Raw genomic sequence first — 144,179 nt, forward strand, 5'->3', positions numbered from 1 at the left:
CAGATAGTGATGAGATTGGGATATAGACATATTTACCCAGAGAATGGTGAGATGGGGATATATACATCTTTATCCAGAGAGGGGTGAGATGGGGATATAGACATCTTTTCTCAATAATGGTGAGATGGGGATATAGACATATTTTACAGAGTGGAGTGAGATGGGGATATAGTCATCTTTACCCAGGGAATGCTTAGATGGGGATATTGACATATTTACCCAGAGAGGGGTGAGATGGGGATATAGACATATTTACCCAGAGAGGGGTGAGATGGGGATATAGACATCTTTACCCAGAGAATGGTGAGATGGGGATATAGACATCTTTACCTGGAGATGGGTGAGATGGGGATATAGACATGTTCATCCGGGGAATGGTGAGATGGGGATATAGACATCTTTACACAGGGAATTGTGAGATGGGGATATAGACATCTTTACCGAGGGAATGTTGACATGGGGAAATAGGCATCATTAACTAGAGAATGGTGAGATGGGGATATAGATAACTTTACCCAGGGAATGGTGAGATGGGTATATAGACATCTTTACACAGAGAATGTTGAGATGGGCATATAGACATCTTTACACAGGGAATGGTGAGATGGGGATATAGACCTCTTTACCGAGGGAATGTTGACATGGGGAAATAGACATCATTAACTAGAGAATGGCGAGATGGAGATATAGATAACTTTACCCAGGGTATGGTGAGATGGGGATATATAAACCTTTACCCAGGAAATTTTGAAATGGGGATATAGAAATCTTTACCCAGAGAATGGTGAGATGGGGATATAGACATCTTTAGCAGAGAATGGTAAGTTGGGGATATAGATATCTTTACCCAAAGTATGGTGAGAGGGTGATATAGACATCTTTACCTAGGGAATGTTGAAATGCGGATATAGACATCTTTACCCAGAGAAGGATGTTGTGGGGATATAGATATCTTTACCCAGAGAGGGGTGAGATGGGGATATAGACATCTTTACACAGATAATGGTGCGATGGGGATATAAACATCCTTACCCAGAGAATGGTGAGATGGGGATATAGACATTTTTACCCAGGGAGGGATGAGATGGGGATATAGACATTTTAACCCAGGGAATGTTGAGAAAGGGATATTGACACATTTAAACAGGGAGTGGTGAGATGGGGATATAGACATCTTTATCCAGGAAATGTTGAGATGCGGATATAGACATCTTTACCCATAGAAGGGAGAGATGGGGATATACACATCTTTAACCAGAGAGGAGTGAGATGGGGATATAGATAACTTTACCCAGGGAACGGTGAGATGGGGTTATAGACATCTTTACACAGAGAGGGGTGAGATGGGGATAGTGACATCGTTACCCAGAAAGTGATGAGATGGGGATATTGACATCTTTACCCAGAGAATGGTGAGATGCGGATATAGACATCTTTACCCAGGGAATGAGGAGATGGGGATATGAACATCTTTATCCACAGAATGGTGAGATATGGATATTGACATCTTTACCCAGCAAAGGTGAGATGTGGATAAATATATCTTTACCCAGAGAATGGTGAGATCGCGATGTACATATCTTTACACAGGAAATGGTGAGATGGGGATATAGACATCTTTACTCAGAGAATGGTGAGATGGGTATATAGACATCTTTACACAGGGATTGCTGAGATGGGGATACAGACATCTCTACCCAGGGAATGGTGAGATGAGGATATGGATATCATTATCCAGAGAATGGTGAGATGGGGATATAGACATCCTTACCCAGAGAATGTTGAGTTGCGGATATGGGCATTTTTACCCAGAGAATGGTGAGATGGGGATATAGATATCTTTACCCAGGGAATGGTGAGATGTGGATATAGACACCTTTACCCAGAGAATGGTGAGATGTGGATATAACATATTTACCCAGAGAGTGGTGAGATGTGGATATAGACATCTTTACCCAGAGAATGGTGAGATGGTGATATATACATCTTTACAAGACAGGGGTGAGATGGTGATATAGACATATTTACCCACGGGATGGTGAGATGGGGATATAGACATCTTTAACCAGCGAATGATGAGATGGGGATACAGACATTTTTATCCAGAGAATGATGAGATGGAGATATAGATATCGGTACCCAGAGAATGGTGAGATGGTGATATAGATATATTTACCCAGGGAACGGTGAGATGGGAATGTAGACATCCTTACCCAGAGAATGGTGAAATGGGTATATAGACATCTTTACTCAGGGAATTGTGAGATGTGGATATATACATCTTTACCCAGGGAATGGTGAGATGGGGAGATATACATCTTTACCCAGAGTATGGTGATGTGGGGATATAGACATCTTTACCCAGGGAGTGGTGAGATGGGGATATAGACATCTTTATCCCGGTAGTGGTGATATGGGGATATAGATATCTTTACCCAGAGAATGGTGAAATGGGGATATAGACATCTTTACACTGAGAGGGGTGAGATGGGTATATAGACATCTTTACCCGGAGAATGGTGAGATGGTGATATAGTCATCTTTACACAGGGAATGGTGAGATGGTGATATAGACATCTTTACTCAGGCAATGGTGAGATGGTGATATAGTCATCTTTACCCAGGAAATGGTGAGATGGGGATATAGACATCTTTACCCAGAGACGGTTGAGATGGGGATATAGACATCTTTACCCAGAGAGGGGTGAGATGGGGATATAGACATATTTACCCACGGGATGGTGAGATGGAGATATAGACATCTTTAACCAGCGAATGATGAGATGGGGATACAGACATTTTTATCCAGAGAATGATGAGATGGGGATATAGATATCGGTACCCAGAGAATGGTGAGATGGTGATATAGATATATTTACCCAGGGAACGGTGAGATGGGAATGTAGACATCCTTACCCAGAGAATGGTGAAATGGGTATATAGACATCTTTACACAGGGAATTGTGAGATGTGGATATATACATCTTTACCCAGGGAATGGTGAGATGGGGAGATATACATCTTTACCCAGAGTATGGTGATGTGGGGATATAGACATCTTTACCCAGGGAGTGGTGAGATGGGGATATAGACATCTTTATCCCGGTAGTGGTGATATGGGGATATAGATATCTTTACCCAGAGAATGGTGAAATGGGGATATAGACATCTTTACACTGAGAGGGGTGAGATGGGTATATAGACATCTTTACCCAGAGAATGGTGAGATGGTGATATAGTCATCTTTACACAGGGAATGGTGAGATGGTGATATAGACATCTTTACTCAGGCAATGGTGAGATGGTGATATAGTCATCTTTACCCAGGAAATGGTGAGATGGGGATATAGACATCTTTACCCAGAGACGGTTGAGATGGGGATATAGACATCTTTACCCAGAGAGGGGTGAGATGGGGATATAGACATCTTTACTCAGAGAGGCCTGAGATGGGGATATACATTTCTTTACACAGAGAATTGTGAGATGGGGATATAGACATCTTTACCCAGAGAATCGTGAGTTGGGGATATAGACATATTTACCCAGAGAGGGATAAGATCGGGATATAGACATCTTTACTCAGGGAATGGTGAGATGCGGATATAGAGATCCTTACGCTGAGAGGGGTGAGATGGGGATATAGATATCTTTACCCAGAGAATGGTGAGGTTGGGATATTGACATCTTTACCCAGGGAATGTTGAGATGGGGATATCGACATCTTTACCCAGGGAATGATGAGATGGGGTGATAGACATATTTACCCAGAGAATGGCGAGGTGGGGATATAGATATATTTAACCAGGGAATGGTGAGATGGGGATATAGACATCTTTACCCAGGGAGTGGTGAGTTGGGGATATAGACATCTTTATCCAGGGTATGATGAGACGGGGCTTATGACGTCGTTACCCAGAGAATGTTGATATGGTGATATAGATATCTTTACCCAGTGAATGGTAAAATGGGTATATAGACATCTTTACACTGAGAGGGGTGAGATGGGGATATAAACATCTTTACCCAGAGAATGGTGAGATAAGGATATTGACATCGTTACCCAGGGAAAGGTGAGATGGGGATAAAGACATCTTTAACCAGTGAATGGTGAGATGGGGATATAGACATCTTTACTCAGGCAATTGTGAGATGATGAAATCGACATCTTTACTAAGGGAATGGTGAGATGGAAATCTAGAAATCTTTACTCAAGCAATGATGTGATGGTGATATAGTCATCTTTACCCAGGGAATGGTGAGATGGGGATGTAGACATCTTTACCCAGAGACGGTTGAGATGGGGATATAGACATCTTTACCCAGAGAGGGCTCGGATGGGGATATAGACATCTTTACCCAGAGAGGTGTGAGATGGGGATATAGACATCTTTACCCAGAGAGGCCTGAGATGGGAATATACATTTCTTTACCCAGAGAATTGTGAGATGGGATATAGGCATCCTTACGCAGAAATTGGTGAGATGGGGATATAGACTTTTTTATCTAGGGAATGGTGAGTTGGGGATATAGACATATTTACCAGAGAGGGATAAGATCGGGATATAGACATCTTTAACCAGGACATGGTGATGTGGATATAGACATCTTTACCCAGAGAGGGATGAGATAAGGATATAGAGATCTTTATCCAGAGATGGTTGAGATGGGGATATAGTTATCTTAACCCAGGGAATGGTGAGAAAGCGATATAGACATCTCAACCCAGAGAGGGGTGAGATGGGTACATGGACATCTTTACCCAGCGAATGTTGAGATGGGTATATAGAAACCTTTAACCAAGGAATGGTGAGATGGGGATATAGACATCTTTACCCAGAGAGTTGTGAGATGGGGATATAGACATCTTTACTCAGTCAATGGTGAGGTTGGGATATTGACATCTTTACTAGGGAATGGTGAGATGAGGATATAGACATATTTACCTAGGGAATGGTGATATGGGAATATAGACATCTTTACTCAGGCAATGGTGAGATGGTGATTTGTCATCTTTACTCAGGGAATGGTGTGATGGTGAAATAGTCATATTTACTCAGGCCATGGTGAGAAGATTATATAGTCATCTTTACCCAGAGGCCGTTTGAGATGGGGATATAGACATCTTTAACCAGAGAGGGGTTAGATGGGGATATAGACATCTTTACCCAGAGAGGATTGAGATGGGGATAGACATCTTTACCCAGAGAGGCCTGAGATGGGGTTATACATTTCTTTCCACAGAGAATTGAGAGATGGGGATATAGACATCCTTACGCAGAGAATGGTGAGATGGGGATATAGACATATTTACCCAGAGGCGGTTTGATATGGGGATATAGACATACTTAACCAGAGAGGCGTGAGATAGGGATATGGACACCTTTCCAAAGGATTGTGAGTTGGGGATATAGACATATTTACAAAAAGAAGGCTAAGATCGGGATATTGATATCTTTATCCAGGGAATGGTGATTTGGTGTATAGACATCTTTACCAGAGAGGCGTGAGATGGCGATATACACATCTTTACCCACAGAGGGGTGAGAAGGGGATATAGACTTCTAACCCAGAGAATGGAGTGATGTGGATACAGACATCTTTACCCAGAGAGGGATGAGATAGGGATATAGACATGTTTATCCAGGGAATGATGAAATGGGGCTATAGACAGCTTTATCCAGAGAATGGTGATATGGGGATATAGATATCTTTACCGAGAGAATGTTGAAATGGGGATAGAGACATCTTAACCCTGAGAGGGGTGAGATGGGGATAAAAACATCTTTAACGAGGGAATGTTGAGATGGGGATCTTGAAATCTTTACCCAGAGAATGGTGAGATGCGAATATAGACATCTTTACCCTGAGAGGGATGAGAAGGGGAAATATACATCGTTACCCAGAGAATGGTGAGGTTGGGATATTGACATCTTTACCAGGGACTGGTGAGATGGGGATATAAACATTTTACCCAGGGAATGACGATATGGGGAGATAGACATCTTTACCCAGAGAATGGTGAGATAGGGATATAGACATCTTTACCCAGGGAGTGGTGAGATGCGGATATATACATCTTTACCCAGGGAATGGTGAGATGGGGATATAGACATCTTTATTCAGAGAATGGTGATATGGGGATATAGATATCTTTACTCAGAGAATGGTGAAATTGGGATATAGACATCTTTACCCTGAGAGGGTTGAGATGGGGATATAAACATCTTTACCCAGAGAATGGTGAGATAGGGATATTGACATCTGTAACCAGAGAATGGTGAGATGGGGATAAAGATATCTTTAACTAGTGAATGGTGAGATGGGGATATAGACAACTTTACTCAGGCAATGGAGTGATCGTGAAATGGACATCTTTACTCAGGGAATGGTGAGATGTGGATCTAGAAATCTTTAACCAGAGAATGGTGAGATGCGGATATAGGCATCTTTACCCTGAGAGGGATGAGATGGGGATACAGACATCTTTAACAGAGAATGGTGAGGTTGGGATATTGACATCTTTACCCAGGGAATGGTGAGATGGTGATATAGACATCTTTACCCAGCGAATGGTGAGATGGGGATATAGTCATCTTTACTCAGGCAATGGTGAGATGGTGATATCGTCATCTTTACCCAGGGAATGGTGAGATGAGGATATAGACATCTTTATCAGAGAAGGTTGAAAGGGGGATATAGATATCGTTACCCAGGGAATGGTGAGATGGAGATTTAGACACCTTTACCCAGAGAGGGTGAGATGGGTATATAGACATCTATACCCAGGGAATGTTGAGATGAGGATATAGTCATCTTTACACAGAGAATGATGAGATGGGGATATAGGCATCTTTAAACAGGGAATGGTGAGATGTGGATATAGACATCTTTACCCAGGGAATGGTGTGATCGGGAGATAGACATCTTTATCCAGAGAATGTTGAGGTGGGGATATAGACATCTTTACCCAGGGAATGGTGAGATGGGGATATAGACATCTTTACCCAGGAAGTGGTGAGATGCGGATATAGACATCGTTACCAAGAGAATGGTGAGATGGGGATATAGACATCTTTATCCATGGAATGATGAGATGGGGTTATAGACATCTTTAAAAGAGAATGGTGATGTGGGGATATAGATATCTTTACCCAGAGAATGGTGAAATGGGGATATAGACATCTTTACCCTGAGAGGGGTGAGATGGTGATATAAACATATTTACCCAGAGAATGGTGAGATAAGGATATTGACATCTTTACCCAGGGAATGGTGAGTTGGGGATAGAGACATCTTTACTCAGGCAATGGTGAGTTGGTGCAATAGACATCTTTACTCAGGGAATGGTGAGATGGGGATCTAGAAATCTTTACCCAGAGAAAGGTGAGATGCGGATATAGTCATCTTTACCCTGAGAGGGGTGAGATGGGGATATAGACATCTTTACCCAGAGAATGGTGAGGTTGGGATATTGACACCTTTACCAGGGAATGGTGAGATGAGGATATAGACATCTTTACACAGGGAATGGTGAGATGGTGATATAGTCATCTTTACTCAGGGAATGGTGGGATGGTGAAATAGACATCTTTACTCAGGCCATGGTGAGATGGTGATATAGTCATCTTTACCCAGGGAATGGTGAGATGGGGATATAGAAATATTTACCCAGATGCGGTTTGAGATGGGGATATCGACATCTTTAACCAGAGATGGGTGAGATGGGGATATAGACTTCTTTACCCAGAGAGGAGTGAGATGGGGATATAGACATCTTTACCCAGAGAGGCCTTAGATGGGGATATACATTTCTTTACCCAGAGAATTGTGAGATGGGGATATAGACATCCTTACGCAGAGAATGGTGAGATGGGGATATAGACATATTTACCCAGAGGCGGTTTGAGATGGGGATATAGACATCTTTACCGAGGGAATGGTGAGTTGGGGATATAGACATATTTACCCAGAGAGGAGTAAGATCGGGATATAGACATCTTTACCCTGGGAATTGTGAGATGGGGGTATAGATATATTTACCAGAGAGGCGTGAGATGGGGATATACACATCGTTACCCACAGAGGAGTGAGATGGGGATATAGACATCTTTACCCAGATAATGGAGAGATGTGGATAAAGACATGTTTACCCAGAGAGGGATGACATAGGGCTATAGACATCTTTATCCAGGGAATGATGAGATGGAGCTATAGGCAACTTTACCGAGAGAATGGTGATATGGGGATATAGATATCTTTACCCAGAGAATGGTGAGTTGCGGATATAGACATCTTTACACTGAGAGGGGAGAGATTGGGATATAGACATCTTTACCCAGAGAATGGTGAGTTTGGGATATTGACATCTTTACCCAGGGAATGGTGAGATGGGGACATAGACATCTTTACCCAGGGAATGATGAGTAGGGGAGATAGACATCTTTACCCAGAGAATGGTGAGTGTGGATATAGACATCTTTATCCAGGGAATGGTGAGATGGGGATACAGACATCGTTACCCAGGGAGTGGTGAGATGCGGATATAGATATCTTAACACAGGGAATGGTGAAATGGGGAAATAGACATCATTATACAGAGAATGGTGATATGGGGATATAGATATCTTTACCCAGAGAATGGTGAACTTGGGATATAGACATCTTTACGCTGAGAGGGGTGAGATGGGGATATAAACATCTTTACCCAGAGAATGGTGAGATAGGGATATTGACATCTTTACCCAGGTAATGGTGAGATGGGGATATAGACATCTTTTCGCAGAGAATGGTGCGATGGGGATATACACATCTTTACCCAGAGAGGGGTGAGATGGGGATATAGACATCTTTACCCAGGGAATGGTGAGATCGGGAGATAGACATCTTTACCCAGAGAATGGTGAGGTGGGGATATAGACATCTTTACCCAGGGAATGGTGAGATGGGGATATAGAATCATTACCCAGGGAGTGGTGTGATGCGGATATAGACATCGTTACCAAGAGAATGGTGAGATGGGGATATAGACATCTTTATCCAGGGAATGATGAGATGGGTCTATAGACGTCTTTACCCAGAGAATGGTGATATGGGGATATAGATATATTTACCCAGAGAATGGGGAAATGGGGATATAGACATCTTTACCCTGAGAGGGGTAAGATGGTGATATAAACATCTTTACCCAGAGAATGGTGAGATAGGGATAATTATATCTTTACCCAGAGAATGGTGAGATGTGGATAAAGACATCCTTAACCAGGGAATGTTGAGATGGGGTTATAGACATCTTTAATCAGGCAACGGTAAGTTGGTGAAATAGACATCTTTACTCAGGGAATGGTGAGATGGGGATCTAGAAATCTTTACCCAGAGAATGGTGAGATGCGGATATAGATATCTTTATCCTGAGAGGGGTGAGATGGGGATATAGACATCTTTACCCAGAGTATAGTGATGTTGGGATATTGACATCTTTATCCAGGGAATCGTGAGTTGGGGATATAGACATCTTTACCCAGGGAATGGTGAGATGGGGATATAGACATCTTTACTCAGGCAATGGTGAGATGGTGATATAGTCATCTTTACTCAGGGAATGGTGAGATGGTGAAATAGACATCTTTACTCAGGCAATGATGATATGGTGATATAGTCATCTTTACCCAGGGAATGGTGACATGGGGATATATACATCTTTACCCAGGGAATGGTGAGATGGGGATATAGACATCGTTACCCAGGGAGTGGTGAGATGCGGATATAGACATCTTAACACAGGGAATGGTGAAATGGTGATATAGACATCTTTATCCAGAGAATGGTGATATGGGGATATAGATATCTTTACCTAGGGAATGGTGAACTTGGGATATAGACATCTTTACCCTGAGAGGGGTGAGAAGGGGATATAAACATCTTTACCCAGAGAATGTTGAGATAGGGATATTGACATCTTTACCCAGGTAATGTTGAGATGGGGATATAGACATCTTTTCGCAGAGAATGGTGCGATGGGTATATACACATCATTACCCAGAGAGGGGCGAGATGGCGATATAGACATCTTTGCCCAGGGAATGGTGAGATCGGGAGATAGACATCTTTACCCAGAGAATGGTGAGGTGGGGATATAGAATCATTACCAAGGGAGTGGTGAGATGCGGATATAGACATCGTTACCAAGAGAATGGTGAGATGGGGATATAGACATCTTTTTCCAGGGAATGATGAGATGGGTCTATAGACATATTTACCCAGAGAATGGTGATATGGGGATATAGATATCTTTACCCAGAGAATGGGGAAATAGGGATATAGACATCTTTATCCTGAGAGGGGTAAGATGGTGATATAAACATCTTTACCCAGAGAATGGTGAGATAGGGATAATTACATCTTTACCCAGAGAATGGTGAGATGGCGATAAAGACATCTTTAACCAGGTAATGTTGAGAAGGGGATATAGACATTTTTACTCAGGCAGTGGTAATTTGGTGAAATAGACATCTTTACTCAGGGAATGGTGAGATGGGGATCTAGAAATCGTTACCCAGAGAATGGTGAGATGCGGATATAGATATCTTTACCCTGAGAGGGGTGAGGTTGGGATATTGACATCTTTATCCAGGTTTCGTGAGATTGGGTTATAGACATCTTTACCCAGGGAATGTTGAGATGGGGATATAGACATCTTTACTCAGGCAATGGTGAGATGGTGATATAGTCATCTTTACTCAGGGAATGGTGAGATGGTGAAATAGACATCTTTACTCAGGCAATGATGAGATATAGTCATCTATACCCAGGGAATGGTGACATGGGGATATAGACATCTTTACCCAGAGACGGTTGAGATGGCGATATAGACATATTTACCAGAGGGGGGTGAGATGGGGTTATAGACATCTTTACCCAGAGAGTGGTGAGATGGGGATATACATTTATTTACACAGAGAATTTTGAGATGTTGATATAGACATCCTTACCCAGGGAATGTTGAGTAGGGGATATAGACATATTTTCCCAGAGAGGAGTAAGATCGCGATATAGACATCTTTACCCAGAGAATGATGAGATGGGGGTATAGACATATTTACCAGAGAGGCGTGAGATGGGGATATACACATCGTTACACAGAGAGGGGTGAGACGGGGATATAGACATCTTTACCCAGAGAAAGGAGAGAGGTGGATATAGACATCTTTACCCAGAGAGGGATGAGATAGGGATATAGATATCTTTATCCAGGGAATGATGAGATGGAGCTATAGACAACTTTACCCAGAGAATGGTGATATGGGGATATAGATATCTTTACCCAGAGAATGGTGAGATGCGCATGTAGACATCTTTACCCTGAGAGGGGTGAGACGGGAATATAGACATCTTTACCCAGAGAATGGTGAGTTTGGGATATTGACATCTTTACCCAGGGAATGGTGAGATGAGGACATAGACATCTTGCCCATGGAATGATGAGATGGGAAGATAGACATCTTCACCCAGAGAATGGAGAGGTGGGGATATAGATATCTTTACCCAGGGAATGGTGAGATGGTGATATAGACATCTTAACCCAGGGAGTGGTGAGATGCGGATATAGACATCTTAACCCAGGGAATGGTGAGATGGGGTTATAGACATATTTATCCAGAGAATGGTGATATGGGGATATAGATATCTTTATCCAGAGAATGGTGAACTTGGGATATAGACTTCTTTACCCTGAGAGGTGTGAGATGGGGATATAAACATCTTTACCCAGAGAATGGTGAGATAGGGATATTGATACGTTTACCCATGGAATGGTGAGAAGGGTTTATATACATCTTTATGCTGAGAATGGTGAGATGGGGATATACACATCGTTATCCAGAGAGGGGTGAGATGGGGATATAGACATCTTTAGCCAGAGAAGGATGAGATGGAGATATAGACATCTTTACCCAGGGAATGGTGAATTGGGGTATAGACATATTTACCAGAGAGGCGTGAGATGGGGATATACACATCTTTACCCAGAGAGGGGTGAGATGCGGATATAGACATCTTTACCCAGAGAATGGAGAGATGTGGATATAGACATCTTTACCCAGAGAGGGATGAAATAGGGATATAGACATCTTTATCCAGGGAATGATGAAATGGTGCTTTAGACAGCTTTACCCAGAGAATGGTGATATGGGGATATAGATATCTTTACCCAGAGAATGGTGAAATGGGAATATAGACATCTTTACCCTGAGAGGGGTGAGATGGGGATAAAGACATCTTTAACCAGGGAATGATGAGATGGGGATCTAGAAAACTTTACCCAGAGAATGATGAGATGCGAATATAGACATCTTTACCCTGAGAGGGATGAGATAGTGATATAGACATCTTTACCCAGGGAATGGTGAGTTTGGGATGTTGACATCTTTACCCAGGGAATGGTGAGATGGGGATATAGACATCTTTACCCAGGAAATGATGATATGTGGAGATAGACATCTTTACCGAGAGAATGGTGAGGTGGGGATATAGACATATTTACCCAGGGAATGGTGAGATGGGGATATAGACATCTTTACCCAGGGAGTGGTGTGATGCGAATATAGACATCTTTACCCAGGGAATGGTGAGATAAGGATACTGACATCTTTACCCAGGGAATGGTGAGTTGGGGATATAGACATCTTTACTCAGGCAATGGTGAGTTGGTGCAATAGACATCTTTACTCAGGGAATGGTCAGATGGGGATCTAGAAATCTTTACCCAGAGAAAGGTGAGATGCGGATATAGTTATCTTTACCCTGAGAGGGGTGAGATTGGGATACAGACATCTTTACCCAGAGAATGGTGAGGTTGGGATATTGACATCTTTACCAGGGAATGGTGAGATGAGGATATAGACATATTTACCCAGGGTATGGTGAGATGGGGATATAGACATCTTTACTCAGGCAATGGTGAGATGGTGATATAGTCACCTTTACTCAGGGAATGGTTTGATGGTGAAATAGACATCTTTACTCAGGCCATGGTGAGAAGATGATATAGTCATCTTTACCCAGAGGCGGTTTGAGATTGGGATATAGACATCTTTAACCAGAGAGGGGTTACATGGGGATATAGACATCTTTACCCAGAGAGGACTGAGATGGGGATAGACATCTTTACCCAGAGAGGCCAGAGATGTGGATATACATTTCTTTACACAGAGAATTGAGAGATGGGGATATAGACATCCTTACGCAGAGAATGGTGAAATGGGGATATAGACATATTTACCCAGAGGCGGTTTGAGATGGGGATATAGACATATTTAACCAGAGCGGGGTGAGATAGGGATATAGACACCTTTACCAAAGGAATGGTGAGTTGGGGATATAGACATATTTACCCAAAGAGGGCTAAGATCGGGATATTGATATCTTTATCCAGGGAATGGTGAATTGGGGTATAGACATCTTTACCAGAGAGGCGTGAGATGGTGATATACACATCTTTACACACAGAGGGGTGAGATGGGGATATAGACATCTTTATCCAGAGAATGGAGTGATGTGGATACAGACATATTTACCCAGAGAGGGATGAGATAGGGATATAGACATCTTTATCCAGGGAATGATGAAATGGGGCTATAGACAGCTTTATCCAGAGAATGGTGATATGTGGATATAGATATCTTTACCGAGAGAATGTTGAAATGGGGATAGAGACATCTTCACCCTGAGAGGGCTGAGATGGGGATAAAAACATCTTTAACGAGGGAATGTTGAGATGGGGATCTTGAAATCTTTACCCAGAGAATGGTGAGATGCGAATATAGACATCTTTACCCTGAGAGGGATGAGAAGGGGAAATAGACATCGTTACCCAGAGAATGGTGAGGTTGGGATATTGACATCTTTACCCAGGGACTGGTGAGATGCGGATATAGACATCTTTACCCAGGGAATGGTGAGATGGGGATAAAGACATCTTTATTCAGAGAATGGTGATATGGGGATATAGATATCTTTACTCAGAGAATGGTGAAATTGGGATATAGACATCTTTACCCTGAGAGGTTTGAGATGGGGATATAAACATCTTTACCCAGAGAATGGTGAGATAGGGATATTGACATCTCTAACCAGGGAATGGTGAGATGGGGATAAAGATATCTTTAACTAGTGAACGGTGAGATGGGGATATAGACATCTTTACTCTTGCAATGGAGTGATGGTGAAATGAACATCTTTACTCAGGGAATGGTGAGATGGGGATCTAGAAATCTTTAACCAGAGATTGGTGAGATGCGAATATAGGCATCTTTACCCTGAGAGGGATGAGATGGGGATACAGACATATTTAACAGAAAATGGTGAGGTTGGGATATTGACATCTTTTCCCAGGGAATGGTGAGATGGTGATATAGACATCTTTACCCAGGGAATGGTGAGATGGGGATATAGACATCTTTACTCAGGCAATGGTGAGATGGTGCAATAGACATCTTTACTCAGGGAATGTTGAGATGGGGATCTAGAAATCTTTACCCAGAGAAAGGTGAGATGCGGATATAGTCATCTTTACACTGAGAGGGGTGAGATGGGGATACAGACATCTTTACCCAGAGAATGGTGAGGTTGGGATATTGACATATTTACCAGGAAATGGTGAGATGAGGATATAGACATATTTACCCAGTGAATGGTGAGAAGGGGATATAGACATCTTTACTCAGGCAATGGTGAGATGGTGATATAGTCATCTTTACTCAGGGAATGGTGTGATGGTGAAATAGACATCTTTACTCAGGCCATGGTGAGAAGATGATATAGTCATCTTTACCCAGAGGCGGTTTGACATGGGGATATAGACATCTTTAACCAGAGACGGGTTAGATGGGGATATAGACATCTTTACCCAGAGAGGAGTGAGATGGGGATAGACATCTTTACCCAGAGAGGCCTGAGATGGGGATATACATTTCTTTACACAGAGAATTGAGAGATGGGGATATAGACATCCTTACGCAGAGAATGGTGAGATGGGGATATAGACATATTTACCCAGAGGCGGTTTGAGATGGGGATATAGACATATTTAACCAGAGAGGGGTGAGATAGGTATATAGACACCTTTACCAAAGGAATGGTGAGTTGGGGATCTAGAAATCTTTAACCAGAGAATGGTGAGATGCGGATATAGGCATCTTTACCCTGAGAGGGATGAGATGGGGATACAGACATCTTTAACAGAAAATGGTGAGGTTGGGATATTGACATCTTTACCCAGGGAATGGTGAGATGGTGATATAGACATCTTTACCCAGGGAATGGTGAGATGGGGATATAGACATCTTTACTCAGGCAATGATGAGATGGTGATATCGTCATCTTTACCCAGGGAATGGTGAGATGAGGATATAGACATCTTTATCAGAGAGGGTTGAGATGGGGATATAGATATCGTTACCCAGGCAATGGTGAGATGGAGATATAGACAACTTTACCCAGAGAGGGATGAGATGGGTATATAGACATCTATACCCAGGGAATGGTGAGATGAGGATATAGACATCTTTACACAGAGAATGTTGAGATGTGGATATAGGCTTCTTTACACAGGGAATGGTGAGATGTGGATATAGACATCTTTACCCAGGGAATGGTGTGATCGGGAGATAGACATCTTTACCCAGAGAATGTAGAGGTGGGGATATAGACATCTTTACCCTGAGAGGGGTGAGATGGGGATAAAGACATCTTTAACCAGGGAATGATGAGATGGGGATCTAGAAAACTTTACCCAGAGAATGATGAGATGCGAATATAGACATCTTTACCCTGAGAGGGATGAGATGGTGATATATACATCTTTTCCCAGAGAATGGTGAGTTTGGGATGTTGACATCTTTACCCAGGGAATGGTGAGATGGGGATATAGACATCTTTACCCACGGAATGATGATATGGGGAGATAGACATCTTTACCGAGAGAATGGTGAGGTGGGGATATAGACATATTTACCCAGGGAATGGTGAGATTGGGATATAGACATCTTTACCCATGGAGTGGTGTGATGCGAATATAGACATCTTTACCCAGGGAATGGTGAGATAAGGGTATTGACATCTTTACCCAGGGAATGGTGAGTTGGGGATATAGACATCTTTACTCAGGCAATGGTGAGTTGGTGCAATAGACATCTTTACTCAGGGAATGGTGAGATGGGGATCTAGAAATCTTTACCCAGAGAAAGGTGAGATGCGGATATAGTCATCTTTACACTGAGAGGGGTGAGATGGGGATACAGACATCTTTACCCAGAGAATGGTGAGGTTGGGATATTGACATATTTACCAGGGAATGGTGAGATGAGGATATAGACATATTTACCCAGTGAATGGTGAGAAGGGGATATAGACATCTTTACTCAGGCAATGGTGAGATGGTGATATAGTCATCTTTACTCAGGCAATGGTGAGTTGGTGCAATAGACATCTTTACTCAGGGAATGGTGAGATGGGGATCTAGAAATCTTTACCCAGAGAAAGGTGAGATGCGGATATAGTCATCTTTACACTGAGAGGGGTGAGATGGGGATACAGACATCTTTACCCAGAGAATGGTGAGGTTGGGATATTGACATATTTACCAGGGAATGGTGAGATGAGGATATAGACATATTTACCCAGTGAATGGTGAGAAGGGGATATAGACATCTTTACTCAGGCAATGGTGAGATGGTGATATAGTCATCTTTACTCAGGGAATGGTGTGATGGTGAAATAGATATCTTTACTCAGGCCATGGTGAGAAGATGATATAGTCATCTTTACCCAGAGGCGGTTTGAGATGGGGATATAGACATCTTTAACCAGAGACGGGTTAGATGGGGATATAGACATCTTTACCCAGAGTGGAGTGAGATGGGGATAGACATCTTTACCCAGAGAGGCCTGAGATGGGGATATACATTTCTTTACACAGAGAATTGTGAGATGGGGATATAGACATCCTTACGCAGAGAATGGTAAGATGGGGATATAGACATATTTACCCAGAGGCGGTTTGAGATGGGGATATAGACATATTTAACCAGAGAGGGGTGAGATAGGGATATAGACACCTTTACCAATGGAATGGTGAGTTGGGGATATAGACATATTTACCCAAAGAGGGCTAAGATCGTGATATTGATATCTTTATCCAGGGAATGGTGAATTGGGGTATAGACATCTTTACCAGAGTCGTGAGATGGCGATATACACATCTTTACCCACAGAGGGGTGAGATGGGGATATAGACATCTTTACCCAGAGAATGGAGTGATGTGGATACAGACATCTTTACCCAGAGAGGGATGAAATAGGGATATAGACATCTTTATCCAGGGAATGATGAAATGGTGCTTTAGACAGCTTTACCCAGAGAATGGTGATATGGGGATATAGATATCTTTACCCAGAGAATGGTGAAATGGGAATATAGACATCTTTACCCTGAGAGGGGTGAGATGGGGATAAAGACATCTTTAACCAGGGAATGATGAGATGGGGATCTAGAAAACTTTACCCAGAGAATGATGAGATGCGAATATAGACATCTTTACCCTGAGAGGGATGAGATGGTGATATAGACATCTTTACCCAGGGAATGGTGAGTTTGGGATGTTGACATCTTTACCCAGGGAATGGTGAGATGGGGATATAGACATCTTTACCCAGGAAATGATGATATGTGGAGATAGACATCTTTACCGAGAGAATGGTGAGGTGGGGATATAGACATATTTACCCAGGGAATGGTGAGATGGGGATATAGACATCTTTACCCAGGGAGTGGTGTGATGCGAATATAGACATCTTTACCCAGGGAATGGTGAGATAAGGATACTGACATCTTTACCCAGGGAATGGTGAGTTGGGGATATAGACATCTTTACTCAGGCAATGGTGAGTTGGTGCAATAGACATCTTTACTCAGGGAATGGTCAGATGGGGAACTAGAAATCTTTACCCAGAGAAAGGTGAGATGCGGATATAGTTATCTTTACCCTGAGAGGGGTGAGATTGGGATACAGACATCTTTACCCAGAGAATGGTGAGGTTGGGATATTGACATCTTTACCAGGGAATGGTGAGATGAGGATATAGACATATTTACCCAGGGTATGGTGAGATGGGGATATAGACATCTTTACTCAGGCAATGGTGAGATGGTGATATAGTCACCTTTACTCAGGGAATGGTTTGATGGTGAAATAGACATCTTTACTCAGGCCATGGTGAGAAGATGATATAGTCATCTTTACCCAGAGGCGGTTTGAGATTGGGATATAGACATCTTTAACCAGAGAGGGGTTACATGGGGATATAGACATCTTTACCCAGAGAGGACTGAGATGGGGATAGACATCTTTACCCAGAGAGGCCAGAGATGTGGATATACATTTCTTTACACAGAGAATTGAGAGATGGGGATATAGACATCCTTACGCAGAGAATGGTGAAATGGGGATATAGACATATTTACCCAGAGGCGGTTTGAGATGGGGATATAGACATATTTAACCAGAGCGGGGTGAGATAGGGATATAGACACCTTTACCAAAGGAATGGTGAGTTGGGGATATAGACATATTTACCCAAAGAGGGCTAAGATCGGGATATTGATATCTTTATCCAGGGAATGGTGAATTGGGGTATAGACATCTTTACCAGAGAGGCGTGAGATGGTGATATACACATCTTTACACACAGAGGGGTGAGATGGGGATATAGACATCTTTATCCAGAGAATGGAGTGATGTGGATACAGACATATTTACCCAGAGAGGGATGAGATAGGGATATAGACATCTTTATCCAGGGAATGATGAAATGGGGCTATAGACAGCTTTATCCAGAGAATGGTGATATGTGGATATAGATATCTTTACCGAGAGAATGTTGAAATGGGGATAGAGACATCTTCACCCTGAGAGGGCTGAGATGGGGATAAAAACATCTTTAACGAGGGAATGTTGAGATGGGGATCTTGAAATCTTTACCCAGAGAATGGTGAGATGCGAATATAGACATCTTTACCCTGAGAGGGATGAGAAGGGGAAATAGACATCGTTACCCAGAGAATGGTGAGGTTGGGATATTGACATCTTTACCCAGGGACTGGTGAGATGCGGATATAGACATCTTTACCCAGGGAATGGTGAGATGGGGATAAAGACATCTTTATTCAGAGAATGGTGATATGGGGATATAGATATCTTTACTCAGAGAATGGTGAAATTGGGATATAGACATCTTTACCCTGAGAGGGTTGAGATGGGGATATAAACATCTTTACCCAGAGAATGGTGAGATAGGGATATTGACATCTCTAACCAGGGAATGGTGAGATGGGGATAAAGATATCTTTAACTAGTGAACGGTGAGATGGGGATATAGACATCTTTACTCTTGCAATGGAGTGATGGTGAAATGAACATCTTTACTCAGGGAATGGTGAGATGGGGATCTAGAAATCTTTAACCAGAGAATGGTGAGATGCGGATATAGGCATCTTTACCCTGAGAGGGATGAGATGGGGATACAGACATATTTAACAGAAAATGGTGAGGTTGGGATATTGACATCTTTTCCCAGGGAATGGTGAGATGGTGATATAGACATCTTTACCCAGGGAATGGTGAGATGGGGATATAGACATCTTTACTCAGGCAATGGTGAGATGGTGCAATAGACATCTTTACTCAGGGAATGTTGAGATGGGGATCTAGAAATCTTTACCCAGAGAAAGGTGAGATGCGGATATAGTCATCTTTACACTGAGAGGGGTGAGATGGGGATACAGACATCTTTACCCAGAGAATGGTGAGGTTGGGATATTGACATATTTACCAGGGAATGGTGAGATGAGGATATAGACATATTTACCCAGTGAATGGTGAGAAGGGGATATAGACATCTTTACTCAGGCAATGGTGAGATGGTGATATAGTCATCTTTACTCAGGGAATGGTGTGATGGTGAAATAGACATCTTTACTCAGGCCATGGTGAGAAGATGATATAGTCATCTTTACCCAGAGGCGGTTTGACATGGGGATATAGACATCTTTAACCAGAGACGGGTTAGATGGGGATATAGACATCTTTACCCAGAGAGGAGTGAGATGGGGATAGACATCTTTACCCAGAGAGGCCTGAGATGGGGATATACATTTCTTTACACAGAGAATTGAGAGATGGGGATATAGACATCCTTACGCAGAGAATGGTGAGATGGGGATATAGACATATTTACCCAGAGGCGGTTTGAGATGGGGATATAGACATATTTAACCAGAGAGGGGTGAGATAGGTATATAGACACCTTTACCAAAGGAATGGTGAGTTGGGGATCTAGAAATCTTTAACCAGAGAATGGTGAGATGCGGATATAGGCATCTTTACCCTGAGAGGGATGAGATGGGGATACAGACATCTTTAACAGAAAATGGTGAGGTTGGGATATTGACATCTTTACCCAGGGAATGGTGAGATGGTGATATAGACATCTTTACCCAGGGAATGGTGAGATGGGGATATAGACATCTTTACTCAGGCAATGATGAGATGGTGATATCGTCATCTTTACCCAGGGAATGGTGAGATGAGGATATAGACATCTTTATCAGAGAGGGTTGAGATGGGGATATAGATATCGTTACCCAGGCAATGGTGAGATGGAGATATAGACAACTTTACCCAGAGAGGGATGAGATGGGTATATAGACATCTATACCCAGGGAATGGTGAGATGAGGATATAGACATCTTTACACAGAGAATGTTGAGATGTGGATATAGGCTTCTTTACACAGGGAATGGTGAGATGTGGATATAGACATCTTTACCCAGGGAATGGTGTGATCGGGAGATAGACATCTTTACCCAGAGAATGTAGAGGTGGGGATATAGACATCTTTACCCTGAGAGGGGTGAGATGGGGATAAAGACATCTTTAACCAGGGAATGATGAGATGGGGATCTAGAAAACTTTACCCAGAGAATGATGAGATGCGAATATAGACATCTTTACCCTGAGAGGGATGAGATGGTGATATATACATCTTTTCCCAGAGAATGGTGAGTTTGGGATGTTGACATCTTTACCCAGGGAATGGTGAGATGGGGATATAGACATCTTTACCCACGGAATGATGATATGGGGAGATAGACATCTTTACCGAGAGAATGGTGAGGTGGGGATATAGACATATTTACCCAGGGAATGGTGAGATTGGGATATAGACATCTTTACCCATGGAGTGGTGTGATGCGAATATAGACATCTTTACCCAGGGAATGGTGAGATAAGGGTATTGACATCTTTACCCAGGGAATGGTGAGTTGGGGATATAGACATCTTTACTCAGGCAATGGTGAGTTGGTGCAATAGACATCTTTACTCAGGGAATGGTGAGATGGGGATCTAGAAATCTTTACCCAGAGAAAGGTGAGATGCGGATATAGTCATCTTTACACTGAGAGGGGTGAGATGGGGATACAGACATCTTTACCCAGAGAATGGTGAGGTTGGGATATTGACATATTTACCAGGGAATGGTGAGATGAGGATATAGACATATTTACCCAGTGAATGGTGAGAAGGGGATATAGACATCTTTACTCAGGCAATGGTGAGATGGTGATATAGTCATCTTTACTCAGGGAATGGTGTGATGGTGAAATAGATATCTTTACTCAGGCCATGGTGAGAAGATGATATAGTCATCTTTACCCAGAGGCGGTTTGAGATGGGGATATAGACATCTTTAACCAGAGACGGGTTAGATGGGGATATAGACATCTTTACCCAGAGTGGAGTGAGATGGGGATAGACATCTTTACCCAGAGAGGCCTGAGATGGGGATATACATTTCTTTACACAGAGAATTGTGAGATGGGGATATAGACATCCTTACGCAGAGAATGGTAAGATGGGGATATAGACATATTTACCCAGAGGCGGTTTGAGATGGGGATATAGACATATTTAACCAGAGAGGGGTGAGATAGGGATGTAGACACCTTTACCAAAGGAATGGTGAGTTGGGGATATAGACATCTTTACCCAAAGAGGGCTAAGATCGTGATATTGATATCTTTATCCAGGGAATGGTGAATTGGGGTATAGACATCTTTACCAGAGTCGTGAGATGGCGATATACACATCTTTACCCACAGAGGGGTGAGATGGGGATATAGACATCTTTACCCAGAGAATGGAGTGATGTGGATACAGACATCTTTACCCAGAGAGGGATGATATAGGGATATAGACATCTTTATCCAGGGATTGATGAAATGGGGCTATAGACAGCTTTATCCAGAGAATGGTGATATGGGGATATAGATATCTTTACCGAGAATGTTGAAGTGGGGATAGAGACATCTTCACCCTGAGAGGGGTGAGATGGGGATAAAAACATCTTTAACGAGGGAATGTTGAGATGGGGATCTTGAAATCTTGAACCAGAGAATGGTGAGATGCGAATATAGACATCTTTACCCTGAGAGGGATGAGAAGGGGAAATAGACATCGTTACCCAGAGAATGGTGAGGTTGGGATATTGACATATTTACCCAGGGACTGGTGAGATTGGGATATAGACATCTTTACCCAGGGAATGACGATATGGGGAGATAGACATCTTTACCCAGAGAATGGTGAGATGGGGATATAGACATCTTTACCCAGGGAGTGGTGAGATGCGGATATAGACATCTTTACCCAGGGAATGGTGAGATGGGGATATAGACATCTTTATTCAGAGAATGGTGATATGGGGATATAGATATCTTTACTCAGAGAATGGTAAAATTGGGATATAGACATCTTTACCCTGAGAGGGTTGAGATGGGGATATAAACATCTTTACCCAGAGAATGGTGAGATAGGGATATTGACATCTCTAACCAGGGAATGGTGAGATGGGGATAAAGATATATTTAACTAGTGAATGGTGAGATGGGGATATAGACATCTTTACTCAGGCAATGGAGTGATGGTGAAATGAACATCTTTACTCAGGGAATGGTGAGATGGGGATCTAGAAATCTTTAACCAGAGAATGGTGAGATGCGGATATAGGCATCTTTACCCTGAGAGGGATGAGATGGGGATACAGACATCTTTAACAGAAAATGGCGAGGTTGGGATATTGACATCTTTACCCAGGGAATGGTGAGATGGCGATATAGACATCTTTACCCAGGGAATGGTGAGATGGGGATATAGACATCTATACTCAGGCAATGGTGAGATGGTGATATCGTCATCTTTACCCAGGGAATGGTGAGATGAGGATATAGACATCTTTATCAGAGAGGGTTGAGATGGGGATATAGATATCGTTACCCAGGGAATGGTGAGATGGAGATATAGACACCTTTACCCAGAGAGGGGTGAGATGGGTATATAGACATCTATACCCAGGGAATGGTGAGATGAGGATATAGACATCTTTACACAGAGAATGTTGAGATGGGGATATAGGCATCTTTACACAGGGAATGGTGAGATGTGGATATAGACATCTTTATCCAGGGAATGGTGTGATCGGGAGATAGACATCTTTACCCAGAGAATGTTGAGGTGGGGATATAGACATCTTTACCCAGGGAATGGTGAGATGGGGATATAGTCATCTTTACCCAGGGAGTGGTGAGATGCGATATAGACATCGTTACCAAAGAATGGTGAGATGGGGATATAGATATCCTGATCCATGGAATGATGAGATGGGGCTATAGACATCTTTAAAAGAGAATGGTGATGTGGGGATATAGATATCTTTACCCAGAGAATGGTGAAATGGGGATATAGATATCTTTACCCTGAGAGGGGTGAGATGGTGATATAAACATCTTTACCCAGAGAATGGTGAGATAAGGATATTGACATCTTTAACCAGGGAATGGTGAGTTGGGGATATAGACATCTTTACTCAGGCAATGGTGAGTTGGTGCAATAGTTATCTTTACTCAGGGAATGGTGAGATGTGTATCTAGTAATCTTTACCCAGAGAAAGGTGAGATGCGGATACAGACATCTTTACCCAGAAAATGCTGAGATGTGGATGTAGACATCTTTACACAGGGAATGGTGAGATGGGGATATAGACATCTTTACCGAGAGAATGGTGAGATGGGAATATAGATATCTTTATCCAGAGAAGGATGAGATGGGGATATAGACATCTTTAGCCAGAGAAGGATGAGATGGAGATATAGACATCTTTACCCAGGGAATGGTGAATTGGGGTATAGACATCTTTACCAGAGAGGCGTGAGATGGGGATATACACATCTTTACCCACAGCGGATATAGACATCTTTACCCAGAGAATGGAGAGATGTGAATATAGACATCTTTACCCAGAGAGGGATGAAATAGGGATCTATACCCAGGGAATGGTGAGATGAGGATATAGACATCTTTACACAGAGAATGTTGAGATGGGGATATAGGCATCTTTACACAGGGAATGGTGAGATGTGGATATAGACATCTTTATCCAGGGAATGGTGTGATCGGGAGATAGACATCTTTACCCAGAGAATGTTGAGGTGGGGATATAGACATCTTTACCCAGGGAATGGTGAGATGGGGATATAGTCATCTTTACCCAGGGAGTGGTGAGATGCGATATAGACATCGTTACCAAAGAATGGTGAGATGGGGATATAGATATCCTGATCCATGGAATGATGAGATGGGGCTATAGACATCTTTAAAAGAGAATGGTGATGTGGGGATATAGATATCTTTACCCAGAGAATGGTGAAATGGGGATATAGATATCTTTACCCTGAGAGGGGTGAGATGGTGATATAAACATCTTTACCCAGAGAATGGTGAGATAAGGATATTGACATCTTTAACCAGGGAATGGTGAGTTGGGGATATAGACATCTTTACTCAGGCAATGGTGAGTTGGTGCAATAGTTATCTTTACTCAGGGAATGGTGAGATGTGTATCTAGTAATCTTTACCCAGAGAAAGGTGAGATGCGGATACAGACATCTTTACCCAGAAAATGCTGAGATGTGGATGTAGACATCTTTACACAGGGAATGGTGAGATGGGGATATAGACATCTTTACCGAGAGAATGGTGAGATGGGAATATAGATATCTTTATCCAGAGAAGGATGAGATGGGGATATAGACATCTTTAGCCAGAGAAGGATGAGATGGAGATATAGACATCTTTACCCAGGGAATGGTGAATTGGGGTATAGACATCTTTACCAGAGAGGCGTGAGATGGGGATATACACATCTTTACCCACAGAGGGATGAGATGCGGATATAGACATCTTTACCCAGAGAATGGAGAGATGTGAATATAGACATCTTTACCCAGAGAGGGATGAAATAGGGATATAGACATCTTTATCCAGGGAATGATGAAATGGTTTTTTAGAGAGATTTACCCAGAGAATGGTGATATGCGGATATAGATATCTTTACCCAGAAAATGGTGAAATGGGGATATAGACATCTTTACCCTTAGAGGGGAGAGATGGGGATAAATACATCTTTAACCAGGGAATGATGAGATGGGGATCTAGAAAACTTTACCCAGAGAATGATGAGATGCGAATATAGACATCTTTACCCTGAGAGGGATGAGATGGTGATATAGACATCTTTACCCAGAGAATGGTGAGTTTGGGATGTTGACATCTTTACCCAGGGAATGGTGAGATGGGGATATAGACATCTTTACCCACGGAATGATGATATGGGGAGATAGACATCTTTACCGAGAGAATGGTGAGGTGGGGATATAGACATATTTACCCAGGGAATGGTGAGATGGGGATATAGACATCTTTATCCAGAGAATGGTGATATGGGGATATAGATATCTTTACCCCGGGAATGGTGAGATGCGGATATAGGCATCTTTACCCTGAGAGGGGTGAGATGGGGATATAGACATCTTTATCCAGAGAATGGTGAGGTTTGGATATTGACATCTTTAACCAGGGAATGATCAGATGGGGATAAAGATATCGTTAATTAGGGAATAGTGAGATGGGGATATAGACATCTTTACTCAGGCAATGGTGATATGTTGAAACAGACATATTTACTCAGGGAATGTTGAGATGGGGATCTAGAAATCTTTAACCAGAGAATGGTGAGATGCGGATATAGGCATCTTTACCCTGTGAGCGAGACATGGGGATATAGACATCTTTACCCATAGAATGGTGAGGTTGGGATATTGAAATCTTTACCCAGGGAATGGTGAGATGGGGATATAGATATCTTTACCCAGGGAATGGTGAGATGAGGATATAGACATCTTTACACAGAGAATGTTGAGATGGGGATATAGGCATCTTTACACAGGGAATGGTGAGATGTGGATATATACTTCTTTACCCAGGGAATGGTGTGATCGGGAGATAGACATCTTTACCCAGAGAATGTTGAGGTGGGGATATAGACATCTTTACCCAGGGAATGGTGAGATGGGGATATAGACATCTTTACCCAGGGAGTTGTGAGATGTGGATATAGACATCTTTATCCATGGAATGATGAGATGGGGCTATAGACATCTTTAAAAGAGAATGGTGATGTGGGGATATAGATATCTTTACCCAGAGAATGGTGAAATGGGGATATAGACATCTTTAACCTGAGAGGGGTGAGATGGTGATATAAACTTCTTTACCCAGAGAATGGTGAGATAAGGATATTGACATCTTTACCCAGGGAATGTTGAGTTGGGGATATAGACATCTTTACTCAGGCAATGGTGAGTTGGTGCAATAGACATCTTTACTCAGGGAATGGTGAGATGGGGATCTAGAAATTTTTACCCAGAGAAAGGTGAGATGCGGATATAGTCATCTTTACCCTGAGAGGGGTGATATGGGGATATAGATATCTTTACCCAGAGAATGGTGAGGTTGGGATTTTGACATCTTTACCAGGGAATGGTGAGATGGGGATCTAGAAATTTTTACCCAGAGAATGGTGAGATGCGGATATAGATACCTTTACCCTGAGAGGGGTGAGATGGGGATATAGACATCTTTACCCAGAGAAAGGTGAGGTTGGGATATTGACATCTTTATCCAGGGTATCGTGAGATGGGGTTATAGACATCTTTACCCAGGGAATGGTGAGATGGGGTATAGACATCTTTACTCAAGCAATGGTGAGATGGTGATATAGTCATCTTTACTCAGGGAATGATGCGAGGCTGAAATAGACATCTTTACTCAGGCAATGATGAGATGGTGATATAGTCATCTTTACCCAGGGAATGGTGACATGGGGATATAGACATCTTTACCCAGAGACGGTTGAGATGGGTATATAGACATTTTTAACCAGAGGGGGGTGAGATGGGGATATAGACATCTTTACCCAGAGAGGGGTGAGATGGGGATATACATTTATTTACAGAGAGAATTGTGAGATGTTGATATAGACATCCTTACCCAGGGAATGTTGAGTAGGGGATATAGACATATTTACCCAGAGAGGAGTAAGATCGCGATATAGACATCTTTACCAAGGAAATGATGAGATGGGGGTATAGACCAATTTACCAGAGAGGCGTGAGATGGGGATATACACATCGTTACACAGAGAGGGGTGAGATGGGGATATAGACATCTTTACCCAGAGAAAGGAGAGATGTGGATATAGACATCTTTACCCAGAGAGGGATGAGATAGGGATATAGACATCTTTATCCAGGGAATGATGAGATGGAGCTATAGACAACTATACCCAGAGAATGGTGATATGGGGATATAGATATCTTTACCCAGAGAATGGTGAGATGCGCATATAGACATCTTTACCCTGAGAGGGGTGAGACGGGAATATAGACATCTTTACCCAGAGAATGGTGAGTTTGGGATATTGACATCTTTACCCAGGGAATGGTGAGATGAGGACATAGACATCTTTACCCAGGGAATGATGAGATGGGAAGATAGACATCTTTACCCAGAGAATGGAGAGGTGTGGATATAGACATCTTTACCCAGGGAATGGTGAGATGGTGATATAGACATCTTAACCCAGGGAGTGGTGAGATGCGGATATAGATATCTTAACCCAGGGAATGGTGAGATGGGGTTATAGACATATTTATCCAGAGAATGGTGATATGGGGATATAGATATCTTTACCCAGAAAATGGTGAACTTGGGATATAGACTTCTTTACCCTGAGAGGTGTGAGATGGGGATATAAACATCTTTATCCAGAGAATGGTGAGATAGGGATATTGATAACTTTACCCATGGAATGGTGAGAAGGGGTTATATACATATTTACGCTGAGAATGGTGAGATGGGGATATACACATCTTTACCCAGAGAGGGGTGAGATGGGGATATAGACATCTTTAGCCAGAGAAGGATGAGATGGAGATATAGACATCTTTACCCAGGGAATGATGAATTGGGGTATAGACATCTTTACCAGAGAGGCGTGAGATGGGGATATACACATCTTTACCCACAGAGGGGTGAGATGCGGATATAGACATCTTTACCCAGAGAATGGAGAGATTGTGAATATAGACATCTTTACCCAGAGAGGGATGAAATAGGGATATAGACATCTTTATCCAGGGAATGATGAAATGTGTTTTTAGAGAGATTTACCCAGAGAATGGTGATATGGGGATATAGATATCTTTACCCAGAAAATGGTGAAATGGGGATATAGACATCTTTACCCTGAGAGGGGTGAGATGGGGATAAAGACATCTTTAACCAGGGAATGATGAGATGGGGATCTAGAAAACTTTACCCAGAGAATGTTGAGATGCGAATATAGACATCTTTACCCTGAGAGGGATGAGATGGTGATATAGACATCTTTACCCAGAGAATGGTGAGTTTGGGATGTTGACATCTTTACCCAGGGAATGGTGAGATGGGGAAATAGACATCTTTACCCACGGAATGATGATATGCGGAGATAGACATCTTTACCGAGAGAATGGTGAGGTGGGGATATAGACATATTTACCCAGGGAATGGTGAGATGGGGATATAGACATCTTTACCCAGGGAGTGGTGTGATGCGAATATAGACATCTTTACCCAGGGAATGGTGAGATGGGGATATAGTCATCTTTATCCAGAGAATGGTGATATGGGGATATAGATATCTTTACCCCGGGAATGGTGAGATGCGGATATTGGCATCTTTACCCTGAGAGGGGTGAGATGGGGATATAGACATCTTTACCCAGAGAATGGTGAGGTTTGGATATTGACAACTTTAACCAGGGAATGGTCAGATGGGGATAAAGATATCGTTAATTAGGGAATAGTGACATGGGGATATAGACATCTTTACCCATAGAATGGTGAGGTTGGGATATTGAAATCTTTACCCAGGGAATGGTGAGATGGGGATATAGACATCTTTACCCAGGGAATGGTGAGATGAGGATATAGACACTTTTACACAGAGAATGTTGAGATGGGGATATAGGCATCTTTAACCAGGGAATGGTGAGATGTGGATATAGACATCTTTACCCAGGGAATGGTGTGATCGGGAGATAGACATCTTTACCCAGAGAATGTTGAGGTGTGGATATAGATATCTTTACCCAGGGAATGGTGAGATGGGGATATAGACATCTTTATCCATGGAATGATGAGATGGGGCTATAGACATCTTTAAAAGAGAATGGTGATGTGGGGATATAGATATCTTTACCCAGAGAATGGTGAAATGGGGATATAGACATCTTTACACTGAGACGGGTGAGATGGTGATATAAACATCTTTACCCAGAGAATGGTGAGATAAGGATATTGACATCTTTACCCAGGGAATGTTGAGTTGGGGATATAGACATCTTTACTCAGGCAATGGTGAGTTGGTGCAATAGACATCTTTACTCAGGGAATGGTGAGATGGGGATCTAGAAATCTTTACCCAGAGAAAGGTGAGATGCGGATATAGTCATCTTTACCCTGAGAGGGGTGAGATGGGGATATAGACATCTTTACCCAGAGAATGGTGAGGTTGGGATATTGACATCTTTACCAGGGAATGGTGAGATGAGGATATAGACATCTTTACCCAGGGAATGGTGAGATGGGGATATAGATATCTTTACTCAGGCAATGGTGGGATGGTGAAATAGACATCTTTCCTCAGGCCATGGTGAGATGGTGATATAGTCATCGTTCCCCAGGGAATGGTGAGATGGGGATATAGACATATTTACCCAGAGGCGGTTTGAGATGGGGATATAGACATATTTAACCAGAGAGGGGTGAGATGGGGATATAGACATCTTTACCCAGAGAGGAGTGAGATGGGGATATAGACATCTTTACCCAGAGAGGCCTTAGATTGGGATATACATTTCTTTACCCAGAGAATTGTGAGATGGAGATATAGACATCTTTACGCAGAGAATGTTGAGAAGGGATATAGACATATTAACCAGAGGCGGTTTGAGATGGGGATATAGACATCTTTAACCAGAGAGGGGTGAGATAGCGATATAGACATCTTTACCCAGGGAATGGTGAGTTGGGGATATAGACATATTTACCCAGAGAGGAGTAAGATCGGGATATAGACATCTTTACCCAGGGATTTGTGAGATGGGGGTATAGACATATTTATCAGAGAGGCGTGAGATGGGGATATACACATCGTTACCCACAGAGGGGTGAGATGGGGATATAGACATCTTTACCCAGATAATGGAGAGATGTGGATAAAGACATGTTTACCCAGAGAGGGATGACATAAGGATATAGACATCTTTATCCAGGGAATGATGAGATGGAGCTATAGACAACTTTACCGAGAGAATGGAGATATGGGGATATAGATATCTTTACCCAGAGAATGGTGAGATGCGGATATAGACATCTTTACCCTGAGAGGGGTGAGATTGGGATATAGACATCTTTACACAGAGAAAGGTGAGTTTGGGATAATGACATCTTTACCCAGGGAATGGTGAGATGGGGACATAGACATCTTTACCCAGGGAATGATGAGTAGGGGAGTTAGACATCTTTACCCAGAGAATGGTGAGTGGGGATATAGACATCTTTACTCAGGGAATGGTGAGATGGGGACACAGACATCGTTACCCAGGGAGTGGTGAGATGCGGATATAGACATCTTAACACAGGGAATGGTGAAATGGGGATATATACATCTTTATCCAGAGAATAGTGATATGGGGATATAGATATCTTTACCCAGAGAATGGTGAACTTGGGATATAGACATCTTTACGCTGAGAGGGGTGAGATGGGGATATAAACATCTTTACCCAGAGAATGGTGCGATGGGGATATACACATCTTTACCCAGAGAGGAGTGAGATGGGGATATAGACATCTTTACCCAGGGAATGGTGAGAACGGGAGATAGACATCTTTACCCAGAGAATGGTGAGGTGGGGATATGGAAATCTTTACCCAGGGAATGGTGGGATGGGGATATAGAATCATTACCCAGGGAGTGGTGAGATGCGGATATAGACATCGTTACCATGAGAATGGTGAGATGGGGATATAGACATCTTTATCCAGGGAATGATGAGATGGGTCTATAGACATCTTTACCCAGAGAATGGTGATATGGGGTTATAGATATCTTTACCCAGAGAATGGGGAAATGGGGATATAGACATCTTTACCCTGAGAGGGGTAAGATGGTGATATAAACATCTTTACCCAGAGAATGGTGAGATAGGGATAATTACATCTTTACCCAGAGAATGGTGAGATGGGGATAAAGACATATTTAACCAAGGAATGTTGAGATGGCGATATAGACATCTTTAATCAGGCAATGGTAAGTTGGTGAAATAGACATCTTTACTCAGGGAATGATGAGATGGGGATCTAGAAATCTTTACCCAGAGAATGGTGAGATGCGGATATAGATATCTTTACCCTGAGAGGGGTGAGATGGGGATATAGACATCTTTGCCCAGAGAATGGTGAGGTTGGGATATTGACATCTTTATCCAGGGAATCGTGAGTTGGGGATATAGACATCTTTACCCAGGGAATGGTGAGATGGGGATATAGACATCTTTACTCAGGCAATGGTGAGATGGTAATATAGTCATCTTTACTCAGGGAATGGTGAGATGGTGAAATAGACATCTTTACTCAGGCAATGATGAGATGGTGATATAGTCATCTTTACCCAGGGAATGGTGACATGGGGATATATACATCTTTACCCAGGGAATGGTGAGATTGGGATATAGACATCGTTACCCAGGGAGTGGTGAGATGCGGATATAGACATCTTAACACAGGGAATGGTGAAATGGGGAAATAGACATCTTTATCCAAAGAATGGTGATATGGGGATATAGATATATTTGCCCAGAGAATGGTGACCTTGGGATATAGTCATCTTTACCCTGAGAGGGTTGAGATGGGGATATAAACATCTTTACCCAGAGAATGGTGAGATAGGGATAATGACATCTTTACCCAGAGAATGGTGAGATGGGGATAAAGACATCTTTAACCAGGTAATGTTGAGAAGGGGATATAGACATCTTTACTCAGGCAATGGTAATTTGGTGAAATAGACATCTTTACTCAGGGAATGGTGAGATGGGGATCTAGAAATCTTTAACCAGTGAATGGTGAGATGCGGATATAGATATCTTTACCCTGAGAGTGGTGAGATGGGGATATAGAATCTTTACCCAGAGAGGGGTCAGATGGGGATATAGACATCTTTGCCCAGGGAATGGTGAGATCAGGAGATAGACATCTTTACCCAGAGAATGGTGAGGTGAGGATATAGACATCTTTACCCAGAGAATGATGAGATGGGTCTATAGACATCTTTCCCCAAAGAATGGTTATATGGGGATATAGATATATTTACCCAGAGAATGGGGAAATAGGGATATAGACATCTTTACCATGAGAGGGGTAAGTTGGTGATATAAACCTCTTTACCCAGAGAATGATGAGATAGGGATAATGACATCTTTACCCAGAGAATGGTGAGATGGGGATAAAGACATCTTTAACCAGGTAATGTTGAGAAGGGGATATAGACATCTTTACTCAGGCAATGGTAATTTGGTGAAATAGACATCTTTACTCAGGGAATGGTGAGATGGGGATCTAGAAATCTTTAACCAGAGAATGGTGAGATGCGGATATAGATATCTTTACCCTGAGAGTGGTGAGATGGGGATATAGACATCTTTACCCAGAGAATGGTGAGGTTAGGATATTGACATCTTTATTCCAGGGTATCGTGAGATGGGGTTATAGACATCTTTACCCAGGGAATGGTGAGATGGGGACATAGACATCTTTACTCGGGCAATGGTGAGATGGTGATATAGTCATCTTTACTCAGGGAATGGTGAGATGGTGAAATAGACATCTTTACTCAGGCAATTATGCGATGGTGATAAAGTCATCTTTACCCAGGGAATGGTGACATGGGGATATAGACATCTTTACCCAGAGACGGTTGAGATGGGGATATAGACATCTTTAACCAGAGGGGGGTGAGATGGGGATATAGACATCTTTACCTAGAGAGGGGTGAGATGGGGATATACATTTATTTACACAGAGAATTGTGAGATGTTGATATAGACATCCTTACCCAGGGAATGTTGAGTAGGGGATATAGACATATTTATCCAGGGAATGATGAGATGGAGCTATTGACAACTTTACCCAGAGAATGGTGATATGGGGTTATAGATATCTTTACCCAGAGAATGGTGAGATGCGCATATAGACATCTTTACCATGAGAGGTGTGAGACGGGAATATAGACATCTTTACCCAGAGAATGGTGAGTTTGGGATATTGACATCTTTACCCAGGGAATGATGAGATGGGAAGATAGACATCTTTATCCAGAGAATGGAGAGGTGGGGATATAGAAATCTTTACCCAGGGAATGGTGAGATGGTGATATAGACATCTTAACCCAGGGAGTGGTGAGAGGCGGATATAGACATCTTAACCCAGGGAATGGTGAGATAGGGTTATAGACATATTTATCCAGAGAATGGTGATATGGGGATATAGATATCTTTACCCAGAGTATGGTGAACTTGGGATATAGACTTCTTTACCCTGAGAGGGGTGAGATGGGGATATAAACATCTTTACCCAGAGAATGGTGAGATAGGGATATTGATACCTTTACCCATGGAATGGTGCGAAGGGGTTATATACATCTTTACACTTAGAATGGTGAGATGGGGATATACGCATCTTTACCCAGAGAGGGGTGAGATGGGGATATAGACATCTTTAGCCAGAGAAGGATGAGATGGAGATATATACATCTTTACCCAGGGAATGGTGAATTGGGGTATAGACATCTTTACCAGAGAGGCGTGAGATGGGGATATACACATCTTTACCCACAGAGGGGTGAGATGCGGATATAGACATCTTTACCCAGAGAGGGATGAAATAGGGATATAGACATCTTTATCCAGGTAATGATGAAATGGTTTTTTAGACAGCTTTACCCAGAGAATGGTGATATGGGGATATAGATATCTTTACCCAGAGAATGGTGAAATGGGGATATAGACATCTTTACCCTGAGAGGGGTGAGATGGGGATAAAGATATATTTAACAAGGGAATGATGAGATGGGGATCTAGAAAACTTTACCCAGAGAATGATGAGATGCGAATATAGACATTTTACCCTGAGAGGGATGAGATGGTGATATATACATCTTTACCCAGAGAATGGTGAGTTTGGGATGTTGACATCTTTACCCAGGGAATGGTGAGATGGGGATATAGACATCTTTACCAAGGAATGATGATATGGGGAGATAGACATCTTTACCGAGAGAATGGTGAGGTAGGGATATAGACATATTTACCCAGGGAATGGTGAGATGGGGATATAGACATCTTTACCCCGGGAGTGGCGTGATGCGAATATAGACATCTTTACCCAGGGAATGTTGAGATGGGAATATAGACATCTTTATCCAGAGAATGGTGATATGGGGATATAGATATCTTTTCCCCGGGAATGGTGAGATGCGGATATAGGCATCTTTACCCTGAGAGGGGTGAGATGGGGATATAGACATCTTTACACAGAGAATGGTGAGGTTGGGATATTGACATCTTTAACCAGGGAATGGTCAGATGGGGATAAAGATATCGTTAATTAGGGAATAGTGAGATGGGGATATAGACATCTTTACTCAGGCAATGGTGAGATCGTGAAATAGACATCTTTACTCAGGGAATGTTGAGATGGGGATCTAGAAATCTTTACCCAGAGAATGGTGAGATGTGGATATAGGCATCTTTACCCTGTGAGCGGTGACATGGGGATATAGACATCTTTACCCATAGAATGGTGAGGTTGGGATATTGAAATCTTTACCCAGGGAATGGTGAGATGGGGATATAGACATCTTTACCCAGGGAATGGAGAGATGGGGATATAGACATGTTTCCTCAGGCAATGGTGAGATGGTGATATAGTCATCTTTACTCAGGGAATGGTGCGATAGTGATATAGTCATCTTTACCCAGGGAATGGTGACATGGGGATATAGACATCTTTACCCAGAGACAGTTGAGATGGGGATATAGACATCTTTACCCAGGGAGTGGTGAGATGCGGATATAGACATCGTTACCAAGAGAATGGTGTGATGTGGATATACACATCTTTATCCAGGGAATGATGAGATGGGGCTATAGACATGTTTACCCAGAGAATGGTGATATGGGGATATAAATATCTTTACCCAGAGAATGGTGAGGTTGGGATATAGACATCTTTACCCTGAGAGGTGTGAGATGGGGATATAGACACCTTTACCCAGAGAATGGTGAGGTTGGGATATTGACATCTTTACTCAGAGAATGATGAGGTTGGGATTTTGACATCTTTATGCCGGGAATGGTGAGATGGGGATATAGACATCTTTACCCAGGGAATGGTGAGATGGGGATATAGACATGTGTCCTCAGGCAATGGTGAGATGTTGATATAGTCATCTTTACTCAGGGAATGGTGAGGTGGTGAAATAGACACCTTTACTCAGGCAATGGTGAGATGGTGATATAGTCATCTTTACCCAGGGGATGGTGACATGGGGATATAGACATCTTTACCCAGAGACGGTTGAAATGGGGATATAGACATCTTTAACCAGAGAGGGGTGAGATGGGGATATAGACATCTTTACCCAGAGAGGGGTGAGATTGGGATATAGACATCTTTACCCAGAGAGGCCTGAGTTGGGGATATACATTTCTATACCCAGAGAATTGTGAGATAGGGATGTTGACATCCTTACGCAGAGAATGGTGAGATGGGGATATAGACATCCTTACCCAGAGAGGGGTGAGATAGGGATATAGACATCTTTACCCAGGGAATGGTGAGTTGGGGATATAGACATATTTACCCAGAGAATGGTGATATGGGGATATCGATATCTTTACCCAGAGAATGGTGAAATTAGCATTTAGACATATTTACCCTGAGAGGGGTGAGATGGGGATATAGACATCTTTACCAAGGGAGTGGTGAGATCGGGAGATAGACATCTTTACCCAGAGAATGGTGAGGTGGGGCTAAAGACATCTTTACCCAGGGAATGTTGAGATGGGGATATAGACATCTTTACCCAGGGAGTGGTGAGATGCGGATATAGACATCGTTACCAAGAGAATGGTGAGATGCGGATATAGACATCTTTATCCAGGGAATGATGAGATGGGGCTATAGACATGTTTACCCAGAGAATGGTCAGGATGGGATATAGACATCTTTATCCTGAGAGGGGTGAGATGGGGATATAGACATCTTTACCCAGAGAATGTTGAGGTTGGGATATTGACATCTTTACCCAGAGAATGATGAGGTTGGGATTTTGACATCTTTATCCAGGGAATGGTGAGATGGGGATATAGACATCTTTACCCAGGGAATGGTGAGATGGGGATATAGACATGTTTCCTCAGGCAATGGTGAGATGGTGATATAGTCATCTTTACCCAGGGAATGGTGACATGGAGATATAGACATCTTTACCCAGAGATGGTTGAGATGGGGATATAGACATATTTCCCCTGGGAGTGGTGAGATGCGGATATAGACATCGTTACCAAGAGAATGGTGTGATGCGGATATATACATCTTTATCCGGGGAATGATGAGATGGCGCTATAGACATGTTTACCCAGAGAACGGTGATATGGGGATATAAATATCTTTACCCAGAGAATGGTGAGGTTGGGATATAGACATATTTACCCTGAGAGGGGTGAGATGGGGATATAGACATCTTTACCCAGAGAATGGTGAGGTTGGGATATTGACATCTTTACCCAGAGAATGATGAGGTTGGGATTTTGACATCTTTATCCTGGGAATGGTGAGATGGGGATATAGAAATCTTTACCCAGGAAATGGTGAGATGGGGATATAGACATGTTTCCTCAGGCAATGGTGAGATGGTGATATAGTCATCTTTACTCAGGGAATGGTGAGATGGTGAAATAGACATCTTTACTCAGGCAATGGTGTAATGGTGATATAGTCATCTTAACCAGGGAATGGTGACATGGGGATATAGACATCTTTACCCAGTGACGGTTGAGATGGGGATATAGACATCTTTAACCAGAGAGGGGTGAGATAGAGATATAGACATCTTTACCCAGAGAGGGGTGAGATGGGGATATAGACATCTTTACCCAGAGAGGCCTGAGTTGGGGATATACATTTCTATACCCAGAGAATTGTGAGATAGGGATATAGACATCCTTACGCAGAGAATGGTGAGATGGGGATATAGACATCCTTACCCAGAGAGGGGTGAGATAGGGATATAGACATCTTTACCCAGGGAATGGGGAGTTGGGGATATAGACATATTTACCCACAGAGGAGTAAGATCGGGATATAGACATCTTTACCCAGGGAATGGTGTGATGTGGGTATAGACATCTTTTCCAGAGAGACGTGAGATGGGGATATAGACACCTTTACCCAGAGAGGGATGAGATAGGAATATAGACATCTTTATCCAGGGAATGATGAGATGGAGCTATAGACAACTTTACCCAGAGAATGGTGATATGGGGTTATAGATATCTTTACCCAGAGAATGGTGAGATGCGCATATAGACATCTTTACCCTGAGAGGGGTGAGACGGGAATATAGACATCTTTACCCAGAGCATGGTGAGTTTGGGATATTGACATCTTTACCCAGGGAATGGTGAGATGGTGATATAGACATCTTAACCCAGGGAGTGGTGAGATGCGGATATAGACATCTTAACCCAGGGAATGGTGAGATGGGGTTATAGACATATTTATCCAGAGAATGGTGATATGGGGATATAGATATCTTAACCAGAGAATGGTGAACATGGGATATAGACTTCTTTACCCTGAGAGGTGTGAGATGGGGATATAAACATCTTTACCCAGAGAATGGTGAGATAGGGATATTGATACCTTTACCCATGGAATGGTGAGAAGGGGTTATATACATCTTTACGCTGAGAATGGTGAGATGGGGATATGCACATCTTTACCCAGAGAGGGGTGAGATGGGGATATAGACATCTTTAGCCCGAGAAGGATGAGATGAAGATATAGACATCTTTACCCAGGGAATGGTGAATTGGGGTATAGACATCTTTACCAGAGAGTCGTTAGATGGGGGTATACACATCTTTACCCACAGAGGGGTGAGATGCGGATATAGACATCTTTACCCAGAGAATGGAGAGATGTGGATATAGACATCTTTACCCAGAGAGGGATGAAATAGCGATATAGACATCTTTATCCAGGGAATGATGAAATGGTTTTTTAGACAGCTTTGCCCAGAGAATGGTGATATGGGGATATAGATATCTTTACCCAGAGAATGGTGAAATGGGGATATAGACATCTTTACCCTGAGAGGGGTGAGATGGGGATAAAGACATCTTTAACCAGGGAATGATGAGATGGGGATCTAGAAAACTTTACCCAGAGAATAATGAGATGCGAATATAGACATCTTTACCCTGAGAGGGATGAGATGGTGATATAGACATCTTTACCCAGAGAATGGTGAGTTTGGGATGTTGACATCTTTACCCAGGGAATGTTGAGATGGGGATATAGACATCTTTACCCACGGAATGATGATATGGGGAGATAGACATCTTTACCGAGAGAATGGTGAGGTGGGGATATAAACATATTTACCCAGGGAATGGTGAGATGGGCATATAGACACCTTTACCCAGGGAGTGGTGTGATGCGAATATAGACATCTTTACCCAGGGAATGGTGAGATGGGGATATAGACATCTTTATCCAGAGAATGGTGATATGGGGATATAGATATCTTTACCCCGGGAATGGTGAGATGCGGATATAGGCATCTTTACCCTGAGAGGGGTGAGATGGGGATATAGACATCTTTACACAGAGAATGGTGAGGTTGGGATATTGACATCTTTAACCAGGGAATGGTCAGATGGGGATAAAAATATCGTAATTAGGGAATAGTGAGATGGGGATATAGATATCTTTACTCACGCAATGGTGAGATGGTGAAATAGACATCTTTACTCAGGGAATGTTGAGATGGGGATCTAGAAATCTTTACCCAGAGAATGGTGAGATGCGGATATAGGCATCTTTACCCTGTGAGCGGTGACATGGGGATATAGACATCTTTACCCATACAATGGTGAGGTTGGGATATTGAAATCTTTACCCAGGGAATGGTGAGATGGGGATATAGACATCTTTACCCAGGGAATGGTGAGATGGGGATATAGACATGTTTCCTCAGGCAATGGTGAGATGGTGATATAGTCATCTTTACTCAGGGAATGGTGAGATAGTGATATAGTCATCTTTACCCAGGGAATGGTGACATGGGCTTATAGACATCTTTACCCAGAGACATTTGAGATGGGGATATAGACACCTTTACCCAGGGAGTGGTGAGATGCGGATATAGACATCGTTACCAAGAGAATGGTGTGATGTGGATATAGACATCTTCATCCAGGGAATGATGAGTTGGGGCTATAGACATGTTTACCCAGAGAATGGTGATATGGGGATATAAATATCTTTACCCAGAGAATGGTGAGGTTGGGATATAGACATCTTTAACCTGAGAGGGGTGAGATGGGGATATAGACATCTTTACCCAGAGAATGGTAAGGTTGGGATATTGACATCTTTACTCAGAGAATGATGAGGTTGGGATTTTGACATCTTTTTGCAGGGAATGGTGAGATGGGGATATAGACATCTTTACCCAGGGAATGGTGAGATGGGGATATAGACATGTTACCTCAGGCAACGGTGAGATGTTGATATAGTAATCTTTACTCAGGGAATGGTGAGATGGTGAAATAGACATCTTTACTCAGGCAATGGCGAGATGGTGATATAGTCATCTTTACCCAGGGGATGGTGACATGGGGATATAGACATCTTTACCCAGAGACGGTTGAGATGGGGATATAGACATCGTTAACCAGAGAGGGGTGAGATGGGGATATAGACATCTTTACCCAGAGAGGGGTGAGATGGGGATATAGACATCTTTACCCAGAGAGGCCTGAGTTGGGGATATACATTTCTATACCCAGAGAATTGTGAGATAGGGATGTAGACATCCTTACGCAGAGAATGGTGAGATGGGGATATAGACATCCTTACCCAGAGAGGGGTGAGATAGGGATATAGACATCTTTACCCAGGGAATGGTGAGTTGGGGATATAGACATATTTACCCAGAGAATGGTGATATGGGGATATAGATATCTTTACCCAGAGAATGGTGAAATTAGAATTTAGACATCTTTACCCTGAGAGGGGTGAGATGGGGATATACACATCTTTACCCAGGGAATGGTGAGATGAGGATATAGACATCTTTACCAAGGGAGTGGTGAGATCGGGAGATAGACTTGTTTACCCAGAGAATGGTGAGGTGGGGCTATAGACATCTTTACCCAGGGAATATTGAGATGGGGATATAGACATCTTTACCCAGGGAGTGGTGAGATGCGGATATAGACATCGTTACCAAGAGAATGGTGAGATGCGGATATAGACATCTTTATCCAGGGAATGTTGAGATGGGGATCTAGAAATCTTTACCCAGAGAATGGTGAGGATGGGATATAGACATGTTTATCCTGAGAGGGGTGAGATGGGGATATAGACATCTTTACCCAGAGAATGGTGAGGTTGGGATATTGACATCTTTACCCAGAGAATGATGAGGTTGGGATTTTGACATCTTTATCCAGGGAATGGTGAGATGGGGCTATTGACATCTTTACCCAGGGAATGGTGAGATGGGGATATAGACATGTTTCCTCATGCAATGGTGAGATGGTGATATAGTCATCTTTAACCAGGGAATGGTGACATGGGGATATAGACATCTTTACCCAGAGACAGTTGAGATGGGGATATAGACACCTTTACCCAGGGAGTGCTGAGATGTTGATATAGACATCGTTACCAAGAGAATGGTGTGATGTGGATATAGACATCTTTATCCAGGGAATGATGAGATGGGGCTATAGACATGTTTACCCAGAGAATGGTGATATGGGGATATAAACATCTTTACCCAGAGAATGGTGAGTTTGGGATATAGACATCTTTAACCTGAGAGGGGTGAGATGGGGATATAGACATCTTTACCCAGAGAATGGTAAGGTTGGGATATTGACATCTTTACTCAGAGAATGATGAGGTTGGGATTTTGACATCTTTATGCAGGGAATGGTGAGATGGGGATATAGACATCTTTACCCAGGGAATGGTGAGATGGGGATATAGACATGTTTCCTCAGGGCAATGGTGAGATGTTGATATAGCCATCTTTACTCAGGGAATGGTGAGATGGTGAAATAGACATCTTTACTCAGGCAATGGCGAGATGGTGATATAGTCATCTTTACCCAGAGGATGGTGACATGGGGATATAGACATCTTTATCCAGAGACGGTTGAGATGGGGATATAGACATCTTTAACCAGAGAATGGTGAGATGGGGATATAGACATCCTTACCCAGAGAGGGGTGAGATAGGGATATAGACATCTTTACCCAGAGAATGGTGAGTTGGGGATATAGACATATTTACCCAGAGAATGGTGATATGGGGATATAGATATCTTTACCCAGAGAATGGTGAAATTAGCATTTAGACATCTTTACCCTGAGAGGGGTGAGATGGGGATATAGACATCTTTACCCAGGGAATGGTGAGATGAGGATATAGACATCTTTACCAAGGGAGTGGTGAGATCAGGAGATAGACATCTTTACCCAGAGAATGGTGAGGTGGGGCTATAGACATCTTTACCCAGGGAATGTTGAGGTGGGGATATAGACATCTTTACCCAGGGAGTGGTGAGATGCGGATATAGACATCGTTACCAAGAGAATGGTGAGATGCGGATATAGACATCTTTATCCAGGGAATGATGAGATGGGGCTATAGACATGTTTACCCAGAGAATGGTGAAGATGGGATATAGACATCTTTATCCTGAGAGGGGTGAGATGGGGATATAGACATCTTTACCCAGAGAATGGTGAGGTTGGGATATTGACATCTTTACCCAGAGAATGATGAGGTTGGAATTTTGACATCTTTATCCAGGGAATGGTGAGATGGGGATATTGACATCTTTACCCAGGGAATGTTGAGATGGGGATATAGACATGTTTCCTCATGCAATGGTAAGATGGTGATATAGTCATCTTTACCCAGGGAATGGTGACATGAGGATATAGACATCTTTACCCAGAGATCGTTGAGATGGGTATGTAGATATATTTACCCTGGGAGTGGTGAGATGCGGATATAGACATCGTTACCAAGAGAATGGTGTGATGCGGATATAGACATCTTTATCCAGGGAATGATGAGATGGGGCTATAGACATGTTTACCCAGAGAATGGTGATATGGGGATATAAATATATTTACCCAGAGAATGGTGAGGTTGGGATATAGACATCTTTACCCTGAGAGGGGTGAGATGGGGATATAGACATCTTTACCCAGAGAATGGTGAGGTTGGGATATTGACATCTTTACCCAGAGAATGATGAGGTTGGGATTTTGACATCTTTTTCCTGGGAATGGTGAGATGGGGATATAGAAATCTTTACCCAGGGAATGGTGAGATGGGGATATAGTCATGTTTCCTCAGGCAATGGTGAGATGGTGATATAATCATCTTTACTCAGGGAATGGTGAGATGATGAAATAGACATCTTTACTCAGGCAATGATGAGATGGTGATATAGTCATCTTAACCAGGGAATGGTGACATGGGGATATAGACATATTTACCCAGAGACGGTTGAGATGGGGATATAGACATCTTTAACCAGAGAGGGGTGAGATGGGGATATAGACATATTTACCCAGAGAGGGGTGAGATGGGGATATAGACATCTTTACCCAGAGAGGCCTGAGTTGGGGATATACATTTCTACACCCAGAGAATTGTGAGATAGGGATATAGACATCCTTACGCAGAGAATGGTGAGATGGGGATATAGACATCCTTAACCAGAGAGGGGTGAGATAGGGATATAGACATCTTTACCCAGGGAATGGTGAGTTGGGGATATAGACATATTTACCCAGAGAGGAGTAAGATCGGGATATAGACATCTTTACCCAGGGAATGGTGTGATGTGGGTATTGACATCTTTTCCAGAGAGACGTGAGATGGGGATATAGACATATTTAACCAGAGAGGGATGAGATAGGGATATAGACATCTTTATCCAGGGAATGATGAGATGGAGCTATAGACAACTTTACCCAGAGACTGGTGATATGGGGATATAGATATCTTTACCCAGAGAATGGTGAGATGGTCATTTAGACATCTTTACCCTGAGAGGGGTGAGATGGGGATGAAGACATCTTTAACCAGGGAATGTTGAGATGGGGATTTGGAAATCTTTACTCGGAGAATGGTGAGATGCGGATATAGACGTCTTTACCCAGAGAATGGTGTGTTTGGTATATAGACATCTTTACCCAGGGAATGTTGAGATGGGGATATAGACATCTTTACCCAGGGAATGATGAGATGGGGAGATAGACATCTTTACCCAGAGAATGGTGAGGTGGGGATATAGACAACTTTACCCAGGGAATGGTGAGATGGGTTTATAGACATCTTTACCCAGGGAGTGGTGAGATGCGGATATAGACATCTTAACACAGGGAATGAATAGATGGGGTTATAGACATATTTACCCTGGTAATGGTGAGATTGGGATATAGACATCTTTATCCAGAGAATGGTGATATGGGGATATAGATATCTTTGCACAGAGAATGGTGAGATGCGGATATAGGCATCTTTACCCTGAGAGGGGTGAGCTGGGGATATAGACATCTTTACCCAGAGAATGGTGAGGTTGGGATATAGACATCTTTACGCAGGGAATGTTGAGATGGGGATAAAGATATCGTTAACTAGGGAATGGTGAGATGGGGATATAGACATCTTTACTCAGGCAATGGTGAGATGGTGAAATAGACATCTTTACTCAGGGAATGGTGAGATGGGGATGTAGCAATCTTTAGACAGAGAATGGTGGGATGCGGATATAGGCATCTTTACCCTGAGAGCGGTGAGATGGGGATATAGACATCTTTACCCAGAGAATGGTGAGGTTGTGATATTGAAATCTTTACACAGGGAATGATGAGATGGGGATATAGACATCTTTAACCAGGGAATGGTGAGATGGGGATATAGACATCTTTATCCAGAGAGGGTTGAGATGGGGACATAGATATCTATACCCAGGGAATGGTGAGATGGAAATATAGACACCTTTTCCCAGAGAGGGGTGAGATTGATATATAGACATCTATACCCAGGGAATTCTGAGATGGGGATATAGACATCTTTACCCAGGGAATGTTGAGATCGTTCGATAGACATCTTTACCCAGAGAATGGTGAGGTGGGGATATAGACATCTTTACCCAGGGAATGTTGACATGGGGATATAGACATCTTTACCCAGGGAGTCGTGAGATTCGGATATAGACATCGTAACCAAGAGAATGGTGAGATGGGGATATAGATATCTTTATCCAGGGAATGATGAGATGAGGCTATAGACATGTTTACCCAGAGAATGGTGATATGGGGATATAGATATCTTTACCCAGAGAATGGTGAAATGGGGATATAGACATCTTTACCCTGAGAGGGGTGAGATGGTGATATAAACATCTTTACCCAGAAAATGGTGAGATAGGGATATTGACATCTTTTCCCAGGAAATAGTGAGATGGGGATAAAGACATATTTAACCAGGGAATGGTGAGATGGGGATATAGACATCTTTACTCAGGCAATGGTGAGTTGGTGAAATAGGCATCTTTACTCGGGGAATGGTGAGATGGGGATCGAGAAATCTTTACCCAGAGAATGGTGAGATGCGGATATAGACATCTTTACCCTTAGAGGTGTGAAAAGGAGTATAGACATCTTTACCCAGAGAATGGTGAGGTTGGGATATTGACATCTTTATCCAGGGATTGGTGAGATGGGGATATAGACATCTTTACACTGGGAATGGAGAGATGGGGATATAGACATCTTTACTCAGGCAATGGTGAGATGGTGATATAGTCATCTTTACTCAGGGAATGGTGAGATGGTGAAATAGACATCTTTACTCAGGCAATGGTGAGATGGTGATATAGTCATCTTAACCCAGGGAATGGGGAGATTGGGATATAGACATCTTTACCCAGAGACTGTTGAGATGGGGATATAGACATCTTTAACCAGAGAGGGGTGAGATGGGGATATAGATATCTTTACCCAGAGAATGGTGAGGTTGGGATATTGAAATCTTTACCCAGGGAATGGTGAGATGGGGATATAGACATCTTTACCCAGGGAATGGTGAGATGAGGATATAGACATCTTTAGCCAGAGAATGGTGAGATGGGGATATAGACATCTTTACCCAGGGAATGTTGAGATCGTTCGATAGACATCTTTACCCAGAGAATGGTGACGTGGGGATATAGACATCTTTACCAGGGAATGTTGAGATGGGGATATAGACATCTTTACCCAGGGAGTGGTGAAATTTGGATATAGACATCGTTACCAAGAGAATGGTGAGATGGGGATATAGACATCTTTATCCAGGGAATGATCAGATGGGGCTATAGACATGTTTATCCAGAGAATGGTGATATGGGGATATAGATATCTTTACCCAGAGAATGGTGAAATGGTGATATAAACATCTTTACCCTGAGAGGGGTGAGATGGTGAAATAAACATCTTTACCCAGAGAGGTTTGAGATGGGGATATAGACATCCTTACGCAGGGAATGGTGAGATGGGGATATAGACATCTTTAGTCAGGGAATGGTGAGTTGGGGATATAGACATATTTACTCAGAGAGGAGTAAGATCGCGATATAGACATCTTTACCCAGAGAATGGTGAGATGGGGGTATAGACATCTTTACCAGAGAGGCGTGAGATGGGGATATACACATCGTTACCCACAGAGGTGTGAGATGGCGATATAGACATCTTTACCCGGAGAATGGAGAGATGTGGATATAGACATCTTTACCCAGAGAGGGATGAGAAAGGGATATAGACATCTTTATCCAGGGAATGATGAGATGGAGCTATATACAACTTTACCCAGAGAATGGTCATATGGGGATATAGATATCTTTACCCAGAGAATGGTGAAATGGGGATTTAGACATCTTTACACTGAGAGGGGTGAGAGGGGGATAAAGACATCTTTAACCAGGGAATGGTGAGATGGGGATCTAGAAATCTTTACCCAGAGAATGGTGCGATGCGGATATAGACATCTTTACCCTGAGAGGGGTGAGGTGGGGATATAGACATCTTGACCCAGAGAATGGTGAATTTGGGATATTGACATCTTTACCAAGGGAATGGTGAATTGGGGACATATACATCTTTACCCAGGGAATGCTGATATGGGGAGATAGACATCTTTACCCAGAGAATGTTGAGGTGGGGATATTGTCATCTTTACCCAGGAAATGGTGAGATGGTGTTAAAGACAACTTTACGCAGAGAATGGTGAGATGGGTATATACACATCTTTATCCAAAGACGGGTGAGATGGGGATATAGACATCTTTAGCCAGAGAAGGATGAGATGGGGATATAGACATCTTTACCCAGGGAGTCGTGAATTGGGGTATAGACAACTGTACCAGAGAGGCGTGAGATGGGGATATACACATCTTTACCCTCAGAGGGTTGAGATGGTGATATAGACATCTTTACCCAGAGAATGGAGAGATGTGGATATAGACATCTTTACCCAGAGAGGGATGAGATGGGGATATAGATATCTTTACCCCGGGAATGGTGAGGTGGAGATATAGACACATTTACCCAGAGAGGGGTGATATGGGTATATAGACATCTATACCCAGGGAATGGTGAGATGAGGATATAGACATCTTTACCCAGGGAATGGTGAGATCGGGATATAGACATCTTTACCCAGGGAATGGTGAGGTGGATATATAGACATCTTTACCCAGGGAATGGTGAGATGGGGATATAGAAATCTTTATCCAGCGAGGGTTGAGATGGGGATATAGATATCTTTACCCAGGGAATGGTGAGATGGAGATATAGACACTTTAACCTAGAAAGGGTTGAGATGGGTATATAGACATGTATACCCAGAGAATGGTGAGATGAGGATACAGACATCTTTACCCAGAGAATGGTGAGATGGAGATATAGACATTTTTACCAGGGAATGGTGAGATGGGGATATAGACATCTTTATACAGGGAATGGTGAGATCGGGATATAGACATCTTTACCCAGAGAATGGTGAGGTTGGGATATAGACATCTTTACCCAGGGAATGGTGAGATGGGGATATAGTCATCTTTACCCAGGGAGTGGTGAGATGCGGATACTGACATCGTTACCAAGAGAAATGTGAGATTGGGATATAGACATCTTTATCCAGGAAATGATGAGATGGGGCTATAGACATCTTTACCCAGAGAATGGTGAGATGGGGATATAGACATCTTTACCCAGGGAATGGTGAGGTGGGGATATAGACATCTTTACCCAGAGAATGGTGAGATGCGGATATAGACATCTTTATCCAGCGAGGGTTGAGATGGGGATAGAGATATCTTTACCCAGGGAATGGTGAGATGGAGATATAGACACTTTAACCCAGAAAGGGTTGAGATGGGTATATAGACATGTATACCCAGGGAATGGTGAGATGAGGATACAGACATCTTTACCCAGAGAATGGTGAGATGGAGATATAGACATTTTTACCAGGGAATGGTGAAATGGGGATATAGACATCTTTGTACAGGGTATGATGAGATCGGGATATAGACATCTTTACACATAGAATGTTGAGGTGGGGATATAGACATCTTTACCCAGGGAATGGTGAGATGGGGATATAGACATCTTTACCCAGGGAGTGGTGAGATGCGGATACTGACATCGTTACCAAGAGAAATGTGAGATTGGGATATAGACATCTTTATCCAGGGAATGATGAGATGGGGCTATAGACATCTTTACCCAGAGAATGGTGATATGGGGATATAGAAATCTTTACCCTGAGAATGGAGAAATGGGGATATAGACATCTTTACCCTGAAAGAGGTGAGATGGTGATATAAACATCTTTACCCTGAGAATGGTGAAATAGGTATATGGACATCTTTACCCAGGGAATGGTGAGATGGGGATAAAGACATCTTTAACCAGGGAATGGTGAGATAGGGATATTGACATCTTTACTCAGGCAATGGTGAGATGGGGATCTAGAAATCTTTACCCAGAGAATCGTGAGATGCGGATATAGACATCTTTAACCTGAGAGGGGTGAGATGGATATATAGACACCTTTACCCAGAGAATGGTGAGGTTGGGAAATTGACATCTTTATCCAGGGAATGGTGAGATGGGGATATAGACATCTTTACCCAGGGAATGGTGAGATGGGGATATAGACATCTTTACTCAGGCAAGGGTCAGATGGTGATACAGTCATCTTTACCCAGGGAATGGTGAGATGGTGAAATAGACATCTTTACTCAGGCAATGGTGAGATGGTGATATAGGCATCTTTACCCAGGGAATGGTGACATGGGGATATAGACATCTTTACCCAGAAACGGTTGAGATGAGGATATAGACATCTTTACCCAGGGAATGGTGAGATCGGGATATAGACATCTTTACCCAGGGAATGGTGAGGTGGATATATAGACATCTTTACCCAGGGAATGGTGAGATGGGGATATAGAAATCTTTATCCAGCGAGGGTTGAGATGGGGATATAGATATCTTTACCCAGGGAATGGTGAGATGGAGATATAGACACTTTAACCTAGAAAGGGTTGAGATGGGTATATAGACATGTATACCCAGAGAATGGTGAGATGAGGATACAGACATCTTTACCCAGAGAATGGTGAGATGGAGATATAGACATTTTTACCAGGGAATGGTGAGATGGGGATATAGACATCTTTATACAGGGAATGGTGAGATCGGGATATAGACATCTTTACCCAGAGAATGGTGAGGTTGGGATATAGACATCTTTACCCAGGGAATGGTGAGATGGGGATATAGTCATCTTTACCCAGGGAGTGGTGAGATGCGGATACTGACATCGTTACCAAGAGAAATGTGAGATTGGGATATAGACATCTTTATCCAGGAAATGATGAGATGGGGCTATAGACATCTTTACCCAGAGAATGGTGAGATGGGGATATAGACATCTTTACCCAGGGAATGGTGAGGTGGGGATATAGACATCTTTACCCAGAGAATGGTGAGATGCGGATATAGACATCTTTATCCAGCGAGGGTTGAGATGGGGATAGAGATATCTTTACCCAGGGAATGGTGAGATGGAGATATAGACACTTTAACCCAGAAAGGGTTGAGATGGGTATATAGACATGTATACCCAGGGAATGGTGAGATGAGGATACAGACATCTTTACCCAGAGAATGGTGAGATGGAGATATAGACATTTTTACCAGGGAATGGTGAAATGGGGATATAGACATCTTTGTACAGGGTATGATGAGATCGGGATATAGACATCTTTACACATAGAATGTTGAGGTGGGGATATAGACATCTTTACCCAGGGAATGGTGAGATGGGGATATAGACATCTTTACCCAGGGAGTGGTGAGATGCGGATACTGACATCGTTACCAAGAGAAATGTGAGATTGGGATATAGACATCTTTATCCAGGGAATGATGAGATGGGGCTATAGACATCTTTACCCAGAGAATGGTGATATGGGGATATAGAAATCTTTACCCTGAGAATGGAGAAATGGGGATATAGACATCTTTACCCTGAAAGAGGTGAGATGGTGATATAAACATCTTTACCCTGAGAATGGTGAAATAGGTATATGGACATCTTTACCCAGGGAATGGTGAGATGGGGATAAAGACATCTTTAACCAGGGAATGGTGAGATAGGGATATTGACATCTTTACTCAGGCAATGGTGAGATGGGGATCTAGAAATCTTTACCCAGAGAATCGTGAGATGCGGATATAGACATCTTTAACCTGAGAGGGGTGAGATGGATATATAGACACCTTTACCCAGAGAATGGTGAGGTTGGGAAATTGACATCTTTATCCAGGGAATGGTGAGATGGGGATATAGACATCTTTACCCAGGGAATGGTGAGATGGGGATATAGACATCTTTACTCAGGCAAGGGTCAGATGGTGATACAGTCATCTTTACCCAGGGAATGGTGAGATGGTGAAATAGACATCTTTACTCAGGCAATGGTGAGATGGTGATATAGGCATCTTTACCCAGGGAATGGTGACATGGGGATATAGACATCTTTACCCAGAAACGGTTGAGATGGGGATATAGACATCTTTAACCAGAGAGGGGTGAGATGCGGATATAGACTTCTTTACCCAGAGAGGAATGAGATGGGGATATAGACATCTTTACCCTGAGAGGCCTGAGATGGGGATATACATTTCTTTACCCAGAGAATTGTGAGATGGTGATATTGACATCTTTACCCAGGGAATGGTGAGATGGTGCAATAGACATCTTTAATCAGGCAATGTTGAGATGCTGATATAGGCATCTTTACCCAGGGAATGGTGACATGAGGATATAGACATCTTTACCCAGAGACGGTTGAGATGGGGATATAGACATATTTACCCAGAGAGGGGTGAGATGCGGATATAGACATCTTTACCCAGAGAGTGGTGAGATGGGGAGATATACATCCTTACCAGAGAAGCGAGAGATGCGGATATACACATCGTTACCCACAGAGGGGTGAGATGGGGATATAGACAACTTTACCCAGAGAATGGAGAGATGTGGATATAGACAACCTTACCCAGAATGGGATGAGATAGGGCTATAGACATCTTTATCCAGGGAATGATGAGATGGAGCTATAGACATCTTTACCCAGAGAATGGTGATATGGGGATATAGATATCTTTACCCAGTGAATGGTGAAATGGGCATTTAGAACTCTTTAACCTGAGAGGGGTTAGATGGGGATAAATACATCTTTAGGCAGGGAATGGTGAGTTTGGGATATTGAGATCTTTAGCCAGGGAATGGTGAGATGGGGACATTGACATCTTTACCCAGGGAATGATGAGATGGGGAGATAGACATCTTTACCCAGAGAATGGTAAGGTGGGGATATAGACATCTTTATCCAGGTAATGGTGAGATGGATTTATAGACATCTTTACCCAGGGAGTGGTGAGATGCGGATATAGACATCTTAACCCAGGGAATGGTGAGATGGGGTTATAGACATATTTATCCAGAGAATGCTGATATGGGGATACAGATATCTTTACGCAGAGAATGGTGCACTTGGGATACAGACGTCTTTACCCTGAGAGGGGTGAGATGGCGATATAAAAACCTTTACACACAGAATGGTGAGATAGTGATTTTGACATCTTTACCCAGGGAATGGTGAGATGGGGATATAGACATCTTGACGCAGAGAATGGTGAGATGGGGATATACACATCTTTACCCAGAGGGGGGTGAGATGGGGATATAGACATCTTTAGCCAGAGAAGGATGGGCTGGAGATATAGACATCTTTACCTAGGGAATGGTGAATTGGGGTATAAGCATCTTTACCAGAGAGGCGTGAGATGCGGATATACACATCTTTACGCACAGAGGGGTGAGATGGGGATATAGACATCTTTACCCAGAGAATGGAGAGATGTGGATATAGACATCTTTACCCAGAGAGGGATGAGATAGGGATATAGACATCTATATCCAGGGAATGATGAAATCGGGCTATAGATAGCTTTACCCAGAGAATGATGATATGGGGATATAGATATCTTTAGCCAGAGAAGGATGGGCTGGAGATATAGACATCTTTACCTAGGGAATGGTGAATTGGGGTATAAGCATCTTTACCAGAGAGGCGTGAGATGCGGATATAGACATCTCTACCCTGAGAGGGGTGTGATGGGGATAAATACATCTTTAACCAGGGAATGATGAGATGGGGATCTAGAAATATTTACCCAGAGAATGGTGAGATGCAGATATAGACATCTTTACCCTGAGAGGGATGAGATATAGACATCTTTACCCAGAGACTGATGAGTTTGGGATATTGACATATTTACACAGGAAATGGTGAGATGTGGATATAGACATCTTTACCAAGGGAACAATGATATGGGGAGATAGACATCTTTACCGAGAGAATGGTGAGGTGGGGATATAGACATCTTTACCCAGGGAATGGTGAGATGGGGATATAGACATCTTTACCCAGGCAGTGGTGAGAGGCGGATATAGACATCTTTACCCTGGTAATGGTGAGATGGTGATATAGACATCTTTATCCAGGGAATGATGAGATGGTGCTATAGACATCTTTAACCAGAGAATGGTTATATGGGGATATAGAAATCTTTACCCAGAGAATGGTGAAATGGGGATATAGACATCTTTACCCTGAGAGGGGTGAGATGGTGATATAAACATCTTTACCCTGAGAATGGTGAGATAGGTATATTGACATCTTTACCCAGGGAATGGTGAGATGGGGATAAAAACATCTTTAACCAGGGAATGGTGAGATAGGGATATAGACATCTTTACTCAGGCAATGGTGAGATGGGGATCTAGAAATCTTTACCCAGAGAATCGTGAGATGCGGATATAGACATCTTTACCCTGAGAGGGGTGAGATGGATATATAGAAATCTTTACCCAGAGAATGGTGACGTTGGGAAATTGACATCTTTATCCAGGGAATGGTGAGATGGATATATAGACATCGTTTCAGAGGGAATGGTGAGATGGGGATATAGGCATCTTTACTCAGGCAAGTGTGAGATGGCAATATAGTCATCTTTCCCCAGGGAATGGTGAGATGGTGAAATAGACATCTTTACTCAGGCAATGGTGAGATTGTGATATAGGCATCTTTACCCAGGGAATGGTGACATAGGGATATAGACAGCTTTACCCAGAGTCGGTTGAGATGGGGATATAGACATCTTTAACCAGAGAGGGGTGAGATCCGTATATAGACATCTTTACCCAATTAATGGAGAGATGTGGATATAGACATCTTTACCCAGAGAGGGATGTGATAGGGATATAGACATCTTTATCCAAGGAATGATGAAATGGGGCTATAGATAGCTTTACCCAGAGAATGATGATATGGGGATATAGATATCTTTACCCAGAGAATGGTGAAATGGGGATATAGACATCTCTACCCTGAGAGGGGTGTGATGGGGATAAATACATATTTAACCAGGGAATGATGAGATGGGGATCTAGAAATCTTTACCCAGAGAATGGTGAGATGCGGATATAGACATCTTTACCCTGAGAGGGATGAGATATAGACATCTTTACCCAGAGAATGATGAGTTTGGGATATTGACATCTTTACACAGGGAATGGTGAGATGAGGATATAGACATCTTTACCAAGGGAACAATGATATGGGAAGATAGACATCTTTACCGAGAGAATGGTGAGGTGGGGATATAGACATCTTTACCCAGGGAATGGTGAGATGGGGATATAGACATCTTTACCCAGGGAGTGGTGAGAGGTGGATATAGACATCTTTACCCTGGTAATGGTGAGATGGTGATATAGACATCTTTATCCAGGGAATGATGTGATGGGGCTATAGACATCTTTAACCAGAGAATGGTTATATGGGGATATGGAAATCTTTACCCAGAGAATGGTGAAATGGGGATATAGACATCTTTACCCTGAGAGGGGTGAGATGGTGATATAAACATCTTTACGCTGAGAATGGTGAGATAGGTATATTGACATCTTTACCCAGGGAATGGTGAGATGGGGATAAAGACATCATTACTCAGGCAATGGTGAGATGGGGATCTATAAATCTTTACCCAGAGAATGTTGTGATGCGGATATAGACATCTTTACCCTCAGAGGGGTGAGATGGATATATAGAAATCTTTAACCAGAGAATGGTGACGTTGGGAAATTGACATCTTTATCCAGGGAATGGTGAGATGGATATATAGACATCGTTTCCCAGGAAATGGTGAGATGGGGATATAGACATCTTTACTCAGGCAAGTGTGAGATGGTGATATAGTCATCTTTCCCCAGGGAATGGTGAGATGGTGAAATAGACAGCTTTACCCAGAGACGGTTGAGATGGGGATATAGACATCTTTAACCAGAGAGGGGTGAGATGCGGATATAGACATCTTTACCCAGAGAGGGGTGAGATGGGGATATAGACATCTTTACCCAGAGAGGCCTGAGATGGGGATATACATTTCTTTACCCAGAGAATTGTGAGATGGTGATATAGACATCTTTACCCAGGGAATGGTGAGATGGTGCAATAGACATCTTTACTCAGGCAATGCTGAGATGGTGATATAGGCATCTTTATCCATGGAATGGTGACATGGGCATATAGACATCTATACCCAGAGTCGGTTGAGATGGGGATTTAGGCATCTTTAACCAGAGACGGGTGAGATGCGGATATAGACATCTTTACCAAGAGAGTGGTGAGATGGGGATATAGACATCTTTACCCAGAGAGGTCTGAGATGGGGATACACATTTCTGTACCCAGAGAATTGTGAGATAGGGATATAGTCATCTTTACCCAGGGAATGGTGAGTTGGGGATATAGACATATTTACCCAGAGAGGAATACGATCGGGATATAGATATCTTTACCCAGGGAATGGTGATATGGGGGTATAGACATCTTTACCAGAGAGGCGAGAGATGGGGATATACACATCGTTACCCACAGAGTGGTGAGATGGGGATATAGACACCTTTACCCAGAGATTGGAGAGATGTGGATATAGACAACTTTACCCAGAGAGGGATGAGATAGGGCTATAGACATCTTTATCCAGGGAATGATGGGATGGATCTATAGACATCTTTACCCAGAGAATGGTGATATGGGGATATAGATATCTTTACCCAGTGAATGGTGAAATGGGGATTTAGACATCTTTACCATGAGAGGGGTGAGATGGGGATAAAGTCATCTTTAGCCAGGGTGTGGTGAGTTTGGAATATTGACATCTTTACCCAGGGAATGGTGAGATGGGGACATAGACATCTTTACCCAGGGAATGATGAGATGGGGAGATAGACATCTTTACCCAGAGAATGGTGAGGTGGGGATATAGACATCTTTACCCAGGGAATGGTGAGATTTGTTTACAGACATCTTTACCCAGGGAGTGGTGAGATGCGGATATAGGCATCTTAACCCAGGGAATGGTGCGATGGGGTTATAGACATATTTATCCAGAGAATGGTGATATGGGGATATAGATATCTTTACCCAGAGAATGGTGAACTTGGGATATAGACGTCTGTACCTGAGAGGGGTGAGATGGGGTGATGGAGTGGACGGTAGCCAATGTAACCCCACTCTTTAAAAAAGGATGGAGAGAGAAAACAGGGAATTACAGACCGGTCAGCTGACATCGGTAGTGGGTAAAATGATGGAATCAATTATTAAAGATGTCATCGCAGTGCATTTACAAAGAGGTAATATGATAGGTCCAAGTCAGCATGGATTTGTGAAAGGGAAATCATGCTTGACAAATCTTCTGGAATTTTTTGAGGATGTTTCCAGTAGAGTGGACAAGGGAGAACCAGTTGATGTGGTATATTTGGATTTTCAGAAGGCTTTCGACAAGGTCCCACACAAGAGATTAATGTGCAAAGTTAAAGCACATGGGATTGGGGGTAGTGTGCTGACATGGATTGAGAACTGGTTGTCAGACAGGAAGCAAAGAGTAGGATAAATGGGGACTTTTCAGAATTGCAGGCAGTGACTAGTGGGGTACCGCAAGGTTCTGTGCTGGGGCTCCAGCTGTTACACTGTTCATTAATGATTTAGACGAGGGGATTAAATGTAGTATCTCCAAATTTGCGGATGACACTAAGTTGGGTGGCAGTGTGAGCTGCAAGGAGGATTCTATGAGGCTGCAGAGCGACTTGGATAGGTTAGGTGAGTGGGCAAATGCATGGCAGAGAAATATAATGTGGATAAATGTGAGGTTATCCACTTTGGTGGTAAAAACAGAGAGACAGACTATTATCTGAATGGTGACAGATTAGGAAAAGGGCAGGTGCAAAGAGTCCTGGGTGTCATGGTACATCAGTCATTGAAGGTTGGCATGCAGGTACAGCAGGCGGTTAAGAAAGCAAATGGCATGTTGGCCTTCATAGCGAGGGGATTTGAGTACAAGGGCAGGGAGGTGTTGCTACAATTGTACAGGGCCTTGGTGAGGCCACACCTGGAGTATTGTGTACAGTTTTGGTCTCCTAACCTGAGGAAGGACATTCTTGCTATTGAGGGAGTGCAGCGAAGGTTCACCAGACTGATTCCCGGGATTGCGGGACTGACCTATCAAGAAAGACTGGATCAACTGGGCTTGTATTCACTGGAGTTCAGAAGAATGAGAGGGGACCTCATAGAAACATTTAAAATTCTGACGGGGTTAGACAGGTTAGATGCAGGAAGAATGTTCCCAATGTTGGGTAAGTCCAGAACCATGGGACACAGTCTAAGGATAAGGGGGAAGCCATTTAGGACCGAGATGAGGAGGAATTTCTTCACCCAGAGAGTGGTGAACCTGTGGAGTTCTCTACCACAGAAAGTTGTTGAGGCCAATTCACTAAATATATTCAAAAAGGAGTTAGATGAAGTCCTTACTACTAGGGGAATCAAGGGGTGTGGTGAGAAAGCAGGAATGGGGTACTGAAGTTGCATGTTCAGCCATGAACTCATTGAATGGCGGTGCAGGCTAGAAGGGCCGAATGGCCTACTCCTGCAACTATTTTCTATGTTTCTATGTTTCTAAACATTTTTACCCAGAGAATGTTGAGATAGGGATATTGACATCTTTACCCAGGGAATGGTGAGATGGGGATATAGATATCTTTACGCAAAGAATGGTGAGATGGGGATATACACATCTTTACCCAGAGAGGGGTGAGATGGGGATATAGACATCTTTAGCCAGAGAAGGATGAGATGGAGATCTAGACATCTTTACCCAGGGAATGCTGAATTGGGGTATAGACATCTTTACCAGAGAGGCGTGAGATGGGGATATACACATCTTTACCCTCAGAGGGGTGAGATGGGGATATAGACATCTTTACCCAGAGATTGGAGAGATGTGGATATAGACATCTTTACCCAGAGAGGGATGAGATAGGGATATATACATCTTTATCCAGGGAATGATGAAATCGGGCTATAGATAGCTTTACCCAGAGAATGATGATATGGGGATATAGATATCTTTACCCAGAGAATGGTGAAATGGGGATATAGACATCTCTACCCTGAGAGGGGTGAGATGGGGATAAAGACATCTTTAACCAGGGAATAATGAGATGGGGATCTAGAAATTATTACCCAGAGAATGGTGAGATGCGGATATAGATATCTTTACCCTGAGAGGGATGAGATATAGACATCTTTACCCAGAGAATGATGAGTTTGGGATATTGACATCTTTTCCCAGGGAATGGTGAGCTGAGGATATAGACATCTTTACCCAGGGAATAATGATATGGGGAGATAGACATCTTTACCGAGAGAATGGTGAGGTGGGGATATAGACATCTTTACCCAGTGAAAAGGTGAGATGGGGATATAGACATCTTTACCCAGGGAGTGGTGAGATGCGGATATAGATATCTTTACCCTGGTAATGGTGAGATGGGGATATAGACATCTTTATCCAGAGAATGGTGATATGGGGATATAGATAACTTTACACAGAGAATGGTGAGATGCGGATATTGGCATCTTTAACCTGAGAGGGGTGAGATGGGGATATAGACATCTTTACCCAGAGAATGGTGAGGTTGGGATATTGACATCTTTACCCAGGGAATGTTGAGATGGGGATAAAGATATCGTTAACTAGGGAATGGTGAGATGGGGATATGGACATCTTTACTCAGGCAATGGTGAGATGGTGAAATAGACATCTTTACTCAGGCAATGGTGAGATGGGGATATAGCCATCATTACCCTGAGAGCGGTGAGATGGGGATATAGACATATTTACCCAGCGAATGGTGAGGTTGGGATATTGAAATCTTTACCCAGGGAATGGTGAGTTGGGGATATAGACATCTTTACCCAGGGAATGGTGTGATGGGGATATAGACATCTTTATCCAGAGAGGGTTGAGATGGGGATATAGATATCTTTACCCAGGGAATGGTGAGATGGAGATATAGACACCTTTACCCAGAGAGGGGTGAGAAGGTTATATAGACATCCTTATGCAGGGAATGGTGATATGAGGATATAGACATCTTTAACCAGAGAATGGTGAGATGGGGATATAGACATCTTTACCCAGGGAATGGTGAGATGGGGATATAGACATCTTTACCCAGGGAATGGTGAGATCGGGAGATAGTCATCTTTACCCAGAGAATGGTGAGATGGAGATATAGGCATCTTTACCAAGGGAATGTTGAGATGGGGATAAAGACATCTTTACCCACAGAGGGGTGAGATGTGGATATAGACATCTTTACCCAGAGAATGGAGAGATGTGGATAAAGACAACTTTACCCAGAGAGGGATGAGATAGGGATATAGACATCTTTAACCAGGGAATGATGAAATGGGGCTATAGACAGCTTTACCCAGAGAATGGTGATATGGGGATATAGATATCTTTACCCAGAGAATGGTGAAATGGGGATATAGACATCTTTATCCTGAGAGGGGTGAGATGGGGATAAAGACATCTTTAACCATGGAATGATGAGATGGGGATCTATAAATGTTTACACAGAGAATGGGGAGATGCGGATATAGACATCTTTACCCTGAGAGGGATGAGATGTGGATATAGACAACTTTACCCAGAGAATGATGAGTTTGGGATATTGACATCTTTAACCAGGGAATGGTGAGATGAGGATATAGACATCTTTACCCATGGAATAATGATACGGGGAGATTGACATCTTTACCGAGAGAATGTTGAGGTGGGAATATAGACATCTTTACCCAGGGAACGGTGAGATGGGGATATAGACATCTTTAGCCATAGAGTGGTGAGATGCGGATATAGATATCTTTACCCAGGTAATGTTGAGATGGGGATATAGACATCGTGATCCAGAGAATGGTGAGGTTGGGATATGACATCTTTACACAGGGAATGGTGAGATGGGGATAAAGATATCGTTAACTAGGGAATGGTGAAATGGGGATATAGACGTCTTTACTCAGACAATAGTGAGATAGCGAAATAGAGATCTTTACTCAGGAATGTTGAGATGGGGATCTAGAAATCTTTACCCAGGGAATGGTAAGGTTGGGATATTGAAATCTTTACCCAGGGAATGGTGAGATGGGGATATAGACATTTTTAACCAGGGAATGGTGAGATGGGGATATAGACATCTTTATCCAGAGAGGGTTGAGATGGGGATATAGATATCTTTACCCCGGGAATGGTGAGATGGAGATATAGACAACTTTACCCAGAGAGGGGTGAGATTGGTAGATAGATATCTATACCCAGGGAATGGTGAGATGAGGAATTAGACATCTTTACCCAGAGAATGGTGAAATGGGGATATAGACATCTTTACCCAGGGAATGGTGAGATGGGGATATAGACATCTTTACTCAGGCAATGTTGAGATGGTGATATAGTCATCTTTACTCAGGGAATGGTGAGATGTTGAAATAGACATCTTTACTCAGGCAATGGTGAGATGGTGATATAGTCATCTTTACTCAGGGAATGGTGAGATGGTGAAATAGACATCTTTACTCAGGCAATGGTGTAATGGTGATATAGTCATCTTAACCAGGGAATGGTGACATGGGGATATAGACATCTTTTTCCAGGGAATGGTGAAATGGGGCTATAGACTTGTTTACCGAGAGAATGGTGATATGGGGATATAGATATCTTTACCCAGAGAATGGTGAAATTGGGATATAGACATCTTTACCCTGAGAGGGGTGAGATGGTGATATAAACATTTTTACGCAGAAAATGGTGAGATAGGGATATTGACATCTTTACCCAGGAAATGGTGAGATGGAGATAAAGACATATTTAACCAGGGAATGGTGAGATGGGGATATAGACATCTTTACTCAGGCAATGGTGAGTTGGTGAAATAGGCATCTTTACTCGGAGAATGGTGAGATGGGGATCTAGAAATGTTTACCCAGAGAATGGTGAGAAACGGATAATGACATCTTTACCCTGAGAGGGGTGAGATTGGGATATAGACATCTTTACCCAGAGAATGGTGAGGTTGTGATATTGACATCTTTATCCAGGGAATGGTGAGATGGCGATATTGACATCTTTACCCAGGGAATGGTGAGATGGGGATATATACATCTTTACTCAGGCAATGTTGAGATGGTGATATAGTCATCTTTACTCAGGGAATGGTGAGATGTTGAAATAGACATCTTTACTCAGGCAATGGTGAGATGGTGATATAGTCATCTTTACCCAGGGAGTGGTGAGATGCGGATACAGACATCTTTACCCAGAGATTGGTGAGTTGCGGATATAGACATCTTTACCCAGGGAATGGTGAGATGGGGATATAGACATCTTTACCCAGGGATTGGTGAGATGCGGATACAGACATCGTTACCAAGAGAATGGTGAGATGGGGATATAGATACCTTTATCCAGGGAATGATGAGATGGGGCTATAGACATCTTTACTCAGAGAATGGTGATATGGGGATATAAAAACCTTTACCCAGAGAATGGTGAGATGGTGATATAAACATCTTTACCCTGAGAATGGTGAGATAGGTATATTGACATCTTTACCCAGGGAATGGTGAGATGGGGATAAACACACCTTTAACCAGGGAATGGTGAGATAGGGATATAGACATCATTACTCAGGCAATGTTGAGATGGGTATCTAGAAATCTTTACCAGAGAATGGTGAGATCGGGATATAGACATCTTTACACAGAGAATGGTGAGGTGGGGATATAGACTTCTTTACCGAGGGAATGTTGAGATCGGGATATAGACATCTTTACCCAGGGAATGGTGACATGGGGATATAGACATCTTTACACAGAGACGGTTGAGATGGGGATATAGGCATCTTTAACCAGAGACGGGTGAGATGGGGAAATAGACATCTTTACCCAGAGAGGGTTGAGATGGGGATATAGACATTCTTACGCAGAGAATGGTGAGATGGGGATATAGACATCTTTACCCAGGGAATGGTGAGTTGGGGATATAGACATAATTACCCAGAGAGGAGTAAGATCGGGTTATAGACATCTTTACCCAGTGAATGGTGAAATGGGGGTATAGACATCTTTACCAGAGCAGCATGAGGTGGGGATATAGACATCGTTACCCACAGAGGGGTGAGATGGCGAAATAGACGTCATTACCCAGAGAATGGAGAGATGTGGATATAGACATCTTTACCCAGAGAGGGATGAGATAGGGATATAGACATCTTTATCCAGGGAATGATGAAGTGGAGCTACTTACAACTTTACCCAGAGAATGGTGATATGGGGATATAGATATCTTTACCCAGAGAATGGTGAAATGGGGATTTAGACATCTTTACATTGAGAGGGGTGAGATGGGGATAAAGACATCTTTAACCAGGGAATGGTGAGATGAGCATCTAGAAATCTTTACCCAGAGAATGGTGCGATGCGGATATAGACATCTTTACCCTGAGAGGGGTGAGATGGGGATATAGACATCTTTACCCAGAGAATGGTGAGTTTGGGATATTGACATCTTTACCCAGGGAATGCTGATATGGGGAGATAGACATTTTTACCCAGAGAATGTTGAGGTGGGGATATAGACATCTTTACCCAGGGAATGGTGAGATGGGGATATAGACAGCTTTACCCAGGGAGTGGTGAGATGCGGATATAGATATCTTAACCCAGGGAATGGTGAGATGGGAACATAGACATCTTTATCCAGAGAATGGTGATATGGGGATATAGATATCTTTACCCAGAGAATGGTGAACTTGGGAGATATACATCTTTACCCTGAGAGAGGTAAGATGGGGATATAAACATCTTTATCCAGAGATAGGTGAGATAGGGATATTGACAACTTTACCCAGGGAATGGTGAGATGGGGATATAGACATCTTTACGCAGGGAATGGTGAGATGGGGATATACACATCTTTACCCAGAGAGGGGTGAGATGGGGATATAGACATCTTTAGCTAGAGAAAGATGAGTTGGGATATAGACAACTTTACCCAGGTTATGGTGAATTGGGGTATAGACATCTTTACCAGAGAGGCGTGAGATGGGGATATACACATCTTTACCCACAGAGGGGTGGGATGGGGATATTGACACCTTTAACCAGAGAATGGAGAGATGTGTATACAGACATCTTTACCCAGAGAGGGATGAAATGGACATATAGATATAGATATCTTTACCTAGTGAATGGTGAGGTGGAGATATAGACACCTTTACCCAGAGAGGGGCGATATGTGTATATAGACATCTATACCCAGGGAATGGTGAGATGAGGATATAGACATCTTTACCCAGAGAATGGTGAGATGGGGATATAGATATCTTTATCCAGGGAATGATGAGATGGGGCTAAAGACATCTTTACTCAGAGAATGGTGAGATAGGGATATAGACATCTTTACTCAGGCAATGGTGAGATGGGGATCTAGAAATCTTTACCCAGAGAATGGTGAGATGCGGATATAGACATCTTTACCCTGAGAGGGGTGAGATGGATATATAGACATCTTTACCCAGAGAATGGTGAGGTTGGGAAATTGACATTTTATCCAGGGAATGGTGAGAAGGTGATATAGACAAATTTAACCTGGGAATGGTGAGATGGGGTTATAGACATCTTTACACAGGGAATGGTGAGATCGGGATATAGACATCTTTACCCAGAGAATGGTGAGGTGGGGATATAGACATCTTTACCCAGGGAATGGTGAGATCGGGATATAGACATCTTTACCCAGGGAATGGTGACATGGGGATATAGACATCTTTACACAGAGACGGTTGAGATGGGGATATAGACATCTTTAACCAGAGAGGGGTGAGATGGGGATATAGGCATCTTTACCCAGAGAGGGTTGAGATGGGGATATAGACATCCTTACGCAGAGAATGGTGAGATGGGGATATAGACATCTTTACCCAGGGAATGGTGAGATCGGGATATAGACATCTTTACCCAGGGAATGGTGAGTTGGGGATATAGACATAATTACCCAGAGAGGAGTATGATCGGGTTATAGACATCTTTACCGAGGGAATGGTGAGATGGGGGTATAGACATCTTTACCAGAGAGGCATGAGGTGGGGATATACACATCGTTACCCACAGAGGGGTGAGATGGCGATATAGACATCATTACCCAGAGAATGGAGAGATGTGGATATAGACATCTTTACCCAGAGAGGAATGAGATAGGGATATAGACATCTTTATCCAGGGAATGATGAAGTGGAGCTATATACAACTTTACCCAGAGAATGGTGATATGGGGATATAGATATCTTTACCCAGAGAATGGTGAAATGGGGATTTAGACATCTTTACACTGAGAGGGGTGAGATGGGGATAAAGACGTATTTAACCAGGGAATTGTGAGATGAGCATCTAGAAATCTTTACCCAGAGAATGGTGCGATGCGGATATAGACATCTTTACCCTGAGAGGGGTGAGATGGGGATATAGACATCTTTACCCAGAGAATGTTGAGTTTAGATATTGACATCTTTACCCAGGAAATGCCGATATGGGGAGATAGACATTTTTACCCAGAGAATGTTGAGGTGGGGATATAGACATCTTTACCCAGGGAATGGTGAGATGGGAATATAGACATCTTTATCCAGAGAATGGTGATATGGGGATATAGATATCTTTACCCAGACAATGCTGAACTTGGGAGATAGACATCTTTACGCTGAGAGGGGTGAGATGGGGATATAAACATCTTTATCCAGAGAATGGTGAGATAGGGATATTGACATCTTTACCCAGGGAATGGTGAGATGGGATATAGACATCTTTACGCAGAGAATGGTGAGATGGGGATATACACATCTTTACCCAGAGAGGGTTGAGATGGGGATATAGACATCTTTAGCCAGAGAAAGATGAGTTGGGATATAGACAACTTTACCCAGGTTATGGTGAATTGGGGTATAGACACCTTTACCAGCGAGGCGTGAGATGGGGATATACACATCTTTACCCACAGAGGGGTGGGATGGGGATATATACATCTTTAACCAGAGAATGGAGAGATGTGGATACAGACATCTTTACCCAGAGAGGGATGAGATGGACATATAGATATATATATCTTTACCCAGTGAATGGTGAGGTAGAGATATAGACACCCTTACCCAGAGAGGGGCGATATGTATATATAGAAATCTATATCCAGGGAATGGTGAGATGAGGATATAGACATCTTTACCCAGAGAATGGTGAGATGGGGATATAGACATCTTTACCCAGAGAATGGTGAGGTGTGTATATAGACATCTTTACCCAGGGAATGGTGAGGTGTGGATATAGACATCTGTATCCAGAGAGGGTTGAGATTGGTATATAGTTATCTTTACCCAGGGAATGGTGAGATGGAGACATAGACACCTTTACCCAGAGAGGGGTGAGATGGGGATATAGACATCTTTACCAGAGAGGCATGAGGTGGGGATATACACATCGTTACGCACAGAGGGGTGAGATGGCGATATAGACATCATTACCCAGAGAATGGAGAGATGTGGATATAGACATCTTTACCCAGAGAGGGATGAGATAGGGATATAGACATCTTTATCCAGGGAATGATGAATTGGAGCTATATACAACTTTACCCAGAGAATGGTGATATGGGGATATAGATATCTTTACCCAGAGAATGGTGAAATGGGGATTTAGACATCTTTACACTGAGAGGTGTGAGATGGGGATAAAGACATCTTTAACCAGGGAATGGTGAGATGAGGATCTAGAAATATTTACCCAGAGAATGGTGCGATGCAGATATAGACATCTTTACCCTGAGAGGGGTGAGATGTGGATATAGACTTCTTTACCCAGAGAATGGTGAGTTTGGGATATTGACATCTTTACCCAGGGAATGCTGATATGGGGAGATAGACATTTTTACCCAGAGAATGTTGAGGTGGGGATATAGACATCTTTACCCAGGGAATGGTGAGATGGGGATATAGACAGCTTTACCCAGGGAGTGGTGAGATGCGGATATATACATCTTAACCCAGGGAATGGTGAGATGGGAATATAGACACCTTTATCCAGAGAATGGTGATATGGGGATATAGATGTCTTTACCCAGAGAATGGTGAACTTGGGAGATAGACATCTTTACCCTGAGAGGGGTAAGATGGGGATATATAAATCTTTATCCAAAGAATGGTGAGATAGGGATATTGACATCTTCACCCAGGGAATGGTGAGATGGGGATATAGACATCTTTACGCAGAGAATGGTGAGATGGGGATATACACATCTTTATCCAGAGAGGGGTGAGATGGGGATATAGACATCTTTAGCCAGGGAAAGATGAGATGGGGATATAGACATCTTTACCCAGGTTATGGTGAATTGGGGTATAGACATCTTTACCAGAGAGTCGTTGGATGGGGATATACACATCTTTACCCACAGAGGGGTGGGATGGGGATATAGACATCTTTAACCAGAGAATGGAGAGATGTGGATACAGACATCTTTACCCAGAGAGGGATGAGATGGACATATAGATATAGATATCTTTACCCAGTGAATGGTGAGGTGGAGATATAGACACCTTTACCCAGAGAGGGGCGATATGTGTATATAGACATCTATACCCAGGGAATGGTGAGATGAGGATATAGACATCTTTACACAGAGAATGGTGAGATGGGGATATAGACATCTTTACCCAGAGAATGGTGAGGTGGGTATATAGACATCTTTACCCAGAGAATGGTGAGATGTGGATATAGACATCTTTATTCAGAGAGGGTTGAGATTGCTATATAGTTAACTTTACCCAGGGAATGGTGAGATGGAGACATAGACACCTTTACCCAGAGAGGGGTGAGATGGGTATATAGACATCTATACACAGGGAATGGTGCGAAGAGGATATAGACATCTTTACCCAGAGAATGGTGAGATGGAGATATAGACATTTTTTACCCAGGGAATGGTGAGATGGGGATATAGACTTCTTTACACAGGGAATGGTGAGATCGGGATATAGACATCTTTACCCAGAGAATGGGGAATTTGGGATATAGACATCTTTACCCAGGGAATGATGAGATGGGGATATAGACATCTTTATCCAGGGAGTGGTGAGATACGGATACAGACATCGTTACCAAGAGAATGGTGAGATGGGGATATAGACATCTTTATCCAGGGAATGATGAGATGGGGCTATATACATCTTTACCCAGAGAATGGTGATATGGGGATATAGAAATCTTTACCCAGAGAATGGTGAAATGGGGATATAGACATCTTTACCCTGAGATGGGTGAGATGGTGATATAAACATCTTTACCCTGAGAATGGTGAGATAGGTATATTGACATCTTTATCCAGGGAATGGTGAGATGGGGATAAAGACATCTTTAACCAGGGAATGGTGAGATAGGGAAATAGACATCTTTACTCAGGCAATAGTGAGATGGGGATCTAGAAATCTTTACCCAGAGAATGGTGAGATGCGGATATATACATCTTTACCCTGAGAGGGGTGAGATGGATATATAGACATCTTTACCCAGAGAATGGTGAGGTTGGGAAATTGACATCTTTATCCAGGGAATGGTGAGATGGGGATATAGACATATTAACCAGGGAGTGGTGAGATGGGGATATAGACATCTTTACACAGGAAATGGTGAGATCGGGATATAGACATCTTTACCCAGAGAATGGTGAGGTGGGAATATAGACAACTTTACCCAGGGAATGGTGAGATGTGGATATAGACATCTTTACCCAGGAAGTGGTGAGTTGCGGATACAGACATCGTTACCAAGAGAATGGAGAGATGGGGATATAGACATCATTACCCAGAGAATGGTGATATGGGGATATAGAAATCTTTACCCTGAGAGGGGTGAGATGGTGATATAAACATCTTTACCCTGAGAATGGTGAGATAGGTATATTGATATCTTTACCCAGGGAATTGTGAGATGGGGATCTAGAAATCTTTACCCAGAGAATGGTGATGTGCGGATATAAGACATCTTTACCCTGAGAGGGGTGAGATGGATATATAGACATCTTTACCCAGAGAATGGTGAGGTTGGGAAATTTACATCTTTATCCAGGGAATGGTGAGATGGGGATATAGACATCTTTCCCCAGGGAATGATGAGATGGGGATATAGACATCTTTACTCAGGGAATGCTGATATGGGGAGATAGACATTTTTACCCAGAGAATGTTGAGGTGGGGATATAGACATCTTTACACAGGGAATGGTGAGATGGGGATATAGACAGCTTTACCCAGGGAGTGGTGAGATGCGGATATAGATAACTTAACCCAGGGAATGGTGAGATGGGAATATAGACATCTTTATCCAGAGAATGGTGATATGGGGATATAGATATCTTTACCCAGAGAATGGTGAACTTGGGAGATAGACATCTTTACCCTGAGAGAGGTGAGATGGGGATATAAACATCTTTAACCAGAGAATGGTGAGATAGGAATATTGACAACTTTACCCAGGGAATGATGAGATGGGGATATAAACATCTTTACGCAGGGAATGGTGAGATGGGGATATACACATCTTTACCCAGAGAGGGGTGAGATGGGGATATAGACATCTTTAGCTAGAGAAAGATGAGTTTGGATATAGACAACTTTACCCAGGTTATGGTGAATTGGGGTATAGACATCTTTACCAGAGAGGCGTGAGATGGGGATATACACATCTTTACCCACAGAGGGGTGGGATGGGGATATAGACACCTTTAACCAGAGAATGGAGAGATGTGTATACAGACATCTTTACCCAGAGAGGGATGAAATGGACATATAGATATAGATATCTTTTCCCAGTGAATGGTGAGGTGGAGATATAGACACCTTTACCCAGAGAGGGGCGATATGTGTATATAGACATCTATACCCAGGGAATGGTGAGATGAGGATATAGACATCTTTACCCAGAGAATGGTGAGATTGGGATATAGATATCTTTATCCGGGGAATGATGAGATGGGGCTAAAGACATGTTTACTCAGAGAATGGTGAGATAGGGATATAGACATCTTTACTCAGGCAATGGTGAGATGGGGATCTAGAAATCTTTACCCAGAGAATGGTGAGATGCGGATATAGACATCTTTACCCTGAGAGGGGTGAGATGGATATATAGACATCTTTAAGCAAAGAATGGTGAGGTTGGGAAATTGAAATTTTATCCAGGGAATGTTGAGATGGTGATATAGACATATTTAACCTGGGAATGGTGAGATGGGGTTATAGACATAGAAACATAGAAACATAGAAACATAGAAAATAGGTGCAGGAGTAGGCCATTCGGCCCTTCTAGCCTGCACCGCCATTCAATGAGTTCATGGCTGAACATTCAACTTCAGTACCCCATTCCTGCTTTCTCGCCATACCCCTTGATCCCCCTAGCAGTAAGGACCTCATCTAACTCCTTTACACAGGGAATGGTGAGATCGGGATATAGACATCTTTACCCAGAGAATGGTGAGGTGGGGATATAGACATCTTTACCCAGGGAATGGTGAGATCGGGATATAGACATCTTTACCCAGGGAATGGTGACATGGGGATATAGACATCTTTACACAGAGACGGTTGAGATGGGGATATAGACATCTTTAACCAGAGAGGGGTGAGATGGGGATATAGGCATCTTTACCCAGAGAGGGTTGAGATGGGGATATAGACATCCTTACACAGAGAATGGTGAGATGGGGATATAGACATCTTTACCCAGGGAATGGTGAGTTGGGGATATAGACATAATTACCCAGAGAGGAGTATGATCGGGTTATAGACATCTTTACCGAGGGAATGGTGAGATGGGGGTATAGACATCTTTACCAGAGAGGCATGAGGTGGGGATATACACATCGTTACCCAGAGAGGGGTGAGATGGCGATATAGACATCATTACCCAGAGAATGGAGAGATGTGGATATAGACATCTTTACCCAGAGAGGAATGAGATAGGGATATAGACATCTTTATCCAGGGAATGATGAAGTGGAGCTATATACAACTTTACCCAGAGAATGGTGATATGGGGATATAGATATCTTTACCCAGAGAATGGTGAAATGGGGATTTAGACATCTTTACACTGAGAGGGGTGAGATGGGGATAAAGACTTATTTAACCAGGGAATTGTGAGATGAGCATCTAGAAATCTTTACCCAGAGAATGGTGCGATGCGGATATAGACATCTTTACCCTGAGAGGGGTGAGATGGGGATATAGACATCTTTACCCAGAGGATGTTGAGTTTGGGATATTGACATCTTTACCCAGGAAATGCCGATATGGGGAGATAGACATTTTTACCCAGAGAATGTTGAGGTGGTGATATAGACATCTATACCCAGGGAATGATGAGATGGGAATATAGACAGCTTTACCCAGGGAGTGGTGAGATGCGGATATAGACATCTTTACCCAGGGAATGGTGAGATGGGAATATAGACATCTTTATCCAGAGAATGGTGATATGGGGATATAGATATCTTTACCCAGACAATGCTGAACTTGGGAGATAGACATCTTTACCCTGAGAGGGCTGAGATGGGGATATACACATCTTTATCCAGAGAATAGTGAGATAGGGTTATTGACATCTTTACCAAGGGAATGGTGAGATGGGGATATAGACATCTTTACGCAGAGAATGGTGAGATGGGGATATACACATCTTTACCCAGAGAGAGGTGAGATGGGGATATAGACATCTTTAGCCATAGAAAGATGAGTTGGGATATAGACAACTTTACCCAGGTTATGGTGAATTGGGGTATAGACATCTTTACCAGAGAGGCGTGAGATGGGGATATACACATGTTTACCCACAGATGGGTGGGATGGGGATATAGACACCTTTAACCAGAGAATGGAGAGATGTGGATACAGACATCTTTACCCAGAGAGGGATGAGATGGACATATAGATATATATATCTTTACCCAGTGAATGGTGAGGTAGAGATATAGACACCCTTACCCAGAGAGGGGCGATATGTGTATATAGAAATCTATACCCAGGGAATGGTGAGATGAGGATATAGACATCTTTACCCAGAGAATGGTGAGATGGGGATATAGACATCTTTACCCAGAGAATGGTGAGGTTGGTATATAGACATCTTTACCCAGGGAATGGTGAGGTGTGGATATAGACATCTTTATCCAGAGAAAGTTGAGATTGGTATATAGTTATCTTTACCCAGGGAATGGTGAGATGGAGACATAGACACCTTTACCTAGAGAGGGGTGAGATGGGGATATAGACATCTTTACCAGAGAGGCATGAGGTGGGGATATACACATCGTTACCCACAGAGGGGTGAGATGGCGATATAGACATCATTACCCAGAGAATGGAGAGATGTGGATATAGACATCTTTACCCAGAGAGGGATGAGATAGGGATATAGACATCTTTATCCAGGGAATGATGAATTGGAGCTATATACAACTTTACCCAGAGAATGGTGATATGGGGATATAGATATCTTTACCCAGAGAATGGTGAAATGGGGATTTAGACATCTTTACACTGAGAGGGGTGAGATGGGGATAAAGACTTATTTAACCAGGGAATTGTGAGATGAGCATCTAGAAATCTTTACCCAGAGAATGGTGCGATGCGGATATAGACATCTTTACCCTGAGAGGGGTGAGATGGGGATATAGACATCTTTACCCAGAGAATGTTGAGTTTGGGATATTGACATCTTTACCCAGGAAATGCCGATATGGGGAGATAGACATTTTTACCCAGAGAATGTTGAGGTGGTGATATAGACATCTTTACCCAGGGAATGATGAGATGGGAATATAGACAGCTTTACCCAGGGAGTGGTGAGATGCGGATATAGACATCTTTACCCAGGGAATGGTGAGATGGGAATATAGACATCTTTATCCAGAGAATGGTGATATGGGGATATGGATATCTTTACCCAGACAATGCTGAACTTGGGAGATAGACATCTTTACCCTGAGAGGGGTGAGATGGGGATATAAACATCTTTATCCAGAGAATAGTGAGATAGGGTTATTGACATCTTTACCCAGGGAATGGTGAGATGGGGATAAAGACATCTTGACGCAGAGAATGGTGAAATGGGGATTTAGACATCTTTACACTGAGTGGTGTGAGATGGGGATAAAGACATCTTTAACCAGGGAATGCTGAGATGAGGATCTAGAAATATTTACCCAGAGAATGGTGCGATGCAGATATAGACATCTTTACCCTGAGAGGGGTGAGATGTGGATATAGACTTCTTTACCCAGAGAATGGTGAGTTTGGGATATTGACATCTTTACCCAGGGAATGCTGATGTGGGGAGATAGACATTTTTACCCAGAGAATGTTGAGGTGTGGATATAGACATCTTTACCCAGGGAATGGTGAGATGGGGATATAGACAGCTTTACCCAGGGAGTGGTGAGATGCGGATATATACATCTTAACCCAGGGAATGGTGAGATGGGAATATAGACACCTTTATCCAGAGAATGGTGATATGGGGATATAGATGTCTTTACACAGAGAATGGTGAACTTGGGAGATAGACATCTTTACCGTGAGAGGGGTGAGATGGGGATATATAAATCTTTATCCAAAGAATGGTGAGATAGGGATATTGACATCTTTACCCAGGGAATGGTGAGATGGGGATATAGACATCTTTACGCAGAGAATGGTGAGATGGGGCTATATACATCTTTAGCCAGAGAGTGGTGAGATGGGGATATAGACATCTTTAGCCAGGGAAAGATGAGATGGGGATATATACATCTTTACCCAGGTTATGGTGAATTGGGGTATAGACATCTTTACCAGAGAGTCGTTAGATGGGGATATACACATCTTTACCCACACAGGGGTGGGATGGGTATATAGACATCTTTAACCAGAGAATGGAGAGATGTGGATACAGACATCTTTACCCAGAGAGGGATGGGATGGACATATAGATATAGATATCTTTACACAGTGAATGTTGAGGTGGAGATATAGACACCTTTACCCAGAGAGGGGCGATATGTGTATATAGACATCTATACCCAGAGAATGGTGAGATGAGGATATAGACATCTTTACACAGTAATGGTGAGATGGGGATATAGACATCTTTACACAGAAAATGGTGAGGTGGGTATATAGACATCTTTACCCAGAGAATGGTGAGATGTGGATATAGACATCTTTATACAGAGAGGGTTGAGATTGGTATATAGTTAACTTTACCCAGGGAATGGTGAGATGGAGTCATAGACACCTTTACCCAGAGAGGGGTGAGATGGGTATATAGACATCTATACACAGGGAATGGTGCGAAGAGGATATAGACATCTTTACCCAGAGAATGGTGAGATGGAGATATAGACATTTTTTACCCAGGGAATGGTGAGATGGGGATATAGCCTTCTTTACACAGGGAATGGTGAGATCGGGATATAGACATCTTTACCCAGATTATGGGGAGTTTGTGATATAGACATCTTTACCCAGGGAATGATGAGATGGGGATATAGACATCTTTACCGAGGGAGTGGTGAAATGCGGATACAGACATCGTTACCAAGAGAATGGTGAGATGGGGATATAGACATCTTTATCCAGGGAATGGTGAGATGGGGCTATATACATCTTTACCCAGAGAATGGTGATATGGGGATATATAAATCGTTACCCAGAGAATGGTGAAATGGGGATATAGACATCTTTACCCTGAGATGGGTGAGATGGTGATATAAACATCTTTACCCTGAGAATGGTGAGATAGCTATATTGACATCTTTATCCAGGGAATGGTGAGATGGGGATAAAAACATCTTTAACCAGGGAATAGTGAGATAGGGAAATTGACATCTTTACTCAGGCAATAGTGAGATGGGGATCTAGAAATCTTTACCCAGAGAATGGTGAGATGCGGATATATACATCTTAACCCTGAGAGGGGTGAGATGGATATATAGACATCTTTACGCAGAGAATGGTGAGGTTGGGAAATTGACATCTTTATCCAGGGAATGGTGAGATGGGGATATAGACATATTAACCAGGGAGTGGTGAGATGGGGATATAGACATCTTTACACAGGGAATGGTGAGATCGGGATATAGACATCTTTACCCAGAGAATGGTGAGGTGGGAATATAGACAACTTTACCCAGGGAATGTTGAGATGTGGATATAGACATCTTTACCCAGGGAGTGGTGAGTTGCGGATACAGACATCGTTACCAAGAGAATGGAGAGATGGGGATATAGACATCATTACCCAGAGAATGGTGATATGGGGATATAGAAATCTTTACCCTGAGAGGGGTGAGATGGTGATATAAACATCTTTATCCTGAGAATGGTTAGATAGGTATATTGACATCTTTACCCAGGGAATGGTGAGATGGGGATCTATAAATCTTTACCCAGAGAATGGTGATATGCGGATATAAGACATCTTTACCCTGAGAGGGGTGAGATGGATATATAGACATCTTTTCCCAGAGAATGGTGAGGTTGGGAAATTTACATCTTTATCCAGGGAATGGTGAGATGGGGATATAGATATCTTTCCCCAGGGAATGATGAGATGGGGATATAGACATCTTTACTCAGGCATGGGCGAGATGGTTATATAGACATCTTTACCCAGGGAATGGTGAGATGGTGAAATAGACATCTTTACTCAGTCAATGGTGAGATCGTGATTTAGGCATCTTTACCCAGGGAATGGTGACATGGGGATATAGACATCTTTACCCAGAGACGGTTGAGATGGGGATATAGACATCTTTAACCAGAGAGGGGTGAGATGCGGATATAGACATCTTTACCCTGAGAGAGGTGAGATGGGGATATAGACATCTTTACCCAGAGAGCCTGAGATGGGGATATACATTTCTTTACCCAGAGAATTGTGAGATGGGGATATAGACATCTTTACCCAGGCAATGGTGAGATGGTGCAATAGACATCTTTACTCAGGCAATGCTGAGATGGTGATATAGGCATCTTTACCCAGGGAATGGTGACATGGGGATATAGACATCTTTACCCAGAGACGGTTGAGATGGGGATCTAGACATCATTAACCAGAGAGGGGTGAGATGCGGATATAGACATCGTTACCCAGAGAGTGGTGAGATGGGGATATAGACAACTTTACCCAGGGAGGCCTGAGATGGAGATATACATTTCTTTACCCAGAGAATTGTGAGATAGGGATATAGATATCTTTACCCAGGGAATGGTGAGTTGGGGATATAGACATATTTACCCAGAGAGAGCTAAGATCTTGATATAGACATCTTTAAGCAGGGAATGGTGAGATTGGGGTATAGACATCTTTACCAGAGAAGCGTGAGATGGGGATATACACATCTTTACCCACACAGGGGTGAGATGGGGATATAGACATCTTTACCCAGAGAATGGAGAGATGTGGATATAGACATCTGTTCACAGAGAGGGTTGAGATATTGTTATAGACATCTTTATCCAGGGAATGATGAGATGGGGCTATAGACATCTTTATCCCAGAGAATGGTGATATGGGGATATATATATATTTACCCAGAGAATGGTGAAATGGGGATATAGACATTTTCAACCTGAGAGGGTTGAGATGGGGATATAAATATCTTTACCCAGAGAATGGTGAGATACGGATATTGACATCTTTACCCAGGGAATGGTGAGATGGGGATAAAGACATCTTTATTCAGACAATGGTGTGATGGTGAAATAGACATCATTACTCAGGGAATGGTGAGATGACGATAAAAACATCTTTAACCAGGGAATGGTGTGAAGGGGATATAGACATCTTTACTCAAGCAATGATGAGATGGTGAAAGAGATATCTTTACTCAGGTAATGGTGAGATGTGGATCTAGAAATATTTACCCAGAGAATGGTGAGATGCGGATATAGACATCTTTACCTGAGAGGGGTGAGATGAGGATATAGATATCTTTACCCAGAGAATGGTGAGGTTGGGATATTGACATCTTTACTCAAGGAATGGTGAGATGGGGATATAGACATCTTTACCCAGGGAATGATGACATGGGGAGATAGACATCGTTACCAAGTGAATGGTGAGATGGGGATATAGACATCTTTTTCCAGGGAATGTTGAGATGGGGCTAAAGACATCTTTACCCAGAGAATGGTGATATGGGGATATAGATATATTTACCCAGAGAATGGTGAAATTGGGATATAGACATCTTTACACTGAGAGGGGTGAGATGGGGATAAAACTTCTTTACCCAGAGAATGGTGAGATAGGGATATTGACATCTTTACCCAGGGAATGGTGAGTTGGGGATAAAGAAATCTTTAAACAGGGAATGGTGAGATGGTAATTAGACATCTTTACTCAGGCAATGGTGAGATGGTGAAATAGACATCTTTACTCAGGGAATGGTGAGATGGGGATCTAGAAATCTTTACCCTGAGAATGGTGAGATGCGGATATAGACATCTTCCCCTGAGAGGGGTGAGATAGGGATAGAGACATATTTACCCAGAGAATGGTGAGGTTGGAAGATTGACATTTTTACCCAGGGAATGGTGAGATGGGGATAAAGACATCTTTAACCTGGGAATGCTGAGATGTGGATATAGACATCTTTATTCAGGCAATGGTGAGATGATAAAATAGACATCTTTACTCACGGAATGGTGAGATGGGGATAAATACATATTTAACCAGGGAATGGTGAGATGGGGATATAGACATCTTTATTCAAGTAATGGTGAGATGGTGAAATAGCCATCTTTACTCAGGGAATGGTGAGATGGGGATCTAGAAGTCTTTACCCAGAGAATGGTGAGAGGCGGATATAGGCATCTTTACCCTGAGAGCGGTGAGATGGGGATAAAGACATCTTTAACCAGAGAATGGTGAGATGGTGATATATTCATCTTTACCCAGGGAATGGTGAGATGGGAATATATACATCTTTCCCAGAGACGGTTGAGATGGGGATATAGACATATTTACCAAGAGAGGGGGGAGATGGGAATATAGACATCGTTACCCAAAGAGGGGTGAGATTGGGTATAGACATCTTTATCCAGAGAGGCCTGAGATGGGGATATACATTTCTTTACCCAGAGATGTGTGAGATGGGGATATAGACATCCTTACCCAGAGAGGGGTGAGATGGGGATATAGACATCTTTACCCAGGGAATGGTGAGTTGGGGATATAGACATATTTACCCAGAGAGATCTAAGATCTGGATATAGACATCTTTAAGCAGGGAATGGTGAGATTGGGGTATAGACATCTTTACCAGAGAGGCGTGAGATGGGGATATACACATCTTTACCCACACAGGGGTGAGATGGGGATATAGACATATTTACCCTGAGAATGGAGAGATGTGGATATAGACATCTGTACACAGAGAGGGTTGAGATAGTGTTATAGACATCTTTATCCAGGGAATGATGAGATGGGGCTATAGACATCTTTATCCCAGAGAATGGTGATATGGGGATATATGTATATATTTACCCAGAGAATGGTGAAATGCGGATATAGACATTTTCAACCTGAGAGGGTTGAGATGGGGATATAAATATCTTTACTCAGAGAATGGTGAGATATTGATATTGACATCTTTACCCAGGGAATGGTGAGATGGGGATAAAGACATCTTTATTCAGACAATGGTGTGATGGTGAAATAGACATCTTTACTCAAGGAATGGTGAGATGACGATAAAGACATCTTTAACCAGGGAATGGTGAGAAGGGGATATAGACATCTTTACTCAAGCAATGGTGAGATGGTGAATGAGATATCTTTACTCAGGTAATGGTGAGATGTGGATCTAGAAATCTTTAACCAGAGAATGGTGAGATGCGGATATAGACATCTTTACCTGAGAGGGGTGAGATGAGGATATAGACATATTTACCCAGAGAATGGTGAGGTTGGAAGATTGACATTTTTACCCAGGGAATGGTGAGATGGGGATAAAGACATCTTTAACCAGGGAATGTTGAGATGGGGATATAGACATCTTTATTCAGGCAATGGTGAGATGGTAAAATAGACATCTTTACTCAGGGAATGGTGAGATGGGGATAAATACATATTTAACCAGGGAATGGTGAGATGGGGATATAGACATCTTTATTCAAGCAATGGTGAGATGGTGAAATACACATCTTTACTCAGGGAATGGTGAGATGGGGATCTAGAAGTCTTTACCCAGGGAATGGTGAGATGCGGATATAGGCATCTTTACCCTGACAGCGGTGAGATGGGGATATAGACATCTTTACCCAGAGAATGGTGAGATGGTGATATAGTCATCTTTACCCAGGGAATGGTGAGATGGGAATATAGACATCTTTCCCAGAGACGGTTGAGATGGGGATAAATACATATTTACCAAGAGAGGGGTGAGATGGTAATATAGACATCTTTACCCAAAGAGGGGTGAGATGGGGTATAGACATCTTTATCCAGAGAGGCCTGAGATGGGGATATACATTTCTTTACCCAGAGATGGGTGAGATGGGGATATAGACATCCTTACCAAGAGAGGGGTGAGATGGGGATATAGACATCTTTACCCAGGGAATGGTAAGTTGGGGATATAGACATATTTACCCAGAGAAGACTAAGATCTTGATATAGACATCTTTAAGCAGGGAATGGTGAGATTGGGGTATAGACATCTTTACCAGAGAGGCGTGAGATGTGTATATACACATCTTTACCCACAGATGGGTGAGATGTGGATATAGACATCTTTACCCAGAGAATGTAGAGATGTGGATATAGACATCTGTACACAGAGAGGGTTGAGATAGTGTTATAGACATCTTTATCCAGGGATTGATGAGATGGGGCTATAGACATCTTTATCCCAGAGAATGGTGATATGGGGATATATATATATATTTACCCAGAGAATGGTGAAATGGGGATATAGACATCTTCAACCTGAGAGGGTAGAGATGGGGATATAAATATCTTTACCCAGAGAATGGTGAGATATGGATATTGACATCTTTACCCAGGGAATGGTGAGATGGGGATAAAGACATATTTATTCAGACAATGGTGAGATGTTGAAATAGACATCTTTACTCAGGGAATGGAGAGATGGGGATAAAGACACCTTTAACCAGGGAATGGTGAGAAGGGGATATAGACATCTTTACTCAAGCAATGGTGAGATGGTGAAATAGATATCTTTACTCAGGTAATGGTGAGATTTGGATCTAGAAATCTTTACCCAGAGAATGGTGAGATGCGGATAAAGACATCTTTACCTGAGAGGGGTGAGATGAGGATATAGTTATCTTTACCCAGAGAATGGTGAGGTTGGGATATTGACATCTTTACACAGGGAATGGTGAGATGGGGATATAGACATCTTTACACAGGGAATGATGAGATGGGGAGATAGACATCGTTACCAATTGAATGGTGAGATGGGGATATAGACATCTTGATCCAGGGAATGATGAGATGGGGCTAAAGACATATTTAACCAGAGAATGATGATATGGGGATATAGATATCTTTACCCAGAGAATGGTGTAATTGGGATATATAAATCTTTACACTGAGAGGGGTGAGATGGGGATATAAACTTCTTTATCCAGAGAATGGTGAGATAGGGATATTGACATCTTTACCGAGGGAATGGTGAGATGGGGATAAAGAAATCTTTAACCAGTGATTGGTGAGATGGGGATATAGACATCTTTACTCAGGCAATGTTGAGATGGTGAAATAGACAGCTTTATTCAGGGAATGGTGAGATGGGGATCTAGAAATCTTTACCCTGAGAATGGTGAGATGTGGATATAGACATCTTCCCCTGAGAGGGGTGAGATTTGGATATAGACATATTTACCCAGAGAATGGTGAGGTTGGGATATTGACATTTTTACCCAGGGAATGGTGAGATGGAGATAAATACATCTTTAGCCAGGGAATGTTGAGATGGGGATATAGACTTCTTTATTCAAGCAATGGTGAGATGGTAAAATAGACATCTTTACTCAGGGAATGGTGAGATGGGGATAAATACAACTTTAACCAGGGAATGGTGAGTTGGGGATATAGACATCTTTATTCAAGCAATGGTGAGATGGTGAAATAGACATCTTTACTCAGGGAATGGTGAGATAGGGATCTAGAAGACTTTACCCAGAGAATGGTGAGATGCGGATATAGACATTTTTACCCTGAGAGTGGTGATATGGGGATATAAATATCTTTACCCAGAGAATGCTGAGGTTGGGATATTGACATCTTTACCCATGGAATGGTGCTATGGGGGTGTAGAGATCTTTACCAGAGAGGCGTGAGATGGGGATATACACATCTTTACCCACAGAGGAGTGAGATGGGGATATAGACGTCTTTACCCAGAGAATGGAGTGTTGTGGATATAGACATCTGTATCCAGAGAGGGTTGAGATAGGGTTATAGACATCTCTTTCCAGGGAATGATGAGATGGGGCTATAGACATCTTTACCCAGAGAATGGTGATATGGGGATATAGATATCTTTACCCAGAGAATTGTGAAATGGGGATATAGACATCTTCACCCTAGAGGGGTGAGATGGGGATATAAACTTCTTTACCTTGAGAATGATGAGATAGGGATATTGACATCTTTACACAGGAATTGGTGAGATGGGGATAAATACATCTTTAACCAGAGAATGGTGAGATGGGGATATAGAAATCTTTACTCAGGCAATGGTGAGATGGTGATATAGTCATCTTTACCCAGGCTTGGTGGGATGGGCATATTGACATCTTTACCCAGGGAATGGTGAGATGCGGATATAGACATCGTTACCAAGAGAATGGTGTGATGGGGATAAAGATATCTTTAACCAGGGAATGGTGAGATGTGGATGTAGACATCTTTACTCAGGGAATGGTGAGATGGTGAAATAGACATATTTACTCCGGGAATGGTGAGTTGGGGATCTAGAAATCTTTACCCAGAGAATGGTGAGATGCGGATATGGACATCGTTAGCCTGAGAGGGGTGAGATGTGGAGATAGACATCTTTACCCAGAGAATGGTGAGGTTGGCATATTGACATATTTACACAGGGAATGTTGTGATGGGGATATAGACATCTTTACCCAGGGAATGATCAGATGGGGAGGTAGACATCTTTACACAGAGAATGGTGAGGTGGGGATATAGACATCTTGACCCAGGGAATGGTGAGATGGGGATATAGACATCTTTACCCCGGGAGTGGTGAGTTGCTGATATAGACATCGTTACCAAGAGAATGGTGAGATGGGGATAAAGATATCTTTAACCAGGGAATGGTGAGATGGGGATATAGACATCTTTACTCAGGCAATGGTGAGATGGTGAATTAGACATCTTTACTCCTGGAATGTTGAGATGGGGATCTAGAAATCTTTAGACAGCGAATGGTGAGATGCAGATATAGATATCTTTACTCTGAGAGGGGTGAGATGGAGATATAGACATCTTTACGCAGAGAATGGTGAGGTTGGGATATTGACATCTTTACCCAGGGAATGGTGAGATGGGGATGTAGACTTCTTTACCCAGGGAATGGTGAGATGGGGACATAGACATCTTTACTCAGGCAATCTTGAGATGGTGATATAGTCATCTTTACACAAGGAATGGTCAGATGGTGATATAGACATCTTTATTCAGGTAATGGTGAGATGGTGATATAGTCATCTTTACTAAGGGAATGGTGTCATGGGGATATAGACATCTTTACCCAGAGACGTCTGAGATGGGTGTATAGATATCTTTACCCAGAGAGGCCTGAGATGGGCATATACATTTCTTTAACATAGAGGGGTGAGATGGGGATATAGACATCCTTACGCAGAGAATGCTGTGATGGGGATATAGACATCCTTAACCAGAGAGGGGTGAGATGGGGATATAGAGATCTTTACCCAGGGAATATGAGTTGGGGATATAGACATATTTACCCAGAGGTGTAAGATCGGGATATAGACATCTTTACCCAGGGAATGGTGAGATGTGGGTATAGACATCTTTACCAGAGAGGCGTGAGATGGGGATATACACATCGTTACCCACAGAGCGGTGAGATGGGGATATAGACTTCTTTACCCAGAGAATGGAGAGATGTGGATATAGATATCTGTACCCAGAGAGGGATGAGATAGCTTTATAGACATCTTTATCCAGGGAATGATGAGTTGGTGCTATAGACATCTTTACCCAGAGAATGGTGATATGGGGATATAGATATCTTTACCCAGAGAATTGTGAAATGGGGATATAGACATCATCAACCTGAGAGGGGTGAGATGGGGATATAAACTTCTTTACCCAGAGAATGATGAGATAGGGATATTGACATCTTTACACAGGGATTGGTGAGATGGGGATAAATACATCTTTAACCAGAGAATGGTGAGATGGGGATATAGAAATCTTTACTCAGGCAATGGTGAGATGGTGATATAGTCATCTTTACCCAGGGATTGGTGTGATGGGCATATTGACATCTTTACCCAGGGAGTGGTGAGATGCGGATATAGACATCGTTACCAAGAGAATGGTGTGATGGGGATAAATATATCTTTAACCAGGGAATGGTGAGATGGGGATGTAGACATCTTTACTCAGGGAATGGTGAGATGGTGAAATAGACATATTTACTCCGGGAATGGTGAGATGGGGACCTAGAAATCTTTACCCAGAGAATGGTGAGATGCGGATATAGACATCGTTACCCTGAGAGGGGTGAGATGGGGAGATAGACATCTTTACCCAGAGAATGATGAGGTTGGGATATTGACATCTTTACACAGGGAATGGTGTGATGGGGATATAGACATCTTTACCCAGAGAATGATGAGATGGGGAGATGGACATATTTACACAGAGAATGGTGAGGTGGGGATATAGACATCTTGACCCAGGGAATGGTGAGATGGGGAAATAGACATGTTTACCCCAGGTGTGGTGAGTTGCTGATATAGACATCGTTACAAAGAGAATGGTGTGATGGGGATAAAGATATTTTTAACCAGGGAATGTTGAGATGAGGATATAGACATCTTTACTCAGGAAGTGGTGAGATGGTGAACTAGACATCTTTACTCCGGGAATGGTGAGATGGGGATCTAGAAATCTTTACACAGGGAATGGTGAGATGGGGGATATAGACATCTTTACTCAGGCAATGGTGAGATTGTGATATATTCATCTTTACCCAGGGAATGTAGAGATGGGGATATAGACAACTTCAACCAGGGATTGTTGATATGCGGATATAGACATCGTTAACAAGAGAATGGTGAGATGGGGATAAAGATATATTTAACCAGGGAATGGTGAGATGGGGATGTAGACATCTTTACTCAGGCAATGTTGAGATGGTGAAATAACATCTTTACACCGGGAATTGTGAGATGGGGATCTAGAAACCTTTACCCAGAGAATGGTGAGATGCGGATATAGTCATCTTTATTCTGAGAGGGGTGAGATGGGGATATAGACACCTTTACCCAGAGAATGATGAGGTTGGGATATTGACATCTTTACCCAGGGAATGGTGAGATGGGGATATAGACATCTTTACCAAGGGAATGGTGAGATGGGGATATTGACATCTTTACTCAGGCAATGGTGAGATGGTGATATAGTCATCTTTAGCCAGGGAAGTATCAGATGCTGATATAGACATCTTTACTCAGGTAATGGTGAGATGTTGATATAGTCATCTTTACCCAGGGAATGGTGAGATGGGGATATAGACATCTTTACCCAGAACGGTTGAAATGGGGATATAGACATCTTTACACAGAGAGGGGTGAGATGGGGATATAGACATATTTACCCAAAGAGAGGTGAGATGGGGGTATAGACATCTTTACCCAGAGAGGCCGGAGATGGGGATATACATTTTTTACCCAGAGAGGGGTGAGATGGGAATATAGACATCCTTACGCAGAGAATGGTGAGATGGGGATATAGACATCTTTACCCAGGGAATGGTGAGTTGGGGATATAGACATATTAACCCAGAGAGGGATAAGATCAGGATATAGACAACTTTACGCAGGGAATGATGAGATGGGGGTATAGACATCTTTACCAGAGAGGCGTGAGATGGGGATATACACATCTTTACACAAAGAGGGGTGAGATTGGGATATAGACATCTTTATCCAGGGAATGATGAGATGGGGCTATAGACATCTTTACCCAGAGAATGGTGGTATGGGGATATAGATATCTTTGCACAGAGAATGGTGAAATGGGGATATAGACATCTTCACCTTGAGAGAGGTGAGATGAGGATATAAACTTCTTTACCCAGAGAATGGTGAGATAGGGATATTGACATATTTACAAAGGTAATGGTGAGATGGGGATAAAGACATCTTTAACCAGAGAATGGTGAGATGGAGATATAGACGTCTTTACCTAGGCAATGGTGAGATGGTGAAGTAGACATCTTTACTCAGGGAATGGTGAGATGGGGATATAGACATCTTTACCCAGGGAATGGTGAGATAGGGATATAGACATCTTTACTCAGGCAATGGTGAGATGGTGTTACAGTCATCTTTACGCAGGGAATGGAGAGATGGGGATATAGACATCATTACCCAGGGAGTGGTGAGATTCGGATATAGACATCGTTACCAAGGGAATGGTGAGATGGGGATAAAGATATCTTCACCCAGAGAATGGAGAGATGTGGATATAGACATCTGTACCCAGAGAGAGTTGAGATAGTGTTATAGACATCTTTATCCAGGGAATGATGAGATGGGGCTATAGACATCTTTATCCCAGAGAATGGTGATATGGGGATATATATATATTTACCCAGAGAATGGTGAAATGTGGATATAGATATCTCCAACCTGAGAAGGGTGAGATGGGGATATAAATATCTTTACCCAGAGAATGGTGAGATAGGGATATTGACATCTTAACCCAGGGAATGGTGAGATGGGGATAAAGACATCTTTAACCAGGGAATGGTGAGATAGGGATATAGACATCTTTATTCAGACAATGGTGAGATGGTGAAATAGACATCTTTACTCAGGGAATGGTGAGATGGTGATAAAGACATCTTTAACCAGGAAATGGTGAGAAGGGGATATAGACATCTTTACTCAAGCAATGGTGAGATGGTGAATAAGATATCTTTACTCAGGGAATGGTGAGATGTGGATCTAGAAATCTTTACCCAGAGAATGGTGAGATGCGGATATAGACATCTTTACCTGAGAGAGGTGAGATGGGGATATAGATATCTTTACCCAGAGAATGCTGAGGTTGGGATATTGACATCTTTACCCAGGGAATGGTTTGATGGGGATATAGACATCTTTACCCAGGGAATGATGAGATGGGGAGATAGACATCGTTACCAAGTGAATGGTGAGATGGGGATATAGACATCTTTATCCAGAGAATGATGAGATGGGGCTAAATACATCTTTACCCAGAGAATGGTGATATGGGGATATAGATATCTTTACCCAGAGAATGGTGAAATTGGGATATAGACATCTTTACCCTGAGAGGGATGAGATGGGGATTTAAACATCTTTACCCAGAGAATGGTGAGATAGGGATATTGACATCTTTACCCAGGGAATGGTGAGATGGGTATAAAGACATCTTTAACCGGGGAATGGTGAGATGGGGATATAGACATCTTTACTCATGCAATGGTGAGATGGTGAAATAGACATCTTTACTCAGGGAATGGTGAGATGGGGATCTAGAAATCTTTACCCTGAGAATGGTGAGATGCAGATATGGACATCTTCCCCTGAGAGGGGTGAGATAGGGATGTAGACATATTTACCCAGAGAATGGTGAAGTTGGGATATTGACATTTCTACCCAGAGAATGGTGAAGTTGGGATATTGACATTTTTACCAAGGGAATGGTGAGATGGGGATAAAGACATCTTTAACCAGGGAATGTTGAGATGGGGATATAGACATCTTTATTCAGGCAATGCTGAGATGGTAAAATAGACATCTTTACTCAGGGAATGGTGAGATGGGGATAAAAACATCTTTAACCAGGGAATGGTGAGATGGGGATATAGACATCTTTATTCAAGCAATGGTGAGATGGTGAAATAGACATCTTTATTCAGGGAATGTTGAGATGGGGATCTAGAAGTCTTTACCCAGAGAATGGTGAGATGCGGATATAGACATCTTTACGCAGAGAGGGGTGACATGGGGATATAGATATCTTTACCCAGAAAATGGTGACGTTGGGATATTGACATCTTTACCCAGGGAATGGTGATATGGGGGTGTAGAGATGTTTACCAGAGTGGCGTGAGATGGGTATATACACATATTTACCCACAGAGGAGTGAGATGGGGATATAGACGTCTTTACCCAGAGAATGGAGTGTTGTGGATATAGCCATCTGTACCCAGAGAGGGTTGAGATAGGCCTATAGACATCTTTATCTAGGGAATGATGAGATGGGGCTATAGAAATCTTTACCCAGAGAATGGTGATATGGGGATATAGATATCTTTACCCAGAAAATTGTGAAATGGGGATATAGACATCTTCACCCTGAGAGGTGTGAGATGGGGATATAAACTTATTTAACCAGAGAGTGTTGAGATAGGAATATTGACATCTTTACACAGGGATTGGTGAGATGGGGATAAATAGATCTTTAACCAGAGAATGATGAGATGGGGATATAGACATCTTTACTCAGGCAATGGTGAGATGGTGATATAGTCATCTTTACCCAGGGATTGGTGTGATGGGCATATAGACATTTTTAACCAGGGAGTGTGAGATGCGGATATAGACATCGTTACCAAGAGCATGGTGTGATGGGGATAAAGATATCTTTAACCAGCAAATGGTGAGATGGCGATGTAGACATCTTTACTCAGGGAATGGTGAGATGGTGAAATAGACATATTTACTCCGAGAATGGTGAAATAGAGATCTAGAAAGATTTACCCAGAGAATAGTGAGATGGGGATATATACATCTTTACTCAGGCAATGGTGAGATGGTGATATAGTCATCTTTACCCAGGGAATGGTCAGATGATGATATAGACATCTTTAACCTGAGAGGGTGAGATGGGGATATAGACATCTTTGCCCAGAGAATGGTGAGTTTGGGATATTGACATCTTTACCCAGGGAATGGTGAGATGGGGATATAGACAACCTTACCCAGGGAATAGTGAGATGGGGATATATACATACTTACTTAGGCAATGGTGAGATGGTTATATAGTCATCTTTACCCAGGGAATGATGAGATGGGGAGATAGACATCTTTACCCAGAGAATGGTGAGGTGGGGAATTTAGACATCTTTATCCAGAGAATGGTGAGATGGAGATATAGACATCTTTACCCAGGGAGTGGTGAGATGCGGATATAGACATTGTTACCAAGAAAATGGTGAGCAGGGGATATAGACATCTTTACCCAGAGAATGGTGATATGGGGATATAGATATCTTTACCCAGAGAATGTTGAAATGGGGATATAGACATCTTCAACCTGAGAGGGATGAGATGGGGATATAAATACCTTTAACCAGAAAATGGTGAGGTTGGGATATTGACATCGTTATCCAGGGAATGGTGAGATGGGGATATAGACATCTTTACCCAGGTAATGGTGAGATGGGGATATAGGCATCTTTACTCAGGCAATGGTGAGATGGTAACATAGACATGTTTACTCAGGCAATGATGAGTTGGTGATATAGTAATCTTTACGCAGGGAATGGTGTCATGCGGATATAGTCATCTTTGCCCAGAGACGGTTGAGATGGAGATATAGACATTTTTAACCAGAGAGGGGTGAGATGGGGATATAGACATATTTTCCCAGAGAGGGGTGAGATGGGGATATAGACATCTTTACCCAGAGAGGCCTGAGATGGGGATATACATTTCTTTACCCAGAGAATTGTGAGATGGGGATATAGACATCCTTACGCAGTGAATGCTTTAATGGGGATATAGATATCTTTACCCAGGGAATGGTGAGTTGGGGATATAGACATATTTACCCAGAGAGGAGTAAGATCGGGATATAGACATCTTTATCCAGGGAATGGTGAGTTGGGGGTATAGACATCTTTACCAGAGAGGCATGAGATGGGGATATAGACATCGTTACCAATAGAATGGTGAGATGGGGATATAGACATCTTTATCCAGGCAACGATGAGATGGGACTAAAGACATCTTTACCCAGAGAATGGTGAGATGGGCATATAGATATCTTTATCCAGGGAATGGTGAGATGGCGATATAGACATTTTTACGCAGGGAATGGTGAGATGGGGATATAGACACCTTTACGCAGGGAATTATGAGATGGGGATATAGACATCTTTACCCAGAGAGGAGTGAGATGGGGATATAGACATCATTACTCAGATAATGGTGAGATGGGGATATAGACATCCTAAACCAGGGAATGGTGAGATGGGGATCTACAAATCTTTAACCACAGAATGGTGAGATGCGGATATAGACATATTTTCCCAGAGAGGGGTGAGATGGGGATATAGACATCTTTACCCAGAGAGGCCTGAGATGGGGATATACATTTCTTTACCCAAAGAATTGTGAGATGGGGATATAGACATCCTTACGCAGAGAATGGTGATATGGGGATATAGACATCTTTACCCAGGGAATGGTGAGTTGGGGATATAGACATATTTACCCAGAGAGGAGTAAGATCGGGATATAGACATCTTTATCCAGGGAATGTTGAGATGGGGGTATAGACATCTTTACCAGAGAGGCGTGAGATGGGGATATAGACATCTTTACCCAGAGAAAGGTGAGTTTGGGATATTGACATCTTTACCCAGTGAATGATGAGATGGGGACATATACATCTTTACCCAGGGAATGATGAGATGGGGAGATAGACATCTTTACCCAGAGAATGGTGAGGTGGTGATATAAACATCTTTACGCAGGGAATGGTGAGATGAGGATATAGACATCTTTACCCATGGAGTGTTGAGATGCAGATATAGACATCTTAAACCAGGGAATGGTGAGATTGTGATATAGACATCTTTATCCAGCGAATGGTGATATAGGGATATAGAAATCTTTACCCAGAGAATTGTGAACTTGGGATATAGACATCTTTACCCTGAGAGGGGTGAGATGGGGATATAGACATCGTTATCAAGAGAATGGTGAGATGGGGATATAGGCATCTTTATCCAGGCAATGATGAGATGGGACTAAAGACATCTTGACCCAGAGAATGGTTAGATGGGGATATAGATATCTTTATCCAGGGAATGGTGAGATGGGGATATAGACATTTTTACCCAGGGAATGGTGAGATGGGGATATAGACACCTTTACGCAGGGAATGGTGAGATGGGGATATAGACATCTTTACCCAGAGAGGAGTAAGATCGGGATATAGACATCTTTATCCAGGGAATGGTGAGTTGGGGGTATAGTCATCTTTACCAGAGAGGCTTGAGATGGGGATATAGACACCTTTACGCAGAGAATGGTGAGTTTGGGGTATTGACATCTTTACCCAGTGAATGATGAGATGGGGACATAGACATCTTTACCCAGGGAATGATGAGATGGGGAGATAGACATCATTACACAGAGAATGGTGAGGTGGGGATATAAACATCTTTACCCAGGGCATGGTGAGATGAGGATATAGACATCTTTACCCATGGAGTGGTGAGATGCGGATATAGACATCAAAACCCAGGGAATGGTGAGATGGGATATAGACATCTTTATCCAGAGAATGGTGATATGGGGATATAGATATCTTTACCCAGAGAATTGTGAACTTGGGATATAGACATCTTTAACCTGAGAGGGGTGAAATGGGGATATAAACATCTTACCCAGAGAATGGTGAGATAGGGATATTGACATCTTTACCTAGGCAATGGTGAGATGGGGATATAGACATCTTTACGTAGAGAATGGTGAGATGGGGATATACACATCTTCACCCAGAGAGGGGTGAGATGGGGATATAGACATCTTTAGCCAGAGAAGGATGAGATGGGGATATAGACATCTTTACCCAGGGAATGCTGAATTGGGGTATAGACATCTTTACCAGAGATGCGTGAGATGGGGATATACAAATCTTTACCCACAGAGGGGTGAGATGGGGATATAGACATCTTTACCCAGAAAATAGAGAGATGTCGAAATAGACATCTTTACCCAGAGAGGGATGAGATGGGGACATAGACATCTTTACCCTGAGAGGGGTGTTGGGGATAAAGACATCTTTAACCAGGGAATGATGAGATGGGGATCTAGAAATCTTTACCCAGAGAATGGTGAGATGCGGATATAGACATCTTTACCCAGAGAGGCCTGAGATGGGGATATACATTTCTTTACCCAGAGAATTGTGAGATGGGGATATAGACATCCTTACGCAGAGAATGGTTTAATGGGGATATAGATATCTTTACCCAGGGAACGTTGAGTTGGGGATATAGACATATTTACCCAGAGAGGAGTAAGATCGGGATATAGACATCTTTATCCAGGGAATGGTGAGATGGGAGTATAGACATCTTTACCAGAGAGGCGTGAGATGGGGATATAGACATCTTTACCCAGAGAATGGTGAGTTTGGGATATTTACATCTTTACCCAGTGAATGATGAGATGGGGACATAGACATATTTACCCAGGGAATGATGAGATGGGGAGATAGACATCTTTACCCAGAGAATGGTGAGGTGGTGAAATAAACATCTTTACGCAGGGAATGGTGAGATGAGGATATAGACATCTTTACCCATGGAGTGTTGAGATGCAGATATAGACATCTTAACCCAGGGAATGGTGAGATGGTGATATAGACATCTTTATCCAGAGAATGGTGATATAGGGATATAGAAACTTTACCCAGAGAATTGTGAACTTGGGATATATACATCTTTACCCTGAGAGGGGTGAGATGGGGATATAGACATCGTTATCAAGAGAATGGTGAGATGGGGATATAGGCATCTTTATCCAGGCAATGATGAGATGGGACTAAAGCCATCTTGACCCAGAGAATGGTTAGATGGGGATATAGATATCTTTATCCAGGGAATGGTGAGATGGGGATATAGACATTTTTACCCAGGGAATGGTGAGATGGGGATATAGACACCTTTACGCAGGGAATGGTGAGATGGGGATATAGACATCTTTAACCAGAGAGGGGTGAGATGGGGATATAGACATCATTACTCAGATAATGGTGAAATGGGGATATAGACATCCTAAACCAGGGAATGGTGAGATGGGGATCTACAAATCTTTAACCACAGAATGGTGAGATGCTGATATAGACATCTTTACCTGAGAGGGGTGAGATGTGGATATAGACATCTTTACCGAGAAAATGGTGAGGTTGGGATATTGACATCTTTATCCAGGGAATGGTGAGATGGGGATATAGACATCTTTACCCAGGTAATGGTGAGATGGGGATATAGGCATCTTACTCAGGCAATGGTGAGATGGTAACATAGTCATCTTTACTCAGGGAATGGTGAGATGGTGAAATAGACATCTTTACTCAGGCAATGATGAGATGGTGATATAGTAATCTTTATCCAGGGAATGGTGTCATCCGGATATAGACATCTTTACTCAGAGACGGTTGAGATGGAGATATAGACATCTTTAACCAGAGAGGGGTGAGATGGGGATATAGACATATTTTCCCAGAGAGGGGTGAGATGGGGATATAGACATCTTTACCCAGAGAGGCCTGAGATGGGGATATACATTTCTTTACCCAGAGAATTGTGAGATGGGGATATAGACATCCTTACGCAGAGAATGGTAAGATGGGGATATAGACATCTTTACCCAGGGAATGGTGAGTTGGGGATATAGACATATTTACCCAGAGAGGAGTAAGATCGGGATATAGACATCTTTATCCAGGGAATGGTGAGTTGGGGCTATAGACATCTTTACCAGAGAGGCTTAAGATGGAGATATAGACACCTTTACGCAGAGAATGGTGAGTTTGGGGTATTGACATCTTTACCCAGTGAATGATGAGATGGGGACATAGACATCTTTACCCAGGGAATGATGAGATGGGGAGATAGACATCATTACCCAGAGAATGGTGAGGTGGGGATATAAACATCTTTACCCAGGGCATGGTGAGATGAGGATATAGACATCTTTACCCATGGAGTGGTGAGATGCGGATATAGACATCAAAACCCAGGGAATGGTGAGATGGGATATAGACATCTTTATCCAGAGAATGGTGATATGGATATAGATATCTTTACCCAGAGAATTGTGAACTTGGGATATAGACATCTTTAACCTGAGAGGGGTGAAATGGGGATATAAACATCTTACCCAGAGAATGGTGAGATAGGGATATTGACATCTTTACCTAGGCAATGGTGAGATGGGGATATAGACATCTTTACGTAGAGAATGGTGAGATGGGGATATACACATCTTCACCCAGAGAGGGGTGAGATGGGGATATAGACATCTTTAGCCAGAGAAGGATGAGATGGGGATATAGACATCTTTACCCAGGGAATGCTGAATTGGGGTATAGACATCTTTACCAGAGATGCGTGAGATGGGGATATACAAATCTTTACCCACAGAGGGGTGAGATGGGGATATAGACATCTTTACCCAGAAAATAGAGAGATGTCGATATAGACATCTTTACCCAGAGAGGGATGAGATAGGGATATAGACATCCTTATCCAGGGAATGATGAAATGGGGCTATAGACAGCTTTACCCAGAGAATGGTGATATGGGTATATAGATATCTTCACCCAGAGAATGCTGAAATGGAGACATAGACATCTTTACCCTGAGAGGGGTGATGGGGATAAAGACATCTTTAACCAGGGAATGATGAGATGGGGATCTAGAAATCTTTACCCAGAGAATGGTGAGATGCGGATATAGACATCTTTACCCAGAGAGGCCTGAGATGGGGATATACATTTCTTTACCCAGAGAATTGTGAGATGGGGATATAGACATCCTTACGCAGAGAATGGTTTAATGGGGATATAGATATCTTTACCCAGGGAACGGTGAGTTGGGGATATAGACATATTTACCCAGAGAGGAGTAAGATCGGGATATAGACATCTTTATCCAGGGAATGGTGAGTTGGGGGTATAGACATCTTTACCAGAGAGGCATGAGATGGGGATATAGACATCTTTACCCAGAGAATGGTGAGTTTGGGATATTGACATCTTTACCCAGTGAATGATGAGATGGGGACATAGTCATCTTTACCCACGGAATGATGAGATGGGGAGATAGACATCTTTACCCAGAGAATGGTGAGGTGGGGATATAAACATCTTTACCCAGGGCATGGTGAGATGAAGATATAGACATCTTTACCCAAGGAGTGGTGAGATGCGGATATAGACATCTTAACCCAGGGAATGGTGAGATGGGGATATAGACATCTTTATCCAGCGAATGGTGATATGGGGATATAGATATCTTTACCCAGAGAATTGTGAACTTGGGATATAGTCATTTTTACCCTGAGAGGGGTGAGATGGGGATATAAACATCTTTACCCAGAGAATGGTGAGATAGGGATATTGATATCTTTACCCAGGGCATGGTGAGAGGGGGTTATAGACATCTTTACGCAGAGAATGGTGAGATGGGGACATACACATCTTTACCCAGAGAGGGGTGAGATGGGGATATAGACATCTTTACCCAGGGTATCGTGAGATGGGGATATAGACATCGTTACCAATAGAATGGTGAGATGGGGATATAGACATCTTTATCCAGGCAATGATGAGATGGGACTAAAGACATATTTACCCAGAGAATGGTGAGATCGGGATATAGATATCTTTATCCAGGGAATGGTGAGATGCGGATATAGACATTTTTACGCAGGGAATGGTGAGATGGGGATATAGACACCTTTACGCAGGGAATGGTGAGATGGGGATATAGACATCTTTACCCAGAGAGGGGTGAGATGGGGATATAGACATCATTACTCAGATAATGGTTAGATGGGGATATAGACATCCTAAACCAGCGAATGGTGAGATGGGGATCTACAAATCTTTAACCACAGAATGGTGAGATGCGGATATAGACATATTTTCCCAGAGAGGGGTGAGGTGGGGATATAGACATCTTTACCCAGAGAGGCCTGAGATGGGGATATACATTTCTTTACCCAAAGAATTGTGAGATGGGGATATAGACATCTTTACCCAGGGAATGGTGAGTTGGGGATATAGACATATTTACCCAGAGAGGAGTAAGATCGGGATATAGACATCTTTATCCAGGGAATGGTGAGATGGGGGTATAGACATCTTTACCAGAGAGGCGTGAGATGGGGATATAGACATCTTTACCCAGAGAATGGTGAGTTTGGGATATTGACATCTTTACCCAGTGAATGATGAGATGGGGACATAGACATCTTTACCCAGGGAATGATGAGATGGGGAGATAGACATATTCACCCAGAGAATGGTGATGTGGTGATATAAACATCTTTACCCAGGGAATGGTGAGATGAGGATATAGACATCTTTACCCATGGAGTGTTGAGATGCAGATATAGACATCTTAACCCAGGGAATGGTGAGATGGTGATATAGACATCTTTATCCAGAGAATGGTGATATAGGGATATAGAAAACTTTACCCAGAGAATTGTGAACTTGGGATATAGACATCTTTACCCTGAGAGGGGTGAGATGGGGATATAGACATCGTTATCAAGAGAATGGTGAGGTGGGGATATAGGCATCTTTATCCAGGCAATGATGAGATGGGACTAAAGACATCTTGACCCAGAGAATGGTTAGATGGGGATATAGATATCTTTATCCAGGGAATGGTGAGATGGGGATATAGAAATTTTTACCCAGGGAATGGTGAGATGGGGATATATACACCTTTACGCAGGGAATGGTGAGATGGGGATATAGACATCTTTACCCAGAGAGGGGTGAGATGGTGAAATAGACATCTTTACTCAGGCAATGATGAGATGGTGATATACTAATCTTTATCCAGGGAATGGTGTCATCCGGATATAGACATCTTTACTCAGAGACGGTTGAGATGGAGATATAGACATCTTTAACCAGAGAGGGGTGAGATGGGGATATAGACATATTTTCCCAGAGAGGGGTGAGATGGGGATATAGACATCTTTACCCAGAGAGGCCTGAGATGGGGATATACATTTCTTTACCCAGAGAATTGTGAGATGGGGATATAGACATCCTTACGCAGAGAATGGTAAGATGGGGATATAGACATCTTTACCCAGGGAATGGTGAGTTGGGGATATAGACATATTTACCCAGAGAGGAGTAAGATCGGGATATAGACATCTTTATCCAGGGAATGGTGAGTTGGGGGTATAGACATCTTTACCAGAGAGGCGTGAGATGGGGATATAGACACCTTTACGCAGAGAATGGTGAGTTTGGGGTATTGACATCTTTATCCAGTGAATGATGAGATGGGGACATAGACATCTTTACCCAGGGAATGATGAGATGGGGAGATAGACATCTTTACCCAGAGAATGGTGAGGTGGGGATATAAACATCTTTACCCAGGGCATGGTGAGATGAGGATATAGACATCTTTACCCATGGAGTGGTGAGATGCGGATATAGACATCAAAACCCAGGGAATGGTGAGATGGGATATAGACATCTTTATCCAGAGAATGGTGATATGGGGATATAGATATCTTTACCCAGAGAATTGTGAACTTGGGATATAGACATCTTTAACCTGAGAGGGGTGAAATGGGGATATAAACATCTTACCCAGAGAATGGTGAGATAGGGATATTGACATCTTTAGCTAGGCAATGGTGAGATGGGGATATAGACATCTTTACGTAGAGAATGGTGAGATGGGGATATACACATCTTCACCCAGAGAGGGGTGAGATGGGGATATAGACATCTTTAGCCAGAGAAGGATGAGATGGGGATATAGACATCTTTACCCAGGGAATGGTGAATTGGGGTATAGACATCTTTACCAGAGATGCGTGAGATGGGGATATACAAATCTTTACCCACAGAGGGGTGAGATGGGGATATAGACATCTTTACCCAGAAAATAGAGAGATGTCGATATAGACATCTTTACCCAGAGAGGGATGAGATAGGGATATAGACATCCTTATCCAGGGAATGATGAAATGGGGCTATAGACAGCTTTACCCAGAGAATGGTGATATGGGTATATAGATATCTTCACCCAGAGAATGCTGAAATGGAGACATAGACATCTTTACCCTGAGAGGGGTGATGGGGATAAAGACATCTTTAACCAGGGAATGATGAGATGGGGATCTAGAAATCTTTACCCAGAGAATGGTGAGATGCGGATATAGACATCTTTCCCTGAGAGGGATGAGATGGGGATATAGACATCTTTACAACGAGAATGGTGAGTTTGGGATATTGACATCTTTACCCAGGGAATTTGAGATGGGGATATAGACATCTTTACCCAGGGAATGATGATATGGGTAGATAGACATCTTTACCCAGAGAATGGTGAAGTGGGGATATAGACATCTTTAACCAGGGAATGGTGAGATTGGGTTATAGACAACTTTACCCAGGGAGTGGTGAGATGCGGATATAGACAGCTTTACCCAGGAAATGGTGAGATGGGGATATATAAAACTTTATCCAGAAAATGGTGAGATGGGGATATATCATCTTTACCCAGAGAGGGGTGAAATGGTGAGATGGTGATATCGACATATTTACACAGAGCGGAGTGAGATAACGGTATAGTCATCTTTACCGAGGGAATGGTTAGATGCGGATATTGACATCTTTCCCCAGAGAGGGGTGAGATGGGAATATAGACATCTTTACCAAGAGAATGGTGAGATGGGGATATAGACATCTTTACACATGGGAATGGTGAGATGGGGATATAGACATCTTTACCGAGGGAATGTTGACATGGGGATATAGACATCTTTAACTAGAGAATGTTGAGATGGGGATATAGATGTCTTTACCGAGGGTATGGTGAGATGGGGATATATAAACCTTTACCCAGGGAATTGTGAAATGGGGATATAGAAATCTTTACCCAGACATTGGTGAGAAGGTGATATAGACAACTTTAGCAGAGAATGGTAAGTTGGGGATATACAGATCTTTACCCAAAAAATGGTGAGAGGGTGATATAGATATCTTTACCCAGGGAATGGTGAGATGGGGATATAGACATATTTACCCAGAGAATGATGAGATGGGGATATAGATATCTTTACCCAGAGAATGGTGAGATGGGGATATAGGCATCTTTGGCCAGAGAACGGTGAGATGGGGATATAGACATCTTTACCTAGGAAATGGTGAGATGGGGATATAGACATCTTTACCCAGAGAAGGGTGACACGGGGATATAGACATCTTTACCCAGGGAATGGTGAGATGGGTATAAGGACATATTTACGCAGGGAATGGTGAGATGGGGATATAGACATCTTTACCCAGAGAGGGGTGAGATGGGGATATAGACATCATTACTCAGATAATGTTGAGATGGGGATATAGACATCCTTACCCAGGGAATGGTTTGATGGGGATATAGACATCCTTACCCAGGGAATGGTGAGATGGGGAGATAGACATCTTTACTCAGGCAATGGTGAGATGGTGAAAAAGTCATCTTTACTTAGGGAATGGTGAGATGGTGAAATAGAGATCTTTACTCAGGCAATGGTGAGATGGTGATATAGTAATCTTTACCCAGGGAATGGTGTCATGGGGATATAGACATCTTTACACAGAGACGGTTGAGATGGGGATATAGACATCTTTACCCAGAGAGGGGTGAGATGGGGATATAGACCTCTTTACCCAGAGATGCCTGAGATGGGGACATACATTTCTTTACCCAGAGAATTGTGAGATGGGGATATAGACATCCTTACGCAGAGAATGGTGAGATGGGGATATAGACAACTTTATCCAGAAAATGGTGAGATGGGGATATATACATCTTTACCCAGAGAGGGGTGAAATGGGGATATAGACACCTTTACCCAAGAATAGTGAGATGGTGATATAGACATATTTACACAGAGTGGAGTGAGATAACGGTAGAGTCATCTTTACCCAGGGAATGGTTAGATGCGGATATTGACATCATTACCCAGAGAGGGGTGAGATGGGAGTATAGACATCTTTACCAAGAGAATGGTGAGATGGGGATATAGACATAATTACACATGGGAATGGTGAGATGGGGATATAGACATCTTTACCGAGGGAATGTTGACATGGGGATATAGACATCTTTAACTAGAGAATGGTGAGATGGGGATATAAATATCTTTACCGAGGGTATGGTGAGATGGGGATATATAAACCTTTACCCAGGGAATTGTGAAATGAGGATATAGAAATCTTTACCCAGAGATTGGTGAGAAGGGGATATAGACATCTTTAGCAGAGAATGGCAAGTTGGGGATATAGACATCTTTACCCAAAGAATGGTGAGAGGGTGATATAGACATCTTTACCCAGGGAATGGTGAGATGGGGATATAGACATATTTACCCAGAGAATGGTGAGATGGGGATATAGATATCTTTACCCATAGAATGGTGAGATGGGGATATAGACATCTTTGCCCAGAGAACGGTGAGATGGGGATATAGACATCTTTACCTAGGAAATTGTGAGATGGGGATCTGGACATCTTTACCCAGAGAAGGGTGACATGGGGATATAGACATCTTTACCCAGGGAATGGTGAGATGGGTATGTAGACATCTTTACGCAGGGATTGGTGAGATGGGGATATAGACATCTTTACCGAGAGAATGGTGACATGGGGATATAGACATCTTTACCCTGAGAGGGGTGAGATGGGGATATAGACATCTTTACCCAGAGAATGTTGAGGTTGGGATATTGACATCGTTATCCAGGGAATGGTGAGATGGGGATATAGACATCTTTACCCAGGGAATGGTGAGATTGGGATATAGACATCTTTACTCAGGCAATGGTGAGATGGTGAAATAGTCATCTTTACTCAGGGAATGGTGAGATGGTGAAATCGACATCTTTACTCAGGCAATGGTGAGATGGTGATATAGTAATCTTTACCCAGGGAATGGTGTCATGTGGATATAGACATCTTTACCCAGACACGGTTGAGATGGGGATATAGACATCTTTAACCAGAGAGGGGTGAGATGGGGATATAGACAGCTTTACCCAGAGAGGGGTGAGATGGGTATATAGACATCTATACTCAGGGAATGGTGAGATGAGGATATAGACATCTTTACCCAGGGAATGGTGAGATGGGGATATAGACATCTTTACTCAGGGAATGGTGAGATGGTGAAATAGACATCTTTACTCAGGCAATGGTGAGATGGTGATATAGTAATCTTTACCCAGGGAATGGTGTCATGTGGATATAGACATCTTTACCCAGACACGGTTGAGATGGGGATATAGACATCTTTAACCAGAGAGGGGTGAGATGGGGATATAGACAGCTTTACCCAGAGAGGTGTGAGATGGGGATATAGACATCTTTACCCAGAGAGGCCTGAGTTGGGGACATACATTTCTTTACCCAGAGAATTGTGAGATGGGGATATAGACATCCTTATGCAGAGAATGATGAGATGGGGATATAGACATCCTTACCCAGAGAGGGGTGAGATAGGGATATAGACATCTTTACCCAGGGAATGTTGAGATGGGGGGATAGATATCTTTACCAGAGAGTCGTGAGATGGGCATATACACATCGCTACCCACAGAGGGGTGAGATGGGGATATAGACATCTTTACCCAGAGAATGGAGAGATGTGGATATAGACATCTTTACCCAGAGAGGGATGAGATAGGGATATAGATATCTTTACCCAGGGAATGATGAGATGGAGCTATAGCCAACTTTACCCAGAGAATGGTGATATGGGGATATAGATATCTTTACCCAGAGAATGGTGAAATGGGGATGTAGACATCTTTACCCGGAGAGGGGTGAGATTGGGATAAAGACATCTTTAACCAGGGAATGGTAAGATGGGGATATAGACATATTTACCCAGAGAATGGTGAGACGGGGATATAGATAATTTTACCCAGAGAATGGTGAGATGTGGATATAGATATCTTTACCCAGGGAATGGTGAGATGGGGATATAGGCAAGTTTGCCCAGAGAACGGTGAGATGGGGATATAGACATCTTTATCCAGGGAATGGTGAGATGGAGATATAGACACCTTTACCCAGAGAGGGGTGAGATGGGTATATAGACATCTATACTCAGGGAATGGTGAGATGAGGATATAGACATCTTTACCCAGGGAATGGTGAGATGGGGATATAGACATCTTTACTCAGGGAATGGTGAGATGGTGAAATAGACATCTTTACTCAGGCAATGGTGAGATGGTGATATAGTAATCTTTACCCAGGGAATGGTGTCATGTGGATATAGACATCTTTACCCAGACACCGTTGAGATGGGGATATAGACATCTTTAACCAGAGAGGGGTGAGATGGGGATATAGACAGCTTTACCCAGAGAGGTGTGAGATGGGGATATAGACATCTTTACCCAGAGAGGCCTGAGATGGGGACATACATTTCTTTACCCAGAGAATTGTGAGATGGGGATATAGACATCCTTACGCAGAGAATGATGAGATGGGGATATAGACATCCTTACCCAGAGAGGGGTGAGATAGGGATATAGAAATCTTTACCCAGGGAATGTTGAGATGGGGGGATAGATATCTTTACCAGAGAGTCGTGAGATGGGCATATACACATCGCTACCCACAGAGGGGTGAGATGGGGATATAGACATCTTTACCCAGAGAATGGAGAGATGTGGATATAGACATCTTTACCCAGAGAGGGATGAGATAGGGATATAGACATCTTTACCCAGGGAATGATGAGATGGAGCTATAGCCAACTTTACCCAGAGAATGGTGATATGGGGATATAGATATCTTTACCCAGAGAATGGTGAAATGGGGATGTAGACATCTTTACCCAGGGAATGGTGAGATGGGGATATAGGCAAGTTTGCCCAGAGAACGTGAGATGGGGATATAGACATCTTTACCTAGGAAATGGTGAGATGGGGATATAGACATCTTTACCCAGAGAAGGGTGAGATGGGGATATACACATCTTTACCCAGGGAATGGTGAGATGGGGATATAGACATCTTTACGCAGGGAATGGTGAGATGGGGATATATACATCTTTACCCAGAGAGGGGTGAGATGAGGATATAGACATCATTACTCAGATAATGGAGAGATGGGGATATAGACATGCTAACCCAGGGAATGGTGAGATGAGGATCTAGAAATCTTTAACCACACAATGGTGAGATGCGGATATAGACATCTTTACCCTGAGAAGGGTGAGATGGGGATATAGCATCGATACCCACAGAATGGTGAGATTGGGATATTGACATCTTTATCCAGGGAATGGTGAGATGGGGATTTAGACATCTTTACCCAGGGAATGGTGTGATGGGGGTATAGACATCTTAACCCAGGGAATGGTGAGATGAGGATATAGACATCTCTATCCAGAGAATGGTGATATGGGGATATAGACATCTTTACGCAGAGAATGGTGAGATGGGGATATACACATCTTTACTCAGAGAGGGGTGAGATGGCGATATAGACATCTTTAGCCAGAGAAGGCTGAGATGGGGATCTAGACATCTTTACCCAGGGAATGGTGAATTGGGAAATTGACATCTTTACCAGAGAGGCGTGAGATGGGGATATAGAAATCTTTACCCACAGAGGGGTGAGATGGGGATATAGACAACTTTACCCAGAAAATGGAGAGATGTTGATATAGACATCTTTACCCAGAGAGGGATGAGTTACGGAAATAGACATCTTTATCCAGGGAATGATGAAATGGGTGTATAGACAGCTTTACCCAGAGAATGGTGATATGGGGATATATATATCTTTACCCAGAGAATGCTGAAATGGGGATATAGACATCTTTACCCTGAGAGGGGGGATGGGGATAAAGACATCTTTAAGCAGGGAATGATGAGATTGGGATATAGACAACTTTACCCAGGGAGTGGTGAGATTCGGATATTGACATTTTACCCAGGGAATGGTGAGATGGGGATATAGACATCTTTACCCTGAGAGGGGTGAGATGGGAAATAGACATTTTTACCCAGACAATGGTGAGGTTGCGATATTGACATATTTACCCAGGGAATGGTGAGATGGTGATATAGTCATCTTTACCCAGGGAATGGTGAGATGGGGATATAGACATCTTTATCCAGGGAATGGTGAGATGGAGATATAGACACCTTTACCCAGAGAGGGGTGAGATGGGTATATAGACATCTATACTCAGGGAATGGTGAGATGAGGATATAGACATCTTTACCCAGGGAATGGTGAGATGGGGATATAGACATCTTTACTCAGGGAATGGTGAGATGGGGAAATAGACATCTTTACCCAGGGAATGGTGAGATCGGGAGATAGACATCTTTACCCAGAGAATGGTGAGGTGGGGATATAGACATCTTTACCCAGGGAATGATAAAATGGGGCTATAGACATCTTTACCCAGAGAATGTTGATATGGGGATATTGATATCTTTACCCAGAGAATGGTGAATGGGGAAATAGACATCTTTACCCGGAGAGGGATGAGTAAGGGATATATACATCTTTATCCAGGGAATGATGAAATGGGGCTATAGACAGCTTTACCCAGAGGATGGTGATATGGAGATATAGATATATTTACCCAGAGAATAGTGAAATGGGGATATAGACATCATTACCCTGAGAGGGGGTATGGGGATAAATACATCTTTAACCAGGGAATGATGAGATTCGGATTTGGACAACTTACTCAGGGAGTGGTGAGATGCGGATATAGACATCTTTACCCTGAGAGGGGTGAAATGGGGATATAGACATCTATACCCAGACAATGGTAAGGTGGCGATATTGTCATCTTTACCCAGGGAATGGTGAGATGGGGATATAGACATCTTAAACCAGGGAATGGTGAGATGGGGATATAAACATCTTTACCCTGAGAGGGTTGAGATGGGGATATAGACATCTATACCCAGATGATGGTGAGATGGGGATATAGACATCTTTACCCAGGGAATGGTGAGATGGGGATATAGACATCTTTACCCTGAGAGGGGTGAGTTGGGGAAATATACATCTAAAGCCAGAGAATGGTGAGGTTGGGATATTGACATCTTTATCCAGGGAATGCTGAGATGCGGATATAGACATCTTTACCCAGGGAATGGTGAGATGGGGATATAGCCTTCTTTACTCAGGCAATGGTGAGATGGTGATATTGTCATCTTTACTCAGGGAATGGTTAGATGGTGAAATAGACGTCTTTACTCAGGCAATGGTGAGATGGTGATATAGAAATCTTTACCTAGGGAATGGTGTCATGCGGACATAGACATCTTTACCCAGAGACGGTTGAGATGGAGATATAGACATATTTAACAAGAGAGGGGTGAGAAGGGATATAGACATCTTTGCCAGAGAGGGGTGAGATGGGGATATAGACATCTTTACCCAGAGAGGCCTGAGTTGGGGATATACATTTCTTCACCAGAAAATTGTTAGATGGGGATATAGACATCCTTACGCAGAGAATTGTGAGAGGAGGATATAGACATCTTTACCCAGGGAATGGTGAGTTGGATATATAGATATATTTACCCAGAGAGGAGTAAGAACGGGATATAGACATCTTTACCCAGGGAATGGTGTGATGGGGGTATAGACATCTTAACCCAGGTAATGGTGAGATGCGGATATAGACATCTTAACCCGGGTAATGGTGAGATGGGGATATAGACATCTTTATCCAGAGAATGGTGATATGGGGATATAGACATATTTAGCCAGAGAAGGCTTTGATAGGGATATAGACATCTTTTCCCAGAGAGGGATGAGTAACGGATATATACATCATTATCCAGGGAATGATGAAATGGGGCTATAGACAGCTTTACCCAGAGAATGGTGATATGGAGATATAGATATCTTTAACTAGAGAATGGTGAAATGGGGATATAGACATCTTTACCCTGAGAGGGGGGGATGGGGATAAAGACATCTTTAACCAGGGATTGGTGAGATTGGGATTTCGACAACTTTACCCAGGGATTGGTGAGATGCGGATATAGACATCTTTACACTGAGAGGGGTGAGATGGGGATATAGACATCTTTACCCAGACAATGGTGAGGTTGCGATATTGTCATCTTTACCCAGGGAATGGTGAGATGGGGATATAGACATCTTAACCCAGGGAATGGTGAGATGGGGATTTAAACATCTTTACTCAGGCAATGGTGAGATGGTGATATAGTCATCTTTACACAGGGAATGGTGAGATGGGAATATAGACATCTTTATCCATAGAGGGTTGAGATGATATAGACATCTATACCCAGGGAATGGTGAGATGAGGGTATAGACATCTTTACCCAGGGAATGGTGAGATGGGGATATCGACATCATTACCAAGGGAATGGTGAGATGGGGAAATATACATATTTAACCAGGGAATTGTGATATCGGGAGATAGACATCTTTACCCAGAGAATGGTGAGCTGGGGATATAGACATCTTTACCCAGGGAATGATGAAATGGGGCTATAGACATCTTTATCCAGAGAATGGTGATATGGGGATATTGATATCTTTACCCAGAGAATAGTGAAATTGGGGTATAGACATCTTTACCGAGAGAGAGGTGCGATGGTGATATAAACATCTTTACCCAGCGAATGGTGAGGTAGGGATATTGACATCTTTACCCAGGGAATGGTGAGATGGGGATCAAGAAATCTTAAACCAGAGAGGGGTGAGATGGGGACATAGACATCATTACTCAGATAATGGAGAGATGGGGATATAGACATCCTAACCCAGGGAATGGTGAGATGGGGATCTAGAAATCTTTAACCACAGAATGGTGAGATGCGGATATAGACATCTTTACCCTGAGAGGGGTGAGATGGGGTTATAGAGAGCTTTACTCGGGCAATGGTGAGATGGGGATATAGACATCTTTACGCAGGGAATGGTGAGAAGGGGATATAGACATCTTTACCCAGAGAGGGTGAGATGGGGATATAGACATCATTACTCAGATAATGGAGAGATAATGGAGAGATGGGGATATAGACATCCTAACCCAGGGAATGGTGAGATGGGGATCTAGAAATCATTACCCAGGGAACGGTATCATGCGGATATAGACATCTTTACCCAGAGAGCGGTGAGATTGGGATATAGACATCTTTACCCAGAGAGGGGTGAGATGGGGATATAGACATCTTTACCCAGAGAGGCCTGAGAAGGGGATATACATTTCTTTACCACGAGAATTGTGAGATGGGGATATAGACATCCTTACGCAGAGAATTGTGAGATGGGGATATAGACATCTTTACCCAAAGAATGGTGAGTTGGATATATAGACATATTTACCCAGAGAGGAGTAAGACCCAGGTAATGGTGAGATGGGGATATAGACATCTTTACCCAGGGAGTGGTGAGATGCGGATATAGACATCTTAACCCGGGTAATAGTGAGATGTGGATATAGACATCTTTATCCAGAGAATGTTGATATGGGGATATAGACATCTTTAGCCAGAGAAGACTGAGAAGGGGATATAGACATCTTTACCCAGGGAATGGTGAATTAGGGTATTGACATCTTTACCAGAGAGGCGTGAGATGGGGATATACAAATATTTACCCACAGAGGGGTGAGATGGGGATATAGACAACTTTACCCAGAAAATGGAGAGATGTGGATATAGACATCTTTACCCAGAGAATGGTGAGTTTGGGATATTGACATCTTTACCCAGGGAATGGTGAGATGGGGACAGAGACATCTTTACCCAGGGAATAAAGAGATGGGGAGATAGACATCTTTACCCAGAGAATGGTGAGGTGGGGATATAGACATCTTTAACCAGGGAATGATGAGATGGGGATATATACATCTTTTCCCAGGGAGTGGTGAGATGCGGATATAGACATCTTAACCCAGGGAATGGTGAGATGGGGATATAGACATCTTTATCCAGAGAATGGTGATATGGGGATATAGATATCTTTACCGAGAGAATTTGAACTTGGGATATAGACATCTTTACCCTGAGAAGGGTGAGATGGGGATATAAACATCTTTAGCCAGGGAATGATGAAATGGGGCTATAGTCATCTTTACCCAGGGAATGGTGAATTGGAGTATAGACATCGTTAGCAGAGAGGCATGAGATCGGGTTATACACATCTTTACCCACAGACCGGTGAGATGTGGATATCGACATCTTTACCTAGAAAATGGAGAGATGTGGATATAGACATCTTTACCCAGAGAGGTATGACATAGGGATATAGACATCTTTATTCAGGGAATGATGAAATGGGGCTATAGACAGCTTTACCCAGAGAATGCTGATATGGGGATATATATATCTTTACCCAGAGAATGGTGAAATGGGGATATAGACATCTTTACACTGAGAGGGGTGAGATGGGGATAAAGACATCTTTAACCAGGGAATGATGAGATAGGGATCTAGAAATCTTTACCCAGAGAATGGTGAGATGCCGATATAGACATCTTTACCCAGAGAGGGATGAGATGGGGATATAGACATCTTTACACAGAGAATGGTTAGTTTGGGATATTGACATCTTTACCCAGGGAATGGTGAGATGGGGATATAGACATATTTCCCCAGGGAATGATGATATGGGGAAATAGACATCTTTACCCAGAGAATGGTGAGACGGGGATATAGATATCTTTACCAGGGAACGGTGAGATGGGAATATAGTCATCTTTACCCAGAGAATGGTGATATGGGGATATAGACAACTTTACACAGGGAATGGTGAGATGGGGATATAGACATCTTTACCGAGGGAATGTTCACATGGGGATATAGACATCTTTAACTAGAAAATGGTGAAATGGATATATAGAAATCTTTACCAAGAGATTGGTGAGAAGGGGATATAGACATCTTTAGCAGAGAATGTTAAGTTGGGCATATAGTGACATTTACCCAAAGAATGGTGCGAGGGTGATATAGACATCTTTACCCAGGGAATGGTGAGATTGGGATATAGACATATTTACCCAGAGAATTGTGAGACGGGGATATAGATAATTTTACCCAGAGAATGGTGAGATGTGGATATAGATATCTTTACCCAGGGAATGGTGAGATGGGGATATAGGCAAGTTTGCCCAAAGAACGGTGAGATGGGGATATAGACATCTTTACCTAGGAAATGGTGAGATGGGGATATAGACATCTTTACCCAGAGAAGGGTGAGATGGGGATATACACATCTTTACCCAGGGAATGGTGAGATGGGGATATAGACATCTTTACCCAGAGAGGGGTGAGATGGGGATATAGACATCATTACTCAGATAATGGAGAGATGGGGATATAGACATGCTAACCCAGGGAATGGTGAGATGAGGATCTAGAAATCTTTAACCACACAATGGTGAGATGCGGATATAGACATCTTTACCCTGAGAAGGGTGAGATGGGGATATAGCATCTATACCCAGAGAATGGTGAGATTGGGATATTGACATCTTTATCCAGGGAATGGTGAGATGGGGATTTAGACATCTTTACCCAGGGAATGGTGTGATGGGGGTATAGACATCTTAACCCAGGGAATGGTGAGATGAGGATATAGACATCTCTATCCAGAGAATGGTGATATGGGGATATAGACATCTTTACGCAGAGAATGGTGAGATGGGGATATACACATCTTTACTCAGAGAGGGGTGAGATGGCGATATAGACATCTTTAGCCAGAGAAGGCTGAGATGGGGATCTAGACATCTTTACCCAGGGAATGGTGAATTGGGGTATTGACATCTTTACCAGAGAGGCGTGAGATGGGGATATAGAAATCTTTACCCACAGAGGGGTGAGATGGGGATATAGACAACTTTACCCAGAAAATGGAGAGATGTTGATATAGACATCTTTACCCAGAGAGGGATGAGTTACGGAAATAGACATCTTTATCCAGGGAATGATGAAATGGGTCTATAGACAGCTTTACCCAGAGAATGGTGATATGGGGATATAGATATCTTTACCCAGAGAATGCTGAAATGGGGATATAGACATCTTTACCCTGAGAGGGGGGATGGGGATAAAGACAACTTTAACCAGGGAATGATGAGATTGAGATTTGGACAACTTTACCCAGGGAGTGGTGAGATGAGGAAATAGACATCTTTACCCTGAGAGGGGTGAGATGGGGATATAGACATCTTTACCCAGACAATGTTGAGGTTGCGATATTGACATCATTACCCAGGGAATGGTGAGATGGGGATATAGACATCTTAACCCAGGGATTGGTGAGATGGGGATATAAACATCTTTACTCAGGCAATGATGAGATGGTGATATAGTCAACATTGCCCAGGGAATGGTGAGATGGGGATATAGACATCTTTATCCAGAGAGGGTTGAGATGATATCGATATCTTTACCCAGGGAATGGTGAGAAGGAGATATAGACACCTTTACCCAGAGAGGGGTGAGATGGGTATATAGACATCTATACCCAGGGAATGGTGAGATGAGGATATAGACATCTTTACCCAGGGAATGCTGAGATGGGGATATAGACATCTTTACCTAGGGAATGGTGAGATGCGGAAATATACATATTTAGCCAGGGAATGGTGAGATCGGGAGATAGACATCTTTACCCAGAGAATGGTGAGGTGGGGATATAGATATTTTTACCCAGGGAATGATGAAATGGGGCTATAGACATATTTACCCAGAGAATGGTGATATGGGGATATTGATATCTTTACCAGAGAATGTTGAAATGGGGATATAGACATATTTACCCTGAGAGAGGTGAGATGGTGATATAAACATATTTACCCAGAGAATTGTGAGATAGGGATAAAGACATCTTTAACCAGGGATAGGTGAGATGGGGATATAGACATCTTTACTCAGGCAATGGTGAGTTGGTGAAATAGACATCTTTACTCAGGGAATGGTGAGATGGGGATCAAGAAATCGTTAACCAGTGAATGGTGAGTTGGTGAAATAGACATCTTTACTCAGGGAATGGTGAGATGTGGATCAAGAAATCTTTAACCAGAGAATGGTGAGATGCGGATATAGACATCTTTACCCTGAGAGGGGTGAGTTGGGGATATAGACATCTTTAGCCAGAGAATGGTGAGGTTGGGATATTGACTTCTTTATCCAGGGAATGGTGAGATGGGGATATTGACATCTTTACCCAGGGAATGGTGAGATGGGGATATAGACATATTTTCTCAGGCAATGGTGAGATGGTGATATAGACATCTTTACTCAGGCAATGGTGAGATGGTGATATAGTCATCTTTACCCAGGGAATGGTGACATGGGGATCTAGACATCTTTAACCAGAGAGGGGTGAGATGGGGATATAGACATCTTTACCCAGAGAGTTTTGAGATGGGGATATAGACATCTTTACCCAGAGAGGCCTGAGATGGGGATATACATTTCTTTACCCAGAGTATTGTGAGATGGGGATATAGACATCCTTACGCAGAGAATGGTGAGATGGGGATATAGACATCCTTACCCAGAGAGGAGTGAGATACGTGTATAGACATCTTGACCCAGGGAATGGTGAGTTGGGGATATAGACTTATTTACCCAGAGAGGAATAAAATCGGGATATATACATCTTTTCCCAGGGAATGGTGAGATGGGGGTATAGACATCTTTACCGAGAGAATGGTGAGTTTGGGATATTGACATCTTTACCAAGGGAATGGTAAGATGGGGACATAGACATCTTTACCCAGGGAATGATGAGATGGGGAGATAGACATCTTTACCCAGAGAATGGTGAGGTGCGTATATAGACATCTTTACCCAGGGAATGGTGAGATGGGGATATAGACTTCTTTACCCAGGGAGTGGTGAGATGCGGATATAGACATCTTAACCCAGGGAATGTTGAGATGTGGATATAGACATCTTTATCCAGAGAATGGTGATATGGGGATATAGATATCTTTACCCAGAGAATGGTGAACTTGGGATATAGACATCTTTACCCTGAGAGGGGTGAGATGGGGATAAAAACATCTTTACCTAGAGAATGGGGAGATAGGGATATTGACATCTTTACACATTGAATGGTGAGATGGGGATAAATACATCTTTAACTAGGGAATGGTGAGATGGGGATATTGATATCTTTACTCAGGCAATGTTGAGATGGTGAAATAGACATCTTTACTCAGGGAATGGTGAGATGGGGATCTAGAAATCTTTACCCAGAGAATGGTAAGATGCGGATATAGAGATCTTTACCCTGAGAGGGATGAGATGGGGATATAGACATCTTTACACAGAGAATGGTGAGGTAGGGATATTGACATCTTTACCCAGGGAATGGTGAGATGGGGATATAAACATCTTTACCCAGGGAATGGTGAGATGGGAATATAGACATTATTACTCAGGCAATGGTGAGATGGTGATATAGTCAGCTTTACCCAGGGAATGATCACATGGTGATATAGACATCTTTACTCAGGTAATGGTGAGATGGCGATATAGTCATCTTTACCAAGGGAATGGTGAGATGGGGATATAGACATCTTTACCCAGAGACGGTTGAGATGGGAATATAGAATCTTTACCAAGAGAGGGGTGAGATGGGGATATAGACATCTTTAACCAGAGAGGCCTGAGATGGGGATAAACATTTCTTTACCATGAGAATTGTGAGATGGGATATACACATCCTTACGCAGAGAATGGTTAGATGGGGTTATAGACATCCTTACCCAGAGAGGGGTGAGATGGGGATATAGACATCTTTACCCAGGGAATGGTGAGTTGGGGATATAGACATATTTATCCAGAGAGGGCTAAGATCGGGATATAGACATCTTTATCAGTGATGCGTGAGATGGGGATATACACATCCTTACCCACAGAGCGGTGAGATGGGGATATAGACATCTTTACCCAGAGATTGGAGATATGTGCATATAGACAACTGTACCCAGAGAGGGATGAGATAGGGTTATAGACATCTTTATCCAGGGAATGATGAGATAGGGCATTAGGCATCTTTACCCAGTGAATGGTTATATGGGGATATTGATATCTTTACCCAGAGAATGGTGAAATAGGGATATAGACATCTTTACCCTGAAAGAGGTGAGATGGTGATATAAACATCTTTAACCAGAGAATGGTGAGATAGTGATATTGACATCTTTACCCTGAGAGGGGTGAGATGGGGATATAGACATATTTACCCAGAGAATGGTGAGGTTGGGATATTGACTTCTTTATCCAGGGAATGATGAGATGGGGATATTGACATCTTTACCCAGGGAATGGTGAGATGTGGATATAGACATCTTTTCTCAGGCAATGGTGAAATGATAATATAGCCATCTTTACCCAGGGAATGGTGAAATGGTGAAATAGACATCTTTACTCAGGCAATGGTGAGATGGTGATATAGTCATCTTTACCCAGGGAATGGTAACATGGGGATATAGACATCTTTACCCAGAGACGTTTGAGATGGGAATATAGACATCTTTACCCAGAGAGGGGTGAGATGGGGATATAGACATCTTTATCCAGAGAGGCCTGAGATGGGGATATACATTTCTTTACCCAGAAAATTGTGAGATGGGGATATAGACATCCTTACGCAGAGGATGGTGAGATGTGGTTATAGACATCTTTACCCAGGGAATGGTGAGATGGGGATATAGACATCTTTACTCAGGCAATGGTGAGATGGTGATATAGTCATCTTTACCCAGGGAATGGTGACGTGGGGATATAGACATCTTTACTCAGGCAATGGTGAGATGGGGATATAGACATCTTTAACCAGAGAGGGGTGAGATGGGGATATAGACATCTTTACCCAGAGAGGGGTGAGATGGTGATATAGACATCTTTATCCAGAGATGCCTGAGATGGGGATATACATTTCTTTACCCAGAGAATTGTGAGATGGGGATATAGACATCCTTACGCAGAGGTTGGTGAGATGTGGTTATAGACATCTTTACCCAGGGAATGGTGAGATGGGGATATAGACATCTTTACCCAGGGAGTGGTGAGATGGGATATAGACATCTTATCCCAGGGAATGGTGAGATGGGGATATAGACATCTTTATCCAGAGAATGGTGATACGGGGATATAGATATCTTTACCCAGAGAATGGTGAACTTGGGATATAGACATTTTACCATGAGAGGGGAGAGATGGTGATATAAACATCTTTACCCAGAGAATGGTGAGATAGGGATATTGACATCTGTACACAGGGAATGGTGAGATGGGCATAAAGATATCTTTAACCAGGGAATGGTGAGATTGGGATTTTGAATCTTTACCCAGGGAATGGTGAGATGGGGATATAGACATCTTTACCCAGAGAGGGGTGAAATGGGGATATAGACATCTTTACCCAAGAATTGTGAGATGGGGATATAGGCATCTTTGACCAGAGAACGGTGAGATGGGGATATAAACATCTTTACCTAGGAAATGGTGTGATGGGGATATAGAAATCTTTACCCAGAAAAGGGTGACATGGGGATATAGAAATCTTTACCCAGGGAATGGTGAGATTGGGATATAGACATCTTTACGCAGGGAATGGTGAGATGGGGATATAGACTTCTTTACCCACAGAGGGGTGAGATGGGGATATAGACATCATTACTCAGATAATGGAGAGATGGGGATATAGACATGCTAACCCAGGGAATGGTGAGATGGGGATCTAGAAATCTTTAACCACAGAATGGTGAGATGCGGATATAGACATCTTTACCCTGAGAAGGGTGAGATGGGGATATAGCATCTATACCCAGAGAATGGTGAGATTGGGATATTGACATCTTTATCCAGGGAATGGTGAGATGGGGATTTAGACATCTTTACCCAGGGAATGTTGAGATGGGGATATAGACATCTTTACTCAGGCAATGGTGAGATGGGGATATAGACATCCTTACCCAGGGAATGGTGAGATGGGGATCTAGAAATCTTTACCCAGAGAATGGTGAGATGCAGATATAGACATATGTACCCTGATAGGGGTGAGATGGCGATATAGACATCTTTACCCAGGGAATGGTGAGGTTGGGATATTGACATCTTTATCCTGGGAATGGTGAGATGGGGATATAGACATCTTTACCCAGGGAATGGTGAGATGGAGATATAGACATATTTACTCAGGCAATGATGAGATGGTGATATAGTCATCTTTATTCAGGGAATGGTGAGATGTTGAAATAGAAATCCTTACTCAGGCAATGGTGAGATGCTGATATAGTAATCTTTACCCAGGGAATGGTGTCATGGGGATATAGACATCTTTACCCAGAGACGGTTGAGATGGGGATATTGGCATCTTTAATCAGAGAGGGGTGAGATGGGGATATAGACATCTTTACCCAGAGATGGGTGAGATGGGGATATAGACAACTTTACCCATAGAGTCCTGAGATTGGGATATACATTTCTTTACGCAGAGAATGGTGAGATGGGGATATAGACATCCTTACCCATAGAGGGGTGAGATAGGGATATAGACATCATTACCCGTGGAATGGTGAGTTGGGGATATAGACATATTTACCCAGAGAGGAGTAAGTTCGAGATATAGACATCTTTACCCAGGGAATGGTGAGATGGGGATATCGACATCTTTACCAGAGAGGCGTGAGATGGGGATGTACACATCGTTACACACAGAGGTGTGAGACGGGGATATAGACATCTTTACCCAGAGAATGGAGAGATGTGGATATAGACATCTTTACCCAGAGAGGGATGAGATAGGGATATATACATCTTTATCCAGGGAATGGTGAGATGGAGCTATAGACAACTTTACCCAGAGAATGGTGATATGGGGATATAGATATCTTTACCCAGAGAATGGGGAAATGGGGAATTAGACATCTTTACCCGGAGAGTGGTGAGATGGGTAAAAGACATCTTTAACCAGGGAATGGTGAGATGGGGATCTAGAAATCTTTACCCAGAGAATGGTGAGATGCGGATATAGATATCTTTACCCTGAGAGGGGTGAGATGGGGATATCGACATCTTTACCCAGAGAACGGTGAGTTTGGGATATTGACATCATTACCCAGGGAATGGTGAGATGGGGACATAGACATCTTTACCCAGGGAATGATGAGATGGGGAGATAGACATCTTTACCCAGTGAATGCTGAGGTGGGGATATAGACATCTTTACCCAGGGAATGGTGAGATGGGGATATAGACATCTTTACCCAGGGAGTGGTGAGATGCGGATATAGATATCTTAACCCAGGGAATGGTGAGATGGCATATAGACATCGTTATCCAGAGAATGGTGATATGGGGATATAGATATCTTTACCCAGAGAATTGTGAACTTGGGATATAGACATCTTTACCCTGAGAGGGGTGAGATTGGGATATAAACATCTTTACCCAGACAATGGTGAGATAGGGATATTAACATCTTTACCCAGGGAATGGTGAGTTGGGGATGTAGCCATCTTTACGCAGAGAATGGTGAGATGGGGATATACACATCTTTACCCAGAGAGGGGTGAGATGGGGATATAGACATCTTTAGCCAGAGAAAGATGAGATGGGGATATAGACATCTTTACCCAGGGAATGGTGAATTGGAGTTTAGACATCTTTTCCAGAGAGGCGTGAGATGGGGATATACACATCTTTACCCACAGAGGGGTGAGATGTGGATATAGACATCTTTACCCAGAAAATGGAGAGATGTGGATATAGACATCTTTACTCAGAGAGGGATGAGATAGGGATATTGACTTCTTCATCCAAGGAATGATGAAATGGGGCTATATACAGTTTTACCCAGAGAATGGTGATATGGGGATATAGATATCTTTACCAGAGAATGGTGAAATGGGGATATAGACATCTTAACACTGAGAGGGATGAGATGGGGATAAAGACATCTTTAACCTGGGAATGATGAGATGGGGATCTAGAAATCCTTACCCAGAGAAAGGTGAGATGCGGATATAGACATCTTTACCCTGAGAGGGATGAGATGGGGATATAGATATCTTTACCCAGAGAATGGTGAGTTTGGGATATTGACATCTTTACCCAGGGAATGGTGAGATGGGGATATAGACATATTTCCCCAGGGAATGATGATATGGGGAGATAGACATCTTTACCCAGAGAATGGTGAGATGGGGATATAGATATCTTTACCAGGGAACGGTGAGATGGGAATATAGACATCTTTACCCAGAGAATCGTGAGATGGGGATATAGACAACTTTACACAGGGAATGGTGAGATGGGGATATAGACATCTTTACCGAGGGAATGTTGACATGGGGATATAGACAACTTTAACTAGAGAATGGTGAGATGCGGATGTAGATATCTTTACCGAGGGTATGGTGAGATGCGGATATATAAACCTTTACCCAGGGAATTCTGAAATGGGGATATAGAAATATTTACCCAGAGATTGGTGAGAAGGGGATATAGACATCTTTAGCAGAGAATGGTAAGTTGGGGATATAGAGATCTTTACCCAAAGAATGGTGAGAGGGTGATATAGACATCGTTACCCAGGGAATGTTGAGCTGGGGATATAGACATATTTACCCAGAGAATGGTGAGATGGGGTTATAGATATCTTTACACAGAGAATGATGAGATGGGGATATAGATATCTTTACCCAGGGAATGGAGAGATATGGATATAGGCATCTTTGCCCAGAGAACGGTGAGATGTGGATATAGACATCTTTACCTAGGAAATGTTGAGATGGGGATATAGACATCTTTACGCAGAGAATGGTGAGATGGGGATATACACATCTTTACCCAGAGAGGGTTGAGATGGGGATATAGACATCTTTAGCCAGAGAAAGATGAGATGGGGATATAGACATCTTTACCCAGGGAATGGTGAATTGGAGTTTAGACATCTTTTCCAGAGAGGCGTGAGGTGGGGATATACACATCTTTACCCACAGAGGGGTGAGATGTGGATATAGACATCTTTACCCAGAAAATGGAGAGATGTGGATATAGACATCTTTACCCAGAGAGGGATGAGATAGGGATATTGACTTCTTTATCCAGGGAATGATGAAATGGGGCGATATAAGTTTTACCCAGAGAATGGTGATATGGGGATATAGATATCTTTACCCAGAGAATGGTGAAATGGGGTTATAGACATCTTAACACTGAGAGGGATGAGATGGGGATAAAGACATATTTAACCAGGGAATGATGAGATGGGGATCTAGAAATCTTTACCCAGAGAAAGGTGAGATGCGGATATAGACATCTTTACCCTGAGAGGGATGAGATGGGGATATAGATATCTTTACCCAGAGAATGGTGAGTTTGGGATATTGACATCTTTACCCAGGGAATGGTGAGATGGGGATATAGACATATTTCCCCAGGGAATGATGATATGGGGAGATAGACATCTTTACCCAGAGAGGCGTAATATGGGGATATAGATATCTTTACCAGGGAACGGTGAGATGGGAATATAGACATCTTTACGCAGAGAATCGTGAGATGGGGATATAGACAACTTTACCGAGGGAATGGTGAGATGGGGATATAGACAACTTTAACTGGAGAATGTTGAGATGCGGATGTAGATATCTTTACCGATGGTATGGTGAGATGCGGATATATAAACCTTTACAAAGGGAATTCTGAAATGGGGATATAGAAATATTTACCCAGAGATTGGTGAGAAGGGGATATAGATATCTTTAGCAGAGAATGGTAAGTTGGGGATATAGAGATCTTTACCCAAAGAATGGTGAGAGGGTGATATAGACATCTTTACCCAGGGAATGTTGAGCTGGGGATATAGACATATTTACCCAGAGAATGGTGAGATGGGGTTATAGATATGTTAACACAGAGAATGATGAGATGGGGATATAGAAATCTTTACCCAGGGAATGGAGAGATATGGATATAGGCATCTTTGCCCAGAGAACGGTGAGATGGGGATATAGACATCATTACCTAGGAAATGTTGAGATGGGGATATAGACATCTTTACCCAGAGAAGGATGAGATGGGGATATAGACATCTTTACCCAGGGAATGATAAGATGGGGATATAGACATCTTTACGCAAGGAATGGTGAGATGGGGATATAGACATCTTTACCCAGAGAGGGGTGAGATGGGGATTTAGACATCATTACTCAGATAATGGTGAGATGGGAATATAGACATCCTAACCCAGGAAATGGTGAGATGGGGATCTCGAAATCGTTACCCACAGAATGGTGAGAAGCTGATATAGATATCTTTACCCTGAGAGGGGTAAGATGGGGATATAGACATCTTTACCCAGAGATTGGTGAGTTTGGGATATTGACATCTTTATCCAGGGAATGGTGAGATGGGGATATAGACATCTTTACCCAGGGAATAGTGAGATGGGGATATAGACATCTTTACTCAGGCAATGGTGAGATGGTGATATAGTCATCTTTACTCAGGGAATGGTGAGATGGTGAAATAGACATCTTTACTCAGGCAATGTTGAGATGGTGATATAGTAATCTTTAGCAATGGAATGGTGTCATGCGGATATAGACATCTTTACCCAGAGACGGTTGAGATGGAGATATAGACATCTTTACCCAGAGAGGCCTGAGATGGTTATATACACTTCTTTACCCAGAGAATTGTGAAATGGGGATATAGACATCCTTAATCAGAGAATGGTGAGATTGGGATATAGACATCTTTACCTAGAGAGGGGTGAGATAGGGATATACACACCAATACCCAGGGAATGGTGAGTTGGGGATATAGACATATTTACCCAGAGAGGAGTAAGATCGGGATATAGACGTCTTTACCCAGGGAATGGAGAGATGGGGGTATAGACATCTTTACCAGAGAGGCGTGAGATGGCGATATACACATTGTTACCAACAGAGGTGTGAGATGGGGATATAGACATCTTTACCCAGAGAATGGAGAGGTGTGGATATAGACATCTTTACCCAGAGAGGGATGATATAGGGATATAGACCTCTTTATCCAGGGAATGATGAGATGGAGCTATAGAGAACTTACCTAGAGAATGGTGAGATGGGGATCTAGAAATCTTTACCCAGAGAAAGATGAGATGCGGATTTAGACATCTTTACACTGAGGGGGGTGAGATGGGGATATAGATATCTTTACCCAGAAAATGTTGAGTTTGGGATATTGACATCTTTACCCAATGAATGGTGAGATGGGGACATAGACATCTTTACCCAGGGAATGATGAGATGGGGAGATAGGCATCTTTACTCAGAGATTGGTGAGGTGGGGATATAGACTTCTTTACCCAGGGAATGATGAGATGGGGATATAGACATCTTTACCCAGGGAGTGGTGAGATGCGGATATAGACACCTTAACCCAGGGAATGGTGAGATGGGGATATAGACATTTTTATCCAGAGAATGGTGATATGGGGATATAGATATCTTTACCCAGAGAATGGTGAGGTGGGGATATAGACTTCTTTACCCAGGGAATGATGAGATGGGGATATAGACATCTTTACCCAGGGAGTGGTGAGATGGGGATATAGACATCTTTATCCAGAGAATGGTGATATGGGGATATAGATATCTTTACCCAGAGAATTGTGAACTTGGGATATAGACATATTTACCCAGAGAGGGTTGAGATGGGGATATAGACATCTTTAGCCAGAGAAGGATGAGATGGGGATATAGACATCTTTACCCAGGGAATGGTGAATTGGGGTATAGACATACTTACGAGAGGCGTGAGATGGGGATATACAAATGTCTACCCACAGAGGGGTGAGATGGAGATATAGACATCTTTACCCAGAAAATGGAGAGCTGTGGATATAGACATCTTTACTCAGAGAGGGATGAGATAGCGATATACACATCTTTTTCCAGGGAATGATGAAATGGGGCTATAAACTGCTTTACCCAGAGAAGGCTGATATGGGGTATTAGATATCTTTACCAAGAGAATGGTGAAATGGGGATATAGACATCTTTACCCTGAGAGGGGTGATGGGGATAAAGACATCTTTAACCAGGGAATGATGAGATGGTGATCTAGAAATCTTTACCCAGAGAATGGTGAGATGCGGATATAGACATCTTTACCGTGAGAGGGATGAGATGGGTATATAGACATCTTTACCCAGAGAATGGTGAGATGGGGATATAGATATCTTTACCCAGAGAATGGTGAGATGGGGATATAGATATCTTTACGCAGGGAATGGTGAGCTATGGATATATGCATCTTTGCCCACAGAACGGTGAGATGGGGATATAGACATCTTTACCTAGGAAATGGTGAGATGGGAAATTGACATCTTTACCCAGTGAAGGGTGAGATGGGGATATTGACATCTTTACCCAGGGAATGCTGAGATGGGGATATAGACATCTTTACGCACAGAATGGTGAGATGGGGATATAGACATCTTTACCCAGAGAGGCGTGAGATGGGGATATAAACATAATTACTCTGATAATGGTGAGATGGGGATATAGACATCCTAACACAGGGAATGGTGAGATGGGAATCTAGAAATCTTTACCCACAGAATGGTGAGATGCGGCTATAGGCATCTTTACACTGAGAGGAGTGAGATGGGAATATAGACATCTTTACCCAGAGAATGGTGAGGTTGGGATATTGACATCTTTATCCAGGGAATGGTGAGATGGGGATATAGACATCTTTACCCAGAGAATGGTGAGATGGTGATATAGACATCTTTACTCGGGCAATGGTGAGATGGTGATACAGTCATCTTTACTCAGGGAATGGTGAGATGGTGAAATAGACATCTTTACTCAAGCAATGTTGAGATGGTGATATAGTAATCTTTACCAATGGAATGGTGTCAGGCGGATATAGACATCTTTACCCAGAGACGGTTGAGATGGAGATATAGACATCTTTACCCAGAGAGGCCTGAGATGGTGATATACACTTCTTTACCCAGAGAATTGTGAAATGGGGATATAGACATCCTTACGCAGAGAATGGTGAGATGGGGATATAGACATCTTTACCTAGAGAGGGGTGAGATAGGGATATACACATCTTTACCCAGGGAATGGTGAGTTGGGAATATAGACATATTTACCAGAGAGGAGTAAGATGGGGATATAGAGATCTTTACCCAGGGAATGGAGAGATAGGGGTATAGACATCTTTACCAGAGGGTATAGACATCTTTACCAGAGAGGCGTGAGATGGCGATATACACATTGTTACCAACAGAGGGGTGAGATGGGGATATAGACATCTTTACCCAGAGAATGGAGAGATGTGGATATAGACATCTTTACCCAGAGAGGGATGATATAGGGATATAGACCTCTTTATCCAGGGAATGATGAGATGGAGCTATAGAGAACATACCTAGAGAATGGTGATATGGGGATATAGATATCTTTACCCAGAGAATGGTGAAATGGGGATTTAGACATCGTTACCCTGAGAGTGGTGAGATGTGGATAAAGACATCTGAACCAGTGAATGGTGAGATGGGGATCTAGAAATCTTTACCCAGAGAAAGGTGAGATGCGGATATAGACATCTTTACCCTGAGAGGGGTGAGATGGGGATATAGATATCTTTACCCAGAGAATGTTGAGTTTGGGATATTGACATCTTTACTCAATGAATGGTGAGATGGGGACATAGACATCTTTACCCAGGGAATGATGAGATGGGGAGATAGACATCTTTACCCAGAGAATGGTGAGGTGGGGATATAGACTTCTTTACCCAGGGAATGATGAGATGGGGATATAGATATCTTTACCCAGAGAGTGGAGAGATGCGGATATAGACACCTTAACCCAGGGAATGGTGAGATGGGGATATAGACATCTTTATCCAGAGAATGGTGATATGGGGATATAGATATCTTTAACCAGAGAATTGTGAACTTGGGATATAGACATATTTACCCAGAGAGGATTGAGATGGGGATATAGACATATTTAGCCAGGGAATGGTGAATTGGGGTATAGACATCCTTACCAGAGAGGCGTGAGATGGGGATATACAAATGTTTACCCACAGAGGGGTGAGATGGAGATATAGACATCTTTACCCAGAAAATGGAGAGCTGTGGATATAGACATCTTTACTCAGAGAGGGATGAGATAGCGATATACACATCTTTTTCCAGGGAATTATGAAATGGGGCTATAAACTGCTTTACCCAGAGAAGGCTGATATGGGGTATTAGATATCTTTACCAAGAGAATGGTGAAATGGGGATATAGACATCTTTACCCTGAGAGGGGTGATGGGGATAAAGACATCTTTAACCAGGGAATGATGAGATGGTGATCTAGAAATCTTTACCCAGAGAATGGTGAGATGCGGATATAGACATATTTACCGTGAGAGGGATGAGATGGGTATATAGACATCTTTACCCAGAGAATGTTGAGATGGGGATATAGATATCTTTACGCAGGGAATGGTGAGATATGGATATATGCATCTTTGCCCAGAGAACGGTGAGATGGGGATATACACATCTTTACCTAGGAAATGGTGAGATGGGGATATAGACATGTTTACCCAGTGAAGGGTGAGATGGGGATATTCACATCTTTACCCAGGGAATGGTGAGATGGGGATATAGACATCTTTACGCACGGAATGGTGAGATGGGGATATAGACATCTTTATGCACAGAATGGTGAGATGGGGATATAGACATCTTTACGCACGGAATGGTGAGATGGGGATATAGACATCTTTACGCACAGAATGGTGAGATGGGGATATAGACATCTTTAGCCAGAGTGGGTTGAGATGGGTATATATACATCTTTACCAAGAGAGGCCTGAGATGGGGATATACATTTCATTACCCAGAGAATTGTGAGATGGGGATATAGACATCCTTACGCAGAGAATGGTGAGATGGGGATATAGACATCCTTACCCAGAGAGTGGTGAGATAGGCATATAGACATCTATACCCAGGGAATGGTGAGATGGGGATATAGACATATATACCCAGAGAGGATTAAGATCGGGATATAGACATCTTTACCCAGGGAATGGTGAGATGGGGGTATAGACATCTTTACCAGATGCGTGAGATGGGGATATACACATCGTTACCAACAGAGGCGTGACTTGGGGATATAGACATCTTTATCCAGAGAATGGAGAGATGTGGATATAGACATCTTTACCCAGAGAGGGATGATATAGGGATATAGACATCTTTATCCAGGAAATTATGAGATGGAGCTATAGACATCTTTACCCAGAGTATGGTGGTATGGGGATATAGTTATCTTTACCCAGAGAATGGTGAAATGGGGATTTAGATTTCTTTACCCTGAGATGGGTGAGATGGGGATAAAGACACCTTTAATCAGTGAATGGTGAGATGGGGATCTAGAAATCTTTACCCAGAGAAAGGTGAGATGCGGATATAGACATCTTTACCCTGAGAGGGGTGAGATGGGGATATAGACATATTTACCCAGAGAATGGTGAGTTTGGGATATTGACATCTTTACACAATGAATGGTGAGATGGGCACATAGACATCTTTACCCAGGAAATGATGAGATGGGGAGATAGACATCTTTACCCAGAGAATGGTGAGGTGGGGATATAGACATCTTTCCCCAGGGATTGGTGAGATGGGGATATAGACATCTTTATCCAGGGAGTGGTGAGATGCGGATAAAGACATCTTAACACAGGGAATGGTGAGATGGGGATATAGACAGCTTTATCTAGAGAATGGTGATATGGGGATATAGATATCTTTACCCAGAGAATTGTAAACTTGGGATAGAGACATATTTACCCAGAGAGGGGTGAGATGGGGATATAGACATCTTTAGCCAGAGAAGGATGAGATGGGGATATAGACATCTTTACCCAAGGAATGGTGAATTGGGGTATAAACATCCTTACCAGAGAGGCGTGAGATGGCGATATACAAAAATCTTTACCCACAGAGGGGTGAGATGGGGATATAGACATCTTTACCCAGAAAATGGAGAGCTGTGGATATAGACATCTTTACCCAGAGAGGGATGAGATAGGGAATACATATGTTTATCCAAGGAATGATGATATGGGGCTATAAACAGCTTTACCCATAGAATTGTGATATGGGGTATTAGATATATTTACCCAGAGAATGGTGAAATGGGGATATAGACATCTTTACCCAGAGAAGGGTGAGATGGGGATATTGACATCTTTACCCAGGGAATGATAAGATGGGGATATAGACATCTTTACGCTAGGAATGGTGAGATGGGGATATAGACATCTTTACCCAGAGAGGGGTGAGATGGGGATTTAAACACCATTACTCAGATAATGGTGAGATGGGAATATAGACATCCTAACCCAGGAAATGGTGAGATGGGGATCTAGAAATCGTTACCCACAGAATGGTGAGAAGCGGATATAGACATCTTTACCCTGAGGGGGGTGAGATGGGGATATAGTCATCTTTACCCAGAGATTGGTGAGTTTAGGATATTGACATCTTTATCAAGGGAATGGTGAGATGGGGATATAGACATCTTTACCCAGGGAATGGTGAGATGGGGATATAGACATCTTTACTCAGGCAATGGTGAGATGGTGATATAGTCATCTTTACTCAGGGAATGGTGAGATGGTGAAATAGACATCTTTACTCAGGCAATGTTGAGATGGTGATATAGTAATCTTTATCAATGGAATGGTGTCATGCGGATATAGACATCTTTACCCAGAGACGGTTGAGATGGAGATATAGACATCTTTACCCAGAGAGGCCTGAGATGGTGATATACACTTCTTTACCCAGAGAATTGTGAAATGCGGATATAGACATCCTTACGCAGAGAATGGTGAGATGGGGATATAGACATCTTTACCTAGAGAGGGGTGAGATAGGGATATACACATCTTTACCCAGGGAATGGTGAGTTGGGGATATAGACATATTTACCCAGAGAGGAGTAAGATCGGGATATAGACATCTTTACCCAGGGAATGGAGTGATGGGGGTATAGACATCATTACCAGAGAGGCGTGAGATGGCGATATACACATTGTTACCAACAGAGGGGTGAGATGGGGATATACACATCTTTACCCAGAGAATGGAGAGATGTGGATATAGACATCTTTACCCAGAGAGGGATGATATATGGATATAGACCTCTTTGTCCAGGGAATGATGAGATGGAGCTATAGACAACTTTACCCAGAGAATGGTGATATGGGGATATAGATATCTTTACCCAGAGAATGGTGAAATGGGGATTTAGACATCGTTACCCTGAGAGTGGTGAGATGGGGATAAAGACATCTTAACCAGTGAATGGTGAGATGGGGATCTAGAAATCATTACCCAGAGAAAGGTGAGATGCGGATAGAGACATCTTTACCCTGAGAGGGGTGAGATGCGGATATAGATATATTTACCCAGAGAATGTTGTGTTTTGGATATTGACATCTTTACCCAATGAATGGTGAGATGGGGACATAGACATCTTTAACCAGGGAATGATGAGATGGGGAGATAGACATATTTACCCAGAGAAGGATGAGATGGGGATATAGACATCTTTACCCAGAGAAAGGTGAGATGCGGATATAGACATCTTTACCCTGAGAGGGGTGAGATGGGGATATAGACATCGTTACCAAGAGAATGGTGAGATGGGGATATAGGCATCTTTATCCAGGCAATGATGAGATGGGACTAAAGACATCTTTACCCAGAGAATGGTGAGATGGGGATATAGATATCTTTATCTAGGGAATGGTGAGATGGGGATATAGACATTTTTATCCAGGGAATGGTGAGATGGGGATATAGACACCTTTACGCAGGGAATGGTGAGATGGGGATATAGACATCTTTACCCAGAGAGGGGTAAGATGGGGAGGTAGACATCATTACTCAGATAATGGTGAGATGGGGATATAGACATCCTAACCAGGGAATGGTGAGATGGGGATCTACAAATCTTTAACCACAGAATGGTGAGATGCTGATATAGACATCTTTACCTGAGCGGGGTAAGATGGGGATATAGACATCTTTACCCAGAAAATGGTGAGGTTGGGATATTGACATCTTTATCCAGGGAATGGTGAGATGGGGATATAGACATCTTTACCCAGGTAATGGTGAGATGGGGATATAGGCATCTTTACTCAGGCAATGGTGAGATGGTAACATAGTCATCTTTACTCAGGGAATGGTGAGATGGTGAAATAGACATCTTTACTCAGGCAATGATGAGATGGTGATATAGTAATCTTTACCCAGGGAATGGTGTCATCCGGATATAGACATCTTTACCCAGAGAATGGTGAGGTGGGGATATAGACATCTTTACCCAGGGATTGATGAGATGGGGATATAGACATCTTTACCCAGGGAGTGGTGAGATGCGGATAAAGACATCTTAACACAGGGAATGGTGAGTTGGGGATATAGACAGCTTTATCTAGAGAATGGTGATATGGGGATATAGATATCTTTACCCAGAGAATTGTAAACTTGTGATATAGACATATTTACCCAGAGAGGGGTGAGATGGGGATATAGACATCTTTAGCCAGAGAAGGATGAGTTGGGGATATAGACATCTTTACCCAAGGAATGGTGAATTGGGGTATAGACATCCTTACCAGAGAGGCGTGAGATGGCGATATACAAATATTTACTCACAGAGGGGTGAGATGGGGATATAGACATCTTTACCCAGAAAATGGAGAGCTGTGGATATAGACATCTTTACCCAGAAAATGGAGAGCTGTGGATATAGACATCTTTACCCAGAGAGGGATGAGATAGGGATATACACATCTTTATCCAGGGAATGATGATATGGGGCTATAAACAGCTTTACCCATAGAATGGTGATATGGGATATTAGATATATTTACCAGAGAATGGTGAAATGGGGATATAGACATCTTTACCCTGAGAGGTGTGATGTGGATAATGACATCTTTAACCAGCGATTTATGAGATGGGGATCTAGAAATCTTGATACAGAGAATGGTGAGATGAGGATATAGATACCTTTACCCTGAGAGGGATGAGATGGGGATATAGGCATCTTTACCCAGAGAATGGTGAGTTTGGGATATTGACATCTTTACCCAGGGAATGGTGAGATGGGGACATAGACATCTTTACCAGGGAATGATGATATGGGGAGATAGATATCTTTACCCAGAGAATGGTGAGGTGGGATATAGACATCTTTCCCCAGGGAATGGTGAGATGGGGATATAGACATCTTTATCCAGAGAATGGTGATATGGGGATATAGATATATTTACCCAGAGAATGGTGAGATGCGGATATAGGCATCTTTACCCTGAGAGGGGTGAGATGGGGGATATAGACATATTTACCCAGACAATGGAGAGGTTGGGATATTGACATCTTTACCCAGGGAATGGTGAGATGGGGATATAGACATCTTAACCCAGGGAATGGTGAGATGGGGATATAAACATCTTTACTCAGGAAATGGTGAGATGGTGATATAGTCATCTTTACCCAGGGAATGTGAGATGGGGATATAGTCATCTTTATCCAGAGATGGTTGAGATGGGGATTTAGATATGTTTACCCAGGGAATGGTGAGTTGGAGATATAGACACCTTTACCCAGTGAGGGGTGAGATGGGTATATAGACATCTATACCCAGGGAATGGTGAGATGAGGATATAGACATCTTTACCCAGGGAATGGTGAGATGGGGATATAGATATATTTTCTCAGGGAATGGTGAGATGGGGATATAGACATCTTTACCCAATGAATGGTGAGATCGGGAGATAGACATCTTTACCCAGAGAAAGGTGAGGTGTGGATATATACATATTTACCCAGGAAATGGTGAGATGCGGATATAGACATCGTTACCAAGAGAATGGTGAGATGGGGATATAGACATCTTTATCCAGGGAATGATGAACTGGGGCTATAGACATCTTTACCCAGAGAATGGTGATATGGGGATATTGATATCATATCCCAGAGAATGGTGAAATGGTAATATAGACATATTTACCTGAGAGGGGTGAGATGGTGATATAAACATCTTTAGCCAGAGAATGGTGAGATAGGGATATTGACATCTTTTCCCAGGGAATGGTGAGATGTGGATAAAGACATCTTTAACCAGGGAATGGTGAGATGGGGATATAGACATCTTTACTCAGGCAATGGTGAGTTGGTGAAATAGACATCTTTACTCAGGGAATGGTGAGATTGGGATCTTGAAATCTTTACCCAGAGAATGGTGAGATGCGGATATAGAAATCTTTACCAAGAGACTGGTGAGATGCGGATATAGACATCTTTAACCAGAGAATGGTGAGGTTGGGATATTGACATCTTTATCCAGGGAATGGTGAGATGGGGATATAGACATTTTTACCCAGGGAATGGTGAGATGGGGATATAGACATCTTTACTCAGGCAATGGTAAGATGGTGATATAGTCATCTTTACCAAGGGAATGGTGATATGGTGAAATAGACAGCTTTACTCAGGCAATGGTGAGATGTGGATAAAGACATCTTTAACCAGGGAATGGTGAGATGGGGATATAGACATCTTTACTCAGGCAATGGTGAGTTGGGGAAATAGACATATTTACTCAGGGAATGGTGAGATGGGGATCTAGAAATCTTTATCCAGAGACGTTTGTGATGGGGATATAGACATCTTTAACCAGAGAGAGGTGAGATGGGGATATAGACATCTTTACCCAGAGAGGCGTGAAATGGGGATATAGACATCTTTACCCAGAGAGGCCTGAGATGGGGATATACATTTCTTTACCCAGAGAGGAGAGATTTACGGATATAGACATCTATACCTAGGAAATGGTGAGTTGGGGATATAGACATATTTACCCAGAGAGGAATAAGATCGGGATATATACATCTTTACCCAGGGTATGGTGAGATGGGGGTATAGACATCTTTACCAGAGAGGCGCGAGATGGGGATATACACATCCTTACCCACAGAGGGGTGAGATGGGGATATAGACATATTTACCCTGAGATAGGAGAGATGTGGATATAGATATCTTTACGCAGAGTGGGATGAGATAGGGATATAGACATCTTTATCCAGGGAATGATGAGATGGAGCTATAGACATCTTTACCTAGAGAATGGTGATATGGGGATATAGATATCTTCACCCAGAGAATGGTGAAATGGGGATTTAGACATATTTACCCTGAGAGGAGTGGAATGGTGATAAATCATCTTTAACCAGGGAATGGTGAGATGGGGATCTAAAAATATTTACCCAGAGAATAGTGATATGGGGACATAGACATCTTTTCCCAGGGAATGATGAGATGGGGAGATAAACATCTTTACCCAGAGAATGGTGAGGTGGAGATATAGACTTCTTTACCCAGGGAGTGGTGAGATGCGGATATAGACATCTTAACCCAGGGAATGGTGAGATGGATATATAAACTTCTTTACCCAGAGAATGGTGAGATAGGGATATTGACATGTTTACACAGGTAATGGTGAGATGGGGATAAAGACATCTTTAACCAGGGAATGGTGAGATGGGGATATTGACATCTTTACTCAGGCAATGGTGAGATGGTGAAATAGACATCTTTACTCAGGGAATGGTGAGTTGGGGATCTAGAAATCTTTACCCAGAGAATGGTGAGATGCGGATATAGACATCTTTACCCTGAGAGGGATGAGATGGGGATATAGTCATCTTTACCCAGGGAATGATTTCATGGTGATATAGACATCTTTACTCATGTAATGGTGAGATGGCGATATAGTCATATTTACCCAGGGAATGGTGAGATGGGGATATAGACATCTTTACCCAGAGACGGTTGAGATGGGGATATAGACATCTTTACCAAGAGAGGGGTGAGATGGGGATATAGACATCTTTACCCAAAGAGGGGTGAGATGGGGATGTAGACATCTTTACCCAGAGCGGCCTGAGATGGGGATATACATTTTTTACCCAGAGAATTGTGAGATGGGTATATACACATCCTTACGCAGAGAATGGTGAGATGGGGTTATAGACATTCTTACCCAGAGAGGGGTGAGATGGGGATATAGACATGTTTACCCAGGGAATGGTGAGTTGGGGATATAGACATATTTACCCAGAGAGGTCAAAGATCGGGATATAGACATCTTTACCCAGGGAATGGTGAGATGGGGTATAGACATCTTTACCAGAGAGGCGTTAGATGGAGATATACACATCCTTACCCAGAGAGGCTTGAGATGGGGATATAGACATCTTTAACCAGAGAATGGAGATATGAGGATATAGACATCTGTACCCAGAGAGCGATGAGATAGGGTTATAGACATCTTTATCCAGGGAATGATGAGATTGGGATAAAGACATATTTAACCAGAGAATGTTGAGATGTGGATATAGACATCTTTACTCAGACAATGTTGAGATGGGATATAGACATCTTTACTCAGGCTATGGTGAGATGGTGAAATAGACATCTTTAATCAGGGAATGGTGAGATGGGGATATAGAAATCTTTACCCAGAGAATGGTGAGATGTGGATATAGACATCGTTACCCTGAGAGGGGTGAGATGGGGATATAGACATCTTTACCCAGAGAATGGTGAGGTTGGGATATTGACATCTTTAACCAGGGAATGGTGAGATGGGGATATAGACATCTTTACCCAGGGAATGATGAGATGGGGAGATTGACATCTTTACACAGAGAATGTTGAGGTGGGGATATAGACATCTTGACCCAGGGAATGGTGAGATGGGGATATAGACATCTTTACACAGGGAGTGGTGAGATGCGGATATAGACATCATTACCAAGAGAATGGTGAGGTTGGGATATTGACATCTTTTACCAGGGAATGGTGAGATGGGGATATAGAATTCTTTACCCAGAGATTGGTGAGAAGGGGATATAGACATCTTTAGCAGAGAATGGTAAGTTGGGGATATAGAGATCTTTACCCAAAGAATGGTGAGAGGATGATATAGACATCTTTACCCAGGGAATGGTGAGATGGGGATATAGACATATTTACCCAGAGAATGGTGAGATGGAGATATAGATATCTTTACCCAGAGAATGGTGAGATGGGGGTATAGATATCTTTACCCAGGAAATGGTGAGATATGGATATAGGCATCTTTGCCCAGAGAACGGTGAGATGGGGATATAGACATCTTTACCTAGGAAGTGTTGAGATGGGGATATAGACATCTTTACCCAGAGAAGGGTGAGATGGGGATATAGACATCTTTACCCAGGGAATGGTGAGATGGGGATATAGACATCTTTACGCAGGGAATGGTGAGATGGGGATATAGACATCTTTACCCAGAGAGGGGTGAGATGGGGATATAGACATCCTAATCCAGGGAATGGTGAGATGGGGATCAAGAAATCTTTACCCACAGAATGGTGAGATGCGGATATAGACATTTTTACCCTGAGAGGGGTGAGTTGGGGATATAGACATCTTTACCCAGAGAATGGTTAGGTTGGGATATTGACATCTTTATCCAGGGAATGGTGAGATGGGGATATATACATCATTACCCAGGGAATGATGAGATGGGGATATAGACATCTTTACTCAGGCAGTGGTGAGATTGTGATATAGTCATCTTTAAATAGGGAATGGTGTCATGCGGATATAGACATCTTTACCCAGAGACGGTTGAGATGGAGATATAGACATCTTTAAACAGAGAGGGGTGAAATGGGGATATAGACATCTTTACCCAGAGAGGGGTGAGATGGGGATATAGACATCTTTACCCAGAGTGGCCTGAGATGGGGATATACATTTCTTTACCCAGAGAATTGTGAGATGGGAATATAGACATCTTTACCCTGGGAATGGTGAGTTGGGGATATAGACATATTTACCCAGAGAGGAGTAAGTTCGGGATATAGACATCTTTACACAGGGAATGGTGAGATGGGGGTATAGGCATCTTTTCCAGAGAGAAGTGAAATGGGGATATACACATCGTTAACAATAGAGGGGTGAGATGGTGATATAGACATTTTTACACATAGAATGGAGAGATGTGGATATATACATCTTTACCCAGAGAGGGATGAAATAGGGATATAGACATCTTTATCCAGGGAATGATGAGATGAAGCTATAGACAACTTTACCCAGAGAATTGTGATATGGGGATATAGATATCTTTACCCATGGAATGGTGAAATGGGGATTTAGACATCGTTACCCTGAGAGTGGTGAAATGGGGATAAAGACATCTTTAACCAGTGAATGGTGAGATGGGGATCTAGAAATCTTTACCCAGAGAAAGGTGAGATGCGGATATAGACATCTTTACTCAGGGAATGGTGAATTGGGGTATAGACATCCTTACCAGAGAGGCGTGAAATGGGGATATACAAAACTTTACCCAAAGAGGTGTGAGATTGCGATATAGACATCTTTACCCAGAAAATGGAGAGCTGTGGATAGAGACATCTTTACCCAGAGAGGGATGATATAGGGATATACACATCTTTAAGCAGGGAATGATGTAATGGGGCTATAAACAGCTTTACCCGGAGAAGGGTGATATGGGGTATTATATATCTTTACCCAGGGAATGGTGAGATGGAGATATAGACATCATTACGCAGGGAATGGTGAGATGGGGATATAGACATCTTTACCCAGAGAGGGGTGAGATGGGGATATAGACATCATTACTCAGATAATGGTGAGATGGGGACATAGACATCCTAACCCAGGGAATTGTGAGATGGGGATCTAGAAATCATTACCCACGGAATGGTGAGATGCGGATATAGACATCTTTACACTGAGAGGGGTGAGATGGGGATGTAGACATCTTTACCAAGAGAATGGTGAGATGGGGATATAGACATCTTTACCCAGGGAATGGTGAGATGGGGATATAGACATCTTTACTCAGGCAATGGTGAGATGGTGATATAGTCATCTTTACTCAGGGAATGGTGAGATGGTGAAATAGACACATTTACCCAGGGAATGGTGAAATGGGGATATAGACATCTTTACCCAGAGACGGTTGAGATGGGTGTATAGACATCTTTACCCAGAGAGGCCTGAGATGGGGATATACATTTCTTTACCCAGAGAGGTTTGAGACGGGGATATAGACATCCTTACGCAGAGAATGGTGAGATGGGGATATAGACATCCTTACCCAGAGAGGGGTGAGATGGGTATATAGACAACTTTGCCCAGGGAATGTTGAGTTGGGGATATAGACATATTTTCCCAGAGAGAGCTAAGATCGGGATATAGACATATTTACCCAGGGACTGGTGAGATGGGGGTATATACATCTTTACCAGAGAGGCGTGAGATGGGGATATACACATCGTTACACACAGAGGGATGAGATTGGGATATAGACATCTTTACCCAGAGAATGGAGAGATGTGGATATAGACATCTGTACCCAGAGAGGGATGAGATAGGTTTATAGACATCTTTATCCAGGGAATGATGTGATGGGGCTCAAGACATCTTTACCCAGAGAATGGTGATATGGGGATTATAGATATCTTTACCCTGAGAATGGTGAAATGGGGATATAGACATCTTTACCCTGAGCGGGGTGAGATGGGGAAATAAACATCTTTACCCAGAGAATGCTGAGATAGGGATATTGATATCTTTACCCAGGGAATGGTGAGATTGGGGATAAAAAAATTTAACCAGGGAATGGTGAGATGGGGATATAGACATCTTTACCCAGAGAATGGTGATATGGGATATAGACAACCTTACCCAGAGAGGGTTGAGATGTGGATATATACATCTTTGTCCAGGGAATGGTGAGTTGGGGATATAGACATATTTACCCAGAGAAGACTACGATCGGGATAGAGACATCTTTACGCAGGGAATGGTGAGATTCGGGTATAGACATCTTTACCAGAGAGGCGTAAGATGGGCTATACACATCTTTACCCACAGAGGGGAGAGATGGGGATATAGACATCTTTACCCTGAGAATTGAGAGATGTGGATATAGACATCTGTACCCAGAGAGGGAATGGTGAGATGGGGATATAGACATCTTTACTCAGGCAATGTTGAGATGGTGAAATAGACATCGTTACTCAGGGAATGGTGAGATGGGGATCTAGAAATCTTTACCCTGAGAATGGTGAGATGCGGATATAGACATCTTTCCCCTGAGAGGGGTGAGATGGGGATATAGACATCTTCAACCTGAGAGGGGTGTGATAGGGATATAAATATCTTTACCCAGAGAATGGTGAGATAGGGATATTGACATCTTTACCCAGGGAATGGTGAGATGGGGATAAATACATCTTTAACCAGGGAATGGTGAGATGGGGATAAAGACATCTTTAACCAGGGAATGTTGAGATGGGGATATAGACATCTTTACTCAAGCAATGGTGAGATGGTTAAATAGACATCTTTACTCAGGGAATGGTGAGATGGGGTTCTAGAAATCTTTATCCAGAGAATGGTGAGATGCGGATATAGACAGCTTTACCCTGAGAGGGGTGAGATGGGGATATAGATATATTTACCCAGAGAATGGTGAAGTAGGGATATTGACATCTTTACCCAGGGAATGGTGAGATGGGGATATAGACATCTTTACCCAGGGAATGGTGAGATGGGGATATAGATATCTTTACCCAGGGAGTGGTGAGATGCGGATATAGACGTTGTTACAACGCGAATGGTGAGATGGGCATATAGACATCTTTACCCAGGGAGTGGTGAGATGCGGATATAGACGTCGTTACCAAGAGAATGGTGAGATGGGCATATAGACATCTTTATCCAGGGAATGATGAGATGGGGCTCAAGACATCTTTACCCAGAGAATTGTGATATGGGTATATAGATATCTTTACCCAGAGAATGCTGAGATAGGGATATTGACATCTTTACCCAGGGAATGGTGAGATGGGGATCAAGAAATCTTTAACCAGGGAATGGTGAGATGGGGATATAGACATCTTTAGTCAGGCAATGGTGAGATGGTGAAATAGACATCTTTACTCAGGGAATGGTGAGATGGGGATCTAGAATTCTTTACCCTGAGAATGGTGAGATGCGGATATAGACAGCTTTACCCTGAGAGGGGTGAGATGGGGATATAGATATATTTACCCAGAGAATGGTGAAGTAGGGATATTGACATCTTTACCCAGGGAATGGTGAGATGGGGATATAGACATCTTTACCCAGGGAATGGTGAGATGGGGATATAGACATCTTTACCCAGAGAGTGGTGAGGTTGGGATATTAACATCTTTAGCCAGGGAATGGTGAGATGCGGATATATACACCTTTACTCAGGCAATGGTGAGATGGTGATATAGTCATCTTTACCCAGGGAATGGTGAGATGTTGATATAGACATCTTTACTCAGGCAATGGTGAGATGGTGATATAGTCATCTTTACCCAGGGAATGGTGAGATGTGGATATAGACATCTTTACCCAGAGACTGTTGAGAAGGGGCTATAGACATCTTTACCCAGAGAGGGGTGAAATGGGGATATAGATATCTTTATCCAGAGAGGGGTGAGATGGGGATATAGACAACTTTACCCAGAGAGGCCTGAAATTGGGATATACATTTCTTTACCCAGAGAATTGCGAGATGGGGATATAGACATCCTTACCCAGAGAGGGGTGAGATGGGGATATACACATCTTTACCCAGGGAATGGTGAGTTGGGGATATAGACATATTTAACCAGAGAGGGCTAAGTTCGGGATATAGACATCTTTACCCAGGGAATGTTGAGATGTGGGTATAGACATCTTTACCAGAGCGGCGTGAGATGGGGATATACACATCTTTACCCACAGAGAGGTGAGATGGGGATATAGACAACTTTACCCAGAGATGGAGAGTTGTGTATATAGACATCTTTTCCCAGAGAGGGATGAGATAGGGATATAGACATCTTTATCCAGACAGGGGAGGGATGGGGATATAGATATCTTTACCCTGGGAATGGTGAGAAAGGGATATAGACATCTTTAACCAGAGAAGGTTGAGATGGGTACATGGACATTTTTACCCAGCGAATGTTGAGTTGGGTATATAGAAACATTTACCCAGGGAATGCTGAGATGGGGATATAGACATCTTTACCCAGAGAGGGGTGAGATGGGGATATAGTCATATTTATACATAAAGGCTTGAGATGGGGATATATATATATATTTACCCAGGGAATAGTGAGATGGAGATGTAGACATCTTTACCCAGAGAATGGTGTGATGGGGATATATACATCTTTACCCAGAGAAGGTTGAGATGGGGATATAGACATCTTTACCCAAGAATGGTGAGATGGTGATATAGACATATTTACACAGAGCGGAGTGAGATATGGATATAGTCATCTTTAACCAGGGAATGGTTAGATGGGGATATTGAGATATTTCTCCAGAGAGGGGTGAGATGGGGATATAGACATATTTACCCAGACAGAGGTGAGATGGGGATGTTGACATCTGTACCCAGAGAATGGTGAGATGGGGATGTTGACATCTTTACCTGGAGAGGGGTGAGATGGGGATATAGACATGTTTATTGCAGGGAATGGTGCGATGGGGATATAGACATCTTTACCAGAGAATGGTGAAATGGGGATATAGATATCTTTACCAGGGAACGGTGAGATGGGAATATAGACATCTTTACCCAGAGAATGATGGGATGGGGATATAGACATCTTTACACAGGGAATGGTGAGATGGGGATATAGACATCTTTACCGAGGGAATGTTGACATGGGGATATAGACATCTTTAACTGGAGAATGGTGCGATGGGGTTATAGATATCTTTACCGAGGGTATGGTGAGATGGGGGTATATAAACTTTTACCCAGCGAATTGTGAAATGGGAATATAGAAATCTTTACCCAGAGATTGGTGAGAAGGGGATATAGACATCTTTAGCAGAGAATGGTAAATTGGGGCTATCGAGATATTTACCCAAAGAATGGTTAGAGGTTGATATAGACATCTTTACCCAGGGAATTTTGAGATGGGGATATAGACATATTTCCCAGAGAATGGTGAGATGGGGATATAGATATCTTTACCCAGAGAATGGTGAGATGGGGATACATATATCTTTACACAGGGAGTGGTGAGATGGGGATATAGGCATCTTTGCCCAGAGAACGGTGAGATGGGGATATAGACATCTTTTCCTAGGAAATGGTGAGATGGGGATATAGACATCTTTACACAGAGAAGGGTGAGATGGGGATATAGACATCTTTATCCAGGGAATGGTGATTTGGGGATATAGATATCTTTACCCAGAGAGGTCTAAGATCGGGATATAGACATCTTTACCCAGGGAATGGTGAGATGGGGTATAGACATCTTTACCAGAATCGTGAGAAGGGGATATACACATCCTTACCCACAGAGGAGTGAGATGGGATTATAGACATATTTAACCAGAGAATGGAGATATGTGGATATAGACATCTGTACCCAGAGAGGGATGAGATAGTGTTATAGACATCTTTATTCAGGGAATGATGAGATGGTGTTTTAGACATCTTTATCCAGAGAATGGTGATATGGGGATATAGATATCTTTACTCAGAGAATGGTGAAATGGGGATATAGACATCTTTACCCTGAGAGGGGTGAGATGGGGATATAAACATCTTTACCCAGGGAATGGAGAGATAGGGATATTGACATATTTACCCAGGGTATGGTGAGATGGGGATAAATACATATTTAACCAGGGAATGGTGAGATGTGGTAATAGACATCTTTACTCAGACAATGTTGAGTTGGGATATAGACATCTTTACTCAGGCAATGTTGAGATGGTGAAATAGACATCTTTACTCAGGGAATGGTGAGATGGGGATCTAGAAATCTTTAACCACAGCATGGTGAGATGCGGATATAGACATTGTTACGCTGAGAGGGGTAAGATGGGGATATAGACATCTTGACCCAGAGAATGGTGAGGTTGGGATATTGACATCTTTAACCAGGGAATGGTGAGATGGGGATATAGACATCTTTACCCAGGGAATGATGAGATGGGGAGATAGACATCTTTACAAGAGAATAATGAGGTGAGCATATAGATATCTTGACCGAGGTAATGGTGAGATGGGGATATAGACATCTTTAACCAGGGAGTGGTGAGATGCGGATATAGACATCGTTACCAAGGGAATGGTGAGATGGGGATAAAGATATCTTTAACCAGGGAATGGTGAGATGGGGATATAGACATCTTTACTCAGGCAATGGTGAGATGGTGAAATAGTCATCTTTACTCCGGGAATGGTGAGATGGGGATCTAGAAATCTTTACCCAGAAAATGGTGAAATGCGGATATAGACATCTTTACACTGAGAGGGGTGAGATGGGGATGTAGACATCTTTACCCAGAGAATGGTGAGGTTGGGATATTGACATCTTTACCCAGGGAATGGTGAGATGGGGATATAGACATCTTTACCCAGGGAATGGTGAGATGGGGATATAGACATCTTTACTCAGGCAATGGTGAGATGGTGATATAGTCTTCTTTACCCACGGAATGTTCAGATGGTGATATAGACACATTTACCCTGGGAATGTTGAGATGGGGATATAGACATCTTTACCCAGAGACGGTTGAGATAGGTGTATAGACATCTTTACCCAGAGAGGCCTGAGATGGGGATATACATTTCTTTACCCAGAGAGGTGTGAGACGGGGATATAGACATCCTTACGCAGAGAATGGTGAGATGGGGATATAGACATCCTTACACAGAGAGGGGTGAGATGGGTATATAGACATCTTTATCCAGTGAATGATGAGATGGGGCTCAAGACATCTTTACCCAGAGAATGGTGATATGGGGATTATAGATATCTTTACCCTGAGAATGGTGAAATGGGGATATAGACATTTTTACCCTGAGCGGGGTGAGATGGGGAAATAAACATCTTTACCCAGAGAATGCTGAGATAGGGATATTGATATCTTTACCCAGGGAATAGTGAGATTGGTGATAAAAAAAATTTAACCAGGGAAAGGTGAGATGGGGATATAGACATCTTTACCCAGAGAATGGTGATATGGGGATATAGACAACCTTACCCAGAGAGGGGTGAGATGTGGATATAGACATCTTTGTCCAGGGAATGGTGAGTTGGGGATATAGACATATTTACCCAGAGAGGACTACGATCGGGATAGAGACATCTTTACGCAGGAAATGGTGAGATTCGGGTATAGACAACTTTACCAGAGAGGCGTAAGATGGGGATATACACATCTTTATCCGCAGAGGGGTGAGATGGGGATATAGACATCTTTACACTGAGAATTGAGAGATGTGGATATAGACATCTGTACCCAGAGAGGGATGACATAGGTTTATAGACATCTTTATCCAGGGAATGATGAGATGGGGCTCAAGACATCTTTACCCAGAGAATGGTGATATGGGGATTATAGATATCTTTACCCTGAGAATGGTGAAATGGGGATATAGACATTTTTACCCTGAGCGGGGTGAGATGGGGAAATAAACATCTTTACCCAGAGAATGCTGAGATAGGGATATTGATATCTTTACCCAGGGAATAGTGAGATTGGTGATAAAAAAAATTTAACCAGGGAAAGGTGAGATGGGGATATAGACATCTTTACCCAGAGAATGGTGATATGGGGATATAGACAACCTTACCCAGAGAGGGGTGAGATGTGGATATAGACATCTTTGTCCAGGGAATGGTGAGTTGGGGATATAGACATATTTACCCAGAGAGGACTACGATCGGGATAGAGACATCTTTACGCAGGAAATGGTGAGATTCGGGTATAGACAACTTTACCAGAGAGGCGTAAGATGGGGATATACACATCTTTACCCGCAGAGGGGTGAGATGGGGATATAGACATCTTTACACTGAGAATTGAGAGATGTGGATATAGACATCTGTACCCAGAGAGGGATGACATAGGTTTATAGACATCTTTATCCAGGGAATGATGAGATGGGGCTCAAGACATCTTTACCCAGAGAATGGTGATATGGGGATTATGGATATCTTTACCCAGAGAATGGTGAAATGGGGATATAGACATCTTTACCCTGAGCGGGGTGAGATGGGGAAATAAACATCTTTACCCAGAGAATGCTGAGATAGGGATATTGACATCTTTACCCAGGGAATGGTGAGATTGGGGATAAAATTTTTTTTAACCAGGGAATGGTGAGATGGGGATATAGACATCTTTACTCAGGCAATGTTGAGATGGTGAAATAGACATCTTTACTCAGGGAATGGTGAGATGGGGATCTAGAAATCTTTACCCTGAGAATGGTGAGATGCGGATATAGACATCTTTCCCCTGAGAGGGGTGAGATGGGGATATAGACATCTTCAACCTGAGAGGGGTGTGATGGGGATATAAATATCTTTACCCAGAGAATGGTGAGATAGGGATATTGACATCTTTAACCAGGGAATGGTGAGATGGGGATAAATACATCTTTAACCAGGGAATGATGAGATGGGATTAAAGACATCTTTAACCAGGGAATGTTGAGATGGGGATATAGACATCTTTACTCAAGCAATGGTGAGATGGTGAAATAGATATCTTTACCCAGAGAATGGTGAAGTAGGGATATTGACATCTTTACCCAGGGAATGGTGAGATGGGGATATAGATATCTTTACCCTGAGAGGGGTGAGATGGGGATATAGATATCTTTAGCCAGGGAGTGGTGAGATGCGGATATAGACGTTGTTACCAAGAGAATGGTGAGATGGGCATATAGACATCTTTACCGAGGGAGTGGTGAGATGCGGATATAGACGTCTTTACCAAGAGAATGGTGAGAAGGGCATATAGACATCTTTATCCAGGGAATGATGAGATGGGGCTCAAGACATCTTTACCCAGAGAATTGTGATAAGGTGATATAGATATCTTTACCCAGAGAATGCTGAGATAGGGATATTGACATCTTTACCCAGGGAATGGTGAGATGGGGATCAAGAAATCTTTAACCAGGGAATGGTGAGATGGGGATATAGACATCTTTAATCAGGCAATGGTGAGATGGTGAAATAGACATCTTTACTCAGGGAATAGTGAGATGGGGATCTAGAAATCTTTACACTGAGAATGGTGAGATGCGGATATAGACATCTTTCCCCTGAGAGGGGTGAGATGGGGATATAGACATCTTTACCCAGAATGGTGAGGTTGGGATATTGACATCTTTAGCCAGGGAATGGTGAGATGCGGATATATATACCTTTACTCAGGCAATGGTGAGATGGTGATATAGTCATCTTTACCCAGGGAATGGTGAGATGTTGATATAGACATCTTTACTCAGGCAATGGTGAGATGGTGATATAGTCATCTTTACCCAGGGAATGGTGAGATGTGGATATAGACATCTTTACCCAGAGACTGTTGAGATGGGGATATAGACATCTTTACCCAGAAAGGGGTGAAATGGGAATATAGATATCTTTATCCAGTCAGGGGTGAGATGGGGATATAGACATCTTTATCCAGAGAGGCCTGAAATTGGGATATACATTTCTTTACCCAGAGAATTGTGAGATGGGGATATAGACATCCTTACCCAGAGAGGGGTGAGATGGGGATATACACATCTTTACCCAGGGAATGGTGAGTTGGGGATATAGACATATTTAACCAGAGAGGGCTAAGTTCGGGATATAGACATCCTTACCCAGGGAATGTTAAGATGTGGGTATAGACATCTTTACCATAGCGGCGTGAGATGGGGATATACACATCTTTACCCACAGAGAGGTGAGATGGGGTTATAGACATCTTTACCCAGAGAATAGAGAGTTGTGGATATAGACATCTTTTCCCAGAGAGGGATGAGATAGGGATATAGACATCTTTATCCAGAGAAGGGAGGGATGGGGATATAGATATCTTTACCCTGGGAATGGTGAGAAAGGGATATAGACATCTTTAACCAGAGAAGGCTGAGATGGGTACATGGACATTTTTACCCAGCGAATGTTGAGTTGGGTATATAGAAACATTTACCCAGGGAATGCTGAGATGGGGATATAGACATCTTTACCCAGAGAGGGGTGAGATGGGGATATAGTCATACTTACACATAAAGGCTTGAGATGGGGATATATTTATCTTTACACAGGGAATGGTGAGATGGAGATGTAGACATCTTTACCCAGAGAGGGGTGAGATGGGTATAGACATCTATACCCAGGGAATGGTGAGATGAGGATATAGACATCTTTACCCAGAGAATGGTGAGATGGGGATATAGACATCTTTACCCTGAGAGGGGTGAGATGGGGATATAGACATATTTACCCAGAGAGTGGTGAGATGGGTATATAGACATCTTTACCCAAAGAGTGGTGAGATGGGGATATAGACATATTTACCCAGAGAATGGTGTGATGGGGATATATACATCTTTACCCAGAGAAGGTTGAGATGGGGATATAGACATCTTTACCCAAGAATGGTGAGATGATGATATAGACATATTTACACAGAGCGGAGTGAGATATGGATATAGTCATCTTTAACCAGGGAATGTTTAGATGGGGATATTGACATCTTTCTCCAGAGAGGGGTGAGATGGGGATATAGACATATTTACCCAGACAGAGGTGAGATGGGGATGTTGACATCTTTACCCAGAGAATGGTGAGATGGGGATATTGACATCTTTACCTGGAGAGGGGTGAGATGGGGATATAGACATGTTTATAGCAGGGAATGGTGCGATGGGGATATAGACATCTTTACCAGAGAATGGTGAAATGGGGATATAGATATCTTTACCAGGGAACGGTGAGATGTGAATATAAACATCTTTACCCAGAGAATGATGAGATGGGGATATAGACATCTTTACACAGGGAATGGTGAGATGGGGATATAGACATCTTTACCGAGGGAATGTTGACATGGGGATATAGACATCTTTAACTGGAGAATGGTGCGATGGGGATATAGATATCTTTACCGAGGGTATGGTGAGATGGGGATATATAAACCTTTACCCAGGGAATTGTGAAATGGGGATATAGAAATCTTTACCCAGAGATTGGTGAGAAGGGGATATAGACATCTTTAGCAGAGAATGGTAAATTGGGGGTATAGAGATATTTACCCAAAGAATGGTGAGAGGTTGATATAGACATCTTTACCCAGGGAATTTTGAGATGGGGATATAGACATATTTACCCAGAGAATGGTGAGATGGGGATATAGATATCTTTACCCAGAGAATGGTGAGATGGGGATACATATATCTTTACACAGGGAGTGGTGAGATGGGTATATAGGCATCTTTGCCCAGAGAACGGTGGGATGGGGATATAGACATCTTTACCCAGGGAATGGTGAGATGGGGATATAGACATCTTTATGCAGGGAATGGTGAAATGGGGATATAAACATCTTTACCCAGAGAGAGGTGAGATGGCGATATAGACATCATTACTCAGATAATGGTGAGATGGGGATATAGACATTCTTACCCAGGGAATGGTGAGATGGGGATTTAGAAATCTTTACCCAGAGAATGGTGAGATGCGGATATAGACAGCTTTACCCTGAGGGTGGTGAGATGGGGATATAGACGTCTTTACCCAGAGAATGGTGAGGTTGGGATATTGACATCTTTATCCAGGGAATGGTGAGATGGGGATATAGACATCTTTATCCAGAGAATGGTGAGACGGGGATATATACATCTTTACCCAGAGACGGTTGAGTTGGGGATATAGACATCTTTAACCAGAGAGGGGTGAGATGGGGATATAGACATCTTTTGCCAGAGAGGCCTGAGATGGGTATATACATTTCTTTACCCAGAGAATTGTGAGGTGGGGATATAGACATCTTTACGCAGAGAATGTTGAGATGGGGACATAGACATCCTTACCCAGAGAAGGGTGAGTTAGGGATATAGATATCTTCACCCATGGAATGGTGAGTTGGGGATATAGACATATTTACCCAGAGAGGAGTAAGTTCGGGATATAGACATCTTTACCCAGGTAATGGCGAGATGGGGGTATAGACATCTTTACCAGAGAGGCGTGAGATGGGATATACACACCGTTACCTACAGAGGGGTGAGATGGGGATATAGACATCTTAACCCAGAGAATGGAGAGATGTGGATATAGTCATATTTATCCAGAGAGGGATGAGATACGGATATAGACATCTTTTTCCAGGGAATGATGAGATGGAGCTATAGACAACTTTACCCAGAGAATGGTGATATGGGGATATATATATCTTTACCCAGAGAATGGTGAAATGGGGATTGAGACATCTTTACCCTGAGAGGGGTGAGATGGGAATAAAGACATCTTTAACCAGGGATTGGTGAGATGCGGATCTAGAAATCGTTACCCAGAGAATGGTGAGATACGGATATAGACATCTTTACCCTGAGAGGGGTGAGATGGGGAAATAGACATCTTTACCCAGAGAATGTTGAGTTTGGGATATTGAAATCTTTACCCAGGTAATGGTCAGATGGGGACATAGACATCTTTACCCAGGGAATTATGAGATGGGGAGATAGACATCTTTACCCAGAGAATGGTGAGGTGGGGATATAGACATCTTTACCCAGGGAATGGTGAGATGGG

The sequence above is a fragment of the Pristiophorus japonicus genome, chromosome Y, assembly GCF_044704955.1.
Source record: "Pristiophorus japonicus isolate sPriJap1 chromosome Y, sPriJap1.hap1, whole genome shotgun sequence".
NCBI lineage: Eukaryota > Metazoa > Chordata > Chondrichthyes > Pristiophoridae > Pristiophorus > Pristiophorus japonicus.